General features: G+C 45.2%; 1 protein-coding gene across 1 annotated transcript; it reads left to right on the top strand.

Moving 5' to 3' along the window:
* Nucleotides 1–1,245: 1,245 nt before the first annotated feature.
* Nucleotides 1,246–95,424, top strand: STUM (stum, mechanosensory transduction mediator homolog). The gene is made up of 3 exons (XM_069768399.1): nucleotides 1,246–1,495; nucleotides 66,970–67,149; nucleotides 87,919–95,424. The coding sequence occupies exons 1-3, from the start codon at nucleotides 1,333–1,335 to the stop codon at nucleotides 87,951–87,953; spliced, it is 378 nt and encodes a 125-aa protein (XP_069624500.1). The 5' UTR covers nucleotides 1,246–1,332; the 3' UTR covers nucleotides 87,954–95,424.
* Nucleotides 95,425–121,896: the final 26,472 nt, after the last annotated feature.

The following is a 121,896-nucleotide window of genomic DNA, read 5'->3' as shown; positions in this document are numbered from 1 at the left end:
TAGTAGTCATGCTGCACATGTTGGGGGTAGTAGTAGTCATGTTGCACATGTTGGGGGTAGTAGTAGTCATGTTGCACATGTTGGGGGTAGTAGTAGTCATGCTGCACATGTTGGGGTTAGTAGTAGTAGTCATGCTGCACATGTTGGGGGTAGTAGTAGTAGTCATGCTGCACATGTTGGGGGTAGTAGTAGTAGTCATGCTGCACATGTTGGGGGTAGTAGTAGTAGTCATGCTGCACATGTTGGGGGTAGTAGTAGTCATGCTGCACATGTTGGGGGTAGTAGTAGTCATGCTGCACATGTTGGGGGTAGTAGTAGTAGTCATGCTGCACATGTTGGGGGTAGTAGTAGTCATGCTGCACATGTTGGGGGTAGTAGTAGTAGTCATGCTGCACATGTTGGGGGTAGTAGTAGTAGTCATGCTGCACATGTTGGGGGTAGTAGTAGTCATGCTGCACATGTTGGGCGTAGTAGTAGTCATGCTGCACATGTTGGGGGTAGTAGTAGTAGTCATGCTGCACATGTTGGGGGTAGTAGTAGTCATGCTGCACATGTTGGGGGTAGTAGTAGTCATGCTGCACATGTTGGGAGTAGTAGTAGTCATGCTGCACATGTTGGGGGTAGTAGTAGTAGTCATGCTGCACATGTTGGGGGTAGTAGTAGTAGTCATGCTGCACATGTTGGGGGTAGTAGTAGTAGTCATGCTGCACATGTTGGGAGTAGTAGTAGTCATGCTGCACATGTTGGGGGTAGTAGTAGTCATGCTGCACATGTTGGGGGTAGTAGTAGTAGTCATGCTGCACATGTTGGGGGTAGTAGTAGTCATGCTGCACATGTTGGGGGTAGTAGTAGTCATGCTGCACATGTTGGGGGTAGTAGTAGTCATGCTGCACATGTTGGGGGTAGTAGTAGTAGTCATGCTGCACATGTTGGGGGTAGTAGTAGTCATGCTGCACATGTTGGGGGTAGTAGTAGTCATGCTGCACATGTTGGGGGTAGTAGTAGTCATGCTGCACATGTTGGGGGTAGTAGTAGTCATGCTGCACATGTTGGGGGTAGTAGTAGTCATGCTGCACATGTTGGGGGTAGTAGTAGTCATGCTGCACATGTTGGGGGTAGTAGTAGTCAGGTGGGTGTGCGCGGCTCTGCAGTCGGCAGAGTTCTCACCACCAGGACTGAGGGAGGAGGAGGAGGGAGAACAGAGGCAGCAGAGGAGGAGGAGGAGGAGGAGAGACAGGAGAGTCTTCCTCGCTCTCTGTCGCCATCTGACCCCACAACCCTCCTCCAACCTCAGGGAGTCGCATCTGATCGGAGAGTGCAGAGCCGGGGAACATGGATGTGAAGGAAGGGGACACCATAGAGAAGGGCACCGCGGCCACTGGGGTGGTCGTACAAGTGCGAGAGAAGAAAGGACCCCTGCGAGCTGCGATCCCCTACATGCCTTTCCCAGTGGCTGTCATCTGCCTCTTTCTTAACACTTTTGTACCCGGGCTGGGTAAGTGGCCGTCTCCTCTGTTGTGGGGGGCACTGCCCGGGTGATGGGGGGCTGCCATGTGCTGCTCTTGGCTCTCACTTGTCCACCTGTTATCTGGAAAGTTTATTTCACTGTGAAATCCATGTTTATTCCAGTGTTTACTGATAGAATGTAACAACCTGAGGTCACTGAGATCACAGAGAAGCCCATTGGTAACAATGTATCACACACTCGGGCAAAGTGATAGGACTGATACAATGTAACACAATGCTGTGTAGAACTGATACAATGTAACACAATGCTGTGTAGAACTGATACAATGTAACACAATGCTGTATAGGACTGATACAATGTAACACAGTGCTGTATAGAACTGATACAATGTAACACAGTACTGTATAGAACTGATACAATGTAACAGTGATGTATAGGACTGATACAATGTAACACAGTGCTGTAAGGCTGATAGAACTGATACAATGTAACACAATGATGTATAGAACTGATACAATGTAACACAGTGCTGTATAGAACTGATACAATGTAACACAGTGCTGTATAGAACTGATACAATGTAACACAGTGCTGTATAGAACTGATACAATGTAACACAGTGCTGTATAGAACTGATACAATGTAACACAGTGCTGTAAGGCTGATAGAACTGATACAATGTAACACAATGATGTATAGAACTGATACAATCTAACACAGTGCTGTATAGAACTGATACAATGTAACACAGTGCTGTAAGGCTGATAGAACTGATACAATGTAACACAATGCTGTATAGAACTGATACAATGTAACACAATGCTGTATAGAACTGATACAATCTAACACAGTGCTGTATAGAACTGATACAATGTAACACAGTGATGTATATGACTGATACAATGTAACACAATGCTGTATAGAACTGATACAATGTAACACAGTGATGTATAGACTTATACAATGTAACACAATGCTGTATAGAACTGATACAATGTAACACAATGCTGTATAGAACTGATACAATGTAACACAGTGATGTATAGGACTGATACAATGTAACACAGTGCTGTATAGAACTGATACAATGTAACACAGTGCTGTATAGAACTGATACAATGTAACACAATGCTGTATAGAACTGATACAATGTAACACAATGATGTATAGAACTTATACAATGTAACACAATGCTGTATAGAACTGATACAATGTAACACAGTGCTGTATAGAACTGATACAATGTAACACAGTGATGTATAGGACTGATACAATGTAACACAGTGCTGTATAGAACTGATACAATGTAACACAGTGCTGTATAGAACTGATACAATGTAACACAGTGCTGTATAGAACTGATACAATGTAACACAGTGCTGTATAGAACTGATACAATGTAACACAGTGCTGTAAGGCTGATAGAACTGATACAATGTAACACAATGATGTATAGAACTGATACAATCTAACACAGTGCTGTATAGAACTGATACAATGTAACACAGTGCTGTAAGGCTGATAGAACTGATACAATGTAACACAATGCTGTATAGAACTGATACAATGTAACACAATGCTGTATAGAACTGATACAATCTAACACAGTGCTGTATAGAACTGATACAATGTAACACAGTGATGTATATGACTGATACAATGTAACACAATGCTGTATAGAACTGATACAATGTAACACAGTGATGTATAGACTTATACAATGTAACACAATGCTGTATAGAACTGATACAATGTAACACAATGCTGTATAGAACTGATACAATGTAACACAGTGATGTATAGGACTGATACAATGTAACACAGTGCTGTATAGAACTGATACAATGTAACACAGTGCTGTATAGAACTGATACAATGTAACACAATGCTGTATAGAACTGATACAATGTAACACAATGATGTATAGAACTTATACAATGTAACACAATGCTGTATAGAACTGATACAATGTAACACAGTGCTGTATAGAACTGATACAATGTAACACAGTGATGTATAGGACTGATACAATGTAACACAGTGCTGTATAGAACTGATACAATGTAACACAGTGCTGTATAGAACTGATACAATGTAACACAATGCTGTATAGAACTGATACAATGTAACACAATGATGTATAGAACTGATACAATGTAACACAATGCTGTATAGAACTGATACAATGTAACACAGTGCTGTATAGAACTGATACAATGTAACACAGTGATGTATAGGACTGATACAATGTAACACAGTGCTGTATAGAACTGATACAATGTAACACAGTGCTGTATAGAACTGATACAATGTAACACAGTGCTGTATAGAACTGATACAATGTAACACAGTGATGTATAGGACTGATACAATGTAACACAATGCTGTATAGAACTGATGCAATGTAACACAGTGCTGTATACAACTGATACAATGTAACACAATGCTGTATAGAACTGATACAATGTAACACAGTGATGTATAGAACTGATACAATGTAACACAGTGCTGTATAGAACTGATACAATGTAACACAGTGCTGTATAGAACTGATACAATGTAACACAGTGCTGTATAGAACTGATACAATGTAACACAGTGCTGTATAGAACTGATACAATGTAACACAATGCTGTATAGAACTGATACAATGTAACACAATGCTGTATAGAACTGATACAATGTAACACAATGCTGTAAGGCTGATAGAACTGATACAATGATCTATCTGATACTAGTATATAAAGGATACAGTGTAGCACTGACATCACTGATAGTTGTAGCTCACTGACAGACCTATCACTCATACAGACTGATACATAGTAGCACTCATATTCTAAATTTACAATAAAATGTAAAGATGATATCTGTGATACAATGTAACCCACTGATATAATGTTAGACTCATACTGTAATGTTATTACATACTAGGTCTCTCCTCTCACTGATACAATATTAGCACAAATACTTTTCTATCATTCATAGCAATCTCACTCAATGTTCATAAGTATAGCAGACATTGCAACAAAGAATCCCCAAATCAAGAGGTGCAGAATCTATTAGTAACACAGGACACACATACACACACATACAATGTCTCATACACATCTATTTATACAATGTCACACACTGATACAATATTACATACTGATACAATGCATCATTCCCATATCTTTGTATCAGCGTGTGATATTTTATAATGTCTCATACACATATATTTATACAATGTCACACACATACAATGTCTCATCATACACATACCCCGATATAATGTCACACACTCATACAATGTCTCGTACACATATATTTATACAATGTCACACACTCATACAATGTCTCATACACATATATTTATACAATGTCACACACTGACACAATGTCTCATACACATACCCTGATACAATGTCACACACTGATATACACACATTGGACTTCACTAACAGTTGTATACAGTCAAGCCGACAGACATGACCGAAGACCAAGGGTCTGTGCCCACGTTCAGTATTTAGTAAAGACATTTTGGAACCATTTCTGCATCTCTTGGCAGAAAAAAACACAACGTAAAATAGATGCGTTTTGCTGCGCTTTTTTGCGTTTTTTACACGCTTTCCCCATTCATTAGTACGGGGTGAAATCTGCAGCACAAAATGCAGAATGAATTGACACCGTGTGCACGAGGCTTCAGGAATCTCATTCACTTTGTTGGGACTCAGAAATCCTCCAACACAACAAAAATGCCACAAATCTGCCACTTTTGCACAAGCCCTTAGGCCCCTTTCATGCATCAGTCTTTTGCCGTCAGTCTCAATCTGGCAAATTTTGAAAAAAAAAAACGGATGCGACGAATGTTGCCGCCAGATCCATTTTTTTCTCATAGACTTGTATTAGTGACAGAGATTGATAGCCTCACGTTTCATCCATTGTTCAGCGGATCTGTCAAAAATTGTTTATCTGGCGGCCGGAGACAACAGTCAAAGTAACGTTTTTTGTGTCCGTTGAAAAAAAACGGACAGCGACGGATCTGTCGCGTTCCTTCGTTTGCTAAAATGGAAGCCTATGGGCGCCTGATCCCTCAAATGACGGAATCTGGCGACATATTCTGTTTTTTATTAACTGAGCATGCTCCGATTTTTTTTTAGGATCCAATTAGCTGGATCAGCTAGTCAGATCCGGCAAAAAAATGGATCCGTCGCATCAGTTTTTCAATATTCGACGGATTGTGACTGATGGGAAAAAGCTGATGTGTGAAAGCAGCCACTAGGGTAGCAATCTGCTATGACTGATGCTATGTGGCCGGACACAAGGCTGCACACAGCCACACCGAGCCCTGATCACAGCACACAGTGATTATACTGTTACATACTGAATGGATGGCGACAATGGTGGCGCTGATAACAGCTACACTGGCCATACACATAGACTACACCCCCAGCTCAGCTGGGCTCAGGGTGCAGAAGAAGCTGTTACCAGCAGGGTGAAATACAACATGGCCAAAGCTTCTTACCTCAACATCTGCGGTCAGGGAAGCATCAGAACATCCCGATATACAGTGCGTCCCTGATATCTGTGATACAATCCCTCATACTGATGATACAATGTCACACACTAATACCAATACACCATGCTAATAAGTGAATGCAATGTCTCACACTGACACAATGTCACACACAATGATACAAAGTGTCACACACAATGTCACACACAATGATGCAAAGTGTGACACACTGACACAATGTCACACAATGATACAACCTAACACACACGTCACACACTGACATACTGTCTCACACTGATGCAATATCATCGTCACACACTGACACAATGTCACACACAGTGATACAACGTCTCACACCGATACATCACACACCGATACATCACACACTGATACATCACACACTGATACATCACACACTGATACATCACACACTGATACAATGTCACAGTGATACAACAGCTCACACCGATATGTCTCACACCGATACGTCACACACTGATACAATGTCACACACCGATATGTCACACACAGTGATACAACATCACACACCAATACATCACACACAGATACATCACACACTGATACATCACACAGATACAATGTCACACACTGATACATCACACACTGATACATCACACACTGATACATCACACACCGATACATCACACATTGATACATCACACACCGATACATCACACACCGATACATCACACACCGATACATCACACACTGATACATCACACACTGATACATCACACACTGATACATCACACACTGATACATAACACACCGATACATCACACACTGATACGTAACACACCGATACATCACACACACCGATACATCACACACTGATACGTAACACACCGATACATCACACACACTGATACATCACACACTGATACGTAACACACCGATACGTCACACACCGATACATCACACACCGATACATCACACACCGATACATCACACACTGATACATCACACACTGATACATCACACAACGATACATCACACAACGATACATCACACACCGATACATCACACACCGATACATCACACACTGATACATCACACACTGATACATCACACAACGATACATCACACAACGATACATCACACACCGATACATCACACACCGATACATCACACACCGATACATCACACACCGATACATCACACACCGATACATCACACACCGATGCATCACACACCGATACATCACACAACGATACATCACACACCGATACATCACACACCGATACATCACACACCGATACATCACACACTGATACAATGTCACACACTGATACATCACACACACTGATACATTGTTTCACACCGATACATCACACACTGATACATAACACACCGATACATCACACACCGATACATCACACACACTGATACATCACACACTGATACATCACACACCGATACATCACACACTGATACATCACACACCGATACATCACACACCGATACATCACACAACGATACATCACACACCGATACATCACACACCGATACATCACACACCGATACATCACACACCGATACATCACACACCGATACATCACACACCGATACATCACACACCGATACATCACACACTGATACAATGTCACACACTGATACATCACACACACTGATACATTGTTTCACACCGATACGTCACACGCGGACACAATGTCTCACACACGGATATAATGTATACATGATCCTGATATCACTGATACATTGTATCACATTTCCTTCAGTTAATAAGACATTAATCATCTAGAAGAAATATATGGAATGGACGGAGGATCCAGGAGATGAAGTGTTAAGTAGTTTTACGCTTTGTGAAGCAGATTAATAATCCCCTATTCCTCTGCGCTTTACCCTGACAAGCACAACTATTGAATGGAGCGTTTTACTAACGAGCCCCCAATCTGAAGGGACAGAGGGACCTCACCCCTGATTAATGGCCGCGTCCCGGACATATTCCGCTCAATACTTATTGATGCTGAGCTGTAATCGGCCGGGATTATCTCTATGGATGAAGCGTCTGATCCGGCGCTACGTGTGCGGCATTAATATATCGCCACAGGATACAGCGGCGCCTCCGGCCTATAAATGGTCTGATTACTGGGATAGGGGGCTTCACTGAACTGGTGCTGGAAGAGCTGCTCCTTATATGACTCGAGGGTAAACTGCAGGGTGGAAACTGGGACACTGCTCCTTTAAGAATCCTATGGAAGTAACTATGGTTGTTTATAAAGGCGCAGCTGCTGCAGAACCTCCTAATAGTCATAATATTACGATGTGCATTGCTATTCTCATTGCTAGAGAAGATATTGATGGTGTTTCTTGTACATTATATAGTTAATGGTTGCTATTTTGGGGCACCACCTCTGGGACCCCTATATAGTCATATTTGCTCTGATCAGGCAATTACACGCTCGTTCTCCATTCAAGTCAATGGGATTTTCAGAAACAACTGAATAAGTTCTTGGATCCCAGAAAAACAAGCAACATTGTAATATACTTCTTATTAAAAAATCTTCTCCTTTCTCAAGATAGGAGGGATTTTTGTATTTTATAGTTTACTACTTGTTGCTAAGGTTACCGACCACCCTCTGAAGAACATTAGTGGTGGATAATCCCCTAGGAAAGGGGCACAGCACTTACAAGCTGTTTGATATAGAGCTTGTAAACGCTGCTCTGAAGCTAGCCAGATCGTAAGATACTCACCTTCCAGACCTGCGATGTTCCATCGATCATGTGACGTTGTTATGTCTTGTGAGCGCTGCAGCCAATCAGCAACCACTGAATGACTGCAGCGGTCCAGGAAATGAGTATATGTTTTTTTTTATTTGGAATACTTTAGAATGTAATAAGGGGTTGTCAATCTAGTGTACAACCCCTTTAAAACTATATTATAATATGGTATTTTAAAGGGGTTGATTCAAGTTATTGAACAAAACTGCGCCCCTTTTTGCAGCTTATTCACACTGGCCAGTTACCAGGATGCCATCATTCCTAGGAGCGATCCTTCCCGATAGGCGCCCAGTGTATTTGTGCCCTTACCAACCACCAAACCATGGGGTTAATATATGACGTACAGTACATGTAGATAAATAGAGGGCGGAGGAGGGTTATTTTGTCCTGTGTCATGGACGTTCTTAGAAACCCCCTTTAAAAAAATCATGCTCAACCATAAGATCTTAGAAAGGGTTGATAGGGCATGCTGAGACTAGTAGTGTTATGAGTGTGGGTGTAGAGGTAGACAACAATGGATAGGGCGCAGATTGCCTTTTTTTGCAGCCTTTCTGGCTGAGCAGATTGCAGATCGCTTGTCAGTTCTAAAAATGACATTTGGAGTTTGGCAGAGAGCAGAAGTCGGTTGGGGAATGAGACGCGCGATGGCAAATGTCAGGAAGAAGCTCCGTGCTAAGCAGTGATTCCGGGTGGCAGCTCTACTACCGCCATTCTCATTACACTGGTATGAATGGCCGAAAATGTAAGGGTGCGGTGAAAAATCCAGAAATTGTGAATGTGAACTGTCAACCAGATCCGGCTCCAGGTTTTTGAGGGCCCCTGGCGAAAGAGTATCAGTGGGCCCCCCCTTTAAACACATACCACGATTCATGATGTACAGATACAGCAGAGAAATATAGCACAGTCACGTAGCATATAACACAGCCCACGTAGTATATAACACAGCCCACGTAGCATATAGCACAGCCACATAGCATATAACACAGCCACGTAGTATATTGCACAGCCCACGTAGCATATAACACAGCCCACGTAGCATATAGCACAGCCACGTAGCATATAACACAGCCCACGTAGTATATAACACAGCCCACGTAGCATATAGCACAGCCACATAGCATATAACACAGCCACGTAGTATATTGCACAGCCCACGTAGCATATAACACAGCCCACGTAGCATATAGCACAGCCACGTAGCATATAACACAGCCCACGTAGTATATAACACAGCCCACGTTTTATATAACACAGCCACGTAGTATAGTACCGTACAGTTACTACCTTAAATGGGCCCCCCCGTTTCGCCAGGGCCCCGGCATTTGCCCGGGTGCGCCAGGTGCTGACGCCGGCCCTGCTGTCAACAAACGTTCTATGGATCACTAATATGAGCAAATATGAAAAACCTTGTAATATATCAGAAAATATTGCTTTTCTCCACTTATGAGCCAATTCTTCCCCTTCCACTGCTTCCTAAACTCATTATTCACTCTGAAAAACCTTAAAAATTCATCGTGATCAAAAGAGATGGGAAAAAAGGCAGACTAGCATTTTACTGAGGGGTCATGTTACAGCTGACTATCCAATGGGAAAAAGGAGTATAAGGGAGTAGTAGAGTAGAACAGGTAGTAGACAGACACATAAAGATGGTGCTGCTGCTTTCTAATAAGTGTTTTATCTCTCCCCAGTGCTGGATTAACAGCTACACTGCTCAGTACTGCTGCGCTGCATAATATCCTCCATGCTGCTGCTGCTTTTGTCTATGTACTAAATAAGAATTTAAGAGCAGAGCTCTTTCATGTGTGTTTTGTGTGATAGGGAGACATCATAACAGCTAGTAAGTGTTTTATCTCACTCCAGTGTTGGAATCACAGCTACACTGCTCAGTACTGCTGTATTATGTCCTCTATGCTGTTGCTGCTTTTGTCTATGTAAAATAAGAAATTAAGAGCAGAGATCTTTCATGTGTGTTTTGTATGATAGGAAGACATCATAACAGCTAGTGTTTTATCTCACTCCACAGCTACACTGCTCAGTACTTCTGTATTATGTCTTCCCTGCTTCTCAACATGTGCTACATAAAAACAGGAGAGCAGGAATCCTTCATATCTGTGTGTGGTGCGTATAAGAGACATTATAGGGAAAACTTGTGAAAAATGCAGGATACAAGTAATATAGTGCCAGATTTGATCCTCTGTGAGGAGCCCTGTACGCCACGTTTCTCCGGTCACATTTAAATTCCCTTTTTTTTCTATTTTTTACACTTTCACGGTCGCTGTCAGCCACTGGAAATCATCATTCAGATTGTTTGCGACAAGGGAGCGCGACCGTTCACTTCCAGAGGAGACTGTGTGAGAATTATAGCGGGCGGAAAGTGAGGATGTAATCTGTTCAGACGGATCTGTGAATTTCCTATTTATTCATTATTTACTGGATTTTCTCTGTGAAAGATGTTTCCAGCGTGAGGAGAAATATCTACAGGAAAAGCGTCCAGTTCTATCATGTAAAGGGAACGGCCGAGAGGGAAAAAAGCAAATATACTAACATAAAAAAAGAAACAGTAATGCTGCGGATAGATAGATAATACAGTATATAGATAATAGATAGATAATAGATATATAGAAAGATGATCGATAGAAAGATAATAGAGAGATAGATAAAAGATAGATAGATAATAGATAGATGATAGATAATAGATAGATGATAGATAGATAATAGATAGATGATAGATTAGAATAGATAGATGATAGATAGATAATAGATAGATAATAGATGGATAATAGATAGAGAGATAATAGATAGATGATAGATAATAGATATATAGATATATAATAGATAGATGATAGATAGATAGATAGTAGAGAAATAGATAGATAATATATAGATAGATGATTGATAGATAATAGATAATAGATAGATGGTAGACAGAAGATAATAGGTAGATAATAAATAGATAATAGATACTGTAGATAAAAGATAGATAGATAATAGATAGATAATAGATAGATGATAGATAATAGATATATAGTAGATAGATAGATAATAGATAGATAGATAATAGATAGATAATAGATGGATAATAGATAGATAGATAATAGATAGATGATAGCTAGATAGTTAGATAGATGATAGATAGATAGATAATAGATAGATGATCGATAGATAGATAATAGAGAAATACATAGATAATATATAGATAGATGGATAGATGATTGATAGATAATAGATAGGTGATAGATAGAAGATAATAGATACATAATAGAAGATAATAGATTTATAGTAGATAGATAAATAGATAATAGATAGATAATAGATAGATAGAAGATAGATAGATAATAGAGGCTGGGCACTCAGGCTTCTCCCTCCAGGCTGGGCACACAGGCTGCTTCCTCTACACTCGGCACTCAGACTGCTCCTTCCTGACTGGGCACTCAGGCTGCTGCTTCCAGACTGGGCACTCAGACTGCTCCCTCCAGACTGTGCACTCAGGCTGCTCCCTCCAGACTGGGCACACAGGCTGCTCCCTCCAGACTGGGCACTCAGACTGCTCCCTCCAGACTGGGCACTCAGGCTGCTCCCTCCAGACTGGGCACACAGGCTGCTCCCTCCAGACTGGGCACTCAGACTGCTCTCTCCACACTGGGCACTCAGGCTGCTAGCTCCACACTGGGCACTCAGGCTGCTCCCTCCACACTGGGCACTCAGGCTGCTCCCTCCAGACAGGGCGCACAGGCTGCTCCCTCCACACTGGGCACACAGGCTGCTCCCTCCAGACTGGGCACACAGGCTGCTCCCTCCAGACTGGGCACACAGGCTGCTCACTCCAGACTGGGCACTCAGACTGCTCTCTCCACACTGGGCACTCAGGCTGCTCCCTCCACACTGGGCACTCAGGCTGCTCCCTCCACACTGGGCACTCAGGCTGCTCCCTCCAGACTGGGCACACAGGCTGCTCCCTCCACACTTGGCACTCAGGCTGCTCCCTCCAGACTGGGCACTCAGACTGCTCTCTCCACACTGGGCACTCAGGCTGCTCCCTCCAGACTGGGCACACAGGCTGCTCACTCCACACTGGGCACTCAGACTGCTCTCTCCACACTGGGCACTCAGGCTGCTCCCTCCACACTGGGCACTCAGGCTGCTCTCTCCACACTGGGCACTCAGGCTGCTCCCTCCACACTGGGCACTCAGGCTGCTCCCTCCACACTGGGCAGTCAGGCTGCTCCCTCCACACTGGGCACACAGGCTGCTCCCTCCACACTGGGCACACAGGCTGCTCCCTACACACTGGGCACACAGGCTGCTCCCTACACACTGGGCACACAGGCTGCTCCCTCCACACTGGGCACACAGGCTGCTCCCTCCACACTGGGCACACAGGCTGCTCCCTCCACACTGGGCACTCAGGCTGCTCCCTCCACACTGGGCGCTCAGGCTGCTCCCTCCACACTGGGCACTCAGGCTGCTCCCTCCACACTGGGCACTCAGGCTGCTCCCTCCACACTGGGCACACAGGCTGCTCCCTCCAGACAGGGCACACAGGCTGCTCCCTCCAGACTGGGCACACAGGCTGCTCCCTCCACACTGGGCACTCAGGCTGCACCCTCCACACTGGGCACTCAGGCTGCTCCCTCCACACTGGGCACTCAGGCTGCTCCCTCCACACTGGGCACACAGGCTGCTCCCTCCAGACTGGGCACACAGGCTGCTCCCTCCAGACTGGGCACACAGGCTGCTCCCTCCAGACTGGGCACACAGGCTGCTCCCTCCAGACTGGGCACACAGGCTGCTCCCTCCACACTGGGCACACAGGCTGCTCCCTCCACACTGGGCACTCAGGCTGCTCCCTCCACACTGGGCACTCAGGCTGCTCCCTCCACACTGGGCACTCAGGCTGCTCCCTCCACACTGGGCACACAGGCTACTCCCTCCAGACTGGGCATACAGGCTGCTCCCTCCAGACTGGGCACACAGGCTGCTCCCTCCAGACTGGGCACTCAGGCTGCTCCCTCCAGACTGGGCACACAGGCTGCTCCCTCCAGACTGGGCACACAGGCTGCTCCCTCCAGACTGGGCACACAGGTGATGTCGGCTCCTGCAGTGATTTTACAGAACCTGGCAGATGAATTGCCGGCTTTTCTTCTATCTACGTATGAAATGTACAGTATATATATACATATATATATGTGTGTCACTGACATCTATAAATATACCTATACTATGTGTAGACATCTATCTATTCTGTTCTAACCTGTCAGTGTGATTTTACTGTATGCAGCACATGAATTGCCGGCTTTTCAAAGGTCACCGGTGCGTAAAAATCAGATAGCACTCTCATGGTCCGAGTGCTGTGCAATTTTTTTCTCGCACCCATAGGCTTGCATTGGCGAGTCTCGGCCAAGCCTCGGTGACAATCGCAGCATGTTATGATTTTACACACACATCAAATACGCCTGAGAAATGAAACATTGATGTGAACTGCCCCATAGATTAACACGGGGCCGAGTGCTATGCAATGTTTTCTCAGTGTGACGCCGGCCTTACCCTTGTCATGTCCCAGAAGGACAATGTAACAACCCCTCGATTCATTGTATGTATATATATATATTACATCTACATGTCATTGGGAAAAATCAATTTAATATTTTCCAACCGGTAAAGCCAGCCAGCTACGTTCTCATCTTCTACCTCTTTGGCTTTCCATAATTTCCAGCCCTTGGCTTGGTAGCAGCCTCCTGACACTGGTTGCTAAAGTTCATTTTCTCATCCATCGGTGTTCCCAAGTATACAGTGAAACGTTACATTTATCTGTATGAAACTTCATTTCTGTGAAATAAAATATGAACAGTAACTAATACAGAGACTTTCAGGTCCTAATTACAGAAACACTCTGCAAAATAATGTCAAAACTCCAAATTAATTAATTGACTGTTAATTAAACAATATTGCACTCTCTGGCAGGAATGAGGTCTGGAATGAAGAATTGGACAACGGAGCTAAAAAAAACAAAAAAAAAAACAAAATAATCAACAAAATGTCGGGACAAATTATTGTGATGTTAATTTATCTGTCTGATAGGAAAGCCGATAATAACATTTGATATGAAGACTGCTGAAGATTCAGAGATTGAGCCTTTTTTTAAGGGCGACTGATTCTATTTGTACAATTGTGTTAGTCATGTCCGGTAGTAGCAGTATAGCAGATGTGACAAAGTCATTGGTAATAGAGGGGAGATATGTGTCACTGCCATTAATGGCAGCAGTGATGTGAAACCATGTACATGGGCTGGTTTTATGTGGGCATCCATAAAGTGGGTGGGAGGATGCCCACCTTATCTCCACCTGCACCGCCTTGTACTAACAGGACCTGTGTGATCTCACAATCATGTGGTCAGTCACATTGTCTAGGGTTTAAGGAGTTTTGCAAGACATCAGTGTGCAGTGTACCTGTGGAGGAAACACTCCAGGAAAGTATTTGTGCCCGCGTGGCATGTTATGGACCTGTACCGTGGACAGTACCCTGCTGGTAAAAGGTCTGTGTTTTCTTCCCTTTTAGTTTCTTTTGCTGTTTTGCCCAGAGGGCCGTGTTTATTATCACTTGCTTGGTTTATGCTGCCTCAATAAACTATGGACGTTTTTAAAGAGACAGTCTTTCCGTTTATACCTCTGTGTCCAGCCGAGTGAGACGCTCTACCACACAGTTATATTGTTGCACATAAGAGCAATATTTTAGTAGTTATAGTGCCTTGAAAAAGTATTCATATCTCGTGAACTTTTTCACATTTTTTTCATGTTACTTAAATGCATTTTATTGGGATGTCACGTGATACCAACACTAAGTAACGAGTATTTCTGAAGTGTAAAGGAAATGATGCAGGGTTTTCTAAATATTTTAAAAATATAAATCTGACAATTGTGCCGTGCATTTGTATTCAGCCCCGAGTCAGTAGTTTGTGAAACCACCTTTTACTGCAATTGCTGCTGTAGTCTTTTGGGGTCTATGTCTGTCTTACCAACTTTGCACATCTAAAGGTAGCAGGATGTTTAGAGTTATTGTCCTGCTAGAAGGTGAACCTACGTCATAGGCTCAAGTCTTTTCCAGCCTCCAACAGGTTTTCCTCTGGGATTGCCCCATGTTTAGCTCCATCCATTTTCCCATCAACTCCGAACAGCTTCTCTGCCCCTGCTGAAGAAAAGCCTCTACACAGCAGGACGCTGCCACCACCATGTGTGACGGTGTCGTGAGCATTCATTTTTGGATGACGTATTGAACAGTGCTCAAAGAGATGGGCTATTAATTCATAACCTAACCCTTCTTTACTCATCCCCACAACTTTATCCCTGACCTGTCTGGTGGGCTCCTTGGTTTTCATGATGTTGTTTGATCCCTGATGTTCTCACACAAACCTCTGAGGACTTCACAGAACAGCTGTAGTTGTACTGAGAAGAAATTACACCCAGGTGGATTCAATTTACTAATTATGTGATGTCTGGAGGCGATTGGTCCCTAGTGCAGTCGAAGCGCGTCGACTGGGTCATGTCGACCATGTAAATTTTTCTCTTGTATGCACTATATTTTCTTTTGAAAAAGAAAAGGAAAATCCAGTCCTGTTGAGCCGGACTCCAATTTTTTTTCTATTTTCCCTACTGTATATTGTTATATAGGAGGCAGTAATATAGTAGTTACATTTTCTATATAGGAAGTAATGTTAAACAGATAAGAAGTCACATTTGCGACCTGAAAAATAATGGCGGTGACCTTAAAATGACAAAAAAGGATGTAAAAGTTTAATTTACCGATCTCTGCATCTTTCCGCTCTTCTATATCTCTATGGTGTGTTCTATATTTGATGCCCCTTTAAGAGAAGCGGCATTTAATGAAGTGACGGTGGAACGTATGGCATTGCCCTCATCACTAGTGTCCCTGTGACATTTGGTGGGGGCTTTTCTAGGAATAACTGGGCACGGGCTCCACAGCTTCAGGATGACTATTTGCTATGGCTGCTGGCAGGTTGTTCCAGCTTCTCTCTCTATGGACGCTCTCAGATCAGTGACACTTTGCGGCTGATGGTCATTTTGTCCCATTATTTACTGATTGGGATAAACGGTCACATTTCATGCGGTGGGTGCTGGAATCTCACCCTAAGTTCTGCCTGGGCTCATACTGGAAATGGGCAGTTTCTAATGTGGGTGAACGGCGTTGCCTCCTCGTTTGGCATTCGATGGGAAGTTGGCTTCCTACAGAACAATCTGCTGCACTGAAAATGGCTCACGACGCAATCTATTCCTGGAGCGATATTACTGCTCTGACGAGTGAACGGCTCCTTGCACTTCCCTCTCTCCATCTTGGGCAGCCTACTTCTCCTTGGCTGAGACGTCTCACACAGATGGATGAAAGGGCAACTCCACATATTACCGAAACTAACAACTGCAGAGAGGCAAACGGCTCTACATTACCCGGTAAAAACAAGTTACCGGTATACAACGGAGTAAGAAACATTGTACTTTGTCAAGAAAATTGGATTTCTCTTTGTACTGATAAAACAACAAAAAGTTTGAGATACTGAAAAACAACTCTGGTCCTTATAAGTAATATAACTATAATACTGCCCCTATGTACAAGAATATAACGAATATAATACTGCTCCTATGTACAAGAATATAACTACTATAATACTGCTCCTATGTACAAGAATATAACTACTATAATACTGCCCCTATGTACAAGAATATAACTACTATAATACTGCTCCTATGTACAAGAATATAACTACTATAATACTGCCCCTATGTACAAGAATATAACTGCCATAATACTGCTCCTATGTACAAGAATATAACTACTATAATACTGTCCCTATGTACAAGAATATAACTACTATAATACTGCCCCTATGTACAAGAATATAACTACTATAATACTGCCCCTATGTACAAGAATATAACTACTATAACACTGCTCCTATGTACAAGAATATAACTACTATAATACTGCTCCTATGTACAAGAATATAACTACTATAATACTGCTCCTATGTACAAGAATATAACTACTATAATACTGCCCCTATGTACAAGAATATAACTACTATAATACTGCCCCATGTACAAGAATATAACTACTATAAAACTGCTCCCTATGTACAAGAATATAACTACTATAATACTGTCCCTATGTACAAGAATATAACTACTATAATACTGCCCCTATGTACAAGAATATAACTACTATAATACTGCCCCTATGTACAAGAATATAACTACTATAACACTGCTCCTATATACAAGAATATAACTACTATAATACTGCTCCTATGTACAAGAATATAACTACTATAATACTGCTCCTATGTACAAGAATATAACTACTATAATACTGCTCCTATGTACAAGAATATAACTACTATAATACTGCCCCTATGTACAAGAATATAACTACTATAATACTGCCCCATGAACAAGAATATAACTACTATAAAACTGCTCCCTATGTACAAGAATATAACTACTATAATACTGCCCCTATGTACAAGAATATAACTACTATAATACTGCCCTATGTACAAGAATATAACTACTATAAAACTGCTCCCTATGTACAAGAATATAACTACTATAATACTGCCCTATGTACAAGAATATAACTGCTATAATACTGCCCCTATGTACAAGAATATAACTACTATAATACTGCTCCCTATGTACAAGAATATAACTACTATAATACTGCCCGCTATGTACAGGAATATAACTACTATAATACTGCCCCCTATGTACAAGAATATAGCTACTATAATACTGCCCCTATGTATAAGAATATAACTACTATAATACTGCTCCTATGTACAAGAATATAACTACTATAATACTGCTCCTATGTACAAGAATATAACTACTATAACACTGCTCCTATATACAAGAATATAACTACTATAATACTTCCCCCTATGTACAAGAATACAACTACTATAGCACTCCCTTCTATGTACAAGAATATAACTACTATAATGCTGAGCTGTATGTAGCAGCATTATCTTGGCATTATATAGCAGTATTACATGCGCTGCATATAGTAGTGTTATCCTGGCACTGTATTTGTATGTGGGATGTGTATGGCAGTTTTATCTTAACATTGTATGGCGGTATTATGTAGGCTGTGTGTGGCAGTGTTATCATGGCACTGTATTATTTGTATGTGGGCCGTATATGGCAAAGCTTTATTGGCATTACCTAGCAGTGTTATATGTGCTGTATGTATCAATGCTACGTTGGCATTATATAGCTGTGTAATGTGTGCTTTATATAGCACATGTAGTGTTTTCTTGGCAGCATATAGCATTATTATATGTACTGTGTATGGCATTGTTATCTTGGCATTATACAGCGGTATTATGACTGCTGTGTATAGTAGTGCTACATTGTTACCATATAGAAGTATCATATGGGCTGTATAATGCAGTATTATCTTGCCAGTGTATTATTAGTATATGGGCTGGTTACCTCAGTGTTATCTTGGCATTGTGTTGTTATTATATGGACAGTATATGGCTGTGTTATTTTGCCATTACCTTGCGTATCATTTGGACTGTGTATGGCAATATTATCTTGGCCATGTTACTATATGGGTTGTATATGTATACATGTTAATCCAATTGACCTAAAGCCAAAAACAGCTTGGTCACATTCCGTAGAATAGTCATCATAACAACAAATTTTGTTGTTATGGGTTGTATATGGCAGAGATGATTTTGCGTTATATGGCAGTATTATGTGAGCTGTATATGGCTAAATGACCATGGTACTGTATCGTTAGTATATGGCAGTTTTAATTTAGCTCTGTGTGGTCGTATTATGTGAGCTGTATTTTAGAGTGGCACTATATGGCAGTATAATGTGATCAGTGTATGTCAGTTATTTTGGCACTAAATGACAGTGTTATGTGGGCTGTATATAATATCTATACAGTATAGTTTCGGCCTCTTAGGAGTCATTGCATCCAATATTGCATTCTCTACGGCTCCTTGAAGGATACTAAGTTGTTTTTTTTTTTTATTTCCATGGGGAGTTAATCTTCTAATGAATGTAATTATGGGTAATGGCTGCCCAGATGGAAATTACCGGGGTGTTGGTGGCGGCTTGTAAAACGGATATGGATGTCTTGCTATTTACACATTTGGGAAATATATGGACTTAATTACTGCGGCGCGGAGAAACCCGTTTACTGAGAAGGAAGTGAAATACTTAGTTCTGTGCTCAGAGAGTCGCTACAAATAGGTTATGTGTAAAGCTATTGCTCTCTGGTGGCAGCCATATCCTGACCAGGCCGCCATCATTTTTCATTGCGCGGTTAGTAGCGGGGTTTAGTTATAGGGCATGCCGAAGTGGGAGTCATTCCTGGGCCGCAGGTGGGGGCCTATTTCACAGTTTGCATAAAGGCCCAGGAGAAGGCAATAAAGTCCGCAGTACACAGAGCGGACGACCTCTTCACCGCCGATCGCCCCATCTCCTCGCTCCTTAATGTATTTCTTATGTTCGGCATTAACACTGTCTATCGATTATCCAAACGGTGCAAAAAAAATGAGGAGAAGAAGAATCGCACAGGGAGATGTCCCGAAACCGGAGAAAAAGAAAAGTGGAGCAGTCGCTCATAGCAACCAATGAAGTTATGATATATTAAAAAGTGATCGGTCGCTATGGCAACAGCTCTTCTAGAAATATATATCATATGTGCACTTCATCGTACAATGTCAGCAATGCTTCCACACTATGCCCACAAATCATGAATAATGCCCCATACTGTGGTAATAATACTTTTCAGAATGCTATCATAAATAATGCCGCCATGCTGTATTAATAATACATCCACACAATACTGTCGTAAATAATGCCCCATACTATGGTAATAATACTTCTTAGAATACGATCATAAATCATTCCACCATGTTATATTAATAATACATCCACACAATACTGTCGTAAATAATGCCTCAGACTATGGTAATAATACTTCTCAGAATACTATCAAAACTAATGCCGCCATGCTGTATTAATAATACTTCCACACAATACTGTCGTAAATAATTCTGTCATATTGTGGTAATAATACTTCCACACAATACTGTCATGAATATTGCTGTCATACTATGGTAATAATACTTCCCAGAATACTATCATAAATAGTGCCGCCATGCTGTTTTAATAATACATCCACACAATACTGTCATATAAAATGCTGTCATACTGCGGTAATAATACTTCCACACAATACTGTCGTAAATAATGCTGTCATACTGTGATAATAATACATCCACACAATCTACTACATAATTGTCTAAGGGTCACTTCCGTCTGTCTTTCTGTCACAGATATTCATTGGTCGCGGCCTCTGTCTGTCATGGAGTCCAAGTCGCTGATTGGTCGTGGCAAAACGCCCACAACCATTGCCACGACCAATCAGCGACGGCCACAGTCCGGAGGCAATATGGCCGCTCTTTCCTCCCCGCAGTCAGTGCCCGCTCCATACTCCCCTCCAGTCAGCGCTCACACAGGGTTAATGGCAGTCTTACCAGAGCGCGGTGTAACGCACTCCGGTTACGCAGCTATTAACCCTGTGTGACCAACGCTTTTACTATTGATACTGCATATGCAGCATCAATAGTAAAATGATCTAATGTTACAAATAATAATAATAATAATAAAAAAAAGTTATTCTCACCCTCCGACGTCGCGTCCTGTCCGCCGGCAGGTTCTTGTGCTAAGAATGCTATGGGAGAAGGACCTGCCATGACGTCACGGTCACGCGACATTATCACAGGTTCTGCGCGAATAGTCATACCAACCCTGGCACTGGAAGCTGCCGCGTGCACCGTACACAGGAGCCAGGACTAAGGTGAGTATATGTTTATTTTTTATTTTATGTCACGAGCCAATATACTACATTACTGGGCAATATACTACGTGGCTGACCAATATACTACATACTACGTGACTGGGCAATATACTACGTGGCTGGGCAATATACTACGTGGCTGGGCAATATACTACGTGGCTGGGCAATATACTACGTGACTGGGCAATATACTACGTGGCTGGACAATATACTACGTGACTGGGCAATATACTACGTGGCTGGGCAATATACTACGTGGCTGGGCAATATACTACGTGGCTGGGCAATATACTACGTGGCTGGGCAATATACTACGTGGCTGGGCAATATACTACGTGGCTGGGCAATATACTACGTGGCTGGGCAATATACTACGTGGCTGGGCAATATACTATGTGGCTGGGCAATATACTACGTGGACATGCATATTCTAGAATACCCGATGCGTTAGAATCGGGCTACCATCTAGTACTGTCATAAATAATGCTGTCATACTGTGGTAATAATACATACACACAATACTGTCATAAATAATGCTGTCATACTGTGATAATAACCACTCATTTGCAGGGGCATCTCATCCATGAAGTGGGATTACTAACTAATTTCCCTAAGAACACGGCCGTGAATAAAGAAGGGGATCTAAACCTCCTCCAAGAGAAACTACTCCCATCATCCAGGACAATGTGGTGGTGATGATGCTTTTTCCAGCATGTCTCAGGGCAAGTTGCTCAGAGAACAAAACATTGACATTTTGGGAACATGGCCGAGAAACTCCCCAGATCTCAGTCCCTGTGGTCAGTCCTCCAGATGGAGTTAACAAACAAAAATCCAGAAATTGTGATAACTCCGAGCTGTGATGAAACAAGAATGGGCGTCCATCAGTCAGGATCTGCCCAGATGCCGATATCCAGCTGCCGGGGAGAAGGGCATAAGTTTGGAGAATAAGGGGCAGAAATGTGGGGAACAAGGGGCAGAAGTGTGGGGAACAAGGGGCAGAAGTGTGGGGAACAAGGGGCAGGAGTGTGCAGAATAAGGGGCAGAAGTGTGGAGAATAAGGGGCAGAAGTGTGGAGAATAAGGGGCAGAAGTGTGGAGAATAAGGGGCAGGAGTTTGGAGAATAAGGGGCAGGAGTGTGGAGAATAAGGAGCAGGAGTCTGGAGAATAAGGGGCAGGAGTGCGGAGAATAAGGGGCAGGAGTGTGGACAATAAGGGGCAGGAGTCTGGAGAATTAGGGGCAGGAGCGTGGACAATAAGGGGCAGGAGTTTGGAAAATAAGGGGCAGGAGTGTGGAGAATAAGGGGCAGGAGTGTGGAGAATAAGGAGCAGGAGTCTGGAGAATAAGGGGCAGGAGTGTGGACAATAAGGGGCAGGAGTCTGAAGAATTAGGGGCAGGAGTGTGTTATGAAAGGCAATTCAGTACTACAATGGACATAGCGGTCAGAGCACATACAGTGATCTGACAATAACCCAAAATCATAGAACGAGCTCTGAGACGTGGGAACTCTGCAGACCGCAATCCCTAATCCTCTCCAAACAACACTAGAGGCAGCCGTGGATTGCGCCTAACTCTGCCTATGCAACTCGGCACAGCCTGAGAAACTAACTAGCCTGAAGATAGAAAATAAGCCTACCTTGCCTCAGAGAAATACCCCAAAGGAAAAGGCAGCCCCCCACATATAATGACTGTGAGTTAAGATGAAAAGACAAACGTAGAGATGAAATAGATTCAGCAAAGTGAGGCCCGACTTTCTTAACAGAGCGAGGATAGGAAAGGTAACTTTGCGGTCTACACAAAACCCTAAAGAACACCACGCAAAGGGGGCAAAAAGACCCTCCGTACCGAACTAACGGCACGGAGGTACACCCTTTGCGTCCCAGAGCTTCCAGCAACAAATTAGACAAGCTGGACAGAAAAAATAGCAAACAAATAGCAAAGAAGAACTTAGCTATGCAGAGCAGCAGGCCACAGGAATGATCCAGGGAAAAGCAAGTCCAACACTGGAACATTGACAGGAAGCCAGGATCAAAGCGTTAGGTGGAGTTAAGTAGAGAAGCACCTAACGACCTCACCAGATCACCTGAGGGAGGAAACTCAGAAGCCGCAGTACCACTTCCCTCCACCAACAGAAGCTCACAGAGAGAATCAGCCGAAGTACCACTTGTGACCACAGGAGGGAGCTCTGCCACAGAATTCACAACAGTACCCCCCCCTTGAGGAGGGGTCACCGAACCCTCACCAGAGCCCCCAGGCCGACCAGGATGAGCCACATGAAAGGCACGAACAAGATCGGGAGCATGGACATCAGAGGCAAAAACCCAGGAATTATCTTCCTGAGCATAACCCTTCCATTTAACCAGATACTGGAGTTTCCGTCTAGAAACACGAGAATCCAAAATCTTCTCCACAATATACTCCAATTCCCCCTCCACCAAAACCGGGGCAGGAGGATCAACAGATGGAACCATAGGTGCCACGTATCTCCGCAACAATGACCTATGGAATACGTTATGTATGGAAAAAGAATCTGGAAGGGTCAGACGAAAAGACACAGGATTAAGAACCTCAGAAATCCTATACGGACCAATGAAACGAGGTTTAAACTTAGGAGAGGAAACCTTCATAGGAATATGACGAGAAGATAACCAAACCAGATCCCCAACACGAAGTCGGGGACCCACACGGCGTCTGCGGTTAGCGAAACGTTGAGCCTTCTCCTGGGACAAGGTCAAATTGTCCACTACATGAGTCCAAATCTGCTGCAACCTGTCCACCACAGTATCCACACCAGGACAGTCCGAAGACTCAACCTGTCCTGAAGAGAAACGAGGATGGAACCCAGAATTGCAGAAAAATGGCAAAACCAAGGTAGCCGAGCTGGCCCGATTATTAAGGGCGAACTCAGTCAAAGGCAAAAAGGACACCCAGTCATCCTGATCGGCAGAAACAAAGCAACTCAGATATGTTTCCAAGGTCTGATTGGTTTGTTCGGTCTGGCCATTAGTCTGAGGATGGAAAGCCGAGGAAAAAGACAAGTCAATGCCCATCCTACCACAAAAGGCTCGCCAAAACCTTGAAACAAACTGGGAACCTCTGTCAGAAACGATATTCTCTGGAATGCCATGTAAACGAACCACATGCTGGAAGAACAATGGCACCAAATCAGAGGAGGAAGGCAATTTAGACAAGGGTACCAGATGGACCATCTTAGAAAAGCGATCACAGACCACCCAAATGACTGACATCTTTTGAGAAACGGGAAGATCAGAAATAAAATCCATAGAGATATGTGTCCAAGGCCTCTTCGGGACCGGCAAGGGCAAAAGCAACCCACTGGCACGAGAACAGCAGGGCTTAGCCCGAGCACAAATCCCACAGGACTGCACAAAAACACGCACATCCCGCGACAGAGACGGCCACCAAAAGGATCTAGCCACCAACTCTCTGGTACCAAAGATTCCAGGATGACCAGCCAACACCGAACAATGAACCTCAGAGATAACTTTATTGGTCCACCTATCAGGGACAAACAGTCTCTCCGCTGAACAACGATCAGGTTTATTAGCCTGAAATTTTTGCAGCACCCGCCGCAAATCAGGGGAGATGGCAGACACAATTACTCCTTCCTTGAGGATACCCGCCGGCTCAGACAAACCAGGAGAGTCGGGCACAAAACTCCTAGACAGAGCATCCGCCTTCACATTTTTAGAACCCGGAAGGTACGAAATCACAAAGTCAAAACGGGCAAAAAACAGCGACCAACGAGCCTGTCTAGGATTCAACCGCTTAGCAGACTCAAGATAAGTCAAGTTCTTATGATCAGTCAATACCACCATGCGATGCTTAGCTCCTTCAAGCCAATGACTCCACTCCTCGAATGCCCACTTCATGGCCAGCAACTCTCGGTTGCCCACATCATAATTTCGCTCAGCAGGCGAAAACTTTCTGGAAAAAAAAGCGCATGGTTTCATCACTGAGCAATCAGAACCTCTCTGCGACAAAACAGCCCCTGCTCCAATCTCAGAAGCATCAACCTCGACCTGGAACGGAAGAGAAACATCTGGTTGACACAACACAGGGGCAGAAGAAAAACGACGCTTCAAGTCTTGAAAAGCTTCCACAGCAGCAGAAGACCAATTGACCAAATCAGCACTCTTCTTGGTCAAATCGGTCAATGGTTTGGCAATACTAGAAAAATTGCAGATGAAGCGACGATAAAAATTAGCAAAGCCCAGGAACTTTTGCAGACTTTTCAGAGATGTCGGCTGAGTCCAATCATGGATGGCTTGGACCTTAACAGGATCCATCTCGATAGTAGAAGGGGAAAAGATGAACCCCAAAAATGAAACCTTCTGCACACCAAAGAGACACTTTGATCCCTTCACAAACAAAGAATTAGCACGCAGGACCTGAAAAACTGTTCTGACCTGCTTCACATGAGACTCCCAATCATCCGAGAAGATCAAAATGTCATCCAAGTACACAATCAGGAATTTATCCAGGTACTCTCGGAAGATGCCATGCATAAAGGACTGAAACACTGATGGAGCATTGGCAAGTCCGAATGGCATCACTAGATACTCAAAATGACCCTCGGGCGTATTAAATGCAGTTTTCCATTCATCTCCTCGCCTGATTCGCACCAGATTATACGCACCACGAAGATCTATCTTGGTGAACCAACTAGCCCCCTTAATCCGAGCAAACAAATCAGATAACAATGGCAAGGGGTACTGAAATTTAACCGTGATCTTATTTAGAAGGCGGTAATCTATACAAGGTCTCAGCGAACCATCCTTCTTGGCTACAAAAAAGAACCCTGCTCCTAATGGTGACGATGACGGGCGAATATGCCCCTTCTCCAGGGATTCCTTCACATAACTGCGCATAGCGGCGTGCTCAGGCACAGATAAATTAAACAGTCGACCTTTTGGGAATTTACTACCAGGAATCAAATTGATAGCACAATCACAATCCCTATGCGGAGGTAGGGCATCGGACTTGGGCTCATCAAATACATCCCGGTAATCAGACAAGAACTCTGGAACCTCAGAAGGGGTGGATGACGAAATTGACAGAAATGGAACATCACCATGTACCCCCTGACAACCCCAGCTGGACACCGACATGGATTTCCAATCTAATACTGGATTATGGGCTTGTAGCCATGGCAACCCCAACACGACCACATCATGCAGATTATGCAACACCAGAAAGCGAATAACCTCCTGATGTGCAGGAGCCATGCACATGGTCAGCTGGGTCCAGTATTGAGGCTTATTCTTGGCCAAAGGCGTGGCATCAATTCCTCTCAATGGAATAGGACACTGCAAGGGCTCTAAGAGAAACCCACAACGCTTAGCATACTCTAAGTCCATCAAATTCAGGGCAGCGCCTGAATCCACAAATGCCATGACAGAATACGATGACAAAGAGCAGATCAAGGTAACGGACAGAAGAAATTTTGACTGTACCATACCAATGGTGGCAGACCTAGCGAATCGCTTAGTGCGCTTAGGACAATCAGAGATAGCATGAGTGGAATCAGCACAGTAGAAACACAGCCCATTCAGACGTCTGTGTTCTTGCCGTTTAACTCTGGTCAAAGTCCTATCGCACTGCATAGGCTCAGGTTTAAGCTCAGGTAATACCGCCAAATGGTGCACAGATTTACGCTCACGCAAGCGTCGACCGATCTGAATGGCCAAAGACATAGACTCATTCAAACCAGCAGGCATAGGAAATCCCACCATGACATCCTTAAGGGCTTCAGAGAGACCCTTTCTGAACATAGCTGACAGCGCAGATTCATTCCATTGAGTGAGCACGGACCACTTTCTAAATTTCTGACAATATACCTCTATCTCATCCTGAGCCTGACAAAGAGCCAGCAAATTTTTCTCTGCCTGATCCACTGAATTAGGTTCATCGTACAGCAATCCGAGCGCCAGGAAAAACGCATCGATATTACTCAATGCAGGATCTCCTGGCGCAAGAGAAAATGCCCAGTCCTGAGGGTCGCCGCGCAAAAAAGAAATAACAATCAAAACCTGTTGAACTGGATCACCAGAGGAGCGAGGTTTCAAGGCCAGAAATAATTTACAATTATTTTTGAAACTCAGAAACTTAGTTCTATCTCCAAAAAAAAAAATCAGGAATAGGAATTCTTGGTTCCAACATAGCTTTCTGATCAATAGTGTCTTGAATCTTTTGTACTCTTGCCGAGAGCTGATCCACAAATGAAGACAGACTTCTAATGTCCATCGCTACACCTGTGTACTGAACCACCCAAATGTCTAGGGGAAAAAAAAGGCAAAACACAGTGCAAAGAAAAAAAAATGGTCTCAGAACTTCTTTTTTCCCTCTATTGAGAATCATTAGTACTTTGGGCTTCCTGTACTGTTATGAAAGGCAATTCAGTACTACAATGGACATAGCGGTCAGAGCACATACAGTGATCTGACAATAACCCAAAATCATAGAACGAGCTCTGAGACGTGGGAACTCTGCAGACCGCAATCCCTAATCCTCTCCAAACAACACTAGAGGCAGCCGTGGATTGCGCCTAACTCTGCCTATGCAACTCGGCACAGCCTGAGAAACTAACTAGCCTGAAGATAGAAAATAAGCCTACCTTGCCTCAGAGAAATACCCCAAAGGAAAAGGCAGCCCCCCACATATAATGACTGTGAGTTAAGATGAAAAGACAAACGTAGAGATGAAATAGATTCAGCAAAGTGAGGCCCGACTTTCTTAACAGATCGAGGATAGAAAAGGTAACTTTGCAGTCTACACAAAACCCTAAAGAACACCACGCAAAGGGGGCAAAAAGACCCTCCGTACCGAACTAACGGCACGGAGGTACACCCTTTGCGTCCCAGAGCTTCCAGCAACAAATTAGACAAGCTGGACAGAAAAAATAGCAAACAAATAGCAAAGAAGAACTTAGCTATGCAGAGCAGCAGGCCACAGGAATGATCCAGGGAAAAGCAAGTCCAACACTGGAACATTGACAGGAAGCCAGGATCAAAGCATTAGGTGGAGTTAAGTAGAGAAGCACCTAACGACCTCACCAGATCACCTGAGGGAGGAAACTCAGAAGCCGCAGTACCACTTCCCTCCACCAACAGAAGCTCACAGAGAGAATCAGCCGAAGTACCACTTGTGACCACAGGAGGGAGCTCTGCCACAGAATTCACAACAGGAGTGTGGAGAATAAGGGGCAGGAGTGTGGAGAATAAAGGGCAGGAGTGTGGAGAACAAGGGGCAGAAGTGTGGGGAATAAGGGACAAGAGTGTGGAGAATAAGGGGCAGGAGTGTGGAGAATAAGGGGCAGAAGTGTGGAGAATAAAGGGCAGGAGTGTTCATTCAGTTGTTTATTTTTTCTTAAAAAAGCACTTCACAGACATGGCACAAAACTACAGTCATTTCAAATGACTACTTTCTGGCTTTAATAAACACTAAAAGAAATCAAGAACAAAAAATGTTGTATTCATTAATGGTTACTTTTTTAGAACAAGCAGAGGGGAAAAATTTTGGACTCGCTCAATTTTGTGGGAAAAAATTATGGAATCACCCTCTAAATGTCAATTCCCAAAACTAACACCTGCATCAAATTAGATCTGCTCATTAGTCTGCATCTAAAAGGAGTGATCACACCATGGAGAGCTGTTGCACCAAGTGGACTGACATGAATCATGGCTCCAACATGAGAGATGTCAATGGAAACAAAGGAGAGGATTATCAAACTCTTAAAAGAGGGTAAATCATCACGCAATGTTGCAAAAGATGTTGGTTGTTCACAGTCAGCTGTGTCTAAAATCTGGACAAATACAAACAACATGGGAAGGTGGTTAAAGGCAAACATAGTGGTAGACCAAGGAAGACATCAAAGCGTCAAGACTGGAAACTTAAAGCAATATGTCTCCAAAACACAGTGGCGTAGGAAAGGGGGTGCGGGGGGGGGGGGGCGGTCCGCCCCGGGCGGCACAATGCTGGAGGCGGCCGGCGCTGCAGGAGAAGAAGATAAAAAAAAAAAAAAAAAAAGACGCCCCTTTAAATCTTCGGGCGGCGCCGTCCGCCGCCACGACCAGGGCCAGCTCCCCCCACCCCCGGGTCCCGCCCCCGCCCCCCGCTCTAATACTCACCTCTCCTGGTTCCTGCGGCTTCAGCGTCCTCTGACTCTGCGACGTCTCAGAGCAGAGGGCGCGATGACGTCACTACTGTGCGCGCCACTCAGCCTCTCTGTCCTGAGCGTCGCAGAGCCGGAGAGACGCTGACTGCACCGGACCTGCGCTGGGAACGGGAGAGGTGAGGATTTTACTTTTTTTTTTTTTTCTTTATTTCTGACTGTCTGGGGCTGGGGCAATGCTGGAGACCATGGGGCAGAATGCTGGACACACTGGGGCAATACAGGAGACCATGGGGCAGATTGCTGGACACACTGGGGCAATACAGGAGACTATGGGGCAGATTGCTGGACACACTGGGGCAATACAGGAGACCATGGGGCAGATTGCTGGACACACTGGGGCAATACAGGAGACCATGGGGCAGATTGCTGAACACACTGGGGCAATACAGGAGACTATGGGGCAGATTGCTGGACACACTGGGGCAATACTGGAGACCATGGGGCAGAATGCTGGACACACTGGGGCAATACTGGAGACCATGGGGCAGAATGCTGGACACACTGGGGCAATACTGGAGACCATGGGGCAGAATGCTGGACACACTCGGGCAATACTGGAGACCATGGGGCAGAATGCTGGACACACTGGGGCAGTACAGGAGACTATGGGGCAGAATGCTGGACAAACTGAATACTGGAGACCATGGGGCAGATCTCAGGACACATTGAGGCAATGCTGGAGACCCTGGGGCAGACTTCTGGACATACTGGGGCAATACTGGAGACCATGGGGCAGATTGCTGGACACACCGGGGCAATACTGGAGACCATGGGGCAGAATGCTGGACACACTGGGGCAATACAGGAGACCATGGGGCAGATTGCTGGACACACTGGGGCAATACTGGAGACCATGGGGCAGAATGCTGGACACACTGGGGCAGTACAGGAGACTATGGGGCAGAATGCTGGACACACTGGGGCAATACTGGAGACCCTGGGGCAGATTGCTGGACACACTGGGGCAATACTGGAGACCCTGGGGCAGATTTCTGGACACATTGAGGCAATGCTGGAGACCCTGGGGCAGACTTCTGGACACACTGGGGCAATGCTGGACACTGGGGCAGATTGCTGGACACACTGGGGGTAATATACTGGACACACTGGGGCAATGTTGGACACTGGGGGTAATATACTGGACACACTGGGGCAATGCTGGACACTGGGGGTAATATGCTGGACACACTGGGGCAGACTGCTGGACACACTGGGGAAAGGCTGGACACTGGGGCAGATTGCTGGACACACTGAGGGCAGATTGCTGGACACACTGGGGGTAATATGCTGGACATACTGGGGCAGATTGCTGGACACACTGGGGGTAATATGCTGGACACACTGGGGCAGATTGCTGGACAACATGGGGGTAATATGCTGGACACACTGGGGGCAGGACTTGAGGCATGGGCAGAATGTAGATACGGGGCATGATTGGAGACACGGGGCAGGATTGGATCATGGGGCAGGACGGATACGATGGAGGCTGGTGGGGCAGGATGGGGAGATCATATGGGGTAGAATGGATACTCATGAGGGCAGGATACGACAACATATGGCTGGAGCCAGGAATGAGATAAACGGGGCCAGGGTGGGGAATATTATTACCATAGGGGATAATTAAGGGATATTATTACTGCAGTGATGTATTTATTTTATTTTTTGAGTATACTGTTTTAAATGGGGGGGCGGTCCTGTTACTGTGCAGAGTGACACTATATCACCTTTTTTTCTTCATGTGGTGTAATGTAGAAGTTGTGAAAAATTAAGTAATGTGTTCTGCAAGCGGAGCTCGAGATAACTGTGTTATTTCCTGCAGAAACGAGTCCTGGCTGGAAGGAATGATGGCGGTCTGTGCTGGATGAAAGATGAAGGACTTCACCTAGAGACGTCACTGGTGAGTCAGTGTTACCTATACACTGACACTATACACTGTATACTATATAGAGGTCCTGTGTATAATGTCACCAGTGATCTCTGTATTACCTCTACACAGACACTGCATACTAAGTACAGATCTCCTGTGAATACTGGCACTTATGGTGATAGTATTGTGGTTTTTTTTTTATTACTGATCAGTATTGTAGTATTCAGTCACTATGTGGTGGTAATATGTGGTCTGGAAATGGTGCGGTGGTATTTGTCCCTTGTATGTAGTATTATTCGGTCACTATGTGGCCTGGTCATGGTGTGGTGGTATTAAGTCACAGGTGTGGCATGTGGGGGTGACACCATTAGGCCCAGTTTAAGTTCTACAAAACAGGAAAACCATTTTTGGTAACCTTTGTGTGTATTGAGCTGGGGGGGGGGTATGCGCCAAACTCGGGAACAGCCCCGGGCGGCAAAAGCTCTAGCTCAAACCAGGGATTCAAGCTTCAGGAGGCTAATTTGCATATTCCAGGTGCCTTCTGGGAGAAGCGAAGTCTCCCTAAGCTAGAAGATCGTTGGGTACAGCCGGGACCAGCTGCTTCGAAAGCATCACCAAACCAGGGATTCAAGCTTCAGGAGGCTAATTTGCATATTCCAGGTGCCTTCTGGGAGAAGCGAAGTCTCCCTAAGCTAGAAGATCGTTGGGTACAGCCGGGACCAGCTGCTTCGAAAGCATCACCAAACCAGGGATTCAAGCTTCAGGAGGCTAATTTGCATATTCCAGGTGCCTTCTGGGAGAAGCGAAGTCTCCCTAAGCTAGAAGATCGTTGGGTACAGCCGGGACCAGCTGCTTCGAAAGCATCACCAAACCAGGGATTCAAGCTTCAGGAGGCTAATTTGCATATTCCAGGTGCCTTCTGGGAGAAGCGAAGTCTCCCTAAGCTAGAAGATCGTTGGGTACAGCCGGGACCAGCTGCTTCGAAAGCATCACCAAACCAGGGATTCAAGCTTCAGGAGGCTAATTTGCATATTCCAGGTGCCTTCTGGGAGAAGCGAAGTCTCCCTAAGCTAGAAGATCGTTGGGTACAGCCGGGACCAGCTGCTTCGAAAGCATCACCAAACCAGGGATTCAAGCTTCAGGAGGCTAATTTGCATATTCCAGGTGCCTTCTGGGAGAAGCGAAGTCTCCCTAAGCTAGAAGATCGTTGGGTACAGCCGGGACCAGCTGCTTCGAAAGCATCACCAAACCAGGGATTCAAGCTTCAGGAGGCTAATTTGCATATTCCAGGTGCCTTCTGGGAGAAGCGAAGTCTCCCTAAGCTAGAAGATCGTTGGGTACAGCCGGGACCAGCTGCTTCGAAAGCATCACCAAACCAGGGATTCAAGCTTCAGGAGGCTAATTTGCATATTCCAGGTGCCTTCTGGGAGAAGCGAAGTCTCCCTAAGCTAGAAGATCGTTGGGTACAGCCGGGACCAGCTGCTTCGAAAGCATCACCAAACCAGGGATTCAAGCTTCAGGAGGCTAATTTGCATATTCCAGGTGCCTTCTGGGAGAAGCGAAGTCTCCCTAAGCTAGAAGATCGTTGGGTACAGCCGGGACCAGCTGCTTCGAAAGCATCACCAAACCGTGCGCCTTACGGCGCGCGAATTTTTGCCTGTAGGACATTATTGCAAGAGAGCTTGGCTGAGTAGATTACACAAGAAGGAAAACACACAGCAAGTCAGCAGGATCTAGGAGCAACATGGCAGATGTGACAACCTACATGGTGAGCTGCAGCATGTGCTACATGTTCACAGATCGACCAGAAGAAGAATCCAATTTCACCTGTCAGAAGTGTAGACTAGTGGCCCTTTTAGAAGAAAAGGTGCGGGGTCTGGAAGAAAGAATAGCAACTTTGAAACTCATCAAAGAGAATGAAGACTTTCTAGACAGAACAGAAGCATCTCTACTGGTCACAGAAGGTGCAAAAAGTGTCAGAGAACCTCCAAAAGCAGATGAGTGGAAGCATGTGACCAAAAGAAGCAAGAAGACCATGGAGAAATCACCAACCACACAACTGAAGAACCGATATCAAATCTTTGTAGAGGATGAAGATGGCACACCTAAGAATGAAGCAATACCAGCAAGCAAAAAAGAAAAGGGCACACAGCAACAAGTGACAGCAAAAAGTACAGCCAAGAAGCAACGAAGAGTGGTGGTGGTGGGAGACTCACTACTGAGAGGCACCGAAGCAGCCATCTGCAGACCGGACATAACTGCAAGAGAAGTATGCTGCCTTCCAGGTGCGATGATCAAGGATGTGACCGATAGGATACCAAAGCTCTTCAGCTCCAAGGACGTCCACCCATTTCTTCTGATACATGTTGGCACCAATGACACGGCAAGGAAGGACCTACCGACAATCTGCAAGGACTTTGAAGAGTTGGGGAAGAAAGTAAAGGAACTGGATGCACAGGTAGTTTTTTCTTCTATCCTTCCAGTAGACGGGCATGGCACCAGGAGATGGAATAGGATCCTTGATGCAAACAACTGGCTAAGACGATGGTGCAGACAACAAGGATTTGGATTCCTGGACCACGGTGTGAATTACTGGTATGATGGACTCCTTGCCAGAGACGGACTACACCTCAACAAACCTGGGAAACACACATTCGCCAGAAGACTCGCTACACTCATCAGGAGGGCGTTAAACTAGAAGAAGAGGGGACGGGAAGAAAAACATTAGACTCGAACAAAGACGACCCAGGAAAACATACTCAGAAGGGAGGTAAGAACATTTCTAAAACAATCCACAGTGAGGAGATTGGAACAAAACAAAATCCTCTAAACTGCATGCTCGCAAACGCCAGAAGCCTGACAAACAAGATGGAAGAACTAGAAGCAGAAATATCTACAGGTAACTTTGACATAGTGGGAATAACCGAGACATGGTTAGATGAAAGCTATGACTGGGCAGTTAACTTACAGGGTTACAGTCTGTTTAGAAAGGATCGTAAAAATCGGAGAGGAGGAGGGGTTTGTCTCTATGTAAAGTCTTGTCTAAAGTCCACTTTAAGGGAGGATATTAGCGAAGGGAATGAGGATGTCGAGTCCATATGGGTTGAAATTCATGGAGGGAAAAATGGTAACAAAATTCTCATTGGGGTCTGTTACAAACCCCCAAATATAACAGAAAGCATGGAAAGTCTACTTCTAAAGCAGATAGATGAAGCTGCAACTCATAATGAGGTCCTGGTTATGGGGGACTTTAACTACCCGGATATTAACTGGGAAACAGAAACCTGTGAAACCCATAAAGGCAACAGGTTTCTGCTAATAACCAAGAAAAATTATCTTTCACAATTGGTGCAGAATCCAACCAGAGGAGCAGCACTTTTAGACCTAATACTATCTAATAGACCTGACAGAATAACAAATCTGCAGGTGGTTGGGCATTTAGGAAATAGCGACCACAATATTGTGCAGTTTCACCTGTCTTTCACTAGGGGGACTTGTCAGGGAGTCACAAAAACATTGAACTTTAGGAAGGCAAAGTTTGAACAGCTTAGAGATGCCCTTAATCTGGTAGACTGGGACAATATCCTCAGAAATGAGAATACAGATAATAAATGGGAAATGTTTAAGAACATCCTAAATAGGCAGTGTAAGCGGTTTATACCTTGTGGGAATAAAAGGACTAGAAATAGGAAAAACCCAATGTGGCTAAACAAAGAAGTAAGACAGGCAATTAACAGTAAAAAGAAAGCATTTGCACTACTAAAGCAGGATGGCACCATTGAAGCTCTAAAAAACTATAGGGAGAAAAATACTTTATCTAAAAAACTAATTAAAGCTGCCAAAAAGGAAACAGAGAAGCACATTGCTAAGGAGAGTAAAACTAATCCCAAACTGTTCTTCAACTATATCAATAGTAAAAGAATAAAAACTGAAAATGTAGGCCCCTTAAAAAATAGTGAGGAAAGAATGGTTGTAGATGACGAGGAAAAAGCTAACATATTAAACACCTTCTTCTCCACGGTATTCACGGTGGAAAATGAAATGCTAGGTGAAATCCCAAGAAACAATGAAAACCCTATATTAAGGGTCACCAATCTAACCCAAGAAGAGGTGCGAAACCGGCTAAATAAGATTAAAATAGATAAATCTCCGGGTCCGGATGGCATACACCCACGAGTACTAAGAGAACTAAGTAATGTAATAGATAAACCATTATTTCTTATTTTTAGTGACTCTATAGCGACAGGGTCTGTTCCGCAGGACTGGCGCATAGCAAATGTGGTGCCAATATTCAAAAAGGGCTCTAAAAGTGAACCTGGAAATTATAGGCCAGTAAGTCTAACCTCTATTGTTGGTAAAATATTTGAAGGGTTTCTGAGGGATGTTATTCTGGATTATCTCAATGAGAATAACTGTTTAACTCCATATCAGCATGGGTTTATGAGAAATCGCTCCTGTCAAACCAATCTAATCAGTTTTTATGAAGAGGTAAGCTATAGACTGGACCACGGTGAGTCATTGGACGTGGTATATCTCGATTTTTCCAAAGCGTTTGATACCGTGCCGCACAAGAGGTTGGTACACAAAATGAGAATGCTTGGTCTGGGGGAAAATGTGTGTAAATGGGTTAGTAACTGGCTTAGTGATAGAAAGCAGAGGGTGGTTATAAATGGTATAGTCTCTAACTGGGTCGCTGTGACCAGTGGGGTACCGCAGGGGTCAGTATTGGGACCTGTTCTCTTCAACATATTCATTAATGATCTGGTAGAAGGTTTACACAGTAAAATATCGATATTTGCAGATGATACAAAACTATGTAAAGCAGTTAATACAAGAGAAGATAGTATTCTGCTACAGATGGATCTGGATAAGTTGGAAACTTGGGCTGAAAAGTGGCAGATGAGGTTTAACAATGATAAATGTAAGGTTATACACATGGGAAGAGGGAATCAATATCACCATTACACACTGAACGGGAAACCACTGGGTAAATCTGACAGGGAGAAGGACTTGGGGATCCTAGTTAATGATAAACTTACCTGGAGCAGCCAGTGCCAGGCAGCAGCTGCCAAGGCAAACAGGATCATGGGGTGCATTAAAAGAGGTCTGGATACACATGATGAGAGCATTCTACTGCCTCTGTACAAATCCCTAGTTAGACCGCACATGGAGTACTGTGTCCAGTTTTGGGCACCGGTGCTCAGGAAGGATATAATGGAACTAGAGAGAGTACAAAGGAGGGCAACAAAATTAATAAAGGGGATGGGAGAACTACAATACCCAGATAGATTAGCGAAATTAGGATTATTTAGTCTAGAAAAAAGACGACTGAGGGGCGATCTAATAACCATGTATAAGTATATAAGGGGACAATACAAATATCTCGCTGAGGATCTGTTTATACCAAGGAAGGTGACGGGCACAAGGGGGCATTCTTTGCGTCTGGAGGAGAGAAGGTTTTTCCACCAACATAGAAGAGGATTCTTTACTGTTAGGGCAGTGAGAATCTGGAATTGCTTGCCTGAGGAGGTGGTGATGGCGAACTCAGTCGAGGGGTTCAAGAGAGGCCTGGATGTCTTCCTGGAGCAGAACAATATTGTATCATACAATTATTAGGTTCTGTAGAAGGACGTAGATCTGGGTATTTATTATGATGGAATATAGGCTGAACTGGATGGACAAATGTCTTTTTTCGGCCTTACTAACTATGTTACTATGTTACTATGTTACGCCTCTGCCAAAACAGGAAATGCCCAACAAAACAAATGAGGAACGAATGGGAGGAAACTGAAGTCAACGTCTATGACTGAACTGTAAGAAACCGCCTAAAGGAAATGGGATTTACATACAGAAAAGCTAAACGAAAGCCATCATTAACACCTAAACAGAAAAAACAAGGTTACAATGGGCTAAGGAAAAGCAATCGTGGACTGTGGATGAAAGTCATATTCAGTGATGAATCGCGAATCTGCATTGGGCAAGGTGATGATGCCGGAACTTCTGTTTGGTGCCGTTCCAATGAGATTTATAAAGATGACTGCCTGAAGAGAACAATCCACAGCGAAGAGATTGGAACAAAACAAAATCCTCTAAACTGCATGCTCGCAAACGCCAGAAGCCTGACAAACAAGATGGAAGAACTAGAAGCAGAAAGATCTACAGGTAACTTTGACATAGTGGGAATAACCGAGACATGGTTAGATGAAAGCTATGACTGGGCAGTTAACTTACAGGGTTACAGTCTGTTTAGAAAGGATCGTAAAAATCGGAGAGGAGGAGGGGTTTGTCTCTATGTAAAGTCTTGTCTAAAGTCCACTTTAAGGGAGGATATTAGTGAAGGAAATGAGGATGTCGAGTCCATATGGGTCGAAATTCATGGAGGGAAAAATGGTAACAAAATTCTCATTGGGGTCTGTTACAAACCCCCAAATATAACAGAAACCATGGAAAGTCTACTTCTAAAGCAGATAGATGAAGCTGCAACCCATAATGAGGTCCTGGTTATGGGGGACTTTAACTACCCGGATATTAACTGGGAAACAGAAACCTGTGAAACCCATAAAGGCAACGGGTTTCTGCTAATAACCAAGAAAAATTATCTTTCACAATTGGTGCAGAATCCAACCAGAGGAGCAGCACTTTTAGACCTAATACTATCTAATAGACCTGACAGAATAACAAATCTGCAGGTGGTCGGGCATCTAGGAAATAGCGACCACAATATTGTACAGTTTCACCTGTCTTTCACTAGGGGGACTTGTCAGGGAGTCACAAAAACACTGAACTTTAGGAAGGCAAAGTTTGACCAGCTTAGAGATGCCCTTAATCTGGTAGACTGGGACAATATCCTCAGAAATGAGAATACAGATAATAAATGGGAAATGTTTAAGAACATCCTAAATAGGCAGTGTAAGCGGTTTATACCTTGTGGGAATAAAAGGACTAGAAATAGGAAAAACCCAATGTGGCTAAACAAAGAAGTAAGACAGGCAATTAACAGTAAAAAGAAAGCATTTGCACTACTAAAGCAGGATGGCACCATTGAAGCTCTAAAAAACTATAGGGAGAAAAATACTTTATCTAAAAAACTAATTAAAGCTGCCAAAAAAGGAAACAGAGAAGCACATTGCTAAGGAGAGTAAAACTAATCCCAAACTGTTCTTCAACTATATCAATAGTAAAAGAATAAAAACTGAAAATGTAGGCCCCTTAAAAAATAGTGAGGAAAGAATGGTTGTAGATGACGAGGAAAAAGCTAACATATTAAACACCTTCTTCTCCACGGTATTCACGGTGGAAAATGAAATGCTAGGTGAAATCCCAAGAAACAATGAAAACCCTATATTAAGGGTCACCAATCTAACCCAAGAAGAGGTGCGAAACCGGCTAAATAAGATTAAAATAGATAAATCTCCGGGTCCGGATGGCATACACCCACGAGTACTAAGAGAACTAAGTAATGTAATAGATAAACCATTATTTCTTATTTTTAGGGACTCTATAGCGACGGGGTCTGTTCCGCAGGACTGGCGCATAGCAAATGTGGTGCCAATATTCAAAAAGGGCTCTAAAAGTGAACCTGGAAATTATAGGCCAGTAAGTCTAACCTCTATTGTTGGTAAAATATTTGAAGGGTTTCTGAGGGATGTTATTCTGGATTATCTCAATGAGAATAACTGTTTAACTCCATATCAGCATGGGTTTATGAGAAATCGCTCCTGTCAAACCAATCTAATCAGTTTTTATGAAGAGGTAAGCTATAGGCTAGACCACGGTGAGTCATTGGACGTGGTATATCTCGATTTTTCCAAAGCGTTTGATACCGTGCCGCACAAGAGGTTGGTACACAAAATGAGAATGCATGGTCTGGGGGAAAATGTGTGTAAATGGGTTAGTAACTGGCTTAGTGATAGAAAGCAGAGGGTGGTTATAAATGGTATAATCTCTAACTGGGTCGCTGTGACCAGTGGGGTACCGCAGGGGTCGGTATTGGGACCTGTTCTCTTCAACATATTCATTAATGATCTGGTAGAAGGTTTACACAGTAAAATATCGATATTTGCAGATGATACAAAACTATGTAAAGCAGTTAATACAAGAGAAGATAGTATTCTGCTACAGATGGATCTGGATAAGTTGGAAACTTGGGCTGAAAGGTGGCAGATGAGGTTTAACAATGATAAATGTAAGGTTATACACATGTGTTGTGAATTCTGTGGCAGAGCTCCCTCCTGTGGTCACAAGTGGTACTTCGGCTGATTCTCTCTGTGAGCTTCTGTTGGTGGAGGGAAGTGGTACTGCGGCTTCTGAGTTTCCTCCCTCAGGTGTTCTGGTGAGGTCGTTAGGTGCTTCTCTACTTAACTCCACCTAATGCTTTGATCCTGGCTTCCTGTCAATGTTCCAGTGTTGGACTTGCTTTTCCCTGGATCATTCCTGTGGCCTGCTGCTCTGCATAGCTAAGTTCTTCTTTGCTATTTGTTTGCTATTTTTTCTGTCCAGCTTGTCTAATTTGTTGCTGGAAGCTCTGGGACGCAAAGGGTGTACCTCCGTGCCGTTAGTTCGGTACGGAGGGTCTTTTTGCCCCCTTTGCGTGGTGTTCTTTAGGGTTTTGTGTAGACTGCAAAGTTACCTTTTCTATCCTCGATCTGTTAAGAAAGTCGGGCCTCACTTTGCTGAATCTATTTCATCTCTACGTTTGTCTTTTCATCTTAACTCACAGTCATTATATGTGGGGGGCTGCCTTTTCCTTTGGGGTATTTCTCTGAGGCAAGGTAGGCTTATTTTCTATCTTCAGGCTAGTTAGTTTCTCAGGCTGTGCCGAGTTGCATAGGCAGAGTTAGGCGCAATCCACGGCTGCCTCTAGTGTTGTTTGGAGAGGATTAGGGATTGCGGTCTGCAGAGTTCCCACGTCTCAGAGCTCGTTCTATGATTTTGGGTTATTGTCAGATCACTGTATGTGCTCTGACTGCTATGTCCATTGTAGTACTGAATTGCCTTTCATAACAGTACAGGAAGCCCAAAGTACTAATGATTCTCAATAGAGGGAAAAAAGAAGTTCTGAGACCATTTTTTTTTCTTTGCACTGTGTTTTGCCTTTTTTTTCCCCCTAGACATTTGGGTGGTTCAGTACACAGGTGTAGCGATGGACATTAGAAGTCTGTCTTCATTTGTGGATCAGCTCTCGGCAAGAGTACAAAAGATTCAAGACACTATTGATCAGAAAGCTATGTTGGAACCAAGAATTCCTATTCCTGATTTTTTTTTTGGAGATAGAACTAAGTTTCTGAGTTTCAAAAATAATTGTAAATTATTTCTGGCCTTGAAACCTCGCTCCTCTGGTGATCCAGTTCAACAGGTTTTGATTGTTATTTCTTTTTTGCGCGGCGACCCTCAGGACTGGGCATTTTCTCTTGCGCCAGGAGATCCTGCATTGAGTAATATCGATGCGTTTTTCCTGGTGCTCGGATTGCTGTACGATGAACCTAATTCAGTGGATCAGGCAGAGAAAAATTTGCTGGCTCTTTGTCAGGCTCAGGATGAGATAGAGGTATATTGTCAGAAATTTAGAAAGTGGTCCGTGCTCACTCAATGGAATGAATCTGCGCTGGCAGCTATGTTCAGAAAGGGTCTCTCTGAAGCCCTTAAGGATGTCATGGTGGGATTTCCTATGCCTGCTGGTTTGAATGAGTCTATGTCTTTGGCCATTCAGATCGGTCGACGCTTGCGTGAGCGTAAATCTGTGCACCATTTGGCGGTATTACCTGAGCTTAAACCTGAGCCTATGCAGTGCGATAGGACTTTGACCAGAGTTAAACGGCAAGAACACAGACGTATGAATGGGCTGTGTTTCTACTGTGGTGATTCCACTCATGCTATCTCTGATTGTCCTAAGCGCACTAAGCGGTTCGCTAGGTCTGCCACCATTGGTACAGTACAGTCAAAATTTCTTCTGTCCGTTACCTTGATCTGCTCTTTGTCATCGTATTCTGTCATGGCATTTGTGGATTCAGGCGCTGCCCTGAATTTGATGGACTTGGAGTATGCTAAGCGTTGTGGGTTTCTCTTAGAGCCCTTGCAGTGTCCTATTCCATTGAGAGGAATTGATGCCACGCCTTTGGCCAAGAATAAGCCTCAATACTGGACCCAGCTGACCATGTGCATGGCTCCTGCACATCAGGAGGTTATTCGCTTTCTGGTGTTGCATAATCTGCATGATGTGGTCGTGTTGGGGTTGCCATGGCTACAAGCCCATAATCCAGTATTAGATTGGAAATCCATGTCGGTGTCCAGCTGGGGTTGTCAGGGGGTACATGGTGATGTTCCATTTCTGTCAATTTCGTCATCCACCCCTTCTGAGGTTCCAGAGTTCTTGTCTGATTACCGGGATGTATTTGATGAACCCAAGTCTGATGCCCTACCTCCGCATAGGGATTGTGATTGTGCTATCAATTTGATTCCTGGTAGTAAATTCCCAAAAGGTCGACTGTTTAATTTATCCGTGCCTGAGCACGCCGCTATGCGCAGTTATGTGAAGGAATCCCTGGAGAAGGGGCATATTCGCCCGTCATCGTCACCATTAGGAGCAGGGTTCTTTTTTGTAGCCAAGAAGGATGGTTCGCTGAGACCTTGTATAGATTACCGCCTTCTAAATAAGATCACGGTTAAATTTCAGTACCCCTTGCCATTGTTATCTGATTTGTTTGCTCGGATTAAGGGGGCTAGTTGGTTCACCAAGATAGATCTTCGTGGTGCGTATAATCTGGTGCGAATCAGGCGAGGAGATGAATGGAAAACTGCATTTAATACGCCCGAGGGTCATTTTGAGTATCTAGTAATGCCATTCGGACTTGCCAATGCTCCATCAGTGTTTCAGTCCTTTATGCATGACATCTTCCGAGAGTACCTGGATAAATTCCTGATTGTGTACTTGGATGACATTTTGATCTTCTCGGATGATTGGGAGTCTCATGTGAAGCAGGTCAGAACAGTTTTTCAGGTCCTGCGTGCTAATTCTTTATTTGTGAAGGGATCAAAGTGTCTCTTTGGTGTGCAGAAGGTTTCATTTTTGGGGTTCATCTTTTCCCCTTCTACTATCGAGATGGATCCTGTTAAGGTCCAAGCCATCCATGATTGGACTCAGCCGACATCTCTGAAAAGTCTGCAAAAATTCCTGGGCTTTGCTAATTTTTATCGTCGCTTCATCTGCAATTTTTCTAGTATTGCCAAACCATTGACCGATTTGACCAAGAAGAGTGCTGATTTGGTCAATTGGTCTTCTGCTGCTGTGGAAGCTTTTCAAGACTTGAAGCGTCGTTTTTCTTCTGCCCCTGTGTTGTGTCAACCAGATGTTTCTCTTCCGTTCCAGGTCGAGGTTGATGCTTCTGAGATTGGAGCAGGGGCTGTTTTGTCGCAGAGAGGTTCTGATTGCTCAGTGATGAAACCATGCGCTTTTTTTTCCAGGAAGTTTTCGCCTGCTGAGCGAAATTATGATGTGGGCAACCGAGAGTTGCTGGCCATGAAGTGGGCATTCGAGGAGTGGAGTCATTGGCTTGAAGGAGCTAAACATCGCGTGGTGGTATTGACTGATCATAAGAACTTGACTTATCTTGAGTCTGCTAAGCGGTTGAATCCTAGACAGGCTCGTTGGTCGCTGTTTTTTGCCCGTTTTGACTTTGTGATTTCGTACCTTCCGGGTTCTAAAAATGTGAAGGCGGATGCTCTGTCTAGGAGTTTTGTGCCCGACTCTCCGGGTTTGTCTGAGCCGGCGGGTATCCTCAAGGAAGGAGTAATTGTGTCTGCCATCTCCCCTGATTTGCGGCGGGTGCTGCAAAAATTTCAGGCTAATAAACCTGATCGTTGTTCAGCGGAGAGACTGTTTGTCCCTGATAGGTGGACCAATAAAGTTATCTCTGAGGTTCATTGTTCGGTGTTGGCTGGTCATCCTGGAATCTTTGGTACCAGAGAGTTGGTGGCTAGATCCTTTTGGTGGCCGTCTCTGTCGCGGGATGTGCGTGTTTTTGTGCAGTCCTGTGGGATTTGTGCTCGGGCTAAGCCCTGCTGTTCTCGTGCCAGTGGGTTGCTTTTGCCCTTGCCGGTCCCGAAGAGGCCTTGGACACATATCTCTATGGATTTTATTTCTGATCTTCCCGTTTCTCAAAAGATGTCAGTCATTTGGGTGGTCTGTGATCGCTTTTCTAAGATGGTCCATCTGGTACCCTTGTCTAAATTGCCTTCCTCCTCTGATTTGGTGCCATTGCTCTTCCAGCATGTGGTTCGTTTACATGGCATTCCAGAGAATATCGTTTCTGACAGAGGTTCCCAGTTTGTTTCAAGGTTTTGGCGAGCCTTTTGTGGTAGGATGGGCATTGACTTGTCTTTTTCCTCGGCTTTCCATCCTCAGACTAATGGCCAGACCGAACGAACCAATCAGACCTTGGAAACATATCTGAGATGCTTTGTTTCTGCCGATCAGGATGACTGGGTGTCCTTTTTGCCTTTGGCTGAGTTCGCCCTTAATAATCGGGCCAGCTCGGCTACCTTGGTTTTGCCATTTTTCTGCAATTCTGGGTTCCATCCTCGTTTCTCTTCAGGACAGGTTGAGTCTTCGGACTGTCCTGGTGTGGATACTGTGGTGGACAGGTTGCAGCAGATTTGGACTCATGTAGTGGACAATTTGACCTTGTCCCAGGAGAAGGCTCAACGTTTCGCTAATCGCAGACGCCGTGTGGGTCCCCGACTTCGTGTTGGGGATCTGGTTTGGTTATCTTCTCGTCATATTCCTATGAAGGTTTCCTCTCCTAAGTTTAAACCTCGTTTCATTGGTCCGTATAGGATTTCTGAGGTTCTTAATCCTGTGTCTTTTCGTCTGACCCTTCCAGATTCTTTTTCCATACATAATGTATTCCATAGGTCATTGTTGCGGAGATACGTGGCACCTATGGTTCCATCTGTTGATCCTCCTGCCCCGGTTTTGGTGGAGGGGGAATTGGAGTATATTGTGGAGAAGATTTTGGATTCTCGTGTTTCTAGACGGAAACTCCAGTATCTGGTTAAATGGAAGGGTTATGCTCAGGAAGATAATTCCTGGGTTTTTGCCTCTGATGTCCATGCTCCCGATCTTGTTCATGCCTTTCATGTGGCTCATCCTGGTCGGCCTGGGGGCTCTGGTGAGGGTTCGGTGACCCCTCCTCAAGGGGGGGGTACTGTTGTGAATTCTGTGGCAGAGCTCCCTCCTGTGGTCACAAGTGGTACTTCGGCTGATTCTCTCTGTGAGCTTCTGTTGGTGGAGGGAAGTGGTACTGCGGCTTCTGAGTTTCCTCCCTCAGGTGATCTGGTGAGGTCGTTAGGTGCTTCTCTACTTAACTCCACCTAATGCTTTGATCCTGGCTTCCTGTCAATGTTCCAGTGTTGGACTGGCTTTTCCCTGGATCATTCCTGTGGCCTGCTGCTCTGCATAGCTAAGTTCTTCTTTGCTATTTGTTTGCTATTTTTTCTGTCCAGCTTGTCTAATTTGTTGCTGGAAGCTCTGGGACGCAAAGGGTGTACCTCCGTGCCGTTAGTTCGGTACGGAGGGTCTTTTTGCCCCCTTTGCGTAGTTTTCTTTAGGGTTTTGTGTAGACCGCAAAGTTACCTTTTCTATCCTCTATCTGTTAAGAAAGTCGGGCCTCACTTTGCTGAATCTATTTCATCTCTACGTTTGTCTTTTCATCTTAACTCACAGTCATTATATGTGGGGGGCTGCCTTTTCCTTTGGGGTATTTCTCTGAGGCAAGGTAGGCTTATTTTCTATCTTCAGGCTAGTTAGTTTCTCAGGCTGTGCCGAGTTGCATAGGCAGAGTTAGGCGCTATCCACGGCTGCCTCTAGTGTTGTTTGGAGAGGATTAGGGATTGCGGTCTGCAGAGTTCCCACGTCTCAGAGCTCGTTCTATGATTTTGGGTTATTGTCAGATCACTGTATGTGCTCTGACCGCTATGTCCATTGTAGTACTGAATTGCCTTTCATAATACACATGGGAAGAAGGAATCAATATCACCATTACACACTGAATGGGAAACCACTGGGTAAATCTGACAGGGAGAAGGACTTGGGGATCCTAGTTAATGATAAACTTACCTGGAGCAGCCAGTGCCAGGCAGCAGCTGCCAAGGCAAACAGGATCATGGGGTGCATTAAAAGAGGTCTGGATACACATGATGAGAGCATTCTACTGCCTCTGTACAAATCCCTAGTTAGACCGCACATGGAGTACTGTGTCCAGTTTTGGGCACCGGTGCTCAGGAAGGATATAATGGAACTAGAGAGAGTACAAAGGAGGGCAACAAAATTAATAAAGGGGATGGGAGAACTACAATACCCAGATAGATTAGCGAAATTAGGATTATTTAGTCTAGAAAAAAGACGACTGAGGGGCGATCTAATAATCATGTATAAGTATATAAGGGGACAATACAAATATCTCGCTGAGGATCTGTTTATACCAAGGAAGGTGACGGGCACAAGGGGGCATTCTTTGCGTCTGGAGGAGAGAAGGTTTTTCCACCAACATAGAAGAGGATTCTTTACTGTTAGGGCAGTGAGAATCTGGAATTGCTTGCCTGAGGAGGTGGTGATGGCGAACTCAGTCGAGGGGTTCAAGAGAAGCCTGGATGTCTTCCTGGAGCAGAACAATATTGTATCATACAATTATTAGGTTCTGTAGAAGGACGTAGATCTGGGGATTTATTATGATGGAATATAGGCTGAACTGGATGGACAAATGTCTTTTTTCGGCCTTACTAACTATGTTACTATGTAACATGCAAATTCCCACAGTCATTGATGATATGGGGCTGCATGTCAGGTAAAGGCACTGGGGAGATGGCTGCCATTACATCTTCAATAAATGCACAAGTTTGTGTTGATATTTTGGACAATTTTTTTATCCCATCAATTGAAAGGATGTTTGGGGATGATTACATCATTTTTCAAGATGATAATGCATCCTGCCATAGAGCAAAAACTGTGAAAACATTCCTTGAAAAAAGACACATAAGGTCAATGTCATAGCCTGCAAATAGTCCGGATCTCAATCCAATTGATAATCTTTGGTGGAAGTTGAAGAAAATGGTCCATGACAAGAATCCAACCTGCAAAGCTGATCTGGCAACAGCAATCAGAGAAGGTTGGAGCCAGATTGATGAAGTAGTACTGTGTGACCCTCAGTAAGTCCAGGCCTCAGAGACTGCAAGCTGTAATAAAAGCCAGAGATGGTGCAACAAAATACTAATGATGTGTTGAACATCCTCCAAGGCTGGTGATTACATAAATTTTGCCAGGGGTTGTATTATTGGGGGTCACCCATATGGGATAACATGCAGATTGGATCCCATGGACGTGATCCCCCTATGTGCCCTGTGCATGTTTGTATTGAGGATATGGATTAGATTTTGGGCACTGTCTCATCTGAGCATGTTTCTGGGCAGGGGTCCGGGAGCCCCCCGATGATGTGTGAGTAGGAATCATCAGTCCGGAGTGTTAGTGTAGGAATCATCAGTCCGGAGTGTTATTGTAGGAATCATCAGTCCGGAGTGTTACTGTAGGAATCATCAGTCCGGAGTGTTACTGTAGGAATCATCAGTCCGGAGTGTTACTGTAGGAATCATCAGTCTGGAGTGTTACTGTAGGAATCATCAGTCTGGAGTGTTACTGTAGGAATCATCAGTCCGGAGTGTTATTGTAGGAATCATCAGTCCGGAGTGTTACTGTAGGAATCATCAGTCCGGAGTGTTACTGTAGGAATCATCAGTCCGGCGTGTTACTGTAGGAATCATCAGTCCGGCGTGTTACTGTAGGAATCATCAGTCCGGCGTGTTACTGTAGGAATCATCAGTCCGGAGTGTTACTGTAGGAATCATCAGTCCGGCGTGTTACTGTAGGAATCATCAGTCCGGAGTGTTACTGTAGGAATCATCAGTCTGGAGTGTTACTGTAGGAATCATCAGTCCGGCGTGTTACTGTAGGAATCATCAGTCTGGAATGTTACTGTAGGAATCATCAGTCCGGCGTGTTACTGTAGGAATCATCAGTCCGGCGTGTTACTGTAGGAATCATCAGTCCGGAGTGTTACTGTAGGAATCATCAGTCCGGAGTGTTACTGTAGGAATCATCAGTCCGGAGTGTTACTGTAGGAATCATCAGTCCGGAGTGTTACTGTAGGAATCATCAGTCCGGCGTGTTACTGTAGGAATCATCAGTCCGGAGTGTTACTGTAGGAATCATCAGTCCGGAGTGTTACTGTAGGAATCATCAGTCCGGCGTGTTACTGTAGGAATCATCAGTCCGGCGTGTTACTGTAGGAATCATCAGTCTGGCGTGTTACTGTAGGAATCATCAGTCTGGAATGTTACTGTAGGAATCATCAGTCCGGAGTGTTACTGTAGGAATCATCAGTCCGGAGTGTTACTGTAGGAATCATCAGTCCGGAGTGTTACTGTAGGAATCATCAGTCTGGAATGTTACTGTAGGAATCATCAGTCCGGAGTGTTATTGTAGGAATCATCAGTCCGGAGTGTTACTGTAGGAATCATCAGTCCGGAGTGTTACTGTAGGAATCATCAGTCCGGCGTGTTACTGTAGGAATCATCAGTCCGGAGTGTTACTGTAGGAATCATCAGTCCGGCGTGTTACTGTAGGAATCATCAGTCCGGAGTGTTACTGTAGGAATCATCAGTCTGGAGTGTTACTGTAGGAATCATCAGTCCGGAGTGTTACTGTAGGAATCATCAGTCCGGCGTGTTACTGTAGGAATCATCAGTCCGGAGTGTTACTGTAGGAATCATCAGTCCGGCGTGTTACTGTAGGAATCATCAGTCCGGAGTGTTACTGTAGGAATCATCAGTCTGGAGTGTTACTGTAGGAATCATCAGTCCGGCGTGCTACCTATTCCCCTGGCACAGAACTTTTTATGTGATTTACAGCTCGTTGCGTCGCTTTTCCATCATTTCTGCTATTTCTCTGCCAAATCATTTGCAGTAATTAATTTGTTATAGCGGATTAGTGATGCAAATAAAGTTCTGACTAATTTAATTATTCAGCGTTCTACACGCAGCAAGACTGAAATGTAGAACTGCTCGGCCCTCGTGTGTTACGGACAAATCTTAGTGCATTGTGCGACTTTTTACTCTAAAAAGGAAGGAGACAAAAGAGATTTGCACAAAATTAATCAACACTACGAGCGTCATTTTGAATTTGGAGCAAAAACCGTAATCAAATAGCGCAAAACAAATGAAGGGAAGTCTCGAAATTCCAAAAATGATGAACCATTGTCATAGCCGCAGATGCCCTTATAGTATTATGTTTCTACAGGTGCAGCCTTAGAAACCCCTATACCCATATGTGTTTTCCAGCCACAGATGCCCCTATAGTACTGTCTATAGATACAACTTTTCCAGCCATAGATGCCCCTATAGTACTAGCAATATATATACACGTCTTTGCCAGCCACAGATGCCCCTATAGTACTAGCCATAGATACGTATTTTCCTGCCACAGATGCCCCTATAGTACTAGCAATATATATACGTCTTTGCCAGCCACAGATGCCCGTATAGTACTAGCAATAGATACAACTTTTCCAGCCACAGATGCCCCTATAGGACTAGCCATAAATACAACTTTTCCAGCCACAGATGCCCCTATAGTACTAGCCATATATACAACTTTTCCTGCCACAGATGCCCCTATAGTACTAGCCATAGATACAACTTTTCCAGCCGCTGATGCACCTATAGTACTAACCATAGATACATCTTTTCCAGCCACAGATGCCCCTATAGGACTAGCCATAAATACAACTTTTCCTGCCACAGATTTCCCTATAGTACTAGCCATATATACAACTTTTCCTGCCACAGATGCCCCTATAGTACTAGCCATAGATACGTCTTTTCCTGCCACAGATGCCCCTATAGTACTAGCCATAGATACAACTTTTCCAGCTGCTCATGCCCCTATAGTACTAGCCATAGATACATCTTTTCCAGCCACAGATGCCCCTATAGGACTAGCCGACTAGCCATAGATACAACTTTTCCAGCCACAGATGCCCCTATAGGACTAGCCATAGATACAACTTTTCCAGCCACAGATGCCCCTATAGTACTAGCCATAGATACGTATTCTCCAAACAGATGCCCCTATAGTACTAGCCATAGATACAACTTTTCCAGCCGCTGATGCCCCTATAGTACTAGCCATAGATACAACTTTTCCAGCCACAGATGCCCCTATAGAACTAGCCATAGATACAACTTTTCCAGCCGTTCATGCCCCTATAGTACTGGGCATAGATAGAACTTTTCTTGCCACAGATGCCCCTATAGGACTAGCCATAGATACAACTTTTCCAGCTACAGATGCCCTTATAGGACTAGCCATAGATACATCTTTTCCAGCCACTGATGCCCCTATAGTACTAGCCATAGATACTTTTCTAGCCAATAATTCCATCAAAATTCCCACCACAGATACCTATTTTCCTGCCATATATATCCCTATAGTGCTACCCAAAGATGCTCCTATTTATTTGCCACAGATGCCCCTATGGTTCCAGCTGCAGATGCCCATACAGTACTAGCAGTAGATATGGGAAACTAGGAAAAAAACAGAGCGCAATAGGGTCTTAACTGATAACACAATAAGGAGCAGAGAAAAAAAAAGGAATCTGCTCACCTGATGAAGTTGCAACTAAGCAACATGTTTAGCACATATCAGCCGCTGAAGACACAGGTCCATAAGGAAAGAGTGGCACAGGATCCGGGTGAAGTGTCAGTGGATGCGTGGTTGATAAATATATTTAGATCCACTGACACTTCACCCAGATCCTGTGCATACAGTACTAGCCACAGATGCCATTATAGTTTCAGCCATAGGTGCCCCTATAGTTCCAACTGCATAAGCCCCTATAGGACTAGCCGAAGACACTCCTATAGTTCCAAGCCGCAGATGCCGCTTATAGTGCCCTGGCTGTGTGCATGGCATCATGAAATCTGAAGATTATCAAAGGAATTTGGGTGGCAATGTAGTGACCGGGGTCAGGTAGATGGGTTTGCGTCATACATCATTGGTCTTCCAGGACTGAATTTCTATGCAGCTGCACCCTTCGGTCCCGAGAGACGGGTATTGATGCGAGAGACTCGCGCAAATTTCTCGAATTGCACACGCAAGTGTGAACCCGGCCTAAGTGTAATAATTTTCTGAAAGAAATACTTCATTTTCTGAAACAATTTTATGGGTGCCAACATTTTCGGCCATGACTGAATATGACGGTATTATTTGAAGACTATATTACTGTTTATTTGGACACAATATAGACGTCTTTTGTGTGAACTATATGGCAGTTTTATGTAGAGACTATATACACCATGTTCCAAATTATTATGCAAATGATATTTTTCTCGGATTTTCATAAATGGTCGGTACAAATGACAGTCAGTCTAATAAAAGTCATCACCCATTAGAGTATACATTGAATTTTATTGAAGAAACCTCCCAATGATAACAGTATAATCTCCAAAAATGAATTAAAAAAACTCAAAATGCACTGTTCCAAATTATTAGGCACAGTAGAATTTCTAAACATTTGATATGTTTTAAAGAACTGAAAATGTTCATTTGTGGAATTTGCAGCTGTAGAAGGGTGGGATATCCTCCACAATTTACTAAACTTATAGTTACCAAAAGGGGAACTCTCCTTACACCTCTATTGAGGTCCGATATCAACTATTAACGCCAAAATTGACTACTAATAATTAATATCCACTTAATACCACAACGTTATCTTTACCTTATACTATATACTAACTGAGACAAAACAGTGTAACAATAAAGGGTATTTATTACACACACACACAAGTCTACAGTCTATAACATACATTTATATTTATACCCAAGCTGGCGACTATAAGTATATATATACAAATATACGGATATCACAACTCTGACATAGTAATATCACTATAGTATACAGTGATATCCTAACAGTATCACACAGTAATAACCCACAATAACCAGTAATATCACAACAATATCACACAATATAAAAAGCCGTAATTAACTGCCCGATTACCCAAATCACATATACAATATCAGCTATCCCACCTATGGCTAGCTACCCCTAATGAATAGTACTGGGTCTATTTAGAAAAGGGGATACAGAGTATACTTAAGCCATGTGCGTCCATCATCATTCCAGGCAATGCAGGCACAGCAAAAAGAGACAGAACCACCTGGTCTTGTCCCTTATAAGTGACCAGCTAAAAGAGGTGTGTCCAGCCCCAGGTGTGTGAGACGAGGTCACGGTCTATTGTCCACTAAGACACACACCCCTCAGTCCTAAGTGAAACTTGTTTTTCCAGCTCATGGCAGCTTTGTTTTACAGCAGGCTGGAGGGGGGGGGGTGCTTTGCTCCATGTGGTATACAGGTGGGGGATATACCCAAAACATGCACTAAACACATCTCTATGTAAAGATGTACATTTTGGGTGTACTTCCCTTCTACATTCCCCCTGTTGTCGAGAACACGACAATGAAATTAGAGGGACATTTTTGTGCTGGGATTTATTTGCCTACTCAACCCCATTTATAACCAGTGACAGTTCAGGATGGAATGAAGCATAATTCTGCACTTAGGTACCTAGACATCATCCACACGGCCATCAGCTCTTCCCTGCCGTTCACTGTAACCCACATCTCTATCCACAGAGTACACCTTCTTCTTTCTTGGAGTCTTATTGCAGTCTTCAGTCTCTGTTCTGGTCTTTAATTGTCAATCTTCAGGTATCAACCCATCCCATAGCCATCTTTCTCCAGTTGTGACTGGTCAGACTCTGGAACGGCTTCACCCTCCCAGTCCATAGTCAGTCAACATCATCCTGTGTGCACCCGTCACCTTGCCAGACTTCATGTTACTCTCCTATAGCTTGATTCAGCAGGATTTTGAGTATGTCTGGCATGATGAGACTGCTGGATGTCACAGGTTTTTTTGTTTTTTTTCCTCTGGGCCTCGTGGACTCAGGCACTGGAAACGACTCGACTCTGGCACTGGAAATGACTGGACTCAGGCACTGGAAACGACTTTCATCAGACATGCATCAGACATGACTTCCATCAGGCACTTCTCCTGTAATCTTGATTGAAGATCGTTGATGAGGTTCCTCCATAGATAGATATGCAGATCTTTACTAGGCAGCTCAGAATTTCTGGAGTAGGGAGTGATGTCACAATACCTAAGTAGACTGCGGGAAGAACACCGTCTAATTCTAACCGACATTCAATCCATCCCTTATGAACTTCACCATGGCTAGGGTTAAAGTGGCAAATAACTTAGAAGCTGTGGGGTCCTGTCACTAGAGAACCTCACTCTTTTTCCCCACTCACACAAAGCACATATATTACAATTCCATAATGCATATAGAGACTTGAGCTAAAATAGCATGGCTGCTACTGATCCATAATGCACATGAAGATCATTGATCCACGTACAGTTGGAGTTATCTATTGGCTGTAAATGCATGAACACCTTCACATGAACACACTTACTGAGTATGTCACAGGTAGTCCTGGACTTACACCTAAAGTGTCTATATGCGCACATATTGAATTACTACACAGTAACACGACAATGAATATAACATCATTATTATATACAATATATTATATATATTGGATTCGGGGTAAAGGACTGGATTTTTCTTATGTCCTTAACCCCCATCACTGGCTGATTTAATGGTGCTCAGCCTGACTTCCGTGCAGATGGGTGTCCAGTCTTTTGGTCCTCCTGCAGATCATAAACAGTCCAATATACACTGTGTGCCGAATTATTAGGCAAGTTGTATTTTGATCACATGATACGTTTTATACATGTTGTCCTACTCCAAGCTGTTCAGGCTTGAGAGCCAACTACCAATTAAGTAAATCAGGTGATGTGCGTCTCTGTAATGAGGAGGGGTGTTGTCTAATGACATCAAAACCCTATATAAGGTGTGCGTAATTATTAGGCAACTTCCTTTCCTTTGGCAAAATGGGTCAGAAGAGAGATTTGACAGGCTCTGAAAAGTCCAAAATGTGAGATGTCTTGCAGAGGGATGCAGCAGTCTTGAAATTGCCAAACTTTTGAAGCGTGATCACCGAACAATCAAGCGTTTCATGGCAAATAGCCAACAGGGTCGCAAGAAGCATGTTGGGCAAGAAAGGCGTAACTGCCCATGAATTGAGGAAAATCAAGCTTGAAGCTGCCAAGATGCCATTTGATACCAGTTTTGCCATAATTCAGAGCTGCAACGTTACTGGAGTAACAAAAAGCACAAGGTGTGCGATACTCAGGGACATGGCCAAGGTAAGGAAGGCTGAAAAATGACCACCTCTGAACAAGAAACATAAGATAAAACGTCAAGACTGGGCCAAGAAATATCTTAAGACTGGCTTTTCACAGGTTTTATGGACTGATGAAATGAGAGTGACTCTTGATGGGCCAGATGGATGGGCCAGAGGCTGGATCAGTAAAGGGCAAAGAGCTCCACTGCGACTCAGACGCCAGCAAGGTGGAGGTGGGGGACTGGTATGGGCTGGGATCATCAAAGATGGACTTGTGTGACCTTTTCGGGTTGAGGATGGAGTGAAGCTCAACTACCAGACCTACTGCCAGTTTCTGGAAGACAACTTCTTCAAGCAGTGGTACAGGAAGAAGTCAGTATCGGTAAAAAAAACACAATTTTCATGCAGGACAATGCTCCATCACATGCCTCCAACTACTCCACGGCATGGCTGGCCAGTAAAGGTCTCAAAGAAGAAAAAAATAATGACATGGCCCCCTTGTTCACCTGATCTGAACCCCATCGAGAACCTGTGGTCCCTCATAAAATGTGAGATCTACAGGGAGGGAAAACGGTCCACCTCTCGGAACAGTGTCTGGAGGCTGTGGTGGCCGCTGCACGCAATGTGGATCGTAAAAAGATCAAACAACTGACAGAATCTATGGATGGAGGCTGCTGAGCGTCATCATAAAGAAAGGTGGCTATATTGGTCACTAATTGTTTTGGGTTTTGTTTTTGCATGTCAGAAATGTTTATTTCTAAATTTTGTGCAGTGATATTGGTTTACCTGGTGAAAATAAACAAGTGAGATGGTAATATATTTGGTTTTTATTAAGTTGCCTAATAATTCTGCACAGTATTAGTTACCTGCACAAACAGATATCCTTCTAAGATAGCCAAATCTAAAAAAAAAACATTCCATCTTCCAAAAATATTAAGCTTTGATATTTATGAGTCTTTTGGGTTGATTGAGAACGTACTTGTTGATCAATAATAAAAATAATCCTCTAAAATACAACTTGCCTAATAATTCTGCACACAGTGTATATAAAATAATGACCAGGAGGAAAATGACAGGACGAAGTGGCGTTGTTTTTTTTTACAGTCTCCTCCTCATGGCTCAAATCTGAGAGGAGATGTTCCAGCTCGGCACCAAACCTGAGAGGGGTGTTCTGGAGTCTCTCAGGGGCATCAGGCCAAAGGTCAAGACTTCTTCTCTGGAGTGATAGGTGCTCTTCTACATAGATACCTAAAATGGAACAAAAGGAACAATACGCTCTGGGAGATCTCCCAGTGCAGTTAATAAACATCCTTAGGGTACCGTCACACTAAAACGACGCTGCAGCGATACGACAACGATGTCGATCGCTGCAGCGTCGCTGTTTGGTCGCTGGAGAGCTGTCACACAGACAGCTCTCCAGCGACCAACGATCCTGAAGTCTCCGGTAACCAGGGTAAACATCGGGTTACTAAGCGCAGGGCTGCGCTTAGTAACCCGATGTTTACCCTGGTTACCAGCGTAAACGTAAAAAAACCAAACACTACATACTTACATTCCTGTCGCGCCCCTCGGCGCTCTGCTTCTCTGCACTGACAGTGAGCGCCGGACAGCCGGAAAGCAGAGCGGTGACGTCACCGCTGTACTTTACGGCTGGCCGGCGCTCACCAGTCAGTGCGGGAAGCTGAAGGCGAGGGACATGACCAGACACCGGGAATGTAAGTATGTAGTGGGTTTTTTTTTTTACATTTACACTGGTAACCAGGGTAAATATCGGGTTACTAAGCGCGGCCCTGCGCTTAGTAACCCGATGTTTACCCTGGTTACCAGTGAAGACATCGCTGATTCAGCGATGTCAGCGGGAGATCCAGCGACGAAATAAAGTTTCAAACGATCTGCTACGACGTACGATTCTCAGCGGGGTCCCTGATCGCAGTAGCGTGTCAGACACAGCGAGATCGAAAGGATATTGTGCCGTCCTAGCGACTAAAGTGCCACTGTGTGACGGTACCCTTATTTGATGCTTCCCTGTCTCCCCAAACTCACTCATTCTTTATACTTTTACTTCAGGGTGACCTCCCCCTGTTGACCTTTCTTGAGCTGCCCAGTAATTAGCTAATGCCTCAGCTCTCCTGAACCCCACAAAATTAATGCAATTTTCTTTTAGTGCGATGCTAGTCAATTGCTTCTGTTTTCTATACAGAGACCTCTACCAGTTTTCCACAATTCAAAAGAGTAACATACAACTCTCGCAGGAAGACTAAACGTTAAAGTAAGGTACACTGACTTTAGTTGTATCCTGCATCAGGTCTTAAACAAAACCATGTTATCCGTCCAAACTTCTCCACCTGTCTTAGTTAACGTAACAACATCCTTTATCCAATCTAAGATGCAGAGGAAAACAAACAAAGTCAATTTTACAGCTGAACTTCAAGGCCTAAGTGAACACACACCTCCCTACCTATGTTCAAGCAACAAATCAGAGCATCCATGGATGTGACTCTATTATTAAAGGAACCATGAAAACATTAACACCCTTAAGGAGGTACCGTCACACTAAACGACGCTGCAGTGATACCGACAACGATGTCGATCGCTGCAGCGTCGCTGTTTGGTCGCTGGAGAGCTGTCACTCAGACAGCTCTCCAGCGACCAACGATGCCGAAGTCCCCGGGTAACCAGGGTAAACATCGGGTTACTAAGCGCAGGGCCGCGCTTAGTAACCCGATGTTTACCCTGGTTACCATTGTAAAAGTAAAAAAAAAAACACTACATACTTACATTCCCGGTGTCTGGTCATGTCCCTCACCTTCAGCTTACCGCACTGACTGAGTACCGACCGTAAAGTACAGCGGTGACGTCACCGCTGCACAGCGTGCTTTACGGCCGGCCGGCGCTCACCAGTCAGTGCGGGAAGGTGACGGCGGGGGACATGACCAGACACCGGGAATGTAAGTATGTAGTGTTTGTTTTTTTACATTTACAACGGTAACCAGGGTAAACATCGGGTTACTAAGTGCGGCCTTGCACTTAGTAACCCGATATTTACCCTGGTTACGAGTGAAGACATCGCTGGATCGCTGTCACACACGCCGATTCAGCGATATCAGCGGGAGATCCAGCGACGAAATAAAGTCCTGGACTTTCCCCAGCGACCAACGATCTCCCAGCAGGGGCCTGATCGTTGGTCGCTGTCACACATAACGATTTCGTTAACGATATCGTTGCTACGTCACAAAAAGCAACGATATCGTTAACGATATCGTTCAGTGTGACTTTACCTTTAGGAAAACTAAAAGTAAAACTAAGGTACACCGACTTTAGTTGTATCCTGCATCAGGTCTTAAACAAAACCATGTTATCCGTCCAAATTTCAAGGTCAAAGCAGCACACGGTATAACACGACACTATCTCGTGTACGTCCGTTATCTGTCCATGCTTCTTCGCCTATCTTTGTTCACATAACAACAACCTTTATCCAATCCAAGATGCACAGGAAAACAAACAGTCAATTTTACAGCTGAACTTCAAAGCCTAGGTGAACACACACCTCCCTACCTACATTAGTTCAAGCAACAAATCAGAGCATCCATGAATGTGACTCTATTATCCTGTGACCTGTGTTACTCTTATCATTATGAATTCTATTGAAAACTGGAGCTAAAAAAAACAAGTGCCAGTAAATAAACCTCATTTACTTCAAGGGTCTGATAGAAAACAGCAAACAACCAACAACTTAAGGTACCTTCACACTAAACGACACTGCAGCGATCCAGACAACGATCCGGATCGCTGCAGCGTCGCTGTTTGGTCGCTGGAGAGCTGTCACACAGACCACTCTTCAGCGACCAACGATGCCGGTAACCAGGGTAAACATCGGGTTACTAAGCGCAGGGCCGCGCTTAGTAACCCGATGTTTACCCTGGTTACCATCCTAAAAGTAAAAAAAACAAACGCTTCATACTTACCTTCCGCTGTCTGTCCTCCAGCGCTGGGCTTCTCTGTACTGGCTGTGAGCACAGCGGCCGGAAAGCTTAGCGGTGACGTCACCGCTAAGCTTTCCGGCCGCTGTGCTCACAGTGAGTGCAGGAAAGCATGAGTCGCCGTGGTTGCGCCCGACGCAACGCAAATGTGAACGTAGCCTTACAATGTCACGCTTGAACTTTCTTTGTAATTTAGACAGCACATACCTGTCATTACATTTCTTTATTTGATCAACATTTGATTAAATATTTGATCCTTCACCTGTTCCATCACTCCTCCCTTTTTGCCCTGCACAAGGCACAATTGGTTGAGGATCTGAACTTGTGTTCAGAGACAAAGAGAAGGCCGGCACCACATTTGAAAAATCATTGATGATATTTTTCAGACTAGTAATCAGTTGGGAACTAGTATCCAGCTCCACACTGCACTGATTAATAATGGCATCACTAGCTGCTGCCATTTTCTTCACAGCTTTGATCTCAGCCCCAGACTGAATCAGCTGGGCTTCCAACATCAACACAATGATTTTTCGTTTTCAGCAGTTGTGATTCAAGACTGGAAATCTGCTTTTCACTATCCACTTTATGCTGATTGGTCTCTTCCACTTGTGTCTGTAAGGCACACACTCTCTGCACATTAGTCACACAACACTGGCAGTGGAAATTTGGGGAATCTGCATTACACAGGGATTCCTCATACACACAGATCATGTTAGCTAACATTTGTAGTCGTTTACTTGATTTATTCAAGAGCGACCGTCTCTCTATGCACATGCTGTCATGCCTACATGCTTGTTCCAATAGGGCAGACCACAGCATTTCTGCAGATTTGGGTATAGTGGGGGTTACTGAATTAAATTTACTGTGCTTTGCTAATCTTTTAAGGGTTGATAAGTCCATACTCACTCTTCCTGATGCCATATTGGTCGTCCTCCTTGTCCCTTCTCTGCTGCTTGAAAAGGTGCTTTTACCTCTTGAACGTCTCTTCCTGACAAGCTGGACTTTACCTTGAGAACGACTATGACTCTTTGGACGATTGGACTGGTAAAGATGACCCCAAACTCTCAAAGATTACCAAGCAAAGGAAAAAGAAAAAACGTTAAAAATCAGAAGACTGGGTTATCTGTTATTGATTTTGTTCCATGTATAGCTTGTATTGAAAATCTGCGTCACCCGTCTGAACTATCAGCGCTCTGAACGCACAGGATTACACACCAGTTCACCCTGTATCAATATAATCTGTCCACGTCCCTCCGGCCTGATCAGTTCACAGATGACCAGAAACTCACACAGCAAAACATGGAAAACAAAATCTAAACAGTGGGCCTGTAGCTCCCCATTGTAAAAGGACAGGGCTTACATTACAATAACAAAAGCATTAGGAGGTCACATTCACTGAACAAAAAAGCTATTTAACTCCAAAACATCCTAACAGGCCAAGTTACATGGTAACATAGGAGCCTTCTATGATTTCACCGTCACAATTCTTGCTTCCATTGAACTTGTGAGATTTTGGAGAGTTTCTGCTTGTATTTCTTTGCCTCCCAGAGCCGCTGTTTGGTTGTGATCAGCCTCCCACCCTCATAGATCGTTTGCTTGATGATCCTCCAAAGGTTCTCTATAGGGTTGAGGTCAGGGGAAGATGGTGGCCGCACCATGAGTTTATCTCCTTTAATGCCCATAGCAGCCAATGACTCAGAGGTTTCTTTGCAGCATGAGATGGGGCATTGTCAGCATGAAGATGATTTTGCTCCTGGAGGCACGTTTCTGCTTTTTAGACCATGGAAGAAAGTTGTCAGTCAGAAACTCTAAATACTTTGCAGAGGTCATTTTCACACCTTCAGGAACCTTAAAGGGCCCCACCAGCTGTTTCCCCATGATTCCGGCCCAAAACATGACTCCTCCACCTCCTTGCTGACGTCGCAGCCTTGTTGGGACATGGTGGCTGTTATGGCTGGCAATCAGGCAACACAGCGTGCAGTAATCAGCGCACATACAGAGATCTGGCAATAACCAAAAACAATAGGACGAGCTCTGAGACGTGGAATCTCTGTAGACTGCAGTACCTGATCTATCCTCACACAACTAAAAGCAGCAGTGGATTGCGCCTATCACTACCTATGCAACTCGGCACTGCCTGAGGAGCTAACTAGCCTGAAGATAGAAATACAAGCCTGACTTACCTCAGAGAAATACCCCAAAGAAATAGGCAGCCCCCCACATATAATGACTGTTAGCAAGATGAAAAGACAAACGTAGGAATGAAATAGATTCAGCAAAGTGAGGCCCGATATTCTAGACAGAGCGAGGATAGCAAAGAGAACTATGCAGTCTACAAAAAACCCTAAAACGAAAACCACGCAAAGGGGGGCAAAAAGACCCACCGTGCCGAACTAACAGCACGGCGGTGCACCCCTTTGCTTCTCAGAGCTTCCAGCAAAAGTTAATAGCAAGCTGGACAGAAAAAAAACAGAAAACAAACTAGAAGCACTTATCTAGCAGAGCAGCAGGCCCAAGGAAAGATGCAGTAGCTCAGATCCAACACTGGAACATTGACAAGGAGCAAGGAAGACAGACTCAGGTGGAGCTAAATAGCAAGGCAGCCAACGAGCTCACCAAAACACCTGAGGGAGGAAGCCCAGAGACTGCAATACCACTTGTGACCACAGAAGTGAACTCAGCCACAGAATTCACAACAGTACCCCCCCCTTGAGGAGGGGTCACCGAACCCTCACCAGAACCCCCTGGCCGACCAGGATGAGCCACATGAAAGGCACGAACAAGATCTGGGGCATGGACATCAGAGGCAAAAACCCAGGAATTATCTTCCTGAGCATAACCCTTCCATTTGACCAGATACTGGAGTTTCCGTCTAGAGACACGAGAATCCAAAATCTTCTCCACAATATACTCCAATTCCCCCTCCACCAAAACAGGGGCAGGAGGCTCCACAGATGGAACCATAGGTGCCACGTATCTCCTCAACAACGACCTATGGAATACATTATGTATGGAAAAGGAGTCTGGGAGGGTCAGACGAAAAGACACCGGATTGAGAATCTCAGAAATCCTATACGGACCAATAAAACGAGGTTTAAATTTAGGAGAGGAAACCTTCATAGGAATATGACGAGAAGATAACCAAACCAGATCCCCAACACGAAGTCGGGGTCCCACACGGCGTCTGCGATTAGCGAAAAGCTGAGCCTTCTCCTGGGACAAGGTCAAATTGTCCACTACCTGAGTCCAGATCTGCTGCAACCTGTCCACCACAGAATCCACACCAGGACAGTCCGAAGACTCAACCTGTCCTGAAGAGAAGCGAGGATGGAACCCAGAATTGCAGAAAAATGGAGAGACCAAGGTAGCCGAGCTGGCCCGATTATTAAGGGCGAACTCAGCCAACGGCAAAAATGACACCCAATCATCCTGGTCAGCGGAAACAAAACATCTCAGATATGTTTCCAAGGTCTGATTGGTTCGTTCGGTCTGGCCATTAGTCTGAGGATGGAAGGCCGAGGAGAAAGATAGGTCAATGCCCATCCTACCACAAAAGAACCTCGAGACAAACTGGGAACCTCTGTCAGAAACAATATTCTCAGGAATGCCATGTAAACGAACCACATGCTGGAAGAACAAAGGCACCAAATCAGAGGAGGAAGGCAATTTAACCAAGGGCACCAGATGGACCATTTTAGAAAAGCGATCACAGACCACCCAAATGACCGACATTTTTTGAGAAACGGGAAGGTCAGAAATGAAATCCATCGAAATATGTGTCCAAGGCCTCTTTGGGACCGGCAAGGGCAAAAGCAACCCACTGGCACGTGAACAGCAGGGCTTAGCCCTAGCACAAATTCCACAGGACTGCACAAAAGCACGCACATCCCGTGACAGAGATGGCCACCAGAAGGATCTAGCAACCAACTCCCTGGTACCAAAGATTCCTGGATGACCGGCCAGCACCGAACAATGAAGTTCAGAGATAACTTTACTAGTCCACCTATCAGGGACGAACAGTTTCTCGGCCGGACAACGATCAGGTTTATTAGCCTGAAATTTCTGCAACACTCTCCGCAAATCAGGGGAGATGGCAGACACAATGACTCCTTCCTTGAGGATACTCGCCGGCTCAGATAACCCCGGAGAGTGGGGCACAAAACTCCTAGACAGAGCATCCGCCTTCACATTTTTAGAGCCCGGAAGGTATGAAATCACAAAATCAAAACGAGCAAAAAATAACGACCAACGGGCCTGTCTAGGATTCAAGCGCTTGGCAGACTCAAGATAAGTAAGGTTCTTATGATCAGTCAATACCACCACGCGATGCTTAGCACCCTCAAGCCAATGACGCCACTCCTCGAATGCCCACTTCATGGCCAGCAACTCTCGGTTGCCCACATCATAATTACGCTCAGCAGCAGAAAATTTCCTGGAAAAGAAAGCACATGGTTTGAACACTGAGCAACCAGAACCTCTCTGTGACAAAACCGCCCCTGCACCAATCTCAGAAGCATCAACCTCGACCTGGAACGGAAGAGAAACATCAGGTTGACACAACACAGGGGCACAGCAAAAACGACGCTTCAACTCCTGAAAAGCTTCCACGGCAGCAGAAGACCAATTAACCAAATCAGCACCCTTCTTGGTCAAATCGGTCAATGGTCTGGCAATGCTAGAAAAATTACAGATGAAGCGACGATAATAATTAGCAAAGCCCAGGAATTTCTGCAGACTTTTTAGAGATGTCGGCTGAGTCCAATCCTGGATGGCCTGAACCTTAACCGGATCCATCTCGATAGTAGAAGGGGAAAAGATGAACCCCAAAAATGAAACTTTCTGCACACCGAAGAGACACTTTGATCCCTTCACGAACAAGGAATTAGCACGCAGTACCTGGAAAACCATTCTGACTTGCTTCACATGAGACTCCCAATCATCTGAGAAGATCAAAATGTCATCCAAGTAAACAATCAAGAATTTATCCAGATACTCACGGAAAATGTCATGCATAAAAGACTGAAAAACAGATGGAGCATTGGCAAGTCCGAACGGCATCACCAGATACTCAAAATGACCCTCGGGCGTATTAAATGCCGTTTTCCATTCATCTCCCTGCCTGATTCTCACCAGATTATACGCACCACGAAGATCAATCTTAGTAAACCAACTAGCCCCCTTAATCCGAGCAAACAAGTCAGAAATCAATGGCAAGGGATACTGAAACTTAACAGTGATCTTATTAAGAAGGCGGTAATCAATACACGGTCTTAGCGAACCATCCTTCTTGGCTACAAAAAAGAACCCTGCTCCCAATGGTGACGACGATGGGCGAATATGTCCCTTCTCCAGGGACTCCTTCACATAACTGCGCATAGCGGTGTGTTCAGGTACGGACAAATTAAATAAACGACCCTTAGGGAATTTACTACCAGGAATCAAATCGATAGCACAATCACAATTCCTATGCGGAGGTAGGGCATCAGACTTGGACTCTTCAAATACATCCTGAAAGTCAGACAAGAACTCTGGGATGTCAGAAGGAATGGATGACGAAATAGACAAAAATGGAACATCACCATGTACCCCCTGACAACCCCAGCTGGTTACCGACATAGAGTTCCAATCCAATACTGGATTATGGGTTTGTAGCCATGGCAACCCCAACACGACCACATCATGCAAATTATGCAGTACCAGAAAGCGAATAACTTCCTGATGTGCAGGAGCCATGCACATGGTCAGCTGGGCCCAGTACTGAGGCTTATTCTTGGCCAAAGGTGTAGCATCAATTCCTCTCAACGGAATAGGACACCGCAAAGGCTCCAAGAAAAATCCACAACGTTTAGCATAATCCAAATCCATCAGATTCAGGGCAGCGCCTGAATCCACAAACGCCATGACAGAATACGATGACAAAGAGCACATTAAGGTAATGGACAAAAGGAATTTGGACTGTACAGTACCAATAACGGCAGAGCTATCGAACCGCCTAGTGCGTTTAGGACAATTAGAAATAGCATGAGTAGAATCACCACAATAGAAACACAGTCTGTTCAGACGTCTGTGTTCTTGCCGTTCTACTTTAGTCATAGTCCTGTCGCACTGCATAGGCTCAGGTTTACTCTCAGACAATACCGCCAGATGGTGCACAGATTTACGCTCGCGCAAGCGACGACCGATCTGAATGGCCAAGGACATAGACTCATTCAAACCAGCAGGCATAGGAAATCCCACCATTACATCCTTAAGAGCTTCAGAGAGACCCTTTCTGAACAAAGCCGCTAGTGCAGATTCATTCCACAGAGTGAGTACTGACCACTTCCTAAATTTCTGACAATATACTTCTACATCATCCTGACCCTGGCATAAAGCCAGCAGATTTTTCTCAGCCTGATCCACTGAATTAGGCTCATCGTAAAGCAATCCCAGCGCCTGGAAAAATGCATCAACATTACTCAATGCAGAATCTCCTGGTGCAAGAGAAAACGCCCAGTCCTGTGGGTCGCCGCGCAAAAAAGAAATAATAATCAAAACCTGTTGAATAGGATTACCAGAAGAATGAGGTTTCAAGGCCAAAAATAGCTTACAATTATTTCTGAAGCTCAGGAACTTAGTTCTGTCACCAAAAAACAAATCAGGAATCGGAATTCTTGGTTCTAGCATCGATTTCTGATCAATAGTATCTTGAATCTTTTGTACATTTACAACGAGATTATCCATTGAGGAGCACAGAGCCTGAATATCCATGTCCACAGCTGTGTCCTGAAGCACTCTAATGTCTAGGGGAAAAAAAAGACTGAAGACAGAGCTAAGAAAAAAAAATGATGTCAGGATTTCTTTTTTCCCTCTATTGGGAATCATTGGTTCGGCTCCTTGTACTGTTATGGCTGGCAATCAGGCAACACAGCGTGCAGTAATCAGCGCACATACAGAGATCTGGCAATAACCAAAAACAATAGGACGAGCTCTGAGACGTGGAATCTCTGTAGACTGCAGTACCTGATCTATCCTCACACAACTAAAAGCAGCAGTGGATTGCGCCTATCACTACCTATGCAACTCGGCACTGCCTGAGGAGCTAACTAGCCTGAAGATAGAAATACAAGCCTGACTTACCTCAGAGAAATACCCCAAAGAAATAGGCAGCCCCCCACATATAATGACTGTTAGCAAGATGAAGAGACAAACGTAGGAATGAAATAGATTCAGCAAAGTGAGGCCCGATATTCTAGACAGAGCGAGGATAGCAAAGAGAACTATGCAGTCTACAAAAAACCCTAAAACGAAAACCACGCAAAGGGGGGCAAAAAGACCCACCGTGCCGAACTAACAGCACGGCGGTGCACCCCTTTGCTTCTCAGAGCTTCCAGCAAACAGAAAAAAAACAGAAAACAAACTAGAAGCACTTATCTAGCAGAGCAGCAGGCCCAAGGAAAGATGCAGTAGCTCAGATCCAACACTGGAACATTGACAAGGAGCAAGGAAGACAGACTCAGGTGGAGCTAAATAGCAAGGCAGCCAACGAGCTCACCAAAACACCTGAGGGAGGAAGCCCAGAGACTGCAATACCACTTGTGACCACAGAAGTGAACTCAGCCACAGAATTCACAACAGGTGGCCATCCACCAACCATCCACTACTCCATCCATCTGGACCATCCAGGGTTGCTCGACGCTCATCAGTAAACAAGACTGTTTGAAAATTAGTCTTCATGTATGCCTGGGCCCACTGCAACCGTTTCTGCTTGTGAATACTGTTTAGGGGTGACCGAATAGTAGGTTTATGCACCACAGCAAGCCTTTGAATGATCCTACACCTTGAGGTTAGAGGTACTCCAGAGGCACCAGCAGCTTCATATACAGTAACTGTTTGCTGCTTTGTAATGGTATTTTGGCAGCTGCTCTCTTAATCCAATGAATTTGTCTGGCAAAAACCTTCCTCATTATGCCTTTATCTGCATGAACTCTGTCTGTGCTCTGTTTCTGTCAAAAATCCTTTCACAGTACGATGATCACTCTTAAGTTTTCGTGAAATATCTAATGTTTTCGTTCCTTGTCCAAGTCACTATTTAACACTTTACAGCAGCAGAGAGATCTTTTTTATTTCTCATATTGCTTGAAACCTGTAGCCTGCTTAATAATGTGGAACATCATTTTTAAGTAGTCTTCCTTTAATTCGAATCACCTGGAAAACTAATTATCACATGTGTTTAAGATTGACTTCGGTGATCCATTGAGCCCTGAGACACAATAACATCCACGAGTTTATTTGAAAAACAAAACAATTACATTTTTATGACACTTAAATCCAACTTGCATAATAATTTGGAACATGGTGTAGAAATATTATATTCAAGTCATACGGAAATATCTTATAGGAACTATATGGCTGTATTATGTGGAAATTATATGGCAGTATTATGTGAAAATGATACGGAACCTTTATGTGGGAAATATATGACAGTATTATGTGGGAAATATATGGCAGTATTATGTGGGAAATATATAGCAGTATAATGTGGGAAATATAAGGCTGTATTGTGTGGGAAATATATGGCAGTATTATAAGGGAAAATATGACAGTATTATTTGGGAAATATTTGGCAGTATTATGTGGGAAATATTTGGCAGTATTATGTGGGAAATATATGACAGTATTATGTGGGAAATATTTGGCAATATTATGTGGGAAATATAAGGCAGTATTATGTGGAAAATGTATGGCAGTATTATGTGGGAAATATAAGGCAGTATTATGTGGGAAATATATAGCAGTATAATGTGGGAAATATAAGGCAGTATTATGTGGGAAATATATGGCAGTATTATAAGGGAAAATATGGCAGTATTATTTGGGAAATACATTTCATAGCAACTGAAATGACAAGAAAAACTATATAATATGACAGATGAAGGTGCGCTGTGTTTTTTTCTGAATTTGATCTTCTCTTCTCTTTCAGGGACATTCGTCTCAGCATTCACCGTGTTGTGCGGAGCCAGGACCGACCTCCCCGACCGCCACATATGCTGCGTATTCTGGCTGAACATCGCTGCAGCCCTCATCCAAATCCTCACAGCGATTGTTATGGTCGGATGGATCATGAGTATATTCTGGGGGATGGACATGGTCATTCTGGCAAGTAAGTGCAGAAGAAATTATTCTCAGTAGCAGCTGCAGTTCTGATATTCTAGTCATGAACCAGGTGGATCAGGATGAACAGGGGAGCTTGATCATATACCAGAGAGCTGAGTGATGGTGCGGCGAGAGGAGCTGCATGAGCTGATGGATCCCATACAAAAAGGTTATTGGAGGATCAGCCGTCTGGACATGTGTGACAGTTATGGCAGGGGGTGACCAGAGGGCAATCATGCTGAATTTTAGGAACCAAACCGGCAGGGGGTAAACATTCTTGACATTTGCTTTGGTCACTCAGAGCTTCTTCTGCATTGGTCAGGCAATCAGCTAGATTACTGTATATTGAAACTTAGGTGAGAGAAGAAGTTAGCTACTTCCTGCCTCACTGATGAAGGTTCTGACCCCAGCAGTGATAACAGATTGGGGTCCACGCTCTAAAAAGTGAGAGGGACAGGAGGGTTCTTACATCATGGGAATCTTGAGAGAGGGTGACAGGTGACAGTAAAAGCCACACATGGCAGGTAATATGGCTGACACTCATATATTTCAGACAGCTACTTCCTGCCCCAGAAAGTGAAGCGGTCTGGAGAACACTGGAGATAGAGTTTTTATGATTTTGCTTCTGATTTCCATACATGTAACCATCACCAAGATGCCAGGCGACCAGACTGACTAAGTGCTTATCTGGCATCGGGCGCTTTGTCGGTTACTATAGGGAAGTTATGTGTCCTATTAGAAGAATGTGTCCAGGATAATTGCTCCCTGAGCTTTTCTATAAACCTTTTAGATCACCCGGCCTCTGTCCTGTAAACATGTCAGGTACAGGAGCTGCTGGAGGCAGAACTGTTTACACAGGCAGGATATATGAATTATGTACGGACTGTATACACTGTGGCAGGGATATTGTGGGACAGGCCGACATGGATATGTTTGGACAGTTGAGTCACAACAAAGACGCAATGAGGGAGTCTGCAAAAAAAGGAGCTTAACATATACCAGACTAGTTAAAGGGGCTCTCTGCCTTTTTACAACGCAGTTTCACTGGTCTCGGGGTTTCCACCTGCTGTGACCTCCAGCGATCCGTGGTAATTAACGAAGGAAAACAGCAGCAAGTGTTTAATTGTTCAAGAGAAATAGGGAATTATATAGCGTTCATTGAAATCAAAAGGCTGTGTGTGATGTGTGGCCATAGCGGGCAATGAGGATCCTGAGTGGAAGTCAGACCAAGGAAATAATATGAATAAACTGGAAGATCATGAACCGCCTGCCCCCTTATAGTGAGCACATCTAGGATAGATACAGTTGCCCCACCAAAATTCCCCAGGACTTTTAGTGAAACCAAGGCTTGGTGAACCGTGAGGTATGCTGGGGACCTTGGTCCTGTTGGGAGGTCATTGACATGTGAGCTTTAGCTCTCTTCAGAACATATGATGTTTTCTTCAATGATTTCATGATATTTCATTGAATTCATCTTGCCCTCCACATGCTGCAGGTTTCTAACACCAGAGGGTGCAAAGTAGCCCCGGAACATCACTGAGCCACCAGCATGCTTCACTGTAGTCATCACTGAGCCCCTACCATGTTCACTGTAGACATCACCAAGCCATCACAATGCTTCACTGTAGACAAGACCAAACCAACACCATGCTTCGCTGTAGACATCGCCGAGCCACCACCATGCTTTGCTCACCAATCTACCACCATGCTTCATTGTAGGCATCACTGAGCCACCACCATGCTTCAATGTAGGCATCGCCGAACCACCACCATGCTTCTCTGTAGACGTGATCAAGCCATCACCATGCTTCACTGTACACATCACCGAGCCACAACTATGCTTCACTGTAAGCATCACCAAGCCACCACCATGCTTCATTGTAGACATCGCTGAGCCTCCATTATGCTTCACTGTAGGGATCCTTAAGTCACCACCATGCTTTGCTGTAGACATAACCAAGCTGCCACCATGTTTCGCTGTAGGAATTACCGAACCACCACCATGTTTTAATGGCTTCACTGTATATATCACCAAGCCACAACCATGCTTCACTGTAGAGATCACAGAGCCACCAACATGCTTTACTGTAAACATCATAATGTCACAACCAAGCTTCAATGTAAACAGCACTGAGCCTTCAACATGCTGTACTGTAGATATCACAATGCCACCACCATGCTTCACTGTAGCCTTCACCAAGCCACAACCATGCTTCACTGTAGAGATCACAGAGCAACCACCATGCTTTACTGTAAACATCATGATGTCACAACCATGCTTCAATGTAAACATCACTGAGCCTCCAACATGCTTTACTGTAGATATCACAATACCACCACCATGCTTCACTGTAGCCTTCACAATGAGTTTTTCACCACCCGCCTCATCAGGAATTTGATGGCAGACAGTGACAGCTTCCTATTTCTGCCACATCCAGGTAGAGTAGCTGTTGTTTCCATGTGAACTCCTGTTGTATCTCTGTATCTATACGACAGCAGATAGGCTGAGCAACACATTTATACATTTTTCTATTAAATCTAATTTACAGTGTGGTTTTTATAATTTTCATTGCAAAGATCGACATGAGATAGATAGATAGATAGATAATGAGATCCACACTTGCATTTTATAAAGCACATATATGAGGTTTTTTTTTTGAGAAATTGTAGAAATATAAAGAAAATAAATGTCTCCATAATTTAATCTGTTTCTGTTATTTGTCAACATGAGGGTAACACATTCCCTCTCTGGGGTTTGCTCGCCTGGAGTAGACCCGTTCCATGCTGAGCTGCAGCAGAGTGAATAATTTCCACATTCCTGAAAATAAAGTTGACCTATATTCCATCATCTGGTGTTTTACCTTTACCCAAGACGCAGAGTGATAGTGCCCTAAAGACGGGCAGGCCGTAGGCAGATGGATAAATCTTTCTCCCCAGAACCTCATTTCCTTCGGTCTTTATAGAGACTTCTCCTTTAATTAGCCCCGAGTGTCCCCTTACTAAGATCAATTCTAGTGTACCCCCCCACAGGGATATGACGGGGCTCAAGACATTTGTCTAATAGGGAAAGACAACCAAGTCTTTTCATAGCTGCTGTTTAAGCATATTCAAAAAGTCACCAATCCCACACAACAGTGTCAGATACACAACAATTTTCCATTTCTAACTTTGCATGCCGGTTATACAGTTATTAGACTGCATCAGTCCGCTCATTCTATACTGCTTTTGCTACTTTCAATAATTTATAGAACTACCACTAGGGGGAGCTCACTACATACAGATTTATACAGCCACCACTAGAGGGAGCTCACTACATACAGATTTATACTGCCACCACTAGAGGGAGCTCACTACATACAGATTTATACAGTCACCACTAGGGGGAGCTCACTACATACAGATTTATACAGACACCACTAGAGGGAGCTCACTACATACAGATTTATACAGTCACCACTAGGGGGAGCTCACTACATACAGATTTATACAGACACCACTAGAGGGAGCTCACTACATACAGATTTATACAGCCACCAGTAGAGGGAGCTCACTACATACAGATTTATACAGTCACCACTAGAAGGAGCTCACTGCATACAGATTTATACAGCCACCACTAGAGGGAGCTCACTGCATACAGATTTATACAGCCACCACTAGAAGGAGCTCACTGCATACAGATTTATACAGCCACCACTAGAGGGAGCTCACTACATACAGATTTATACAGCCACCACTAGAGGGAGCTCACTACATACAGATTTATACAGCCACCACTAGGAGGAGCTCACTACACACAGATTTATACAGTCACCACTAGGGGGAGTTCACTACATACAGATTTACACAGCCACCACTAGAGGGAGCTCACTACATACAGATTTATACAGACACCACTAGAGGGAGCTCACTACATACAGATTTATACAGCCACCACTAGAGGGAGCTCACTACATACAGATTTATACAGTCACTACTAGAGGGAGCTCACTACATACAGATTTATACAGTCACCACTAGGAGCTTGTAGTCTGTGGAGGAAGGTGCTGTTTTGTGTGCTCCAGGAGAGTAACCAGTTTTTCACTCAGGAATCCCCCCCCTCTCTGACCCAGGAAAGAGAGGGGTGTATTGGATGGACTGTGGGGCTGAGTCCCCGTCTCCCACCCCTCGGTCTAAGCCGGCGAGGGGTGGGAGCTCATCGCTACCGGCAAAGAGGGTCACCAGATCCGGCAAGGCCCAGAACATGGTGGAGCCCAGGAAGACCCAGGAGGGCTGCAAAGCCCCTAAGGCTGAGGCGAGGGCCACTGCGGTGTCTCCTCCCGGAGGTGAGCGGAGTACTCGCAGAGGTGCAGCGGCGCCGGTGCCGAAGGATTGGGGCGCTAGGGCCGCACGGGAGCCGGTTGACAGCTATGCTTCCCGCGTCCATGCGTACCTCAGCGAGCATGAAGAGGCTGGGAAGACCCTCAGGAGACTCCGGGAGGAGATGAAGGAGGTGAGGCAAGCTGCAAGCAGAGCCTCCCGCACAGAGAAGTCTGCCCTAACAGCCAGGATATCCAGCTTGGGGATCTGCATTGAGGGCATGGAAGCCCGGAGAGCGGCTATATTAAATAACAACGGGCCCTTCCGGGAAAAGCTGGAGAATGACGACCGATTCCACAACATGGCTGCTGCAAAGGAGCCAGAGGGGTCTCGGCGTCCGACCCAGGTGGAGGAGGTGGACCATGAGGAGATGGAGGAGGCACCGTACCCACCTGGGGGCTTGGTAAGTGATCTCCAGGCCACACACAGCGGGATAGATCCAGTGCAGGTCCCACTCCCATCAGACCATAGTATTTCAGAGGATGATGGGGGTGATGCGGATGATAGCAGCAGCGATAACAGCAGCAGTGGGGGTTGCCTCGTCTTGCAGCAGATCCGTCAGCTAGAGTCCCCAGTAAATTATGCCCACCTGAAGTTTGGGGATGAGGTCTGCGGGGACGAGGCAACCGGGAGGGGGAAAAAGAAAAGGAAAAAAAGGAAGAAAACATCGGAGGAGAGGTTGGTGTTTGTCCCCCTTCCTGGGACCCCCCGATCCCGGAGTGTGGAGCCCGCTACCCACCCCGGCCCGGGACCTGCAGTGGGACCGGTGCGAGGGAGCGGGGAGAGTACAAGTCATATGGCGCAGGTCGCCGTCTCTGCTGGCGGTAGCAGAGGGGGCGAGAGTGGGCATGCGGCTGCAAAGCCGGACAGTGTGCATGGTCTGGAGAGTGGCCCTGTGGCGGGCAGTAATAAAACCTGTGGAGGTGTCCAGGCCCGATCCTCTGTGGAAACGGGGGACGGCCTGGCGCCTGCTGCACCCGCTGACGCTCGGGGGGTAGGGGCTGTGGGTACCTTGCCGGTGGTCACCGCTCCCCGCAGTGTTGGCGGTGCGCTGTCAGCCGGGGCCGCATCATCGGCGGTGTGTGCTGTGGTGTCGGGGTCCCCCACATGCAGATCCGATGCTGGGTCAAAATCCGGGACCCCGGCACCGGTTATCATCTCGGGTGCAGCTGTAATGGCTGCGGTAATGCAGGTCCGGACGGCATCCTCGCCGAAGAAAGTCGCACCGCCGGGGTCCTCTGCATGTGTGTCACCTGTATCTGTGGGGGACCCGGCGGTGAAGTGCACACAGGAGCGTGGAGATGGTCTGCAGGAGAGGCTGGAGCAACAGTCTGCAGCTGCCAGCACATGCTCTGCTGAAAAGCAGGGTGTGGTAATCAAACCCTGCAGTATTGATCTTAAAGGGGCAGCTGCACTGCAAACAGCAACAACCCCAGCAGACAGCAGAAAAAAAAATGCAAAAAAAAATGTAAATAAGAATGGAAGTGGTGCAAGTGGTGTGACTAGTGTGTGTGATAATGGTGAAGGGTCAGGTGTTGGAAGGGCAGTTTCTGCTGGAGGTATGGTTGGAGTGAATGGTGCCAGCGTGGGGACTTCTAATGAAAATGGTGAGGCTGAGGTAAGTGAGGTGGAGATGGTTGACTGTGAGGTTGAGGGTTCAGGGAATATAGGGGCTGGTCCATCGTCCCCATCACCTGCAGCAGCCATTAGTTATGCGGCTGCTGCCGCTGGGGTTCCACAGGGGTCTTCCTCATCTCCGGACCCAGGGAATGAAGCTTTTCGCCGCCGTTTCCTGGAGGCCCTCAAAAAAGGGGAGCAGACGATCAATGTAGAGGGAAGAGAGGTGGCGTTGTCCTACTGGCTAGATAAGTTTGGTCTAGCTGCCTTCCAAGAGAAAAGGGGGGGGGGGGAGACCGTGTGGTCCCTCCCGACAGCTGGGCAGGGGGTCTCCGCTGGAGGGGCGATGAAGCGTGTCCATCCAGGACAAATGTGGTGAAGCTCCTCATGAAGATGGACTTCAGGGCTATTGACATCTTTGCTCTGATACATCCTTTTGGGACCTCCACCTTTGATATCAGCTTTGTTCGGCCGGAGGGCTTGGAGCTCTTTTGGTCGAATTATGAGCTGGTAAAAGAGGAGCCCGGCTGGCGAGGTTTCGCCGTGGAAGCAATTTCTCGCCAAAGTGGGCCGAAGAAAGTGACCGTTTTAACATGTAATGAGTCTCTTTCTGGCGTTGACATAATGACCTGGTTGAGTTGGTACGGCGAGGTTGTGGAGGTCCCGAAGAAGAACCGGGACGATTTTGGTATCTGGTCAGGGGGCTGGACCTTCATGGTAAAGTTGAAGCGTTCAGGGGGCACTGTCACCCACATCCCTTCCTCGGCTTTTCTGGGAAGGGATCGGATTCTGGTCTTCTACCAGGGGCAGCCGAAGGTATGCCACAGGTGCGGTGATCCTCGCCACTTCAGCGCGGGCTGCAAGGTGCAGAAATGTGCCTTGTGTGGCGAGGTAGGTCACCTCGCCGCATCCTGTGGTGTCATTCGATGTCACCTGTGTGGTGATCTAGGTCACCCGTTCAGCCGCTGCCCTCGTTCCTTCTCTAATGCCATGGCCAGCCGGGCGGAGGGGAGCCGTGAGGAAGTTCCTGGCGGTGCAACTTCTGCAGAGGTTGGAGGTGGTAGCGGGGGAGGAGCTGAGGGGCCGATGAGGAATGGCAGGGCTAGGGGCCCCTCTTACCAGCGGAGGCAGGCAAGGCGTCAGGAGGGCAGGGGGCAGGAGGAGCCTCAGGAAACTGGGGTAATGGCTGCCCCCTCCTCCGAGGCGACAGCCCATGTCACTGAGGCCCCGGGGGAGGAAGCGGTGAATGAGGAGATCAGACGGGTGGAGAATGAGGAAGCGGCTGATCTCTCAGATGCCTCTCAATATGAAAGTTTTGATGAGGATGGAGGGGAACAGCCAAAAGAAATGGGTGACAAGGGTACCAAGAGTGCCAAAAGTAAAAAAAAGAAGAAAAAAGGTGGAAAATCTTCTTCCCTGACCAAGGTGCCTAAGGAAGGTCCCACCAACTCCCCTCTGATCCCTCTCTCCAACCGGTTCCAAGCCCTTGACGATCCTGCTGAGACGGGAGTCGGGGGTGAGGTTCCGGAGGTAACATCGGGAGGGCCTTTGGGAGGCGGGGGAGTCCCTTCTCCGGGGGGTGTGTCTTCCTCGCGAGGTGGGGACGACCCTGGGTCCGGAGATGAGAAAGAGGTGGGAGGGATGGATACCTCTGTCTCTCTGAAAAGAAGAGGGGGGGCTTCATCGTCCGGAGACGAGCGGGCTAAGAAAAAGGGTGGGGTGAAGAAAAAGGCCATCTAACTCGATCACTCATGATGGCGGCACCCACCCCGTTGACTCTAGCGACCATTAATGTCGCTAGTATAAAGTCTGATGCGGCTAGATTTGCGGCCTTTGATTTTCTCACCCGATTTGAGGCTGAAATTTTGTTTTTGCAGGAGACCAGGCTTACGGATATGGGGGCCATACGCAAGGCGAAGAGCGAGTGGAGGTGCGGGTCTTCGTACTGGTCTCTTGCGGCCGAGCCGTGTAGCGGGGTGGCAGTCCCTTTTAAGACTGCATCGGTTGAATGCCGGAGAGTTATCGAGGTAGAAATGGGGAGGTGCCTGGTCTTAGACGTCTTCATGAGGGGACAGGAGCTTCGGCTCATTAACATCTATGGTCCGCAGTCAAAGTGGGACCGTAAATGTCTCTTCCTGAAGATTAAGCCCTATCTTTTTACCAGTCGGCAGGTGGTCTTTGGAGGTGACTTTAACACTGTCACAAGGCTTCGTGATAGGGGAGGCTCCATTGACCGGCTGGCTTATGATAGTAATACTCTTAATAGCATAGCTAGTGACGCTCGCCTGGTGGATGTCCACATCCGGCACACCCCAGGTCACTGTGGTTTCACCTTTCATAGAGGTAATTGTAGGTCTAGGATAGACAGGTTTTTTTATAGGAGGAAGCCATCTCTTCAGCAGTGTCCGTTGTTGAGGTGGAGTTCTCCGATCACTGTCTGATTTCTTTTTCTCTGAATGTTTCAGAAACCCCTCGGATGGGAAGGGGATTATGGAAGCTGAATTCGTCCCTCTTGGAAGAAGCAGAGATAAGACAATCCTTTGAGGACTTTCTTCAGAGCCAGGTACCGCTTTTGGATCTCTGTAGCGATAAGTCAGAGTGGTGGGAGATGTTCAAAGATCGGGTTGCGAGTTTCTTCCGCCAGCTCTCGAGCCTCAGGAGCCTGTGCAGGTACCGCCTGTGTCAGGAACTGAGGAGGAAACTCGAACATCTCGTCTCGGCTGGAGGTGACCGTGAGGAGATCTCCAGAGTGAAGTCTTTACTCAAGAGGTGTCAGTACGATAGGCACACATCTTTGGTTTTTGAGAGGGATTTCGGGAGGTACCGCTCGCCTGACCCCTACAGAAACTGTAAGATGTCAGTGAGTTGTAAGGTGGTGACAGGTTTGGTCGACGATACGGGTTCCCTGAAAAGATCCAAATCAGGGATCCTGGAGGTGATCAGATCTTTCTACTCACACCTCTTGGGGAAGAGGGATCTGGATCGGAACGTGATGTCGGCTTTCCTGGCCGAGGCCGTCCCTGAGCCAGGGGATGACCCCTCGCTTCACGTTTTGACAGAACCAATCAGGGAAGAGGAAGTGCGACTGGCCATTGATGGGCTTCGGCCTAAGAAATCGCCAGGTCCGGATGGCTTAACATCCGAGTTTTATAAGACCTTTAGGGACTCCTTGGTCCCTCTCTTGACTGAGGTGTTTAACGAGTGTCTCTCCTCGGGCGCTCTTTCCCAGTCGATGAGGCAGTCTGCCCTGATTATCCTGTCAAAGGGTAAGGACCCGTCCCGTATTGAGAATTGGCGTCCCATAGCGCTTCTCAATACGGACCGGAAGGTTCTGGCAAAGGTGCTGTTCAAACGGCTGGTGAAGTTTGCACCCCGGCTCCTTTCGGGGGCCCAGCACTGCTCTGTTCCAGGCCACAGTACGTTTAGTGCTGTGCTCGGTGTCCGAGAGGCAGTGGAGCAGGGCAGGGCAGGTCACTGGAAGGGGTACTTGCTGTCCTTAGACCAGGCGAAGGCTTTTGATCGGGTTAACCATGAGTACCTCTGGTCCGTCCTTCTGAGGTACGGTCTGCCTGGGGGGTTTGTAAATTGGCTAAAGATCTTGTACGCGGGGGCAGAGACTTTCCCGCTCGTGAATGGTTGGTCTGGCCGCCCTTTTGAGGTTGGGTCTGGGGTCCGCCAGGGCTGTCCATTGAGCCCGCTGTTATACGTGTTCACGATAGATCCCCTTTTAAGGAGGATTGAGCGTGGGCCGTTGGCGGGAGTCAGGATGGACCAGGTGGCCCCGGAAGCCACTCTGAGGGTGGTAGCGTATGCCGATGACGTCTCCCTTTTCGTGTCCTCGGGTGAGGAGGCGGAGTGGGTCATGTCTGAGGTTGATCGCTACTCGGAGGCTTCTGGGTCCAGAATTAATCAGGAAAAGTGTGAGAGTCTCTGGCTGGGAGGGGGAGACCCTAGTTTTGGTCTCCCGGACACTCTTCCAGAGCCCCAGGCATTGGCAAAAATCCTAGGCATCGAATTTGGCCCTGGGGACTACCCCCAGCAAAATTGGGAGGGCAGACTTAAGATTGCCGCCCAGAAGGTGGACCAATGGAAGGGTTGGTCTTTGACCCTGAGGGAAAGGGTTAGCCTGGTTAAGGGTTTTTTGCTACCCTTGTTAATATACCTGGGCAGCGTCTGCATGTTGCCAGAGCCGCTCTGGACACGGGTCTACAGCCTGTTTTTCCAGATGTTATGGGGAAATAGGCTGAACCTAGTCAAGCGGGAGGTCACATATCGCACAAGGAGACTAGGAGGGTTGGGTATGGTCAACCCAGTGGTGTTTCTAATAAACACTTTTGTCAAGACTAACATCGCCAACCTCTGGTCAGAGAGGGCTCCTCCGTGGGTATTCTCCTGCAGGGGATGGCTTCGGCCCTTCTTCCAGGAATGGGAGACAGGAGGGCAAGTGAAGGACCTGCGCACACCGCACGGGCATCTCCCGGCTTACGCTACCCCGGTTCTGAAGGTGATCCGCCGGTGGGGTCTGGGAATGTGGGAGATCAGGACCATGTCGAGGAAATTCCTTGACAGGAGGGTTCTGTTGACCCATTTCCAGAAGCCTCTGGTGCTCAAAGATTGCCCAAGTCGGGATCTGGAGGGTGGGCTGAGGTTATTGAATTCTACACGGGTCCCCTTGAAGTTTTGGGACTTGGCTTGGCGCTGCTTCCATGGGAAACTGTACGTAAGGGACAACCTGAAGTGTAGGAACTCCGATGATCGGGGTTGTCCCCGTGAGGGGTGTTGCGACACGCTGGAAAGCATGGAGCACTTCCTCCTTCAGTGTCCTTTTAATACAGGGGTCTACAACAGGGTAGGTGCTTCCATAGGCTGGCCTCGGCTGGCACACCTTTCCTATGCGGAGTGGGCGTATGGGGCATTCGGATCCCTGGGTGGCCGAGATCGGGGCACTTTATTTCTAGTCAGTTTAGTCGTCAGGTTTTACACGTGGAACGCACGGTGCTTAGTGTCAACTCAGCAGAAAATCCTCCCCCGGGACGAGGTTGTTAGGAACATTCTGGGTGCCCTGGTGAAGGTGCGCTCTCTGGAGTATGACAGGCTAGGTGCAGCGAGGGCCTCTCTTCTCTGGAGAGGGTTCTCATTTAATGTACCTAGGGCTTAGATAAGCAGGTAAGTGATAGGGACAGGTAGATAGCCTCAGTAGGGACAGGTAGATAGTTAGGGACAGGACAGGGACAGCCCAGGGACAGTTAGGTAGGCACGCGGTGAGTTAGGTAGGGTAGTAGGGTCAGGCAGGGAGAGACAGGGAAAGGTAGGTAGATAAATAGGGGCAGATGTCTAGACAGGTAGGGTCGGCTGGTAGAGTAAGGATTGCTAGGGTAGAAGCCTGTCATCTCCGGTTTCCCGGTGGCGGGCTGGGGCTTTTCACGATCAGATTTTTGTTTTGCAGAAGTGAATTACTGATATAGGGCTTACAGGCACCAATCCTGGCTCTGGGTAAGTGTTGTATATAGAGAGTTATGTAGTATTGTAATGTAAGGTGATGATCCTGTCGCTTTCAGGGTTAAAGCACCTGTCTTGTAAGCAAGAGGTTATGAGTTCCTTGGTGAGGTTATTTTTGTATTGTGTGGGTGTTTTTTTGTGGTGGGAGGGAGGGGTTTGGTGGTAGGTTGTTTATGGTTGTATTTGCTGTGTAAAAAGGAAAAAAAGGGGAAAAAAAAAATTGTGTGTTTTAGATAGATGTGTTTAAGCCAGGTGGCTATAGTGTTTCTTTTTGGGCGATGGACCAGAGTTTTCTTTGTTAGGTTTGCTATGAAGTGTGTATGGGTATTAATAAAATGTTTCTTCTCTCCTTGGGTGATGTAACCTGGGGAGGAGGAGATCTGGAGAATCATAAAGTGAAAAGACAAGTAAAGGACAGAAAACAACAAGAAAGAAAGATGGAGGAAGCTTCTCTGAGAAAGAAGAAGGCAGTTTGTTTTCTTTTGCGGGGTTGCTTTGACTGGGGGCTGTTATGCTGGACTCGGACTTTGCTTTGGACTGGGGGGATAATGTTGGACTCGGACAGTTGCTTTTGCTGGGGTTTTGATTTTTGCTGTTTATTGTAAGTTTTGTATTTTTATAATAAAATAGTTCACTACACACAGATTTATACAACCACCTCTAGGCGGAGCTCACAGCTTACAAACTAATAATTTCCATTGCACTCAATTTTAGCTTTATAAATATGTAAGCAGGAGCTCCTCCTAGTGGTGGCTGCTGTCAGGAATAGTTTTAATATTCATAACTATTTTTTATAAAACACATTGTATTCTGTTTATTCATTCATTTATTCTATTCACTCCATTCCTGTTTTAGTATTATTATTACTCCAGTTTCTTTTCTGCTGGGGGTTCTATTTATTTATTTATTTAATAAGAATTCTTTTTGTTTTCTTTACATTCTTTGTGTAGAATTCTATGGCTCATTGTTTTCCTATGCCAGCTGCTCTAGTCTGTAGTTATGTGCATAAACCCATCACTTATGGAGGAATTGGAGGGATAATTTCTCTGATATTTCTGGGTTTTGATGAGGACATTGCAGCTGGTAATTTTGGGGACTGGTGCAGGAATTTATAAGGCACTGGAGAGTAACAGTAGTGAGTGCAGAAGAGCTCTAGAGTTTAAGGCCCATCAGGAGGCTCAGGATGAACACGACCATAAGGAAATGGTAGACCAGTGGCTGCTGGATGGGCAGTAATTAAAGGGGTGAACATGTGTGACCCCGCTGCATCCTAGGAAGGCATTTTTTGAGGTTACTGGGGGTCCTCAGCGGAAGGACCCTCTCCGCAATAAATTGACGAGTTTGGACATATCGTAATCTAGTTGGAGGTAAGTCTTAGTTTTTAGCCTCGGCTTTATTTTTTTTGGTATTTCTCATTCCTGCGGGTTCTGTAACATCCCGTCTCTGACATCAGTGCTGGGAATTATTCGCTGCCGCCCAGCTCCGGAGCGGGGGGACGAGATCCACCAAACATAGAGATCTAATTTTACACTGTTTTATCCTTGTTGGTTGTCATGACAATAAATCTAAGAGAAGGTACGTCAGGAGATTAATTCTTTAAAGAAATGTTTTCCAGCATCTTTTTGCAGGCAGAATACCGCCATCCCGACTGTGAAAAGAGCGCAAGTCCCAGAATTCTGGGACTTGTAGTCCGGTGATAAATGTTAAAGGGCAGCACGGTGGCTCAGTGGTTCTCTGATTTCCTCCCACATTCCAAAGACATACTGATAGGGAATCTAGATTGTGAGCCCCAACGGGGACAGCGATGATAATGTGTGCAAACTGGAAAGCGCTGCAGAATATGTTAGCGCTATACAAAAATAAATTATTAAGATTACTAAAGCTTCAAGAAACTCATAGATTCTGTTGGCATTCACAGTATAACACTCACTGGATTAGCAGTTTGTGCTCCGGAGCTGTTCTTCCTACTAACCTATAATATTACTACTTTTGAGAGAGATTATGAGAATCCTGAGTGATCAGATCTCAAAAACAGTACAAACCTCAAACTATGGCCGCAGAATAAATGCAGACCCCCTAACTCCAAAATGCAGAATCCAAATATGAATACAGACCCCACACCAGACATGCAAATAAATATAGACTTTAGACCAGACCCTAAAATGAATGGACCCCAGACCTCAAAATAAATACGGATCCCACAATGAATACATACCTTACACTCAGACCCCAAAAGTAAATTCAGATTAAACCCTAACAAAAAAAGAAGACCCCCAACCTCAAAATCACTATGGACCCCAAAATAAGTAAAAACCCAAAGAAATTCAGACTGGACCCCAAAGTAAAAGTATTCCAGACCTCAAAATAATAATAATAATAATAATAACTAGTTGGCCCATGTGAAAATTTCGCACATTGGTTGTCGGTGGCGCAGACAATTTCAGGAAAATCAAGCTGGTCAAATGTTAATGTATTTAATGAGATGATGAACACAGAGAGGTATTTATATATGTAGATTGGTAATACAATAAATTGGTTTGATAAGTAGAGGCTAAAAAAAATGTCTTGAGGTTGTGGTGCCACCTGTAGGTTATTGTTTTTTTCTGCAGGTTTCTGAAAATGAATGTTTAAACTGTATTTATTGATCAAATCATGAATGTGTGGTTTGTGTCTTTTCTTACTGAAGGGCAAGTTTACCTTTCAAATGGTGTATTATTTGTGTGTGTGGGGCGAAGTAATCACCGAAAAAGCAGTGCATGTTTGCAAATGTGTTTGCATATGTGACTCACCTGTAGTGAAGTGTGCAATCCTCCAATGTGCCTGAAATACTCTGGGCAAGCACTTTGGCAAGCTGGAAAGACCCCAAAGCAAATGCCACCTGCAGGTAATTTGACCTTTAAAATGGTCTATCATTTGTGTGTGTCGGTGCCGGTGGAGTATAAACGGAGCAAGTGTGCAATTAACCCCTTCGCGCCTTGCGCCGTACTAGTACTGCGCTGCCAGCACTGCATTTGTGCCAGCAGCAGTACTAGTACGGCGCACCGATCACCGCGGTCTCGCGCTGAGCGCCGCGGTGATCGGGTGCACGGGTGTCAGCTGTATATGACAGCTGACACCCCGCAGCAATGCCCACGATCGGCGCTATCGCCGATCGCGGGCATTTAACCCCTCTGATGCCGCTGTCAGTAGTGACAGCGGCATAGAGGGGGATCGTGCAGGGACGGGGGCTCCCTGCGCTCTCCCACCGGAGCAACGCAATGAGATCGCGTTGCTCCGGTGACCCGGAAGGAGTCCCCGGATCCAAGATGGCCGCCGGACTCCTTCCGGGTCATGAAATGACATGGCTAGCCGGCGCCTGCTGAGAGTTGCTGAGAGCAGGCGCCGGAAAGCTAGCTAAACTGCCTGTCAGATCGTTGATCTGACAGAGTGCTATGCACAGTGTCAGATTAACGATCTGATCTAATACAGTGATGTCCCACCCTGGGACAATGGTAGAAAGTAAAAAAAAAATAGAATGTATAAAAAAATAAATTAAAAAATCCCCAAATAAAAAAAAAAAAAACATTTCCCAGTAAATCCATTTATTTATGTAAATTAAAAAAAACAATAAAAGTACACATATTTGGTATCGCCGCGTCCGTGACGACCCGCTCTATAAAACTATCCCACTAGTTAACCCCTTCAGTGAACACCGCAAAAATAAAAAAGGCAAAAAACATTGCTTTATTATCATACAGGCGAACAAAAAGTGGAATAACACGCGATCAAAACGACGGATATAAATAACCATGGCACCGCTGAAAGCGTCATCTTGTCCCGCAAAAAAAAAAGCCGCCATACAGCATCATTAGCAGAAAAATAAAAAAGTTATAGCTCTCAGAATAAAGCGATGCAAAAACAATTATTTTTTTATATAAAATAGTTTTTATTGTGTAAAAGCGCCAAAACATAAAAAAATGATATGAGGTATCGCTGTAATCGTACTGACCTGAAGAATAAAGCTGCTTTATCCATTTTACCACACGTGGAACGGTATAAACGCCCCCCCTAAAAGAATTTCAGGAATTGCTGTTTTTTGTTCATTCCGCCTCCCAAAAATCGGAATAAAAAGCGATCAAAAAATGTCATCTGCCCGAAAATGGTACCAAAAAAAACGTCAACTCGTCCCGCAAAAAACAAGATCTCACATGACTCTGTGGGCCAAAATATGGATAAATTATAGCTCTCAAAATGTGGTGATGCAAAAAATATTTTTTGCAATAAAAAGCGTCTTTTAGTGTGTGACGGCTGCCAATCATAAAAATCAGCTAAAAAACCCACTATAAAAGTAAATCAAACCCCCCTTCATCACCCCCTTAGTTAGGGAAAAATAATAAAATGTAAAAAAATGTATTTATTTCCATTTTCCCATTAGGGTTAGGGTTAGGGCTAGGGCTAGGGTTAGGGCTAGGGTTAGGGTTGGGGTTGGGGCTAGGGTTAGGGTTGGGGTTAGGGTTTCATTTATAATTGGGGAGTTTCCACTGTTCAGGCACATCAGGGGCTCTCCAAACGCGACATGGCGTCCGATCTCAATTCCAGCCAATTCTGCTTTGAAAAAGTAAAACAGTGCTCCTTCCCTTCCGAGTTCTACTGTGCGCCCAAACAGTGGTTCCCCCCAACATATGGGGTATCAGCGTTCTCAGGACAAGTTGGACAACAACTTTTGGGGTCCAATTTGTCCTGTTACCCTTGGGAAAATAAAAACGTGGGGGCTAAAATATCATTTTCGTGGAAAAAAATTTTTTTTTTATTTTCACGGCTCTGCGTTATAAACTGTAGTGAAACACTTGTTGGTTCAAAGCTCTCACAACACATCTAGATAAGTTCCTTGGGGGGTCTAGTTTCCAATATGGGGTCACTTGTGGTGGGTTTCTACTGTTTAGGTACATCAGGGGCTCTGCAAATGCAACATGACACCTGCAGACCATTCCATCTAAGTCTGCATTTCAAACGGCGCTCCTTCCCTTCCGAGCTCTGCCATGCACTCAAACGGTGGTCCCCCCCCACATATGGGGTATCAGCGTACTCAGGACAAATTGGACAATAACATTTGTGGTCCAATTTCTCCTGTTACCCTTGGGAAAAAAAAAATTGCGGGCTAAAACATCATTTTGTGGAAAGAAAAAATGATTTTTTAATTTTCACAATGCTACATTCTAAACTTTAGTGAAACAATTGGGGGTTAAAAGTGTTCACCACACATCTAGATAAGTTCCTTAGGGGGTCTTCTTTCCAAAATGGGGTCACTTGTGGGGGGTTTCCACTGTTAAGGCACGTCAGGGGCTCTCCAAATGCGACATGGCATCCGATCTCAATTCCAGCCAATTTTGCATTGAAAAGTCAAATGGCACTCCTTCCCTTCCGAGCTCTGCCATGCGCCCAAATTGCCCTCAAACAGTGGTTTATCCCCATATATGAAGTATCAGCGTACTCAGGACAAATTGCACAACAACTTTTGGGGTCCAATTTATCCTGTTACCCTTGGGAAAATAAAAAATTTGGGGCAAAAAGATCATTTTTTATGAAAATGAATATGAAATTTTTTTTACGGCTCTACATTATAAACTTCTGTGAAGCACTTGGAGGTTCAAAGTGCTCACCACACATCTAGATTAGTTCCTTAGGGGGTCTACTTTCCAAAATGGTGTCACTTGTGGGGGTTTCCACTGTTTAGGCACGTCAGGGGCTCTCCAATCGTGACATGGGCTCCGATCTCAATTCCAGCAAATCTTGCATTGAAAAGTCAAATGGCGCTCCTTCCCTTCCGAGCTCTGCCATGTGCCCAAATTTTTTTAAACATTCAAAAAATTCCTGTGAAGCACCTGAAGGGTTAATAAACTTTTTGAATGTGGTTTTGAGTACCTTGAGGGGTGCAGTTTTTAGAATGGTGTCACTTTTGGGCATTTTTTGTCATATAGACCCCTCAAAGTCACTTCAAGTGTGAGGTGGTCCGTAAAAAAAATGGTTTTGCAAATTTTGTTGCAAAAATGAGAAATCGCTGGTCAACTTTTAACCCTTATAACTCCCTAACAAAAAAAAATTATGTTTCCAAAATTGTGCTGATGTAAAGCAGACATGTGGGAAATGTTGTTTATTAACTATATTATGTGATATAACTCTCTAATTTAAGGGCATAAAAACTAAGAGTTTGAAAATTGCTAAATTTTCATAATTTCCGACAAATTTTTGTTTTTTTCACAAATAAATGCAAGTCATATCGAAGAAGTTTTACCACTATCATGAAGTACAATATGTCACGAGAAAACAGTGTCAGAATCACCAGGATCCGTTGAAGCGTTTCAGAGTTATGATCTCATAAAGTGACAGTGGTCAGAATTGTAAAAATTGGCCCTGTCACTTAGGTAAAAACAGGCTTTGGGGTGAAGGGGTTAAATAGGCAGTGCATGTTTACAAATGTGTTTGCATATGTGACTGCAGTGAAGTGTGCAATCCTCCAATGTGCCTGAAATCGGCTGGGCAAGGAGTTTGGAAAGCCCCCAAGGCAAATGTTAGGATTTGTTTGTGATGTCTGTAAGCAGCTTTGTGGTAGTGTCCTTTGGGTAGTGTTGTGCCACCTGCAGGTCATTTTTCCTTACTGCAGGTTCATGAAAATTAATGTTTAAACTGTATTTTGTGATCACATCGTGGATGTGTGGTTTGTTTGGCTATTTTCTTGCTGAAAGGGGCACGTTTACCTTCCAAATGGTGTATCATTTGTGTGTGTGGGTGCATTATGAACGGAGATACAAAGTAATCAACGAAAAAAAGTGTTTAGAAATAATATAGAAGGATAATAATTACTACAGACCCCGTGTGTGCACTCCTCCTTTTCCTCACTTTATAGGGTCCAAATCTACAAAAAGGACCAAAGCAATGCCCATCATCCCCGAGAGTCCATAAAGGTCCCCTCTGTCACAGTGCCCCCCTGAGGTAGGACACGTCTTCCCATAGATTCTATCCTAAAAATTGACGAAGCATTGCCACATTCGCTCTTCGATACGTTTTTCCATTTCTCGCTCGGGATTGGAGTCCATGAACTCTGTAAACCGAGATCCGTTCCCGTTATGTGTGTGACTTTCCTGCATAGGAAGAAAGGCAATTAACACGCGGTGACGCGACAGCACTTTAGCACTTTACTTAATGCTGCTGATAACCGGATTACCGCTAATTACAAGGAGTCTTCAAGTAATTATCTCTCTCAGACGAAGCACAAACAGCGCTCTCTCCGAATCGCGTAAGATATGAGACCCCAGACTGAGACACCGTAATATTCCCAGGGACCGGTGATAGCTGCCATGTTGGTGGTCACAATTTCTCAATTCCTATTCAGCTTCAACAACTTCTTGACTCAAAGATTCCGCTCCCGCTCCTCTGGGAGGGATTTCTGCACGATTTTGGAGGCATCTGGGAATTTTTGCTCCTTCATCCAGAAGAGCATTTGTGGGGTCAAATACTGATGTTGGGGGGTGCAGTGTTTGTACTGATGATATACCAGAGGTCTGGACTCTGCAGTTATGGGGTCAGCAGAGCGGTGGTGACTTTTCTGCCCTCTGCTCCCTAGCACTTGGCCCATGTAACATTTCGGGGTCTTTACTTTGAGTTGCTGCGCTTCCTTCCATTTCTCAATGATATCACTCACAGGTGATGGGGAAAGAAATATCATGGGCGGACTTGTCACCCCGGTGGCTCCTATTACAGGACCGCGCTGGTATCGGTGGGCTCTGCACCACCGGCCATTCTGTCCCATGTTGGTAATGACAACCAGGTATATTTTTCACTGAGACCCTCATACATTTCATAGAAAACATAGTTTATGGCTGGGACTAAAGGCAGAGAAGAGACCAGTCCGGCGCCAACCCAATCCGGCTTTTCTCCACACTGCTCCAGGTGACTGACAGGTAATAAACACCCTTTAGACGCCTGTTAGTCACCTGGAGAGGTTTGGTGAAAGCTGGCCATGATTGGCGCTGGGCTAGTCTCGTCTCTGCCTATTGTCCACGGCTGATACTTTAAACCAGGGGTGGGGAATCTTTTTTCTGCCAAGGGCCATTTGGATATTTATACCGTCCACCGGGGGCCGTACAAACTCCGCCCACAAAGTACATCCTGGCTCTGGCACTGGTGTCGGAGGTAATCTTTCATTGCATGACCTTCAGTGTTCAGTAGTGAACACTGCATGTGTGTGCTAACAGAGCAAGAAGAACCTAATGAGCTGGTTATAATCAAAATACACCTCCCTGCCCAAGAATGCGGTCCCTGCATGAGAATCTGCTCGGGGGCCTGATAAAAGGTCATCGAGGGCCGCAAATGGCCCTGGGGCCTGAGGTTCTCCACCCCTGGTTTTAACTATGATTTCTCTGAAATTCCAGAACGTTTCACAAAAAGATATTATTGTCTGCCATCACACAGCCGGCTCTGATCCAACATGAATCGCCTTTAAATATCCTATCACGACGAGACAGATAACATTGTGAACATGAATATCTATTGTCTATCTATCTATCTATCTATTATGTATCTATCTATTATGTATCTATCTATCTATCTGTTTATTATGTATTTATTATCTAACTGGCTATTAGCTATTTATTTATCTATCTATATTATCTATCAGTCTATTATCTGTCTATTATTTATCTGTCTATTTATCTATCTATTCATTATCTATCTATTACCTATCTATTTATTATCTATATATTTTCTATCTATCTATTATCTGTCTTTTTATATAGCAATATATAGGCTTACATGAGTAAGTGGTTGATTTCCATTGCTTGTATTCACAGTTTCCCTATTTTCTCCTCTTTTTCATGCTTGTCTCTGATGATATCCCTGCTTCACTTCTTTCACAGTCTCTCAAGGTAGGTGGCCAGTGTCTTATATAGGGGGTTATCCTGTATACATCAGCAGGCCCCATGGCGATGGTTTTGTCACACCTCATAAGTTTGAATGATAAGAAAAAGGGGCACACATGGCAATTTTTATGTTATTCTAAACCCGTACCATAGCCTCGCCCAACTCCCCTTGCCCGTGTCCTGCTCCTATTCTCCCCTGCCAGCCACGAGGCCCAAAGGTCCTGGCAGGACGTTCTGTCCTCAGCAGTGGAGGAAGGACCTGTCGGCTCCCTGCTCCACCGTTATATTCAGCTATATCTGTGTCCTGAGGACATCCCCCGGTCTCCCGGGACCGCAGTACAGTTCCTCTATCTACTGTATCTATTCATCCCATTTCCAAAGTAATCCTCTTATATTCTTATTTTCAGGCTATAAGGAACAAGGCATTCCCCAGCAGTTGTAACCAGGACATCTATCATGTCGAATTGGTCAGGGACATTTTTCCATGCAAACGTCTTTTTCTAGAACAGTTGCAAATAAATGGAGAAACACACAGCAGGACGCTCAATGGCGGATGTACATACAGGAGACCAGTAATGTGTCGACAGATACCAGGTTGGTCGCCTGGAACCTACAACAACCATGGAACTTTCCGTGCTGCCCCCAGAGTTATTGTAACCTCAGTATCACTACTCACTTTCAGAAACGTTTTGGTGCCGTCCATTCTACCTTCCTCCCCCCCAAGATATCCATTCCTTGTCTTCCATGTTTGTGTTTGGACCAAATGGTGAAGGCAAAGGAGATCCGAGAAATTCCGAGAAAGTCAACAATCAATGATGAAGTGGAGTGCGGCTCGGTATCACCCTACATGGGTCGTGAGTGATGGCTTCAGCATTTATTGAATCCTCAAACCTTGGGACACAAGTCCATCAGCCATTATTCACATGGACGTCGGAGCCAACATGTCGGAATGTTCTGTGTTTCCAAAAGAACTTTCGATAGTAAAAATCCAGAATTTTTATTGGTGTTACTTATTGTAAATATGAGATATTCCTATGTCCTGGGGTACAGGACAGAACATCGTGCTCGGTTTGGTGGTTCAGACCCGTAGATTAATTATATTTGTTGTCAAACAGACTTTTGTTAAAAATTTTGCAAAAATTTGGAGAGTAAATTTTTATGATGACATTATAACCAACCTGGGCAGACACCAAGGGGGCTGCTGGTGCAGGGGTGGGTTATAATCTGAGGAAACGTGTTCGACAGTTGTCAAGCTGATAGTCAGTGATGCAGGACCCAAGGGCATCCAAAGAACCCCAGACACCTGGAGACGGCCCTGTGTATAAAGGCACATCATCTCTCTCCAGTATGCACGATCTTATTGGTGTGATGTCACGGCTGAGACGCCTCTCAACCAATCATAAAGCAACGTTTTAGCTTAAAGATGTCGGTCATTATAATGCAACAACCCGCGTAACAATGGCAATGTACAAGATGTGCAGTAGAGGCGATACCCGGAGGGCATCCACTCGGAATAGTCATCCCTGGGTCATGGAGCGACCAAAGGCCTGACCTCCAGGTTGTCACATTTGGTTGTTGTCTCAAAAAAAAAGATGATTAAATCCAATATAAAATTTAAAGTTAGTTCTACGTCAGTTTAGGAGACAGTAACACAAATGAGAAGCTTAGATACAGCAGATAGTAGCACACGAGAGGCTTAGATACAGCAGATAGTAGCACATGAGAGGCTTAGAGACAGCAGATAGTAGCACACAAGAGGCTTAGAGACAGCAGATAGTAGCACACAAAAGGCTTAGATACAGCACACAGTAGCACACGAGAGGCTTAGAGACAGCAGATAGTAGCACACAAAAGGCTTAGATACAGCAGACAGTAGCACACGAGAGGCTTAGAGACAGCAGATAGTTGAACACGAGAGGCTTAGAGACAGCAGATAGTAGCACACGAGAGGCTTAGATACAGCAGATAGTTGAACACGAGAGGCTTAGAGACAGCAGATAGTAGCACACGAGAGGTTTAGATACAGCAGATAGTAGCACACGAGAGGCTTAGAGACAGTAGATAGTAGAACACGAGAGGCTTAGAGACAGCAGATAGTAGCACACGAGAGGCTTAGAGACAGTAGATAGTAGAACACGAGAGGCTTAGAGACAGCAGATAGTAGCACACAAGAGGCTTAGAGACAGCAGATAGTAGAACACGGGAGGCTTAGAGACAGCAGATAGGACACGAGAGGCTTAGAGACAGCAGATAGTAGCACACGAGAGGCTTAGAGACAGCAGATAGTTGAACACGAGAGGCTTAGAGACAGCAGATAGTAGCACACGAGAGGTTTAGATACAGCAGATAGTAGCACACGAGAGGCTTAGAGACAGTAGATAGTAGAACACGAGAGGCTTAGAGACAGCAGATAGTAGCACACGAGAGGCTTAGAGACAGTAGATAGTAGAACACGAGAGGCTTAGAGACAGCAGATAGTAGCACACAAGAGGCTTAGAGACAGCAGATAGTAGAACACGGGAGGCTTAGAGACAGCAGATAGGACACGAGAGGCTTAGAGACAGCAGATAGTAGCACACGAGAGGCTTAGAGACAGCAGATAGTTGAACACGAGAGGCTTAGAGACAGCAGATAGTAGCACACGAGAGGTTTAGATACAGCAGATAGTAGCACACGAGAGGCTTAGAGACAGTAGATAGTAGAACACGAGAGGCTTAGAGACAGCAGATAGTAGCACACGAGAGGCTTAGAGACAGTAGATAGTAGAACACGAGAGGCTTAGAGACAGTAGATAGTAGAACACGAGAGGCTTAGAGACAGCAGATAGTAGCACACGAGAGGCTTAGAGACAGTAGATAGTAGAACACGAGAGGCTTAGAGACAGCAGATAGTAGCACACAAGAGGCTTAGAGACAGCAGATAGTAGAACACGGGAGGCTTAGAGACAGCAGATAGGACACGAGAGGCTTAGAGACAGCAGATAGTAGCACACGAGAGGCTTAGAGACAGCAGATAGTTGAACACGAGAGGCTTAGAGACAGCAGATAGTAGCACACGAGAGGTTTAGATACAGCAGATAGTAGCACACGAGAGGCTTAGAGACAGTAGATAGTAGAACACGAGAGGCTTAGAGACAGCAGATAGTAGCACACGAGAGGCTTAGAGACAGTAGATAGTAGAACACGAGAGGCTTAGAGACAGCAGATAGTAGCACACAAGAGGCTTAGAGACAGCAGATAGTAGAACACGGGAGGCTTAGAGACAGCAGATAGGACACGAGAGGCTTAGAGACAGCAGATAGTAGCACACGAGAGGCTTAGAGACAGCAGATAGTTGAACACGAGAGGCTTAGAGACAGCAGATAGTTGAACACGAGAGGCTTAGAGACAGCAGATAGTTGAACACGAGAGGCTTAGAGACAGCAGATAGTAGAACACGGGAGGCTTAGAGACAGCAGATAGTAGCACACGAGAGGCTTAGAGACAATAGATAGTAGCATACGAGAGGCTTAGAGACAGCAGATAGTAGAACACGGGAGGCTTAGAGACAGTAGATAGTAGCACACGAGAGGCTTAGAGACCGTAGATAGTAGCACACGAGAGGCTTAGAGACAGCAGATAGTAGAACACGGGAGGCTTAGAGACAGTAGATAGTAGCACACGAGAGGCTTAGAGACAGCAGATAGTAGAACACGGGAGGCTTAGAGACAGTAGATAGTAGCACACGAGAGGCTTAGAGATAGCAGACAGTAGCACACGAGAGGCTTAGAGACAGCAGATATTAGCACACGAGAGGCTTAGAGACAGCAGGTAGAACACGAGAGGCTTAGAGACAGCAGATAGTAGCACACGAGAGGCTTAGAAACAGCAGATAGTAGAACACGAGAGGCTTAGAGACAGTAGATAGTAGCACACGAGAGGCTTAGAGACAGCAGATAGTAGCACACGAGAGGCTTAGAGACAGCAGATAGTAGAACACGGGAGGCTTAGAGACAGCAGATAGTAGCACACGAGAGGCTTAGAGACAATAGATAGTAGCACACGAGAGGCTTAGAGACAGCAGATAGTAGAACACGGGAGGCTTAGAGACAGTAGATAGTAGCACACGAGAGGCTTAGAGACAGTAGATAGTAGCACACGAGAGGCTTAGAGACAGCAGATAGTAGAACCCGAGAGGCTTAGAGACAGTAGATAGTAGCACACGAGAGGCTTAGAGACAGCAGATAGTAGAACACGGGAGGCTTAGAGACAGTAGATAGTAGCACACGAGAGGCTTAGAGACAGCAGATAGTTGAACACGAGAGGCTTAGAGACAGCAGACAGTAGCACACGAGAGGCTTAGAGACAGCAGATATTAGCACACGAGAGGCTTAGAGACAGCAGATAGTAGAACACGAGAGGCTTAGAGACAGCAGATAATAGCACACAAGAGGATTAGAGACGGCAGATAGATTCAAATGAGAGGCGTAGATACACAGCTCAGCAGATAGTATCACACATAATGAGATCACATACACCAGCTAAGATGACTGTATCATACATGATAGGCTTAGACATACCGGATGACACAACAGTATTGCACACGAAAGGCTTAGATATGTCAGTTGAGGGGACAGTAACACTCAGGATATGATTAGATACACAGCTCAGCAGTCAGAATCATATATAGGCTTAGATACACCAGCTGATTTGAGAGTATCGCACATGAAAGGCTTAGGTACACCAGCTAAGGACACAGTATCACATATGATAAGATTAGATACAGCAGTGTTTTAGCCATTTCTATGTGATACTGTCTGCTGAGCCGTGTATCTAATTCTATCATATGTGATACTGTCTGCTGAGCTGTGTATCTAATCCTACCCTGTATGATACTGTCTGCTGAGCCGTGTATCTAATCCTGTCCTGTGTGATACTGACTGCTGAGCTGTGTATCTAATCCTATCCTGTGTGATACTGACTGCTGAGCTGTGTATCTAATCCTATCCTGTGTGATACTGACTGCTGAGCTGTGTATCTAATCCTATCCTGTGTGATACTGACTGCTGAGCTGTGTATCTAATCCTATCCTGTGTGATACTGACTGCTGAGCTGTGTATCTAATCCTATCCTGTGTGATACTGACTGCTGAGCTGTGTATCTAATCCTATCCTGTGTGATACTGACTGCTGAGCTGTGTATCTAATCCTATCCTGTGTGATACTGACTGCTGAGCCGTGTATCTAATCCTATCCTGTGTGATACTGACTGCTGAGCCGTGTATCTAATCCTATCCTGTGTGATACTGACTGCTGAGCCGTGTATCTAATCCTATCCTGTGTGATACTGACTGCTGAGCTGCTGTAAATAAACCTATCCTGTGTCTATATTAGATGCAGTCGCTGCTCTGGTCTTCTCTCTGTGATCTGGGTCTACATTTTGGAATATGTTTGGAACGAGGCCATGGCGGAGGCGGCGGCTCCTGTCACTGGGTGATGCTGGGGAACAGTCATTTTCCCATGAACTTTGCGTGGAGTGAATGTCATATGATGCGGTCACAATGGAGGATGTGTCCGGTCTGGTACCAGGCGGTGAGATGTGAGGAAGGCCGGGAGCAATGCGAGCACAGCAGAGTCTCCTGTCCTGGACGTCACCGCGGCTGCATGGCAACCTATTACAGCGCAGCTTTCACTTCTAAAGTTGCTTTAATAAAGTGAAAGCTGCGCTGTGATTGGTTGCGAGTTTACAGTTCTGCCCAACATTCCCACATATAATCGAGGGTGTGTGGGATCGTCCGTGGCCTGCAGTTATCATGGGATCTACAGCCGTGTATCTAAGGCCAGATTCACACCGTGAAAAAGTGCAGATTTGACAGGATTTTAATAAAATTTGTAAATTTCTGAGGTTTTTGTATAACATGAATCTTGCACTTTTCCCCCGTTACAATTCTGGTTTTCTATTATAGTTCTGTAGCTGAAGGGACATTTAGTGTATCTAAGCTGTCTGCTGTACTATTGCACTGTATCCAAGCTATCATATCCCAGCTGTCAGGTAGACCATGGCACTGTATCTAATCTGTCAGATAGACCATGGCGCTGTATCTAATCTGTCAGCTGTTTTATGACATTGTACCTAAGCTGACAGATACACTATGGCAGCGTATATAAGCTGTCAGATAGATAATGGCACTGTATCCAAGCTGTCAGGTATACTTTGACATTGTATCGAAGCTGTCGGATAGACTGGCATTGTATCTAAGCTGTCAGCTTAACCATGGTAGTGCATCTAAACAGGTATACAATTTTAATGTATCTAAGTTATCACTTGTAGTATGGCAGTGTATCTAAATTCATATCTATATTATAGCCAGTGCATCTAAGCTCACAGTTGAACTGTGTAAATGTATCTAAGCTGTCAGTTGCACAATGGCGTTGAATCTAACCAGTCAACTGTATTACAAGCGTGTATCTAAGCTCTCAGCTGTATTATGTCAGTGTATCTAAGCTCTCAGCTGTACTATGTCAGTGTATCTAAGCTCTCAGCTGTACTATGTCAGTGTATCTAAGCTCTCAGCTGTACTATGTCAGTGTATCTAAGCGGTCAGCTATACTATATCAGTGTACCTAAGATGTCAGCTGTACTTTGTTATGGCATCTAAGCTCTCAGCTGTACTATATCAGTGTATCTATGCGTTCAGCTGTGCTATGTCAGTATATCCAAGCTCTCAGCTGTACTATGTCAGTGTATCTAACCTCTCAGCTGTACTATGTCAGTGTATCTAAGCTCTCAGCTGTGCTATGTCAGTGTATCTAAGCTCTCAGCTGTGCTATGTCAGTGTATCTAACCTCTCAGCTGTACTATGTCAGTGTATCTAAGCTCTCGGCTGTGCTATGTCAGTGTATCTAAGCTCTCAGCTGTACTATGTCAGTGTATCTAAGCTCTCAGCTGTACTATGTCAGTGTATCTAAGCTCCCAGCTGTACTATGTCAGTGTATCAAAGCTCTCAGCTGTACTATGTCAGTGTATCTAAGCGGTCAGCTATACTATATCAGTGTACCTAAGATGTCAGCTGTACTTTGTTATGGCATCTAAGCTCTCAGCTGTACTATATCAGTGTATCTATGCGTTCAGCTGTGCTATGTCAGTGTATCCAAGCTCTCAGCTGTACTATGTCAGTGTATCTAACCTCTCAGCTGTACTATGTCAGTGTATCTAAGCTCTCAGCTGTGCTATGTCAGTGTATCTAAGCTCTCAGCTGTGCTATGTCAGTGTATCTAACCTCTCAGCTGTACTATGTCAGTGTATCTAAGCTCTCAGCTGTGCTATGTCAGTGTATCTAAGCTCTCAGCTGTACTATGTCAGTGTATCTAAGCTCTCAGCTGTACTATGTCAGTGTATCTGAGCTCTCAGCTGTGCTATGTCAGTGTATCTAAGCTCTCAGCTGTGCTATGTCAGTGTATCTAACCTCTCAGCTGTACTATGTCAGTGTATCTGAGCTGTCAGCTGTACTACAGTATGTCAGTGTATCTAAACTCTCAGCTGTACTATGTCAGTGTATCTAAGCTCTCAGCTGTACTATGTCAGTGTACCTAAGCTGTCAGCTGTACTACAGTATGTCAGTGTATCTAAGCTCTCAGCTGTACTACAGTATGTCAGTGTATCTAAGCTCTCAGCTGTACTATGTCAGTGTACCTAAGATGTCAGCTGTACTTTGTCATGGTATCTAAGCTCTCCCTTGCACCATATCAGTGTATCTCAGCTGCCAGCCGTACCCTGGTACTGTATCCGAGCTGCCCGGTGTACATATACTGTATATAGCGTTTTGTACGTCCCTCTCGTCAGTAGCGCATGGGATTTGTGTTTTTTAATGTTTTTAAACTAAATCCTGAATGTGGAAACTTTTTCTTTTGTATTTAATAAATGGTTTCTGTGATATTTCATCGCGTCTGTTGTAAGTGGCGAGAAATCCACAGATCCAGTGAGCGGGGCGGACGCACCATAACATCCATCATAGTGGGTGTATAAAATATTGGGGTCTTCCAAGGCGGCACGAATACCTGATTATTAACCGTTCTGGACTCCTGGATGGACGACGGCCGGCACGTCCCTGTAACACATAGAATTATAGATCAGACGTCAGCTGCTTGCTGATGGTTTCCAGGGGGAAAAAAGTCGATATTTTTGTTACTATTTTACTGAAAGTTGAACAAACAAAAAAGCAACAAATTTACTAATTATTGGAGCTTCACTTTTAATAGTTACATTTATTGCGCAGTTTGTATTGGGACCCAAAATGCCATTTTATTGGTCACACACTTTGGATAAATGAGGTCTATGGGGCAGATGTGAGGTCAGTTTTCTTATATTATTTATCATATTTGTGGCATAAAAAGAAAAATATGTTGCCCAAGCTCAACAATCAGCTGGGCACATCCTGTGATGGCACATTATTCCCGGATTTTCAGGAAGGATGTTAAAATAATAGTGCCATGTAGTGTCAAGATAATACCACCATATAGTGCTGAGATAAGAACACCACCTATAGCTAGGATAATACTACCGTGTAGTGTTACTATAAACTGCTATATATTACTAAGATGATACTGTCATATAGTGTAAAGATAATACTGCCATATAGAGCTAAAATAACGGTGACATATTAAGTGCTCAAATAATACTAACATATATTTCCCAAGAAATAAGCAGCATGCGAATTGTATTAATGAATGAATTAATGCTGTGTGGTCTCAAGTTGCTATTGGAGTTTTCATCATGGAGGGTTCTAAGAAAGCAGCAGCCCTGGTCCATCACCAGCCCCATAAACCAGCCCAACCTATACTTCTAATGTTAGGAGACTGTCATGGGTGTGTCAGAGGCTGCAGAACGTCGCACTGCATCATGCTGCAGAGGGTCTCAGCAGTTTGCAGAATTCTTCCTGGTCCTTCTGACTCTAGGACCCAGTGGCAACCTACCCTGGCTCTAATGGATACACCTGGACCTGGGTGTTTATAACTCCCAGCTTGCTGCCTGGAGTTTCCAGTGATATCTCCATTTCCCTGTTGAGGCTTGGGGCTATAGCAGTCGGCTATCTTCCTCTTTGGTGTTTGGAGGACGTCTGTGTTTCTCTATGAGTCTACTCAAGATAAGTGTTCCCCTTGTTTGTGTATCCCATCTGTCTTTAGTTATAGTGGGGATCGACCAGCCTTTACCCTGTCCTTCCCTAAGCAGGGTTTACTGCTGGAGTCAGGCAGGGATTAGGTATCCTGCTCGGCGATAGGTACACAACCTATATAGGGATGCTAAGGGCAGACAGGGGGACATTAGATCTGCCTAGGAATCTCCACTCCCCACTTCCCTGGTATTGGGCTCCCTTCCCCTTATCCCTTTGTGGTGCACGTAGTCTTTTTTACACTGTGCGTAGAGCCGGAGGACCCAGTACTCATGATGGAGGAAGATTCATCCCAATGTTCCTCTTCTAATTTTGTTTTCCCTCTCAGAGTCTCATTAATATATTCTGTTTTAAAGCAGTGAGAAATCCTCCTGAAAATATCACAGAGGTCTACTTATTACCCAGCAATTACTGTGCCGCCTCTCACAACACAGGCTGATATTTAAAAAAATACATTTACACCTGATCTATGTGCTGGGAGGATGAAACAAGCAAGAAGAGAAACTAACCAGGACAACCACAGACAACAGTGGTGGCGCACACCTAAGATGGCTGTCAGCACCGTCCTATTACTCCTGATTACATCCCCCAAACACATACACACTCAACTTATTCTTTCCCAAAAAAATCTTTATGATGTCAAAACCAGAGAACAGCATTTAATACAACAGCAATACTTCATGATGTGTACAGTGGCAAAGAGAAGAAAGAGAATCCGGACAAGACTTGATATAAAGTCTAGGAACCCATTGAGGGAGCACTGTGTACAAGAATATAGCTACTATAATACTGCCCCTATGTACAAGAATATAACTACTATAATACTGCCCCTATGTACAAGAATATAACTACTATAATACTGCCCCTATATACAAGAATATAACTACTATAATACTGCTCCTATGTACAAGAATATAACTACTATAATACTGCTCCTATGTACAAGAATATAACTACTATAATACTGCCCCTATGTACAAGAATATAACTACTATAATACTGCCCCTATGTACAAGAATATAACTGCTATAATACTGCTCCTATGTACAAGAATATAACTACTATAATACTGCCCCCATGTACAAGAATATAACTACTTTAATACTGCTCCTATATACAAGAATATAACTGCTATAATACTGCCCCTATGTACAAGAATATAACTACTATAATACTGCTCCTATGTACAATAATATAACTACTATAATACTGCCCCTATGTACAAGAATATAACTACTATAATACTGCCCCCTATGTACAGGAATATAACTACTATAATACTGCTCCTATGTACAAGAATATAACTGCTATAATACTGCTCCTATGTACAAGAATATAACTACTATAATACTTCCCCTATGTACAAGAATATAACTGCTATAATACTGCTCCTATGTACAAGAATATAACTACTATAATACTGCCCCTATGTACAAGAATATAACTACTATAATACTGCTCTTATGTACAAGAATATAACTACTATAATACTGCCCCTATGTACAAGAATATAACTACTATAATACTTCCCCTATGTACAAGAATATAACTGCTATAATACTGCTATAATACTGCTATAATACTGCTCCTATGTACAAGAATATAACTACTATAATACTGCCCCCATGTACAATAATATAACTACTTTAATACTGCTCCTATATACAAGAATATAACTACTATAATACTGCTCCTATGTACAAGAATATAACTACTATAATACTGCCCCCATGTACAATAATATAACTACTTTAATACTGCTCCTATGTACAATAATATAACTACTATAATACTGCCCCTATGTACAAGAATATAACTACTATAATACTGCTCCTATGTACAATAATATAACTACTATAATACTGCCCCTATGTACAAGAATATAACTACTATAATACTGCTCCTATGTACAATAATATAACTACTATAATACTGCCCCTATGTACAAGAATATAACTACTATAATACTGCCCCCATGTACAATAATATAACTACTTTAATACTGCTCCTATATACAAGAATATAACTACTATAATACTGCCCCTATGTACAAGAATATAACTACTATAATACTGCTCCTATGTACAAGAATATAACTACTATAATACTGCCCCTATGTACAAGAATATAACTACTATAATACTGCCCCTATGTACAAGAATATAACTACTATAATACTGCTCCTACGTACAAGAATATAACTACTATAATACTGCCCCTATGTACAAGAATATAACTACTATAATACTGGAAAAAGCAGAAGTCCAGCGCGGGTGATGTCCGTAAAAAATACCTTTTATTCCATATTCGTTAAAAGCACATAAATCCAATGTCCATCTTCATATCCATAGACACAAATACGGGTGATTCCTACCAGTGACAGTCACAGGCTTAAAGTGCATTAAAATCATACGCGTTTCAACGGTCGTGCCGCCTTACTCATTGTGATAAAGATAAAATGAAAGAGGGCTGCCATATAGGACTGGGTCCATTAGGTTACACCCCCTGATCTTGCAGACAACAGAAACAGGGGAACACCTGCAGGTAATGAGTTTAGCCTGAAATTTGAATGTACAAAAAAAAAAAAAAGGTCTATGGACTTTTATATGGATGTTATATATACAAGAATTATAACTTATCATTCATAATAATTCATAAGGTCCTGACGGATATTCATGCCTAGGGGGGCTCTGGACTTAAGTTGATACATCCACCATATCTCTCTGTTGGTTATTTTTCTTTTTTTATCTCCCCCTCGAAATGGAGCTTTAACCCTTTCAATCCCGCGGATGTCTCGGATGACATGATTTGGCATGTAATATGGAATTAGTCGCTGTATTTTTCCTGAAAGGGGAGATTGTGATGATTGAATCTGAATTTAGATCTAAAGTAACATCTAAAAAATTAATGTTTCTACCACCAATTGTATAGGTGAATTTCAAATTCATTTCATTTTCATTCATATATTTGATAAGTTCAGATGTGGTGTATCTGATTAATTGCACCACCTGTGAGCAGCAATATGTGGGGTGCACAGGGGGTCCCCTGAAAGTGAGAATAAGGAGGCACTTGTCTGATGCAGTGAATAAAATCACCCATAAGGGTCTGTTTCCACGATCAGGAAACGCTGCGTGTCTGACGCTGCATAGAGCCGCAGCGTCAGACACGCAGCGTCCAGATGTTACAGCATAGTGGAGGGGATTTAATGAAATCACGTCTCCACTATGCGTGGTAACACGCACGCGGCGGCCCTGCGACTCCGGACATGCTGCGCGTCTTTTCAGATCGCAGCATGTCCGTATATCTTGCGGCGACGCTGCGTCGCCGCAAGATATAGCACAGGGCCCTATGGTGGGGAGCGATGATGCCGGATGTGTGCTGTGAACACATCCGGCATCATCGCGTCCCAGAAAGGGGGCGGGGCTTACCGCAGAGCTGCTAAGCCGCTCCGACGATACCGCCGGCCATCCTGAACGTGGACACGCAGCCTTAGAGCTCTGCTGCATCCAAACACTTAATCCATAAACACAATGGGGATGTCAGCTCATTGGAGGTCCGCGGGATTGAAAGGGTTAAAGCTCCATTTCGAGGGGGAGATATAAAAAGAAAAATAACCAACAGAGAGATATGGTGGATGTATCAGCTTAAGTCCAGAGCCCCCCTAGGCATGAATATCCGGCAGGATCTTATGAATTATTATGAATGATAAGTTATAATTCTTGTATATATAATATCCATATAAAAGTCCATAGACCTTTTTTTTTTTTTTTGTACATTCAAATTTCAGGCTAAACTCATTACCTGCAGGTGTTCCCCTGTTTCTGTTGTCTGCAAGATCAGGGGGTGTAACCTAATGGGCCTAGTCCTATATGGCAGCCCTCTTTCATTTTATCTTTATCACAATGAGTAAGGCGGCACGACCGTGGAAACGCGTATGATTTTAATGCACTTTAAGCCTGTGACTGTCACTGGTAGGAATCACCCGTATTTGTGTCTATGGATATGAAGATGGACATTGGATTTATGTGCTTTTAACGAATATGGAATAAAAGGTATTTTTTACGGACATCACCCGCGCTGGACTTCTGCTTTTTCCTTCAAACTACTTGCTGCACTGCATGATCCGTGCGCTGGGCCTGAGAGGAGGTGAGCTGATCTTCGTTGCTTTTTCTTTTCTACTATAATATTGCCCCCTATGTACAAGAATATAACTACTATAATACTGCCCCCTATGTACAAGAATATAACTACTATAATACTGCCCCTATGTACAAGAATATAACTACTATAATACTGCTACTATGTACAAGAATATAACTACTATAATACTGCTCCTATGTACAAGAATATAACTACTATAATACTGCCCCCTATGTACAAGAATATAACTACTATAATACTGCCCCTATGTACAAGAATATAACTACTATAATACTGCCCCTATGTACAAGAATATAACTACTATAATACTGCCCCTATGTACAAGAATATAACTACTATAATACTGCCCCTATGTACAAGAATATAACTACTATAATACTGCTCCTATGTACAAGAATATAACTACTATAATACTGCCCCCTATGTACAAGAATATAACTACTATAATACTGCCCCTATGTACAAGAATATAACTACTATAATACTGCTCCCTATGTACAAGAATATAACTACTATAATACTGCCCCTATGTACAAGAATATAACTACTATAATACTGCCCCTATGTACAAGAATATAACTGCTATAATTCTGCCCTTATGAACAAGAATATAACTACTATAATACTGCCCTCTGTGTGCAAGAATATAAGTATAATATTGTAATTTGTACAGTTCTCACATTTCTACAGCACTGTATAGTATTAATAAACACTAGCACAGTTATGTAAGCATTATGTGGCTGTACTATTTATGCACCTCATGTATATTTTTGCATGCTTTGGTCCTGTTAAGGTAATATTATTTGGGTTTTCTATTGCAGCATTATTAGCCGCTGTTTAGCAGTACTCTTTAGATACAAAATGGCAGAAATAATTAGGCGTTTGTGTGTTATTGTTTAGAAAAAAAAAACCTTGCGTAAGGACGGGATGATCTGCCGACAAGACATAAGCACAATGAGGGAACCGAAAATGTTAATATTTACTTGCGAGCTCTGCAAGATCCGTGGAAATAGTAAGGAGGCGGCTGATCTCAGGCATGAAGTTCTGCCAGGAGGATAAATCAGTAGAGACAAGTCATCAGCGCCACTTTCCTGCATAGACTTGATAACTTCACAATGCCAGCAGGTACCCCGCGCCACAGTCTCAGGGAGATGAAGAAGACAGACCCCTTCTCAGACATCCTCAGCCTGGGGGGCTGCCTGGTGATTGATAAGATATTCAGCGCTGCCCAGCCGTATCTGTATCTACTGTATACTCTGTCCTTCATTTACTTGATATTTGTCATTAAGAGACTTTACAACACATTTTGTTTTATTATAACAATATATCGCAATTGCAAAATGTGACAGCTTTGAAAATTGCCCTTACTAACAATCTACCGTATTGTGTACACAGCTTCTCTGCAGAATCATGTGTCTCCATGTTTACAGACCCATTATAGTCATATCCTGAAGTCATGCACAACCCCCTTCTGTCTTATTGTCAGGGCATGTCGGGGAACCACAGGTTTGAGACCACTAGAGCAGGGGAGGTCTTATCATTGGTACAACCTGTACAGCTGGAAAGGGGCCCAAGAGGAAAAGGGGGCCACTACCACCTCCAAAGCAGGTGAAATGTTACATTTAGAAGGACTACTGGACTGTAAAGGGCCCATATACTGTTCTTACATAGAGGTCCTTTTTGGTCTGTGTCCGCCAGTGCACTAGAGGGAAGAGGAAACAGAACATATAGTTCTTAGGAGGAAAGACAGTCCCTATGGTCAGTCCCTACAGTGATTCCTTACAGTCAGTCCCTGTGGATGTAAAATAGTGACACCAGCTGGAATTTTTTGCAAAGCTTTCAAAAGGGTTGTCCACAACTCATTCATAAATACTATATTCCATAATGTACCACTCCTCTCTGCTTCACACCTGAATGCACTCAGTTGTACATATATTGCATAGTACAGGTCTGCAATGTTAGGTCTCGAGTTCCCGCTTCTGCACAGGGGGAATCTCGAGCCATCTCCGCTGCAGTCTCCCATTCTTATCCAGCCGCAGTGGAGTCTGCTCAGCAGGGACGTCAGTTACTGCTGCTTCTTCAGCTTCTGCCATTAAAGCCAGTGCTGGCCAGCAGCGAGCAGACTTCTCTGGGACTAAGTCCTTGTCTGCACACACTGAGCATGCCCAGGGCAAGATCTCCCGTTGGAGATCGAGGGTCATGTGCTCAGGCTCTGCAGCACATTCCATTGGTCCTCTTGGCAGGTCTTGGAAGGGCAAAGTTTCTGTGGCCACTTCCTGTGCTGCAACTATATAAACTGCGCATGACCGCACGGCCATGCGCTAGTGTACATTTGCTTACGTGTGTTTGTTGTGAGTGCAAGTCGTCCTTGGATACCCCTTCCCTATTGAATGACTGTTCGTGGAAGGTGTATGGTTGCTATCTAGCGCCCGACTTATCCTACAGCACAAATCACACATTACAGCGTCCAGTTGCTGTGACCGCCAGTACGGCGCCGTGCACTTCCTCTGTGCTTTCCTTACCCAAGCCTGGGTGGTTAGTGGCGTTCGTCAGTGCGGCACCGCATGCACTCTTGTGCCCTAATATTGTTATTCAGCTTCCTTACACACCCAGTTGCGGTGTTGTGCCAGCAAGGGTCTAATCGGACTTCAATCCTAGTTGGGGTTGAGTTCGCTGACTACTTGCTCGCGCTCTATGTGCGGTACCGCGATCCTGTGACGCAACAGGATCGCTTCCTTCACGCTGGGTGAAGTCTAACCCACGTGTGTATACTTATGAGTACCGCCATATAGTCCGTCATTACTTGGCAGCAGGTTCCATCTCTGCACGGTGGACCCCGGGCTGCGAACGCACCATACTCTATCTGTCTCATTATTTGGTGCGTTCCGCTAGCCCTAACATGCAATGACTTTAGTCTGCTGTGTGATCCCTATAAGTGTGTCCTGGAAGTGTGAAGATTAATTTAGAATTAAAACCAGAATTGAACCAGAAGGGAACTGAAGGTAACTGGCCAGTCACTGTAAACGTTTCTGTTTGTTGTCACTTTCACCCCTATAATCCTTCACTTTCTGCAAACTCCCCTAATCCCTACTCCTAGTAAAGAACTGTTCATCTCTTCCTCAATCCTCCCCATCCATCTCACCTCCTCCTCAGAACTGTTCCTTAACATACAATCGCCTGTCTCCAGACAGCCACCTCATGCCCTCTCCTGCTCCCACCTGCTAACACTTTCTCTGCTCCTTCTCACTGCTGGTGATATCTCTCCAAATCCTGGTCCTCCTCACCACATCCCCACACTCAGTTCTACCTCCCATCCACGCTCCATCCAAGTTTCCGTAACCTCTCTAACCTTATACCCATTCACCCAGCCCCCACTTCCCCAGTCCCACTAACAGGAGCTCTGTGGAACGCTCACTCTGTCTGCAACAAGCTTTCCTACATCCACAATCTTTTTGTTACTACCAAACTTTCCTTCCTCGCCATCACTGAAACCTGGTTCACCCCTTCTCACACAGCCTCTCCTACTGTACTTTCGTATGGTGGCTTCCACCTTTCTCGCACACCTCGCCCCAGCAGCAAGCATGGCGGAGGAGTTGGTTTTCTCCTGTCAGATAACTGCTCCTTCACCCCAATCCCACTGCCACCCTCTGTTACTCTCCCTTCCTTTGAGGTGCACTCTGTGCGCATCTATGCCCCCACCAACCTCCAAATGGCTGTCATTTACCGCCCCCCAAGGCTAGCCACCACCTTCTTTGACCTTTTCACCACCTGGCTACTTAATTTCCTTTCTGCGGACATCCCTACTATCATCATGGGCGACTTCAACATCCCCATTGACACTTCCCTCTCAGCTGCCACTAAACTTCTTTCTCTCACTTCCTCCTTCAGCCTCACTCAATGGTCTTCTGCAGCCACTCACAAAAATGGTCACACATTGGACCTCATCTTCACCCGCCTCTGCTCTCTATCTAACCTCTCTAACTCACCTCTTCCTCTTTCTGACCACAATCTACTCACATTCTCTTCCCTCTTCACTCCTTGTCTACAATCCCCACCCCACAAACTTGCACACCCTCGCAGAAATCTTAAACACCTTGATCTACACTCACTCTCTGAATCCCTCCTCCCTCTCACAGACATAAGTTCCCTACACAATGCGGATGACGCTGCCGCTCTATATAACACCACAATAGCTGCAGCTTTGGAATCTCTTGCCCCTCTCACACATACCAAAGCTTGCAAAATCAACAGACAGCCCTGGCACACCAGCCTGACCAAAGAACTGAGGCGAGCTTCCAGGGCTGCAGAGCGGAGATGGAAAAGATCCCACTCCAGTGAGCACTTCATCGCATTCAAACAGTCCCTCACTAATTTCAAGACCACACTCGCCATAGCTAAACAAACCTACTTCTCATCTCTCATATCCTCCCTGTTTCACATCCCTAGACAGTTATTCAACACCTTCAACTCTCTCCTCCGTCCCCCAGCACCTCCTCCCTACTCATCTCAGCTGAAGACTTTGCCTCATTTTTCAAGCAGAAGATTGAGAACATCAGAGGCAGTTTTAGTCGACAACCCCTAGGGCCCTTCCTCCCAACTACCCAGCCCTCCACCTCCAAAACCAACTTCTCCACCATTACAGAAGATCGACTCTCCACTCTACTCTCAAGATCGCATCTCACCACCTGTGCACTTAACCCGATCACTTCCCACTTCATCCCAAACCTCACCACAGTCTTCATCCCAACTCTAACCCATCTCTTCAACCTATCACTAACAACTGGTGTTTTCCCCTCAAGCTTTAAACATGCCTCAATCACACCTATCCTCAAAAAGCCCTCTCTTCACCTATCCTCTGTATCTAGCTATTGCCCTATATCACTTCTCCCCTATGCCTCAAAACTTCTGGAACTACACGTCCATCTTGAACTGTCCTCCCATCTCTCTTCCTGCTTCCTCTTTGACCAATTTCAATCAGGCTTCCGGTCACACCACTCCACTGAAACTGCCCTAACTAAGGTCACCAATGACCTATTAACCACCAAGAGCAAGCGACAGTACTCTATCCTCCTCCTGGACCTGTCCTCTGCCTTTGACACAGTGGACCATTTCCTGTTGCTGCGGACCCTCTCATCCCTTGGCATCACAGACTTGGCCCTATTCTGGATCTCGTCATACCTAACAGACCGGACATTCAGCGTCTCCCACTCACACACCACCTCCTCACCTCGCCCCTTATCTGTCGGAGTCCCACAAGGTTCAGTTCTAGGGCCCCTGCTCTTCTCCATTTACATTTTTGGCCTGGGACAGCTCATAGAATCTCATGGCTTTCAGTATCACCTCTATGCTGATGACACACAGATCTACATCTCTGGACCATATATCGCCACCCTACTAACCAGAATCCCTCAATGTCTATCCGCTATTTCATCCTTCTTCTCCGCTAGATTTCTAAAACTTAACATGGACAAAACAGAATTCATTGTCTTTCCCCCATCTCACGCGACCCCCCCAACGAACCTATCCATTAAAGTAAACGGCTGCCCACTCTCCCCAGTCTCACAAGCTCGCTTCCTCGGGGTAATCCTTGACACTGATCTCTCCTTCAAACCGCATATCTAAGCCCTTTCCACTTCCTGCCGACTTCAACTCAAAAATATTTTACGGATCCGTACATTCGTAAACCAAGAATCTGCAAAAACCCTAGTCCATGCCTTCATCATCTCCCGCCTCGACTACTGCAACCTCCTGCTCTGTGGCCTCCCCTCTAACACTCTCGCACCCCTCCAATCTATTCTAAACTCTGCTGCCCGACTAATCCACCTGTCCCCCCGCTATTCCCCGGCCTCTCCCCTCTGTCAATCCCTTCACTGGCTCCCCATTGCCCAGAGACTCCAGTACAAAACCCTAACCATGACCTACAAAGCCATCCACAACCTGTCTCCTCCATACATCTGTGACCTCGTCTCCCGGTACTTACCTACACGCAACCTCCGATCCTCACAAGATCTCCTCCTCTACTCCCCTCTTATCTCCTCTTCCCACAATCGTATACAAGATTTCTCTCGTGCATCCCCCCTACTCTGGAACCCTCTACTACAACACATCAGACTCTCGCCTACCATCAAAACCTTCAAAAAGAACCTGAAGACCCACCTCTCCGACAAGCCTACAACCTGCAGTAACCACCAATCGACCAAACCGCTGCACGACCAGCTCTATCCTCACCTACTGTATTCTCACCCATCCCTTGTAGATTGTGAGCCCCCGCGGGCAAGTTCCTCATTCCTCCTGTACCAGCTGTGACTTGTATTGTTCAGATTATTATACCTGTTTTTATTATGTATACCCCTCCTCACATGTAAAGCGCCATGGAATAAATGGCGCTATAATAATAAATAATAATAATAATAAAGTCAAGTAAGAAAACCGATACTCGCCTCCTGCAGCGGCATGGTTCCACTGATGTCAGCGCCGGGTCTCCCCCCACTTCGGTGACATTGTCATGCTATGTGAGTATTGCAGGAGGTGAGAATCTGTTATTCTTATTTTATACTGTATTTATATTTAATAAAGGGTTGTCCTAGTCGTGGTAAGGGTAACCCCTTTACCCCCAAGGGTGGTTTGCACGTCAATGACCGAGACAATTTTTACAATTCTGACTCTGGAACGCTTCAACAGATCTTGATGATTCTGACGTTGTTTTCTTATGACATATCATACTTCATGATAGTGGTAAAATTTCTGTGATATTACCTGCGTTTATTTGTGAAAAAAATGGAAATTTGGCAAAAAAATTTAAAATTTCACAATTTTCCAACTTTGAATTTTTATGTCCTTAAATCACAGAGATATTGTTAGGAGTCGAGTTTCCTCTGCTGCACAGGGGGAATCTCGATCCGTCTCCGCTGCGGTCTCCCATTCTCCTCCAGCCGCAGTGGAGTCTGCTCAGCAGGGACGTCGCTCCCAGTGTCTTGCTCGCTCTCACTCTGTACAGAGAGTTACTGCTGCTTCTTCAGCTCCTGCCATTAAAGTCAGTGCTGGTCAGCGGCGAGCAGACTTCCCTGGGACTAAGTCCTTGTTTGCGCACACTGAGCATGCCCAGAGCAAGATCTCCCGTTGGATATCGAGGGTCATGTGCTCTGGCTCTGCAGCGCATTCCATTGGTCCTCTTGGCAGGTCTTGGAAGGGCAAAGTTTCTGTGGCCACTTCCTGTGCTGCAATTATATAAACTGCGCATGACCGCACGGCCATGCGCTAGTGTACAATTGAATACGTGTGTTTGTTGTGAGTGCAAGTCGTTCATTAAATACCCCTACCCTATTGAATGACTGTTCGCGTATGGAGTATGGCTGCTATCTAGCGCCCGACAAATCACTCAACGTGTCACACACGTATCAGCGTCTATTGCTGTGACCGCCAGTGCGGCGCCACCAGGGGTGGATTAAGGGTGGCCAGGGCCCCGGGCTGTTCACACACTGTGGGCCCCCCCGGTCATGTGACGGGGGTCACGTGACGGGGGGTCACGATATACCCGAACCAGATTGTTCCAGAAAAAGGGCGGGGCCCTACTCTACTGTAACCTAGGAAATATTTGTTAAAATCTGCAATACAATTTAGGTATATCTTGACCAATAATAGCACATACAAGGGACAAATACCACCGCACCATTTCCAGACCACATATTACCATACCTCCCAACTTTTGAAGTTGGGAAAGAGGGACAAAGTTTGCGGCGCGCGTTGCGCGCCGCAGCAAATTTTAGGACACACCTCTGACCACACCCATTCACTAGTCACACCCATATCCATGTCTCAACCACACCCATTTAGCACTGCTGATCACACTGTTCATAAAGAATAATTATAAAAAAAAATATGGCCACACAGTGCTCCATACTGTATAATGGCCACACAGTGCTCCATACTGTATAACGACCCCACATGACCACATGACGCTCAATACTGTATAATGGCCACACATGATGTTCAATACTGTATAATGACCCCACATGATGCTCAATACTGTATAATGGCCACACATGATGCTCCATACTGTATAATGGCCCCACATGATGCTCAATACTGTATAATGACCCCACATGATGCTCAATACTGTATAATGGCCGCACATGATGCTCAATACTGTATAATGACCCCACATGATGCTCAATACTGTATAATGGCCACACATGATGCTCCATACTGTATAATGACCACACATGATGCTCCATAGTGTATAATGACCGCACATGATGCTCCATACTGTATAATGACCACACATGATGCTCCATAGTGTATAATGACTGCACATGATGCTCCATACTGTATAATGACCACACATGATGCTCCATAGTGTATAATGACTGCACATGATGCTCCATAGTGTATAATGACCGCACATGATGCTCCATACTGTATAATGACCACACATGATGCTCCATAGTGTATAATGACCGCACATGATGCTCCATACTGTATAATGACCACACATGATGCTCCATAGTGTATAATGACCGCACATGATGCTCCATACTGTATAATGGCCGCACATGATGCTCCATACTGTATAATGACCACACATGATGCTCCATAGTGTATAATGACTGCACATGATGCTCCATACTGTATAATGACCACACATGATGCTCCATACTGTGTAATGGCCACACATGATTCTCCATACTGTATAATGACCGCACATGATGCTCAATAATACTGTATAATGACCGCACATGATGCTCCATACTGTATATTGGCCGCACATGATAATGGCCACACATAGCTACTCCTACACACGCGGCTGCGCTCCGTAAACTTTGCATACACGGCTCCGCTCCGTACACACGGCTCCACTCCATACATCTCATACACACACGGCTCCGCTCCGTACACATTCAGCTCCGCTCCATACACCTCATACACGGCTCTGCTCCATACACCTCATACACACACGGCTCCGCTCCATACATCTCATACACACGGCACTACTCCGTACACCTCATACACACACCGCTCCGCTCCATACACATTGCACACACTGCTCCGCATACCTTGCACACACACAGCTCCGCTGCGTACACCTCATACACATACGGCTCCTCTCCATACATCTCGTACACACACGGCACTACTCCGTACACCTCGTACACACGCGGCAGTGCTCCGTACACCTCGTACACACGGCTCCGCTCCGTACACCTCGTACACACGCGGCTGTGCTCCGTACACCTCGTACACATGGCTCCGTACACCTCTTACACACGACTCCGCTCCGTACACCTTGTACACATGCGGCTGTGCTCCGTACACCTCGTACACACGGCTCCGCTCCGTACACCTCGTACACACGCGGCTGTGCTCCGTACACCTCGTACACATGGCTCCGTACACCTCTTACACACGACTCCGCTCCGTACACCTTGTACACATGCGGCTGTGCTCCGTACACCTTGTACACATGGCTCCGTACACCTCTTACACACGACTCCGCTCCATACACCTCGTACACACGCGGCTGCGCTCCGTACACCTCGTACACACGCGGCTGTGCTCCGTACACCTCGTACACACGACTCCACTCCGTACACCTTTCACATGCTGCTCCGCTCCGTACACCTCATACACACGCGGCTGTGCTCCGTACACCTCGTACACACGCGGCAGTGCTCCGTACACCTCGTACATACGGCTCCGCTCCGTACACCTCGTACAGACGCGGCTGTGCTCCGTACACCTCGTACACATGGCTCCGTACACCTCTTACACACTACTCCGCTCCGTACACCTTGTACACATGCGGCTGTGCTCCGTACACCTTGTACACATGGCTCCGTACACCTCTTACACACGACTCCGCTCCGTACACCTTGTACACATGCGGCTGTGCTCCGTACACCTTGTACACATGGCTCCGTACACCTCTTACACACGACTCCGCTCCGTACACCTCGTACGCACGCGGCTGCGCTCCGTACACCTCGTACGCACGCGGCTGCGCTCCGTACACCTCGTATACACGCGGCTGTGCTCCGTACACCTCGTACACACGCGGCTGTGCTCCGTACACCTTGTACACACGACTCCGCTCCGTACACCTCATACACACGCGGCTGTGCTCCGTACACCTCGTACACACGCGGCTGTGCTCCGTACACCTTGTACACACGACTCCGCTCCGTACACCTCATACACACGCGGCTGTGCTCCGTACACCTTGTACACACGACTCCGCTCCGTACACCTCATACACACGCGGCTGTGCTCCGTACACCTCGTACACACGCGGCTGTGCTCCGTACACCTTGTACACACGACTCCGCTCCGTACACCTCATACACACGCGGCTGTGCTCCGTACACCTTGTACACACGACTCCGCTCCGTACACCTCGTACACACGCGGCTGTGCTCCGTACACCTCGTACACACGGCTCCGCTCCGTACACCTCGTACACACGCGGCTGCGCTCCGTACACCTCGTACACACGCGGCTGTGCTCCCTACACCTCGTACACACGACTCCACTCCGTACACCTTTCACATGCTGCTCCGCTCCGTACACCTCATACACACGCGGCTGTGCTCCGTACACCTCGTACACACGCGGCAGTGCTCCGTACACCTCGTACATACGGCTCCGCTCCGTACACCTCGTACAGACGCGGCTGTGCTCCGTACACCTCGTACACATGGCTCCGTACACCTCTTACACACTACTCCGCTCCGTACACCTTGTACACATGCGGCTGTGCTCCGTACACCTTGTACACATGGCTCCGTACACCTCTTACACACGACTCCGCTCCGTACACCTTGTACACATGCGGCTGTGCTCCGTACACCTTGTACACATGGCTCCGTACACCTCTTACACACGACTCCGCTCCGTACACCTCGTACGCACGCGGCTGCGCTCCGTACACCTCGTACGCACGCGGCTGCGCTCCGTACACCTCGTATACACGCGGCTGTGCTCCGTACACCTCGTACACACGCGGCTGTGCTCCGTACACCTTGTACACACGACTCCGCTCCGTACACCTCATACACACGCGGCTGTGCTCCGTACACCTCGTACACACGCGGCTGTGCTCCGTACACCTTGTACACACGACTCCGCTCCGTACACCTCATACACACGCGGCTGTGCTCCGTACACCTTGTACACACGACTCCGCTCCGTACACCTCATACACACGCGGCTGTGCTCCGTACACCTCGTACACACGCGGCTGTGCTCCGTACACCTTGTACACACGACTCCGCTCCGTACACCTCATACACACGCGGCTGTGCTCCGTACACCTTGTACACACGACTCCGCTCCGTACACCTCGTACACACGCGGCTGTGCTCCGTACACCTCGTACACACGGCTCCGCTCCGTACACCTCGTACACACGCGGCTGCGCTCCGTACACCTCGTACACACGCGGCTGTGCTCCCTACACCTCGTACACACGACTCCACTCCGTACACCTTTCACATGCTGCTCCGCTCCGTACACCTCATACACACGCGGCTGTGCTCCGTACACCTCGTACACACGCGGCAGTGCTCTGTACACCTCGTACATACGGCTCCGCTCCGTACACCTCGTACAGACGCGGCTGTGCTCCGTACACCTCGTACACATGGCTCCGTACACCTCTTACACACTACTCCGCTCCGTACACCTTGTACACATGCGGCTGTGCTCCGTACACCTCTTACACACGACTCCGCTCCGTACACCTTGTACACATGCGGCTGTGCTCCGTACACCTTGTACACATGGCTCCGTACACCTCTTACACACGACTCCGCTCCGTACACCTCATACACACGCGGCTGTGCTCCGTACACCTCGTACACACGCGGCTGTGCTCCGTACACCTTGTACACACGACTCCGCTCCGTACACCTCGTACACACGCGGCTGTGCTCCGTACACCTCGTACACACGACTCCGCTCCGTACACCTCGTACACACGCGGCTGTGCTCCGTACACCTCGTACACACGGCTCCGCACACCTCGTACACACGCGGCTGTGCTCCGTACACCTCGTACACATGCGGCTCTGCTCTGTACACCTCGTACACACGCGGCTGTGCTCCGTACACCTCTTACACACGACTCCGCTCCGTACACCTTGTACACATGCGGCTGTGCTCCGTACACCTTGTACACATGCGGCTGTGCTCCGTACACCTTGTACACATGGCTCCGTACACCTCTTACACACAACTCCGCTCCGTACACCTCGTACGCACGCGACTGTGCTCCGTACACCTCGTACACACGCGGCTGTGCTCCGTACACCTTGTACACACGACTCGGCTCCGTACACCTCATACACACGCTGCTCTGCTCCGTACACCTCGTACACACGCGGCTGCGCTCCGTACACCTCATGCACACGGCTCCGTACACATCGTACACACACGACTCCGCTCCGTACACCTCATACACACGCTGCTCTGCTCCGTACACCTCGTACACACGCGGCTGCGCTCCGTACACCTCATGCACACGGCTCCGTACACATCGTACACACACGACTCCGCTCCGTACACCTCATACACACGCTGCTCTGCTCCGTACACCTCGTACACACGCGGCTGCGCTCCGTACACCTCATGCACACGGCTCCGTACACATCGTACACACACGACTCCGCTCCGTACACCTCATACACACGCTGCTCTGCTCCGTACACCTCGTACACACGCGGCTGCGCTCCGTACACCTCATGCACACGGCTCCATACACATCGTACACACGCGGCTCCGCTCCATAGACCTTTCACACGCTGCTCTGATCCATACACCTCCTACACACACGGCTCTGCTACATCCACCCTGTAAACACCTCCTGACCTCACACATACGCTGCCTTACTCTCCTCCGGCACCATGGCAACCAGCAAAGTCCTGTACACGGAGGTCCTCCTCCCGATCATGTGACCCCTGACTCCTCCCATCCTGTGACCTCATCACAGGTCCTGTGCACAGAGCAGCCCATTATGTGGTGTGCTGCTGTGCAGGCCTGGTGCAGGGACTCGGAGCTCTCAGCTGACCGGCTGATACACGCACCTCCCAACCAATGCGGGCCCCCTCTCTCTGCCCACCAGGTCCGGGGGCACACAAATGCCGGCGGGCATTCAGACAATTAGTGGAGGGTCAATCTGTGCGGTAGCCCAGGGCCCCCCCAGACCACTGGGCCCTGGGCTACCGCCCATATTGACCCTCTGATAATCCGCCCCTGGGCGCCACGAGCCAGTAGTGCGCTTCCTGACCCACGTCTGGGTGCTTAGTGGTGCCTGCCAGCACGGCACAGTTCGCACTTCGGTGCTCTTATTAACCCTGTTGCGGTGTTGTGTCAGCAAGTGGTCTAATCGGACTTCAATCCTAGTTGGGGTTAAGTTCGCTGACTGCTTGCTCGCCTTCTATGTGCGGTACCGCGATCCTGTGACGCAACAGGATCGCTTCCTTCACGTTGGGTGAAGTTTAACCCACGCGAGTATATTTATGAGTACCGCCATATAGTCCGTCATTACTCAGCAGCAGGTTCCATCTCTGCACGGTGGACCCCGGGCTACGAACGCACCGTACACTATCAGTCTTATTATTTGGTGCGTTCCGCTAGCCCTAACAGATATGTCACACAAAATAGTTGATAAGTAACATTTCCCACATGTCTACTTTACATCAGCACAATTTTGGAACCAAAATTTTTTTTTGTTAGGGAGTTATAAGGGTTAAAAGTTGACCAGCAATTTCTCGTTTTTACAACACCATTTTTTTTTAGGGACCACATCACATTTGAAGTCATTTTGAGGGGTCTATATGATAGAAAATAACCAAGTGTGACACCATTCTAAAAACTGCACCCCTCAAGGTGCTCAAAACCATATTCAATAAGTTTATTAACCCTTCAGGTGCTTCACAGGAATTTTTGGAATGTTTTAAAAAAATGAACATTTAACTTTTTTTCACCAAAAAATTACTTCAGCTCCAATTTGTTTTCTTCTACCAAGAATAACAGGAGAAAATGGACCGCAAAAGTTGTTGTACAATTTGTCCTGAGTACGCCTATACCCCATATGTGGGTGTAAACAACTGTTTGGACGCATGACAGAGCTCGAAAGGGAAGGAGAGCCGTTTGACTTTTCAATGCAAAATTGACTGGAATTGAGATGGGACGCCATGTTGCGTTTAGAGAGCCACTGATGTGCCTAAACATTGAAAACCCCCACAAGTGACACCATTTTGGAAAGTAGACCCCCTAAGAAACTTATCTAGATGTGTGGTAAGCACTTTGACTCACCAAGTGTTTCACAGAAGTTTATAATGCAGAGCCGTAAAAATAATAAATCATACATTTTCACATAAATGATCTTTTCTGTTATGAAAGGTAATTCAGTACCACAATGGACATAGAGGTCAGAGCACATACAGTGACCTGACAATAACCCAAAAACATAGAACGAGCTCTGAGACGTGGGAACTCTGCTGACCGCAATCCCTAATCCTCTCCAACCACACTAGAGGCAGCCGTGGATTGCGCCTAACGCTCCCTATGCAACTCGGCACAGCCTGAGAAACTAGCTAGCCTGAAGATAGAAAATAAGCCTACCTTGCCTCAGAGAAATACCCCAAAGGAAAAGGCAGCCCCCACATATAATGACTGTGAGTTAAGATGAAAAGACAAACGTAGAGATGAAATAGATTTAGCAAAGTGAGGCCCGACTTTCTGAACAGAGCGAGGATAGGAAAGGTAACTTTGCGGTCAACACAAAACCCTACAAAAACCACGCAAAGGGGGCAAAAAGACCCTCCGTACCGAACTAACGGCACAGAGGTACACCCTCTGCGTCCCAGAGCTTCCAGCAAGCAGGAAAAAACAAAGACAAGCTGGACAGAAAAAACAGCAAACAAAATAGCAAAGCAGAACTTAGCTATGCAGAGCAGCAGGCCACAGGAACGATCCAGGAGGAAACAGGTCCAATACTAGAACATTGACTGGAGGCCAGGATCAAAGCACTAGGTGGAGTTAAATAGAGCAGCACCTAACGACTTCACCACATCACCTGAGGAAGGAAACTCAGAAGCCGCAGTACCACTTTCCTCCACCAACAGAAGCTCACAGAGAGAATCAGCCGAAGTAGCACTTGTGACCACAGGAGGGAGCTCTGCCACAGAATTCACAACACTTTTCGCCCCCAATTTTTTATTTTCCCAAGGGTAAGAGAAGAAATTGGACCCCAAACGTTGTTGTACAATTTGTCCTAAGTACGCTGATACCCCATATGTGGGGGCAAACCACCATTTGGGCGCATGGGAGAGCTCGGAAGGGAAGGAGCGCCGTTAAACTTTTCAATGCAAAATTGACTGGAATTGAGATGGGACACCATGTTGGGTTATGAGACCCCTGATGTGCCTAAACATTGAACCCCCCCCACTGATACCCCATATGTGGGGGAAACCACTGTTTGGGCGCATGGCAGAGCTTGGAAGGGAAGGAGCGTCGTTTGGAATGCAGACTTATATGGATTGGTCTGCAGGCATCACATTGCATTTGCAGAGCCCCTAATATACCTAAACAGTAGAAACCTCCCACAAGTGACCCCATTTTGGAAACTAGACCCCCCCCAAGGAACTTATCTAGATGTTTTGTGAGAACTTTGAACCCCCAAGTGCTTCATAAAAGTTTATAACGCAGAGCTGTGAAAATAAAAAAATCATTTTTTTCCCACAAACAGGGTTTTTTAGCCCCCCAAATTTTTATTTTCTCAAGGGTAACAAGAGAAATTGGACCCCAAAAGTTGCTGTCCAATTTATCCTGAGTATGCTGATACCCCATATGTTGGGGTAAACCCCTGTTTGGGTGCACAGGAGGGCTCGGAAGGGAAGGAGCACTTTTTTACTTTTTCAATGCAGAATTGGCTGGAATTGAGAACGTCGCGTTTGGAGAGCCCCTGATGTGCCTAAACAGTGGAAACCCCCAATTCTAACTGAAACCTTAACCCAAACACACCCCTAACCCTAATCCCAACCCTAACCACACCCCTAACCCGAACATGCCCCTAACCCTAATGACAACCACACTCCTAACGCCAACCACACCCCTAACTCCATCACACCCCAAACCCTAATCCCAACCCTAACCACACCCCTAAATCCAACACACCCCTAATACTAATCCCAACCATAACCCTAACCACACCCCTAACCCTGACTACCCCTAACCCTAATCCCAACCATAAATGTAATCCAAACCTTAACTTTAGCCCCAACCCTAACCCTAAATTCAGCCCCAACCCTAACCGTAACTTCAGCCACAACACTAACTCTAGCACCAACCCTAGCCCTAACACTAGCCCTAACCCTAGCCCCAACCCTAACCTTAGCCCCAACCCTAGCCCTAATCCTGGTCCTAACCCTAGCCCCAACCCTAACCCTAACCCTAATGGGAAAATGGAAATATATACTTTTGGGCATGTGACATTTTTTCATCGCTTTTTATTTCAATTTTTGTGAGGCAGAATAACCAAAAACCAGCTATTCAAGAATTTCTTTTTTTTTGGGGGGGGGGCATTTATTCCGTTCTGTGTTTCGTAACATTGATGAAGCAGTTTTATTCTTCGGGTCAGTACGGTTACAGCGATACCTCATCTATATCATTTTTTATGTTTTGGTGCTTTTATAAGATAAAAACTATTTTATAGAAAAAATAATTATTTTTGCATCGCTTTATTCTGAGGACTATAACTTTTTAAATTTTACTTTGACGCTGTATGGCAGCTCGTTTTTTGCGGGACAAGATGGCGTTTTCAGCGGTACCATGGTTATTTATTTCCGTATTTTTGATCGCATGTTCTTCCACTTTTTATTTGGCGGCATGAAAATAAAGCGTTGTTTTTTGCCTTGTTTTTTTTTTTTACGGTGTTCACTGAAGGGGTTAACTAGCGGGACAGTTTTGTAGGTCGGGTCGTTACGGACGCGGCGATACTAAATATGTGTACTTTTATTGTTTTTTTTTTTTAATTTAGATAAAGAAATGTATTTATGGGAACTATATATATATATATATATATATATATATAATTTTTTATTTTTTCTTTCTTTATTTAGGAATTTTTTTTTTACACATCTGAATATTTTTTTTTTACACTATAACATTGCCCCGGGGTGGGGCATCATGTTATAGGGTCAGATCGCTGATCTGACACTTTGCACAGCACTGTGCCAGATCAGTGATCTGGCAGGTAGGGCTGCAGGCTTCCCAGCGCCTGCTCTGAGCTACCTCCCTGCAGGACCCAGAAGCAGCCCCGCGGCCATTTTGGATCCGGGGCCTGCAGGGAGAAGGAAGTAGGAGACCCTCGGAGGGTCTCAGGGAAGCACGCAGGGAGTCCCCTCTCTGCGCGATGCTTCCCTATACCGCCGGAACACTCCGATCATGTTTGATTTCGGTGTTCCAGGGGTTAATGTGCCAGGGGCGGTCCGTGACTGCTCCTGGCACATAGTGCTGGATGTCAGCTGCAATAGTCAGCTGACACCCGGCCGCGATGCCCCCGTGAGCACGGCCGATCACAAATGACGTACTATCCCATCGGTGGTCATACGGGCCCACCTCGACGGGATAGTACGTCATATGTCAGAAAGGGGTTAAGGGCTCATTCCTACTTGCGATGAAATCAGATGGCATTCGGACCAATGTTATTCTATGATTGTGTGTTCATCTGCGTTTTTTTTTTTCCAGCTCGGTTCAGATCACATCCCTTAATAGAAGTCAATTGATGCGAGAAAAAAATAGCACAGCAATCACACCATGCGAGCAATGTCCAATTTTTACATACCGATCTCCTTGGAAAACCCGGCAATTCATGTGCCGAGTGTCGTGTGACAGGTTAGAATAGAATAGATAGAATAGATATACAGTACAGACCAAAGGTTTGGACACACTTTCTCATTTAAAGATTTTTCTGTATTTTCACGATTTTGAAAATTGTAAATTCACACTGAAGGCATCAAAACTATGAATTAACACATGTGGAATTATATACTTAACAATAAAGTGTGAAACAACTGAAATTCTGTCTTATATTCTAGGTTCTTCAAAGTAGCCACCTTTTGCTTTGATGACTGCTTTGCACACTCTTGGCATTCTCTTGATGAGCTTCAAGAGGTAGTCACCGGGAATGGTCTTCCAACAATCTTGAAGGAGTTCCCAGAGATGCTTAGCACTTGTTGGCCCTTTTGCCTTCACTCTGCGGTCCAGCTCACCCCAAACCATCTCGATTGGGTTCAGGTCTGGTGACTGTGGGGGCCAGGTCATCTGGCGTAGCACCCCATCACTCTCCTTCTTGGTCAAATAGCCCTTACACAGCCTGGAGGTGTGTTTGGGATCATTGTCCTGTTGAAAAATAAATGATGGTCCAACTAAACGCAAACCGGATGGAATAGCATGCCGCTGCAATATGCTGTGGTAGACATGCTGGTTCAGTATGCCTTCTATTTTGAATAAATCCACAACAGTGTCACCAGCAAAGCCCCCCCACACCATCACACCTCCTCCTCCATGCTTCACGGTGGGAACCAGGCATGTAGAGTCCATCCGTTCACCTTTTCTGCGTCGCACAAAGACACGGTGGTTGGAACCAAAGATCTCAAATTTGGACTCATCAGACCAAAGCACAGATTTCCACTGGTCTAATGTCCATTCCTTGTGTTCTTTAGCCCAAACAAGTCTCTTCTGCTTGTTTCCTGTCCTTAGCAGTGGTCTCCTAGCAGCTATTTTACCATGAAGGCCTGCTGCACAAAGTCTCCTCTTAACAGTTGTTGTAGAGATGTGTCTGCTGCTAGAACTCTGTGTGGCATTGACCTGGTCTCTAATCTGAGCTGCTGTTAACCTGAGATTTCTGAGGCTGGTGACTCGGATAAACTTATCCTCAGAAGCAGAGGTGACTCTTGGTCTTCCTTTCCTGGGGCGGTTCTCATGTGAGCCAGTTTCTTTGTAGCGCTTGATGGTTTTTGCCACTGCTCTTGGGGATACTTTCAAAGTTTTCCCAATATTTCGGACTGACTGACCTTCATTTCTTAATGATGGCCACTCGTTTTTCTTTACTTAGCTGCTTTTTTCTTGCCATTATACAAGTTCTAACAGTCTATTCAGTAGGACTATCAGCTGTGTATCCACCAGACTTCTGCACAACACAACAGATGGTCCCAACCCCATTTGTAAGGCAAGAAATCCCACTTATTAAACCTGACAGGGCACACCTGTGAAGTGAAAACCATTCCCGGTGACTGCCTCTTGAAGCTCATCAAGAGAATGCCAAGAGTGTGCAAAGCAGTCATCAAAGCAAAAGGTGGCTACTTTGAAGAACCTAGAATATAAGACATAATTTCAGTTGTTTCACACTTTTTTGTTAAGTATATAATTCCACATGTGGTAATTCATAGTTTTGATGCCTTCAGTGTGAATGTACAATATCCATAGTCATGAAAATACAGAAAAATCTTTAAATGAGGTGTGTCCAAACTTTTGGTCTGTACTGTATACACATAGAATACATAGATACAGTATATAGATGTCAGTGACACATACATATATTTATATGTATAGATTTTACATTGTGTTGTTTTTTTCCCCCCTCCTCTGTATTGTTGCATTCTGTGCAAGCCGGAGTGTGGTCTCCCTGTTTTTGAGCTAAAGACTATACAGGTCCTTCTCAAAAAATTAGCATATAGTGTTAAATTTCATTATTTACCATAATGTAATGATTACAATTAAACTTTCATATATTATAGATTCATTATCCACCAACTGAAATTTGTCAGGTCTTTTATTGTTTTAATACTGATGATTTTGGCATACAACTCCTGATAACCCAAAAAACCTGTCTCAATAAATTAGCATATTTCACCCATCCAATCAAATAAAAGTGTTTTTTAATAACAAACAAAAAAACCATCAAATAATAATGTTCAGTTATGCACTCAATACTTGGTCGGGAATCCTTTGGCAGAAATGACTGCTTCAATGCGGCGTGGCATGGAGGCAATCAGCCTGTGACACTGCTGAGATGTTATGGAGGCCCAGGATGCTTCAATAGCAGCCTTAAGCTCATCCAGAGTGTTGGGTCTTGCGTCTCTCAACTTTCTCTTCACAATATCCCACAGATTCTCTATGGGGTTCAGGTCAGGAGAGTTGGCAGGCCAATTGAGCACAGTAATACCATGGTCAGTAAACCATTTACCAGTGGTTTTGGCACTGTGAGCAGGTGCCAGGTCGTGCTGAAAAATGAAATCTTCATCTCCATAAAGCATTTCAGCCGATGGAAGCATGAAGTGCTCCAAAATCTCCTGATAGCTAGCTGCATTGACCCTGCCCTTGATGAAACACAGTGGACCAACACCAGCAGCTGACATGGCACCCCACACCATCACTGACTGTGGGTACTTGACACTGGACTTCAGGCATTTTGGCATTTCCTTCTCCCCAGTCTTCCTCCAGACTCTGGCACCTTGATTTCCGAATGACATGCAAAATTTGCTTTCATCAGAAAAAAGTACTTGGGACCACTTAGCAACAGTCCAGTGCTGCTTCTCTGTAGCCCAGGTCAGGCGCCTCTGCCGCTGTTTATGGTTCAAAAGTGGCTTTACCTGGGGAATGCGGCACCTGTAGCCCATTTCCTGCACACGCCTGTGCACGGTGGCTCTGGATGTTTCCACTTCTCCACAATCTTCCTCAGGGTCCGGTCTCCTCTTCTCGTTGTACAGCGTTTTCTGCCACATTGTTTCCTTCCAACAGACTTACCATTGAGGTGCCTTGATACAGCACTCTGGGAACAGCCTATTTGTTGAGAAATTTCTTTCTGGGTCTTACCCTCTTGCTTGAGGGTGTCAATGATGGCCTTCTTGACATCTGTCAGGTCGCTAGTCTTACCCATGATGGGGGTTTTGAGTAATGAACCAGGCAGGGAGTTTATAAAAGCCTCAGGTATCTTTTGCATGTGTTTAGAGTTAATTAGTTGATTCAGAAGATTAGGGTAATAGGTCGTTTAGAGAACCTTTTCTTGATATGCTAAT

This window comes from Ranitomeya imitator, chromosome 5, assembly GCF_032444005.1.
Source record: "Ranitomeya imitator isolate aRanImi1 chromosome 5, aRanImi1.pri, whole genome shotgun sequence".
Classification (NCBI taxonomy): domain Eukaryota; kingdom Metazoa; phylum Chordata; class Amphibia; order Anura; family Dendrobatidae; genus Ranitomeya; species Ranitomeya imitator.
This window is presented reverse-complemented; position numbering and strand designations above follow the sequence as displayed.

What these genes read in the sequence shown, in the direction of transcription:
- STUM (XM_069768399.1), top strand. Translation starts at nt 1,333, where the DNA reads ATGGATGTGAAGGAAGGGGACACCATAGAGAAGGGCACCGCGGCCACT. An exon ending in CACTTTTGTACCCGGGCTGG is followed by an intron (nt 1,496 to 66,969) that starts GTAAGTGGCCGT and finishes CTTCTCTTTCAG; the next exon opens with GGACATTCGTCTCAGCATTC. An exon ending in GGACATGGTCATTCTGGCAA is followed by an intron (nt 67,150 to 87,918) that starts GTAAGTGCAGAA and finishes TCTTATTTTCAG; the next exon opens with GCTATAAGGAACAAGGCATT.